Source organism: Salvia splendens, chromosome 4 (assembly GCF_004379255.2).
Source record: "Salvia splendens isolate huo1 chromosome 4, SspV2, whole genome shotgun sequence".
In the NCBI taxonomy this organism is placed as follows: Eukaryota; Viridiplantae; Streptophyta; class Magnoliopsida; order Lamiales; family Lamiaceae; genus Salvia; species Salvia splendens.
This window is the reverse complement of record NC_056035.1, coordinates 19,897,199-20,041,377: the sequence shown is the minus strand read 5'-3', so window position 1 is coordinate 20,041,377 and position 144,179 is coordinate 19,897,199. Positions and strand designations below refer to the sequence as shown.

Below are 144,179 nucleotides of genomic sequence, written 5' to 3'. Positions count from 1 at the left end.
AATTTTAATTCCGTAAATTGTTTAATTTGGTGAATTTGTGAATTTTTATTATTGTGGGAAGTCCGTCGGGATGTCCTTCGGGATGTCCGCCACTGTGCAGTGGGAAGTCCTTATGACGTGGCAGTGCAGTGGGAAGTCCTTATAACGTGGCAGAAGGTGTTTTTGGGATGTCCGCGGGGATGTCCGTCAAGACATCCGCACCACTGCGGATGCCCTAAATAGACGTGTCCACAGTAAGATTTTTCTTAAATGTATTCATTTGTATGTTTATATCTCATTTTAATCTAAACCGATTTGTACTATAAAAAGGTTCTACATAGTAACCAGTTTTGAATAGGTGCAAACGTAGCTTACTATCTAAAATTATTAAAACATAGTACTACGTTACATGAAACCGTTTATTGCTCTGACCATCGACAATGATGTTTTAGGAAATTAAAATTTGATTTAATAAGTGAAACTGAAAAGGAGATAAAGATATTGAACACAAGACTAGCCATCCTATTTGATGAGCATACAGGATTGCATGTGTCGTGTTAAACAAGGATGTATCCCACTGATCAGGATAGAAACCCTGGCTATGCCTGAACCTGGTATCAAAGAAACTCCTCAACCCACTTCTACTAATTAGTATAGTGGAGGTAAGGGTCAAATCCCACAGAGATGGATGCGCTTTGGTAATTGTGGTGATAATCTGGAGGGGTTTGGTTAGCTACCACGCTTGGGTTGAGATTCTACCTAGACAGGAATTAAAGGTGGTACTCTACTGACTGGGGGTGTGAAGTGATCGACATGTGGCTGTGAACGTGAGAGTGGGGAAACACGATGTTTCAGGGACATGTGGAAAGTACTCGGTTACTATAAAAGGCTAAACGGAATATCAGAGAAAAAGTGATGGTTTGGTGTCTGCACTGTCAGGTCTGTAGGGTATCAGCATAAAAAGTAAAGGACAAAAGCAAAAAGTAACTAAAAAGCAAAAGTGGTCCCAAACTTGGATGTGGATGTTGTCTTGTTCAACAAGAATGCAGAAAATCAAACAAACTCAGATTCCATGGTTAACATTTGCAGATCAACAACTTCACAATTCAGATCCACAATTAACTCACTAAAATTCATAGATTAAACGAGCGAAATCAAGAACTACACATACTGGACTACATGCAAGGTGGCAGAATAACGTAAACTCAGATTTCGCACTTAATCACTTCAGAAACTAAATCTAAACAGTTACTTAACTAACAATCCCAGATCGAGAACTCCAAATGAAATCATGCTTTCAACACTTAGAAATTACCGCAACAACTAGATCTAAGCTACCTAGGCAGAATGAAGCAGATTCAAACCGAAAGAGATGCATAAAAACAACTTCATTGCATAAAACGTTTGGATCACAACAAAATACTTCAAAAGCTAACAAGTACCGAAAATGCAACAGAACCAACGTAAGGAAACAAGTAAAGATTAACTAGGAAAGCGAATAAAGATTGTTTTGCAACTCTGGGCGATGAAACTGCTACGACTACGAAATAAACTGGCTGGAACGGTGGAAGGCGAATCTCCGGTGGACTGATGGAACTTCAGGTGACCATGGCTGTGGCGAGAAATGAGAAGATCTTGGATTATGCTGAAGGAACTGATCTACCGAGAGAGAATACTCTAACTAAGTGTGAATGTCTATTTTTCGATTCTCTCCAAGTGGCTTCCTTTTATAGGGAGGTCTGCCCTTGATTTTTAGGGTAGACTCTCTTCGTGAAATGACTCTTTTGCCCTTGTTTGTGGTTGATCCTTCCCAGCAATCCTTCTTTTCCATCTCGAGCCTTTTTTGGCATGCATCCTGATCAATATTGCACCCTTCTGGTGCTCTTTTCACCTGAGTTATCTGAAACCCTTCCTACTGACTGGAACCCTTTCCTTGCACACTTTAGCAACTGTTTTGCAGATATAATCCAATTATGCACGTATACTGACCAGTAACCAAGGCCTAGAATGCGACTTATCAAACTGCTTACACTTACCACATGTTTGTCCTCAAGCGTGAAGAACCATCAAAAAGAAATAAGTCGAATTCTAGCCTGGTTACACCCCTGACCGACTCTATCCTAAACTAGACTCTAAACTTTGACGCAAAGAAAAAAAATATAAGCGACGGAAAAACACATATAAACAGACACACAAAACACTTAAACACATTGATCGGGCTATATTTTCAACCATCCCTCCCCTTGGGATCAGGTGCAATCCGGCCTTAGACATCCTTGAACTTCTGTCGCCCCCCTTTTCTTTCTTAGTCAGTATATTTGCTCGTCAAGATTACCCACACTCTCGGCCAAACACCAGATTTGCTCATTCCTCACCAGGAATGTTAGGACTGTTTTCTCTCAAGACGCTTAACCATAGATGCTTCGGACTCAGATCTCACGTGCGGCTCCTGAGGGCTTTAAGGCTTGTAATGGGGCTATTGGTTTGTAGTGTTTGGGGTGGATGTTCCTAAGGCTCTAAGGTTCCAAAAACTACTACTTTATTTTGATGTGGGGGAACTGTGTGCATTTGGGCTCTTAGTTGTTGCTTCTTTTCGGCTGGACGTTTCCTGATATTGGACTCCAACTGGTCAGCAGCTACTTTGTGGCTTCGCCACCCTTATTCCTTCTTCCTTCTTTTGTGGTCAAGTGTTTTCGACCATTTTCTTCAACATTTCTTCATGTGGCTTCGCCACCCTTATTCTTTTTTTTTTTTGGGCCTGAGATTTTTCCCGGTCGATTTTCACCTTTTCTCACGATTTCTTTCTCCAGTTGGTTTTCCTTGTATGTCCTCCTAGCCAGTCGCCTTCTTACCTTATGCCTCGCACACACACAGTCCCAGTGGCTAGTGGGTTATATCTGGGTAGAGATTTGTCTAGAAAGAGGAGTTCTAAGGGATTTTTTTTGTTTCGGATGGGGGTTTCCTACTACCTTCAGGACTTGCTACACGCGGTCACCTTACCCTAGGCATCATGTGGCAGCCACTCTTTTCTTTTCTAAATTGGTGGAAAGTGGTTCCACTTAGACTTATAACTCACCATTTAAGAGGGCTTTTGTATCTGGCTCTAAGGATGGGTTTTTCTCTCATACTTGCATCATCTATACTGACTAGGAGATACTAAGGGGGGTGGTTTCCATTGTCCAGCATGCCTTATCTCCCTCAATTCCCCTCACCGTCAGTTCGAGGCAATTGAGTTTTAAGCCCAATCAACACGTATATACAAACCTAGACCGAGACAACACTGATACATACAAAAAAAACACAGGCCACACATATATACATGTCATACTGGCCATTGTATCCCCCCTCCCACTTCAGAAGTGTCTGCCCTCGGATACGGCTGTGAAGTGGAAAATTGGAATTGCTAGTATGGGCGACATACAGACACAAAAACAAACAAGGACAAAACAAACTTAGGCTAAAAACTTCTCACACTTAGACTATGCAATAGGCTAAGTGGGAGAGTTGAAAACCTAAACAGAATTAAACAAACACAAACACATATATACCCAAACTCCTCACACTTAGACTATGCAATAGCCTAAGTGTGAGTTAACATGCATACGAAAAGAAAACGAACACATACACAAGCACAGAAGTTGCAAACCATGTACTTCTCACGCTTAGACTATTGAATAGGCTAAGTGCTGTGAATGGGGTTTGCAACACACATACTATACAAAATTACTCTACCTAAAACTACCGAACAACAAATAAAATAAATAAAAACTAAAACTGAAAAAGAAAACTAACTGGTGAGTGGGGTGGTCACATATTCCTTCTACTCCTCCGCGGGGCAGGGCTGGGTGCAGGTGGTTCTTCGGGTTCCTCTTCCTCGTTATCGGATTGATTCTCCTCAGACTCTGCCGGTTCATTGACACCTTCCTCTTCTAGTTCTTCTGTTTCCTTCTTGGTTACCTGTGGTTCATCATTCCGACCTCCATGGCCGCTTGTTCCAGCTCCCTTAACTGTCTTCCGTTTCGCTAACTCTTTCAGAATACTCTCCATCACATTCGTCAAACGGGTCAACTCCGCTCTGGCTTGCCTGTTCTCATCTGCTAGCTCTGCCACCGCCCTCTCCAGGTTCGCTTGCCTCTGAGCTTGAACCTGCGTGCCATGGCCAGCTGCAACTCGTCCAGCCGGAATAGCCTCTTCACCCATGGCGTAAAAATGCGGGGCTCCTTCTCTGATGTAGACAGTGTTTGTGCGGACGAAGAAGGGCGTATCAAACAGGCCATGAGGGTTCACCATATATAAGGGAGATAAACCTTCGGCCTCCAAGATATTTATGTTGTTTCTCACGAAGACTCCCAAGATGTGGCAGAGGGAAAGATTTCTTGCGGGATGGGTGGCAATGAAGTGGCATTGATAAGTGGTCCAGAAACCCAGATGCAATCTCCTCTCGCTCTTAGCGCACCAAAGGAGGTAAAGTTCTGTCATTGACGTCCGGACGGCTGAATTTGACTGCCCTAGCAGGTTGAAGTCCAGGTAGAGTTGGACCAGGCACAAGATAGGGTTGTTGAAATGAATGGAGCGAGATATAGTAGATGAAAACTGCCCAGCAGCTGGGTGAGTGAGTTCCTCCCATGCCTCCTGGGGTTCAAAGTAAATGTGCCTGCGGGGAATCCCCCTTTCCCTACCTCTCCATTTCGGCCCTATGGCCTCCTCTAAACTACACATCCCCAATCTGACCGTCCACTCAATCAAGCTCATGCACACCTCTCTCCCGAATACCCTAAAGGTTATGGACTCTTCATCCAAGTCCGTGGTGACCCTGAATCTAAAGGTCGTGAAAAACTCATTTGCCAACCTTATAGGTATACTCGGATCCTTGTCCTCAATTAGCTCATCAGTGAGCTCCACCTTCCAACGCCGGTACTTCAATCTCTCCACCGGAGGATGTATCAGCTCCTGACGGTTGTGTGGAAGCTGCTGTTCACCATACTCTTCATCCTCTAGGGAGACATCGCTGTCGGATCCCTACTCTTCACTAGCAGTATATTAGTTGTCGCTCGGCTCCCTTCGGCTCGGTGGGGCTCTCTGATCTGGTTTCGTGATGACGACACCTGTGTTGACTGTGCGTTGCTTCTTGCGGCTTGACTTCTTTGTAACAGGGGCTTTTCCCTTTCTTTTTCTCTCCTCGCGGTACCTGTCCTCATCTCCGTCTTCATCTTCTTCCGGTCTCTTCTCTGTTTGTGTTGAAGGCTTGTCCTGGGCAGTAGGCTGGGTCTCCACGCGGATATGGGTATTGTCATCTCTTGGCTCGTCGTGACCTACTGACTCAGATTCGAGATCCAGACCCTCAGCCATCTTATCAGTCTCCTCTCTCTGGTCACTCGGCGTGGGGGTGACCACTTCGGTTGCCGTCGAAGCATCTTCCAAGTTAGTAGCTGATACGGATTCCTCCCCAGGTTTTGTAGGAGTAGTCATTTCTTCTTCTTCACTCGAAACCTCCACTGCATCCGCTGCTGTGTTTGCTTTCGCCTTGCTGGATGTCCATTTCCCTAGGCATCTTTGCAACACTCTCTTCGGTTTCGACCGTTCTGCCTTAGGATCGCTCTTCAACACCAATTTCCTTTTAATTGCCTTCGGTTTCGACACTGGAGGTGCCACTGGCTCTGGCTCCTCTGTTCGTACTACGGTCTCATCCTTCTCGATGTGTGTATCACTCTCCCCTGCTTCTGGCTGGAGAGTCACTGACTTTGGCTCTTCTTCTCTGGTCTGCCTCTCTTCCACCTCGTCTACTGGCTGGTGGGCTAGACCTTCTGGGTCGTTCCTTGTACCAGCTTCTTCACCCTCTCCTACTGCCTCCGATGCGAGGTCCTGACCCTCAGCCATCTTGGCAGTGCCATCTTCCATCCTGTTCACCTCGTTCAAAAGCGCCTCAAACTCCTCATCAGTCATAAGGACCTGCTTTCTGGCCGTTTCGTTCAGATCTATCTCCCCCTTTCCATTTCTTGCGGAATGGGTTCCGCTACCGGTGTTCTCTCCGATTCATCTTTTTCCTCCCGGCTCCTCTACTCCTCGCTTGCTTTCCCTTCGCCTTCCCCTAGGTCAGAGTCATAATAGGTAGAAAGAGGGTCAACATCCATTGGTTCGATTTGTTGGTGAGCCGGTGAGGGTTTTGAGGATTCTGATGGTGCGGTCGTCGAGGGAGATTTCTTTTCTGGTGGAATTGTTGAGGAAGTCAGAATGGAAGTCGGCAGGTGCACTGTGGGTTGAACATTTGTTTCTGGGGTAGGTACTATCGGGGTTTCTCTGGTTGTGCTCGATTCACTTCCGACTTGGCTAAAACCCTCCAACGCAGCCGCCCAATCTTTATTCGGGTCCTGTTGTCTGAGGAACGCCGCTAGTGCGTTCAAGGAAACCATCGCCGGAGCCTGAGGAATCGGCTCTTGTGGTTGTGGGTTCGGCGGCCACTACTCCGTTGGCGGTTGTAATTCTGGAGTTTCATCCCGGCGGGTTGAATGGGGTTTCTCAGCGGTTTGTTTTCTTGCCATTTTCTTTTTCCCCATGGTTTGAATCGGTGATTTTGGTGGTATTGTGGGTGTTGAATTCGAGAGAATAGGTGGGTATTTTGGATGAGAGAATGCAGGTAAGGGTTTGTGAGGCAAAAGGGGATGGGCGGTTGGCTTTTTAGAGTGAATGGAGCAGTTGGGGGTTTTTTTAACCGGCAATAGGCGGTTTCCAGGTCACGCCGCTTAGTGTGGGAGGCGGTTGGGAGCGCTGCCTCCTGATTGGACGTCGTCTGTCCTTTCTGCAAAAGCTGCACCAAACACAAATTCAAATTTCACCCTTTCTTTTTCAACTCTCCCTCTTAACAATTTCCCCCATATTTTCTCAGTATGGAAACAAAGTAAAAAAAAAGACACTTAAATACAATTGGGAGTTTCACCGATTTGGTATTCTTGTGGTCAGTACGTACTCCAAATTAATATTTAAGATCCGGAAAATATTTTTAGATTTTAATTTTTAATTACACGCAGAAATTTAACTTTTAACTATCACGTATTTACAATATTTATATTTTACTCTAGGTAATTTGGAATTCTACTTGGCCAGCATATGCAAACTTCGCTTAAAGAAAACTAGCCCAGTGGAACTCTAAATTCCTATCCTACTGGTTAGTACGCAACCTTAGTATATGGTTGTAGTGGAATCTCTTCCACTACACCCACATCACTATTATCCCTAAACACCTTCAACCTATGTCCATTTACGATAAAGGGTTCAGTGTTAGGAATACTCCCTGAAATCTCCACTGCTCCATTAGAGCGGAGTGCGGTTATGACATAGGGTCCTGTCCACTTCGACTTGAGCTTCCCAGGAATTAGCTTCAATCTTGACTGGAAGAGTAGTACTTTCTGGCCAACATGGAGGTCTTTGGTCCTTAGATTTTTGTCGTGCCATAATTTAGTTCTCTCTTTATACCACACAGCGGAATCAAACGACTACAATCTAAGTTCCTCTAACTCCTGTAGCTGCAGCTTCCTTTCCTCCTCACAGGCTTTAGCATCCATATTAACTTGTTGTACTGCCCAGTATGCTTGATGTTCGATCCCCACTGGTAAGTGGCACATCTTCCCAAAAAGGATTCGGTATGGGGACATTCTTATGGGAGTTTTGTAGGCTGTCCGATATGCCCACAGAGCATCCTCTAATCTCACACTCCAGTCCTTCCTACAAGGGTTGACAGTTTTCTCCAGAATATTCTTAATCTCTCGGTTAGAGATCTCCGCTTGACCATTCGCTTGTGGGTGGTAGGGGCTAGATAATCTGTGGTGAACACCGTACTTCTTTATCAAGGCTTCGATAGTGCGGTTACAGAAGTGGGTTCCCTGGTCGGATATGATGGCCCTTGGTACTCCGAACCGACTGAAAATATTACTCTTGAGAAACTTGGCCACCTCTTTCGTCTCACAAGTGCTCGTGGCCTTGGCTTCTACCCACTTAGAGACATAGTCAACTGTGACTAAAATGTACAGGTTTACATAGGACGAGGGAAAAGGACTCATGAAGTCCATCCCCCATATGTCGAACAACTCACAAACAATAACCGGTACTTGTGGCATTTCATCTCGTGCAGAGATCCCACCGGTCAGTTGGCAACGTTCAAAACTTCTACAGAATTCATAGGCATCTTTGTTGAGGGTTGGCCAATAAAATCCGCTATCCAGAATCTTTCTTGCCGTTTTCTTGGGACCGAAGTGTCCTCCACATGCCAAGGAATGGCAGTGTGTAAGTATGTCCCTTTTCTCCCAGTCAGGAACGAATCTTCTTATCACTTGATTTGCTACTACCTTCCACAGGTATGGGTCATCCCAAAAGTAGTATTTCGCCTCACTCTTGATCTTCATTCTTTAAGCCTTGGTGACGTTGGGCACTTCTGGAAGCTCTCCCGAAACTAGGTAGTTGGCTAGGTCCGCATACCATGGCTCCTGTCCTACTTTTTCTTTCCCTTTTGCTGTTGTATCCTGGCCAGTGAGTTTCATTACCTCTTCCCAATCAAATTTTCTGACGGCAAAAATCACTTCACACAAATGTTCCTCCAGGAACCGGTCGTTCACCTCATCGCTGCTCCCATCTTGCACTATTCTACTCAAATGATCTGCTACCTTATTCTCGACTCATTTTTTGTCTTCCACTTCCCAATCAAATTCTTGTAACATGAATACCCATCGGATCAATCGGGGTTTTGATTCTTTCTTGGCAATCAGGTACTTAATGGCCGCATGGTCAGTATAAACGATGACCTTGGATCCTAACAAGTACTGCCGAAACTTCTCGAATGAATACACCACGGCCAGCATCTCCTTCTTAGTGGTGTCATAATTCCTTTGAGCTTGATTCAATGTTTTAGATGCATAGAAGATCACATATCTTTTTCCTTCGATCTTCTGACCCAGAACAGCTCCCACTGCATAGTCGCTGGCATCACACATCACTTCGAAAGGATGATCCCAGTCAGGAGCCCGGATGATTGGCGCGGATATCAGCTTTTCTTTGAGAAGGTTAAAAGCGGCTTTGCACTGTTCATCAAAGATGAACTCCACCTCGTTTTGAAGGAGTCTGGTAAGGGGTTGGGCGATTTTGGCGAAGTCCTTAATAAATCGTTGATAAAATCGTGCATGCCCCAGAAAACCGTATTTCCTTCTGGTCAGTAGGGAATGGCAGCTTGGATATGACGTCCACTTTGGCTTGATCCACCTGGATACCTCTCTCTGACACCACGTGCCCTAGGACGATCCCTTCTGTGACCATGAAATGGCACTTCTCGAAATTTAAGACTAGGCTCTTGGTTTGACACATCTCCAGAACTACGTCCAAGTGATGAAGGCACGAGTCGAAAAAGTCTTCGTAGACGGTAAAATCATCCATGAATATCTCTATGCACACCTCGATCAGATCCGAAAATATGCTCATCAAACATCGTTGAAATGTACCCGGAGCGTTGCACAGACCGAATGGCATGCGTCTGTACGCGTAGGTTCCAAATGGGCAGGTGAATGTGGTTTTGTCCTGGTCTTCAGGGTCCACGTAGATTTGAAAATAGCCGCTGTACCCATCTAAAAAACAGAAGTACTTCTTCCCAGTCAGTCGCTCTAACATCTGATCGATGAACGGCAAGGGAAAGTGATCCTTCCTGGTTGCGGCATTCAGAGTGCGGTAGTCAATGCACATCCGCCAACCAGTGACTAGCCATATTGGTATCAGCTCATTTCTCTCATTTTGAACCACTTGGATCCCTGACTTCTTGGGGACCATGTGAATGGGGCTGACCCACTCGCTGTCGGGCACCGAATAGATAATTCTCAATGATAGAAATTTTAAAATTTCCTTCAATATCTCCCCCCGCATGTTAAGGTTCACCTTCTTTTGCGAGTCTCGATGTGCTTTTGCTCCTTCCTCCAGTCTGATGTGGTGCATACAGACATCGGGGCTTATTCCCACCAAATCTGTAAGGCTCCATCCAATCGCTCTTTTGTTCTTACTCAGCACAGTCAGTAGCCTTGCCTCTTGCTCTTCCGTAAGGCTGCTGCTGATAATCACAAGATATGAGTCTTCTTCCCCGAGGAAGGCATACTTCAGGTTTGCTGGCAGTTTCTTTAAATCAACTTGTGGGGGAAGTGTGTCTGCGGGTAGAAGGCTCCTTGCAACATTCCCCTCTTTTTCCAATTCATCATCTGAGAGTCCCTCCGTACTAGCTGGTAGCTGAGCCCCCGCGACTCCAACAAATTCTGATTTCTAACAAAAGTCCTTAATCGCTCCTTCGATCTCTTCATCAGTCAACCCTTGGCTACTGATCAGGTCGCACCATGCAGCTGCTTCTACATCAGCCTGTCCGTATACATCCAATGCTTGGACTAGGGGGTCAATTACATCAACATAGCATAGATTTTCAGAATCGATAGGCTTCTTCATGGCCTCATTGATGTAAAAGGTGAATTTCTCTCCATGAAAATCAATGCAAATTGTCCCCTCAGCCATGTCCACGATTGTCTTAGCTATTCTAAAAAATGGTCTCCCTAACAATATACCGCTAGACTCCCTAGCTTCAAACCCACTCATCTTGATCACATAAAAGTCAGCAGGATAAGTAAAATTATGCACTCTCACCAACACATTTTCCAACACACCCTCAGGATTTATGCATGACCTATCAGCCAGTTGGATTAACACCCTAGTGTTTGACAACTTTACTCCCTTCAACTACTTATAGACTGATAATGGCATAACATTTATAGATACTCCCAAATCACACATCCCATGCTCGATTTTTACATCTCCTATAGTTATAGGTAAAGTGAACATACCTGGGTCGGCTCTCTTGGGTGGTAGCTTCTCCTGCACAATAGCTGATGTTATCCCTTCCACCATGATCTTTCCATCCTCCTGGGATTTCCCGGCTATGAACTCCTTGATAAATTTTCCAAGCGGGGGTAGCTTCACGGCTTGGAGGAACGGTATGGTGACATCCAGCTTCCCGAAAATGGACATGTAGTCCACTGGGTTCTCTTTCTTTCTCCTAGTCACGAAATGGTAAGGGAATGGTTTTTTTTCTCTTTGCCTCGTCAACCGGTTCCTTAACAGCCTTTCCGAAGTCTCTCTTGGGCACATTCTGGGCTGGAGTCTCCTTCGTAGGTTCCGTTTCTTTAGGAGGGTGTTCCCTGGGCAGTACGCCTTTGGTTTCATCTTTTTGCAATGGTGCCTCATCCAAGAAAAACAGATTCTGCATCTGAGGCAGAGGTCTGTTGAGCTCTTCTTTCGAGACGACGTCTCTCAGTAACTTAGTCCCACTAGGCTCTCTACTGGGTTTCTTCGGTTGGGGTCCATCATAGGCAGTACCGGACCGTAATGTGATCTTGTTCACGTTTGCCTTTTCAGGTACATGGACTGTAGACAGGAGTTTCCCTGAATTCCCTTTCAATTCACCCATCGAATTTGCCAGCTGGGCTTATTGCCTATTCATCATATCTATGTTCGCTTTATGCTCCTTTTGGGCATTCTGCATCCTCTGCACTACTTCATTATTGGACTGCAACTCACCCTTGATACTCTGCTGCGAAGTGAGCAGTTCTCCCATCATGTCCTCCATAAATCTCCTTGACCTGTTAGGATATTGGGACTGATTCGGTCCTTGGTGCTGGCTGTACTGGGGGTTTTGGTTGTGCTGGTAATTCTGGAAGTTTTGCTGGTTTTGGTTCTGTGGGTATTGGTTATATTGGGCAAGAGGGTTGTACTGGTCTTGGTGATATTGATTCTGGTTTTGGCTCGGGAACTGGTTCTAATTCGACTGGTGTTGGGGACCTTGATTATGCTGATTCTGGTAATTTCGAAGTTCCTCTGGTGGGGTGGTACATAAACAGGGTTTGAGTTTTGGTTGTGGGGTTGTTGGTTCCTTCCTGACCAGTTGGATTGGTGGTCGGGGTTTGCTGGGCCACGGTTGGGATTTTGGTTCGGGTGGGGGTTGTATTGGTTCTGACCTTGACCTTCGTTTTGGTTCTGGTTCCCATCTCCCCATCGAAAATTTGGATGGTCCCTCCAAGGTGCGTCCCGCTGTCTCCCCGGGATCCAATTCCCACTAGAGTTATAGTACCCTGCAGTATTGACTTGCTCCATATTGACGAAGTCATTCGGCTGATCGTAGGTTGGCCCTTGATTTCCCTACTCTGCACCCTTGCAGCTCCCAGTTGGGGAAGGCGGTGGCGTGTTCTTCTCGATCGCGCTTAGGAACGTCTTTTCTGCTCTTCCATCTTCAAGTCCATCTTCTGCTCTATCTTCTATCTTCTGCTCCTAGTCAGTAGACGAAGCACTCGCAATCCTTTCTCTGCTATAACCATCCTTTGAGTTGCCGTACTCCTTCTTTGCGCTCAGAAGCTTCCATTAGATCTTTTTCGCTTCACTGACCCTCAGTTGTGTGAAGCTTCCTCCAGACGACGAGTTTGCCAGATCCTTTGTTGCCTTATTCATCCCCTCATAAAAGGTGTGATGTATCTCTATATCTGACATACGATGGTTTGGACACGCATCCAAAAGGCTCATATACTTCGCCCAATAATCACTCAGGGGTTCGTCGTATCCTTGCTTCACACTGGTTATCTCTCTCTTCAGCGCACTTGTCTTTGATGACGGAAAAAATTCGCCTAAGAAGGCTAACTTGAAATCGGCCCAACTCTCAATGGAGTCGGGTGGCAAGCGCATGAACCATGTGTTGGCCTCCCCCTTTAGGACGAACGGCAAGGCCTTCAATCTGTAGTCATCCTCGGTTGCCCCCGTTGGCCTTCTCTGTGCCTTACAAATCTTACAGAACTCATGAAGGAACTCGTAGGGCCCTTCATAGCTCTTTCCACAGTAAGTGGGTAGAATTGCGATAACCTAGGGCTTCACATCGCAGGCTGTCTGTCCCGGAGTGACAATTATGGCTTGCGGCGGTTCTCCGTCGGCATGCGCGTTCAGCGATCCGATCTCTGGATCATCGTCTACTTGGGCAGCCATCCTTCTTGGGTTACCTTCCAATTGTAGTACCACTTCTAGTATTCCTCCTTCTATGGTGTCTTGCTCTTCGTCACTACTCGTGCCTAGGTCAGACAGGGCTGTCGACAGGCCAGAACGAGTGGTCACAAGTATAGTCCCTCGTTGGAGTATCTTCGGTCTCCAATGGTCAGTAGCCGAGCTGCTTCTCATAAACTGAAATAAAAAAGAAAGAGAAAAATTATACACAATATATACGGCAAAATATCACACACAATAACAGTTAATAACGCCATCCATCCCCGGCAACGGTGCAATTTTGATGAGCAAACAGGATTGCAGGTGTCGTGTTAAGCAAGGATGTATCCCACTTATCAGGATAGAAACTCCGGCTATGCCTGAACCTGGTATCAAAGAAATTCCTCAACCCACTTCTACTGATGCGCTTTGGTAATTGTGGTGATAATCTGGAGGGGTTTGATTAGCTACCACGCTTGGGTTGATATTCTACCTAGACAGGAATTAAAGGTGGTACTCTACTGACTGGGGGGTGTGAAAGTGATCGACATGTGGCTATGTACGTGAGAGTGGGGAAACACGATGTTTCAGGGACATGTGGAAAGTACTCGGTTATTATAAAAGGCTAAACGGAATATCAGAGAAAAAGTGGTGGTTTGGTGTCTGCACTGTCAGGTCTGTAGGGTACCAGCATAAAAAGCAAAGGACAAAAGCAAAAAGTAACTAAAAAGCAAAAGTGGTCCCAAACTTGTATGTGGATGTTGTCTTGTTCAACAAGAATGCAGAAAATCAAACAAACTCAGATTCCATGGTTAACATTTGCAGATCAACAACTTCACAATTCATATCCACAATTAACTCACTAAAATTCAAAGATTAAACGAGCAAAATCAAGAACTACACATACTGGACGACATGCAAGGTGGCAGAATAACGTTAACTCAGATTTCGCACTTAATCACTTCAGAAACTAAATCTAAACATCTACTTAACTAACAATGCCAGATCGAGAAACTCCAAATGAAATCATGCTTTCAACACTTAGAAATTACCGCAACAACTAGATCTAAGCTACCTAGGCAGAATGAAGCAGATTCAAACCGAAAGAGATGCATAAAAACAACTTCATTGCATAAAACGTTTGGATCACAACAAAATACTTGAAAAGCTAACAAGTACCGAAAATGCAACAGAACCAACGTAAGGAAACAAGTAAAGATTAACTAGGAAAGCGAATAAAGATTGTTTTGCCACTCCGGGCGATGAAACTGCTACGACTACGAAATAAACTGGCTGGAACGATGGAAGGTGAATCTCCGGTGGACTGATGGAACTTCAGGTGACCATGGCTGTGGCGAGAAATGAGAAGATCTTGGATTATGCTGAAGGAACTGATCTACCGAGAGAGAATACTCTAACTAAGTGTGAATGTCAATTTTTCGATTCTCTCCAAGTGGCTTCCTTTTATAGGGAGGCCTGCCCTTGATTTTTAGGGTAGACTCTCATCTTGAAATGACTCTTTTGCCCTTGTTTGTGGTTGATCCTTCCCAGCAATCCTTCTTCTCCATCTCGAGCCTTTTTTGGCATGCATCCTGATCAGTATTGCACCCTTCTGGCGCTCTTTTCACTTTAGCAACTGTTTTGCAGATATAATCCAATTATGCACGTATACTGGCCAGTAACCAAGGCCTAAAATGCGACTTATCACTATTGCAAAATTTTTAAAATTTCACAATAAGTAGTAGTATATGTAAACATGCACAAACCGAACCAGGTCGGTGGTTAATCGGCGGTTTGGAATCTGAACTGGCATCGGCAGTTCAAGCGGGCCGGTTCAGGTTCGGGAATATGACGAACCGTAACCGGCGGTTCAACGGTCCCAACGGGAAGATTCCAGCTATGGCGTAGGGTTGCAGGCGAGGTGTGCAGAAAAACCGGCGGTTTCTAATGAAAACTGCCGGTTTCCGACGGTTTCTGATGAAAACTGTCGGTTTCTGACGGTTCCGGTGCTTTTTCAGGTGGCAGAGCGTAGGTGGCAGTGTATAAGCCTGAAAACCGGTCAGAAATCGCCGATTTTCAGCCAGAAATCTCCGGTTTCCGTTAGAAACCGTGGATTAAACCTCCGGTTTTGCTCTGAACCGCCGGTTCAAGCGGTAAACCAGCCGAATTTGAAATTTGAAAATTTTTTTCTTTCAATTTTACTCCTATAAATACCCCACTTCCCCCTCACTTTTACTCACCCCATTCTTGTGTTAATAAGGATTTCTTCTCAATTTTCATTTCTCTATTCTCTCCTCATTCTCTCTAATTGCTCAAGTTGTTTACTAGTTACTATTTACTACTATATTTGATGTTGTGTTCATAATTTACCATTTATTCAATACTCCATATTCCATTCATACTACTTTCATTTATCACTATGTCTTCTTCTCGTGGTGGACCGGAACGTGGTGGTCGGGGCCAAAGGAATTGCACTACCTCTACCCAAACCCAACTAAACTTCCAACCCGGTGGCTCAGGTTCGTCAGGTACGCCTCTATTTAAATATGATCAAAAAACATTTCTTGACGTTATGACTAGATGGGCTGCAATGAAGCATTTTCCTTTTAATGTTTATGATGATAAAAAATTTGAGGTTACTATGCAAAGTGGTTTAAACGTAGCTATCAAAAGAGTAGGTCGAATGACCGTTCAACGATCTACCTTAGACAATGTTTAGAGAAAAAAGTTGAATTATCACGTTATTTACTTAACTTGGGCCATAAAGTGAACATTTTCCCAGATGTATGGACTGATTGTTTTAATCGGCATTAATACATGGGCATTACGGTTCACTTTGTGGACAATAGTTGGACTTTGAACAAGTGTTTAATTGGTTTTAGAGAATTTGAGACACCACACACTGCACCCGAAATTGCTTCTTTAATTATTCAAGTTTTGAATGAGTTTCAATTATGCAATAAGATATTTTCTGTTGGTTTTGATAATGCAACTGCTAACACTGCAATTATTAGTGATTTGATTGCGGCTTGTGCTCCGGTTATTGGAGGTAAGTATTTTCATCAAAGATGCATATGTCATATTTTAAATTTATGTGTACAAGATGCGCTTGAATTATGGCAAAAGCATGTTAGTCCTATTAAAACTGCAGTTAGATTAATCCATCAAAAGCCAGCTATTGGCAAAGCTTGGAAGAAATATTGCCATAAAAAGAATGTAAGATATACGAATTTTACTATGGATGTGTCTCATAGATGAAATTCGACATATGATTGTTTGAATTCTACTTTGACGCATAAAGATTCTTTATGTGATTTTTTTAGAACCTATCTCGTTCATGATTTATATCTTTCGCATAGTTGTTGGGAACATAGCGTGGCTTTATTTAAATTGTTCAAATATTTCAAAAATGCAACTGTTGAATTATCGGGTTGATAAGGCCTATTTCATGCATCGGTTTAGGGGTAAAAAGTATGCTACTTGATCGGTTTATCGCGCAAAAGCAAGTGTTAATTGTGCAAGAATGCCGCTTGACCAAGGCAACAAGGCCAAACTGATCAAGCAAGTACAACATGCGAAAAAGGCCAAAAATCGGGGGAGTTGATCAAGGGGAGCAATCAAGCAGTTAAGAAGGGGACCACTGGCTTCCAGAAGAAGGACGCGTGAGGATAATGAGCTGGATGATGCGCATCATTCTGTTATCAAGGACGACGTTCTAGAAGGGGACACGTGCTGATACATGAGACGCAAGGATGGAGCTGAGTCATCAATCTGTTACTGAAAAGCGTCGTCATTCTAGAAGTAAGCACGTAGCAATCGATGAGTCGCTCGCTCTGAGCGTAAGCGAATATCCTCTGCCAAGATCGTTATCCAGCTGGAGGTCGTTGTCGAGCCTATAAATAGAGGATGTGCCACCACAATAAAGGAGGCCGCTTTTAGTTTAGCTTTTACCATGTTCTTCCGTTTTCAGTTTTATCTTAGTTTAGTCTAGCTCAGTTCCAGAGATAGCTTAGATAGAGAAGTGTTTAGTTAGAAAGGGCGACCGAAGGAAGCGCTACAGTATTCTTGATATCTGTCGGCGTTATCTCAAGTTTCCCGCCGAGGACCTCTCGGTTTTACTTGCTTTCGTATTCTCTGAAGTGTTTGCTTAGTTTAATTTCATAGTTAAAGAAACGATCGTTTTGTATTCCGTATGCTTGCAACATTGTTCTGAGTTCTGGATATAAAATTGGAGTTGTTTCGTTTCCGTTCGTTTGCTCACTGTTCTAGTTTAATTTCGCTTCAGAATTCGATTCAGTTTTTAATCATGTTGAATAGCAAGGAGTTTCATGTTTTCCGTAGCATGCTTAGTTAGTTGAGTTCTTATTTTCACCCTGTCGTTTACTTGATCCAGTAGTAATCAGTGACTTGATCCAGTAGATAGTTTACTCTGTGCCTAGTGCAAACCCAGTAGTTAAAACTCTCAAAATTAAAGCGTAGCAGCAGCCGAACCCTATTCACTACGCACACACTCGATACACTTGCTTCTCTGTGGGATCGACCCCGAACTTGCCGCTTTACTGTTAAAGTAGTGCAAAATTGGGAGTTATATAAATTACATTGGTTGGCTAGCGAGAGCGTGAACGAATTGATCAAGTGGCAACGACACTTGCTAACTGGTCGATCCGGTTCAGTTATCTTCCATATAACTTGATCCACCCACTCGAATCGCTCGCTCAAGTCCTTCCACGGGTGTTTATTATTGCATTGTTGTTCTTGTTTTAGAGCATTGCATTTATATATCACTTGGTTTTAAAATTGCAATGAAAAATGCTTACTCTTCACCTGAATTGATGTGTGTTTTATATTATATGATTGAGAAATGACTTAAGTATTTCAGTGATATTCCAACGGTGTTTTTTATTGCAAAGGTCTTGGATCCAAAATGGAAATTAGCCGGTACCTCCAAGATTTTAGATTTTTATTATAACAATTTCAGTTCTATTGATCCTGATCCACTTAAAGCATTGCAATCGGATACCAGTGACGAATTCGGATTAGACCTCTCAGAAATATTTCAAATAAACCTCCCGAGCCGGTCAATTATCCAACAAACCTTCGAGTATAACTTGTGTGCTCTCTACACCGAATATGAAACCAAGTATAACAGTACCCACCAAGTCAGAAGACCTCCCCCTCCTCAACAACATAACTTTGGCTTCGCATTTCAAGCCGATTATGATGACCCCGACGCGCAATCCGAATTAGCCGACCTATACAGCTACAGCACCGGTGGAAGGTCCTCAGGTATGGTAAGTGAGTTAGATTTATATTTCGATTCACTCTTTTCCTTTGGTGATGAAGGTCCTACTCCTCCCGCCCAAATCGACGTCCTCGATTGGAGGGGAAAACACGTGAAAGATTTTCCCATACTTAGATCAATGGCCAAGGAGACTTTTTCTGTTCCGGCTTCCACTGTCGCCGTCGAGTCCGCTTTTAGTGTTGGCTCTCGTGTGTTGGATGAATCAAGAAGTAAGCTCTCCGCAAAAAATATGGAAGCCGTGATGTTGCTTGATGGTTCGGCCAAAGCTGACGTCAGTGAACAAGAAAATTATTGGGATGATCGTCAGGAGGGATCACAAGAAGAATTCACCGGGGATGAATCGTAGGCCAACCGTCAACCGCCGGCCAAGCCAAATAGGTAAGTAACGTAAGAGAACTATGTGGGCTTTGATTCCCTAATGCAAATGAGCATTGGGGATACGTAGGCACCTCAACTTAAATTTTAAATTTAACTTGAGCTCAAGTCTTTTTTCCTTTATTTCTTTTTTTTCCCATTTGCTTCTACTTTAAAAATATGCAAATACAATTAAATAATTGTATTTGTATATACTCTAGTCGATGAAATAGATTTCTTTATAAGGCTAAATCCGGGAAACTTTTGACAATTCTATTATAATTGTTGATTGTAAGACTAAACTCAACATTTAAAGTTGAATTGCTAAATGTGTCCTCAATTTAGTTATGTAGAAAGATCTTCTTCGCCGACTAAGAGTAGATATACTTATAAAATTATTGTTCAGAACTTCTAAGTCTTTTTTTGTAATTTGTAATTAGCTTCGTTGTTGACTTGTAGTCTCGCTGTATTTAAATTTTTGTTTAAGACTTCAAGACCTCAAGGTTTTTGTGATTTGTAATTGTTGTAACTTGTAATCTCAATAAAATTGCAACTTTCATCGTGTTTTTTTGAATTTTATTTACGTACATTTCATAGATAAACAAATAAAAAATGCAAAAAAAAATAAAAATTTGACGAACCGCCGAACCGGCCCGGAACCGGCGGTTCAGGCCAAAAACCGGTGGTTTTGAACCGCAACATAAACCGGCGGTTTTTTGAACCGCAACTGGAACCGCCGGGACCCTTGGCGGGCCGGTTCCGGTTCAAGGGGATGATGAACCGTGAACCGCCGGTTCATGAACAGGAACTGGCGATTTCGACCCGTGTGCATGCCTAAGTATATGCAATGACAGTTTTTACTGTCTTTTAGGAGTGAAAAAGGTAGAATGATGTCTAACTAGAGTACCCAATTTCAATAGTTCATAAAATCAAAATGTGAATATGAGGAAGTAATAATTGCTACTCCCCCGTCCCGCTTTAGGAGTCCCGGTTGAGTCGGGCACATGTTTTAAGAAAGTGTTTGGGTGTGTAATAAATAAATATTGTAGTGGATGTTGGGACCCACTTTTAATTGAGTGTGTAATAAATAAATGTTGTAGTAGATGTTGAGACCCACTTTTAACACTTTTTTACTTACTTTGTAGGCATTTTTTATTAGTTTATTTCAACCGGGACTCCTAAAGTGGGACGCCCGAAATTGATCAATCGGGACTCCTAAAGCGGGACGGGGGTATAAAGTATTGGTTCATGGTGAATGACAAATGTCTAGGAGAAAGAACTGGAGAAAACAAGAGAAAATGCTCAGAAAATTGGAAACTAACTGTTGGAAACCGTTCTCTACATTCCTTACTCACGTACGTGGTCTAAAAATTTAATACTCATGAAATATTGTACTACGTAAAACTAATATCCTTGGAGTATTAGTTATCTATACATATATAAATTGAGTTTTGGACATTTTGAAATATTTATAAATTGTGGGCATCAATTTGAATATTTATAAGAGTGCATAATCAATGGATCATTATAAGAAAAAAAAAACATAATCAATGGATCATTATAAGAAAAAAAAAACATAATCAATGGATCATTATAAGAAAAAAAAACGTCTTTAGTGATTCAACATTTAAATTCCACAATTAATATTACCCTACCTACATTATAATAAAAACGTGTCATTATAGCTTTGACCACAAATCAATTTTTAAATTTAATTTTCAGTTTTCTAACTTATTTATCATATTTAGAGAGGACGTTTATAAGTTTTGAATTTGGAAGGTAAAAAGCATTTTTCACTATATATGGAGGAAGTGAAAAGTTATATAGAGGTATCTATTTTTTACTATAAATATGTTGTTTGCTAGATTTTAATACTCATATTCCTATCTTTTTCATAATATTCTTTGTTGAACGTTTTGCATAAATTTGAATTGATTTTAGGTATTTTTCTTACTATTAGTCGATATTGCTTTGACATGAAATCAGTTTTCTATACGATGATTTTTTTTTTCATTTGTGTATTAGAAATGTTTGTTTTGCAACCCCAATTCACCGATTTTTCAATTTTTTGTGATTGGTGAATTGTTTTTTTCCTTTTGTTTAATCAATACTGTATGATTTTTGCTATTCTACATTCACAATGTCGCCTTTAATTTCCCATGGCTTTATGCACCCTTTATTATTTTTTACTCTCTTCTTTTAATCTTTACTCTCTTCTATTTCAGAAACAAAAATCACACCTCCAAGAAATGGTATACTAAAGAGTTGAAGAAGCAAAAAAAAAAACCAACCTGCTGCGCAAGGAAGAAAAATAAGCGTGGATATAGGAAAACAAAAATATACTAGCATAAAACATTTAGTTTATTTTTAGTTTATACTCCCTCCGTCCTAGATAATTTGTCCCAGTTTTCCATTTCGGTCCGTCCAACATAATTTGTCACATTTCACTTTTACCATTTTTTGTAGTGGACCTCATATTCCACTAACTCATTCCTACTCACATTTTATTATAAAACTAATATATAAAAGTATGACACACATTCCACTGACTTTTTCAACTCACTTTTCATTACATTTCTTAATACCCGTGCCCGGTCAAAGTGTCCCAAATTATCTGGGACGGAGGGAGAATTTCTTTATTTAAGTGTAGTGAGCTAAGGTTATATATTTTTAGCTTTAACAATATGCTTTGATATAAAATATTGTTATATTCTTATTGATTTTTTAGAACATTAATTTTTGATTTATTTTTTACTATTTTAACTTTTATCACTAATTTACGTTTGGCATGTTATTTTCAACTTTAATTTCATTGATTTTGTATTTTTAGCTTGAAGTTCGCTTGGAATTTTTATTAATGACTATTCTTTTTATACTAATAAGGAGCTTACGAAATAAAGTAATTTTAAAATAAATAACTAATTTTTCTGTTCAGTGTTTAGTTGTGTTCATTTGTTTCATTGCTATCATTTTTAGATATTTTATGATATTTTTGGAACTCTCATGACCCATTTAATTTGTTTGTAATACAGGAATATTATATCATTGAATATTTCAATATGTGTAAAAGAAAACTTAGGAGCTTCTACAATAAAATTTAGGAGCTCAACAATTACATTTTTTATATCTTGGTGCTGTGTTTTACTATTGAACTAAATATGTTCAGAGTATATGTTAACTTTGTTAACATAATTTAATTATAATTATTAAAATAAAATATATATTTTTTATATATGATAATTTTATTTACAATAGCGATCTAGCAATGTTCTAATTAACATTCATGTTCATATTACTTTATTTCAAAACTTATTTAATTTTTTTTATTGAACAATTTAAAAATAAAGCGAATAAACTAAAATGGACCGTGCATTGCAGGGGTGTGAAACTAGTTTATTTATAATGCACCTCTTGATATGGGACATTTAATCATTGATTGAGACAACATTTTTCATGTTTATCTATCATAACCTGACATAAATTTTAATCCCCCGCAAAATACTCCCTCCATCCGTGATTAAATGTACCTATTTGATCGACACGGATTTTAAGAAATTGTTTGACTTTATATAGTAAAGTGGGAAAAGTTAGTGGAATGTGGGACCTATTTTTATATCTTGGTCTTATAATATATAATAAAATGTGAGTGGAATGGGTTAGTGGAATGTAGAGTCCACTTATCAATTAGTAGTTAAAATGAAATAAGACATTTATTGGCGGACGAACGAAAAAGGTAAAACGAGACATTTAACGACGGACGGAGGGAGTACTTTTCTAACAAAAATATCACAAAACATATTCCATTTCATGCAAGTATATCAACAGTACAGATACTGATGGAGTACGTACTAAACAAGCCCAACAGCAGTAAAGCCCATCAGCCTAAAGCCCAAGAAAGAGTATCAGTTCGGCACGACCAAAGAGTTCGGCACCAGCCTACAGCTCGGTAAAAGCCAACCAATCAAACTCTGCTCTCAGGTCGGCATCAAGCTCTACTCTCAGATCGGCAAAAGCTGCTCGGCAATAATTCAGCAGTTCGGTCTCAGTATTCGACCGAACTAGGAGATAGTGGACTCATGCAGGATTTCCACCTCCACTACACCCACGATCTATTTAGTGGTGTCAAGCAGTCTTTAACTCATGCAGGATAGTGGACCCATGCAAGATCGCCACGATCTCCACGACATCCACTGCCTAGTAAATAGTGCTGCATGCCACGATCTTGGTTCAATGTATAAATAGAACATAGATCAGATAGATAAGGTTAAGTTCTGTTAAGCTCTCTAGAGATAAAAGATCAAATAGCAAGTCTGTATTGTAAGCTGTAGAAAACAGATCAAGCAATACAACTCTGCCCTCTTTTCTTCCCGTGGACGTAGATTTACCTCAGTAAATCGAACCACGTAAATTCATTGTGTCGTGATCTGCATTTTCCAGCATTTACTAACATCAAAAATTCGCGGATTCATCACTGGCGCCGTCTGTGGGAAACAGAGAACCAAATTTGTGATAAAGCGAATTTTTGACCCTTTTTCCACCCCAAAAAAAATGCATACCAGATCACATACTACCCGTAATACCGTTCGTGATAACCGTGAGGAAGCTAGTCCAGCTCGCAGGTCTGAAAAACGGCCTCGGGAGACATCTACCTCCGGTTCTCACGAAGAAGGAACAAGCCACTCCAGGAGAGATCGCACCGAGTCTTCCCAGCAGCCCGATTTAAATGAAGCTGTCAAGCTGTTCTTGGCCGAGAAGCAGGAGGAGTTCTTAACCTTCCTGCAGAAGAGCCAACAGCCGGAGAAGACAACGGCGGATTCTCCCTCCTCATCCAGACATGAAAGTCACTACCGCAGTAGTGACGTGTCTTCCAGGAGAAAGAATCCTCAACCCCGACATGTTCCTGTTCCTCCTCGGTACCGGAACCACAGGAGAACTCCATCTCCTCCGTACCGAAGAAATATCGGGTTCGCCATGTACGGAGCATTAAAGACTCCGTTCTCGGACGATATCACCCGAACTCCTTTGCCGCGGAACTACCGGACACCGTCAATGACTTATGACGGGTTGGTGGATCCTCATGACTTCCTGGGACGCTATCAGTATAACATGGCGAACCAGGGTCTCAATGAGGTCCATATGTGCAAGCTGTTCCCCGAGCTGCTTATCGGGAACGCGAGAAGGTGGTTCGATAGCCTCCCCCAAGGCAGCATTAGATCTTACCGAGATCTAATGGATGCTTTCCACAGGAGGTTCTTTCAGAAAGCGGAAGCCCGGATCACTTCGGCTCAGCTGCTTTCTATACGTCAAGGTCGCGACGAAAAGATCAGCGACTTTTTGACGAGATTCCACAAGGAATGCCTACAAGTAGATGATCTCAATGATCTACTTGTCATTTCGGCATTCCAAAATGGAATCCTGCCCGGAGCTCTCTACAGAAAGCTCGTGGAATGCAGTCCGCAAACAGCTCAAGAGATGTGGGACATTGCGGACCAGTTCTCCCGTGCCGATGAGGCAGACCGTCGAAAACGGTCTTTAGACAGCTCATCTAGAGGAGACGAAAAGAAGCCCGATCATAGCGATCAGAGGCTTCCTCGCCGAACTCCTTTTGAAAGAATTCAAAGGGCACCGGTACAAGGCAGATTGGGACCACGTCTCAATCCTGAGAAGCCGCCCGCTCAGTTCGTACCATTGAACAAGTCAAGAGCGGAAATTTTCGAACTGCATTCCGATATGTTCGAAAAGCCAAGGCGGATGACGAAATCGGCCGCGCGCCGACCTCAGGATCAATATTGCTCCTTCCATCAAGACTACGGTCACGATACCGAGGAGTGCCGACATTTGGCTGCAGGTATTGATGCCCTTGTGAAAGCAGGGACGTTAAAAAAATACCAAAGCAAGCAGCCGAAAAAGAACAAAAAGCAGGGAGGTGCGAACTGCGCCCCTCAGGATCCGAAAAGGCAACAGGATCCCGAAGACGATAACGAGCCGCAATATGATGGAGTAATCCTAACTATTGACGCTCTCCCTGCCGGAAAGACTAAATCGTCTCTGAAGTCATAGAGCAGAAAAAGGCTTTTGACGAGCTCAAAAGTTATTTAGCCGAGCTTCCAATTCTCTCTGCTCCAACAGATGCCCAAGTGATTTTCTTATACTTAGCGGCATCCGATCAAACCATTAGCGCGGTACTTGTACGAGAAGAAGGCCTAAAGCAGTTTCCCATCTACTTTACAAGCCGAGCATTAAGAGGTCCAGAAACAAGATATCAACCTCTGGAAAAAATTGCTCTGACGTTAGTAAATGCAGCAAGGAGACTGCGGCCATACTTCTATGCTCACAAGGAGTTCTTAACCTTATTCGTAGATGGAGCTTCAAACAAGATGGGAAGTGGAGCTGGTATTTTACTTGTCGCTCCCGACGGACACGAGGTAACTTACTCACTTCGGTTCCTATTCCCCACTACTAATAATGAAGCCGAGTACGAAGCCCTCCTGGCCGGACTCCAGTTAGCGCAAAGTCTGCTCGTCAAATCTCTCAAAGTCCATTGTGATTCACAAGTCATAGTAAATCACATGTTGGGTACAAGTGAAGCTCGTGACGAGAGAATGAAGAAGTATTTGGACAGCGCAAAGCATCAGCCGAAGTTTCTCCTATTTTCGGATAATCCGCATTCCCAGAGCGGAAAATAGCCGAGCAGATACCTTAAGTAAGTCGGCCTCAGATCCGAGCTCAAAGGCGGAAGAATTAATGCATCGAAGCATTGATGAAGCCGAGGTACATTCAGTATCCAGCTCGCCGAACTGGATGACGCCGATCTTGCAGTATCTGGATCAAGGACAATTGCCCGAGGATAAGAGAGAGGCTCGGAAGATCACGTGCCGAGCACTTCGGTACGAACTTCATGAAGGAGTCCTCTTTAGAAAGTCTTACCTCCAGCCGTTATTGCGGTGCGTAGGACCAGAAGAGACGGACTACATCCTCAGAGAAGTTCATGAAGGATCGTGCGGTAGCCACATCGGAGCCAGAGCTTTAGCTATAAAAGTTCTGAGATGGGGATATTATTGGCCAACCATGGTACAAGAGGCAGTGCAGCTCGTCAAGAAGTGTACGAAGTGCCAAATCCATGCAAATGTCCCAAGGATGCCGCAGACCGATCTATACACTATGCAAAGCCCTTGGCCTTTCATGCAATGGGGCATAGACATAGTGGGACCACTTCCTCAAGCTCCTCGGCAAATGAAATTCCTTATCGTTGCCGTGGACTACTTTACGAAGTGGGTGGAAGCTGAACCATTAGCTGCGATAACGAGCTCAAAGGCATTGGACTTCGTCTGGAAGAACATAGTGTGCCGATTTGGCATACCCCACATCCTCATCTCGGATAACGGGACTCAGTTCACCGACAAGACGTTCAAGAATTGGTGCCAAGAGCTGAATATTCAACAGCGGTTCACTTCGGTCTCTCATCCACAAGCAAACGGACAAACGGAGGTAACAAATCGTATCCTGGTGAAAGGGTTAAAAGCTCGGTTAGAACAAGCCAAAGGACAATGGGTAGAAAATCTCCCTCAAGTCCTATGGTCCTACCGAACTACACCCACAACCTCCAGCGGTGAAACTCCGTACAGTCTTGTTTACGGCACTGAAGCCGTGATTCCGGTGGAGATCGGCATACCCAGTCCCCGAACTCTAAACTTCTCAGCAGAAATGAATGACGACGGACTGAGAGCCGAGCTAGATCTTGCCGAAGAAAGAAGAGAATTGGCATGCATAAAAGCAGCCAAGTACAAGGAGCAAGTAGCCCGGTATTACAACCAAAGGGTGAAGAAGCTGCAATTTCAAGTGGGAGATCTCGTCTTGAGAAACAACGAAGTAAGCCGAGCAGAAAAGCTGGGCAAGCTCGAACCCACATGGGAAGGTCCGTATCGGGTGTCAGAAGTCCTCGGCAAAGGGTCTTACAAATTGGCTCACATGTCAGGAGAACAGGTACCCCGAACATGGCACATTTCCAACCTCAAGAAGTTCCATTTGTAAGAGACAGTCCGGTCAGTCAGTCTTGAGTCCTGTTCGGTCAATGTGCTTTCTTTGGTTTGCTTGGTCTTTGTTTGTCTCTGTGCGTTTTTGTCTCTAAGTGCTTTTTATTTGTCTAGGTGTGTTTTGTCTGTCTATGTGCGTGTCGTCTCTTACAAATGTTACTGAGGTATCTTGTTCTTCGAAGGCTGATCCCCTTCTTAGAACATATACAAGCCAACGATTGTGAGTCAAAGCTTCTAAAGAGGATACAAGACCACAATTCAGCTTAAACAAGCAGTTCGTCTAAAACGAGCTGCAATAAGCCAACGATTGTGAGTCAAAGCTTCTAAAGAGGATACAAGACCACAATTCAGCTTAAACAAGCACTTCGTCTGAAACGAACTGCAATAAGCCAACGATTGTGAAGTCCAAGCTTCTAAAGAGGATACAAGACCACAATTCAGCTTAAGAATCAAGCACTTCGTCTGAAACGAACTGCAACAAAAGTCCGATTCACGCGATAAAACTTGCCTGAATTAGGACAAGGGAAAGTCCGATCCACGCGATAAAACTCGCCGAATTAGGACAAGGGAAAGTCCGATCCCCAAATTAGGACAACGGAAAGTCCGATCCGAGCGATAAAACTCGCCAAATTAGGACACAAACCAAGTCCGGTCAAAGAAGAGTTCACTTCATAAGACCGAGGACAAACATCAACTTACCCCGTACCTTTATCCAGAATGCCGAAGTGATTCACTTCGCTTTTCGGGGGGGGTAGTGATGGAGTACGTACTAAACAAGCCCAACAGCAGTAAAGCCCATCAGCCTAAAGCCCAAGAAAGAGTATCAGTTCGGCACGACCAAAGAGTTCGGCACCAGCCTACAGCTCGGTAAAAGCCAACCAATCAAACTCTGCTCTCAGGTCGGCATCAAGCTCTACTCTCAGATCGGCAAAAGCTGCTCGGCAATAATTCAGCAGTTCGGTCTCAGTATTCGACCGAACTAGGAGATAGTGGACTCATGCAGGATTTCCACCTCCACTACACCCACGATCTATTTAGTGGTGTCAAGCAGTCTTTAACTCATGCAGGATAGTGGACCCATGCAAGATCGCCACGATCTCCACGACATCCACTGCCTAGTAAATAGTGCTGCATGCCACGATCTTGGTTCAATGTATAAATAGAACATAGATCAGATAGATAAGGTTAAGTTCTGTTAAGCTCTCTAGAGATAAAAGATCAAATAGCAAGTCTGTATTGTAAGCTGTAGAAAACAGATCAAGCAATACAACTCTGCCCTCTTTTCTTCCCGTGGACGTAGATTTACCTCAGTAAATCGAACCACGTAAATTCATTGTGTCGTGATCTGCATTTTCCAGCATTTACTAACATCAAAAATTCGCGGATTCATCAGATACAAAAGTGCAGAAATACGTTTATGAAATTCTTTGAAATTCGTACTCCATATTTACATTACAAAACATGACAATGATATCAAAGTACTTTTCTAACAAAATTATCACAAAACGTATTCCATTTCATGTACATATATAAACACTACAGATACACAAAATTGCATAAATACGTGTATAAAATTCTTTGAAAATTCATACTACCATATTTACATTACAAAACATGACAATGATATAAATTCATGAGCCAAATAGGATTAATTAATTCTCATAAGGGGTGTTCAGTTTGCAAGATTGCATCCAGGGATTAAATTTGTAGTGTGTTTAGTTCATGAGATTGAATCTCACAACTCAATCCTAGATGGATAATCATGGGATAATTAGTCATAACTAACCCCCTATGACTAAAATAATCTCACAACTCAATACTAGATTATATCTTGGTACTCCCTTCGTCCCACTAAGTTGAGTCATATTACTTTTTGGGATGTCCCAACTAAGTTGAGTCATTTCCTTTTTTAACAAAAAAATAAAACATTCAGTCACTATTACTTTATTCCACTATCTAATTTACTCCCTCTTTATCTTTCCTACTTATTCCTCTCTCCTACTTTTCAACACAATTTCTTAATCTATGTGCCCAAAAGTGATGTCTCAACTTAGTTGTGACAGAGAGAGTACTATTTTATCTAGGAAACCGAACACCATATCATACTATATAGTCTTACTCATTCTCATATAGATTGCTTATGTAACACTTAAATTGGACATGTTTTTATGCCAATGCAACCTTACAGATAACTTCCATTTTTAATATAGAGTGAACTACATAAATGGTACATGATCATTCATTTTTGCATATAAATAGTACATGATCTTTATTTTATATCGTCTTTGGTACCCTGCGACAAAAATAACCATAGGTACCAAATATGTGATTTTTTTGTTATGAAGGATATTTTTTTAAAATTTCAATTATACCAAACATTCGATTTCTTTTTTTCTTCTTTAGTTCTTCTTCTTTCTTCATTTTCTTCTTACTTTTTAGTATTTTATCTTCCTTTCTTCTTTCATTTTTCTCCTTAGTTTATGTTTCCACTTTTCTCTTTTCTCTTCTTTTTCTTCTTTCTTTTTAGTATTTTATACATATATCTAATTGCATTCACAATATAAATCAAGAACAAGACACCTAATTAAATTAACTATTTAAACTAATTAAATCAATTAATATTTTTAATTAAATTATTTTATACTCATTTTATGGTTGAAACCTAACTAAAAATATTTAATTGTTTATATCATTCACAATTTAAAATTTTATTAAGACTATAATAATTAGTTGTTAATTTAATATAAAATAATAATAATACCAATAATAGTTATTATTATATAATATTATATGATTCATAATTTAAATAATTATACTATAATTATTTATTAATTAATACTAGGTTTTAGTATTGTAATAATAATATTATTATAATAATATTTAAATATAATTATGACTATAATTTTAATTAAGTATATTTGAATGATATTAAAAAATAAATAAATTAGAAATTTATAACATCACAATAATAATATTAGTATTGATTAATAATAATAATAATAATAATAATAATAATAATAATAATAATAATAATAATAATAATAATAATAATAATAATAATAATAATAATAATAACAATATAAATAGCGAAGAGAATGAGAGAAAATATTATAATATCACTTTTGGTACTAATTTTGTATATGCCTAAAATAACCTTAATGATACAAGTGGGAAAATGTATTTGTTTAGAGGACATTTTGGGGTGAAATTGCATCAGGTACCAAAAATGTGATTTATAGATACTTAAAATGATATAAAATAATTAAGATTGAATATTATTTATGTACGAAAGTGAAGTAAGTGTATAGATAATAACTCCAACAGAAGTTTCATTTAAAGAATGCAGAGTGCTGAATTTTTCTTCTTATAGTTGGAAGCTTTGGTACTTCACCAGCTCATTCAGATGAACAGTTAGAGAGAGAAGCTAAATCAGTTTTTTTTCTGGTGTACAACATGCACCTCTGCTAATCTTGCTTCCTCGTTTTCTTTCATTTAATATGGTCTGAACTCTGAAGTGAACTGTACAAAATAAATTATTGTGAATTTTTTTTACATATATACTTGGTTGTACACGCATTAATGTGTGCTTGTGCGTGTGATGGGAGGCAACGAATTCATGATTTGATTGAAATGACACCACATTTGGCACCGTTGATAAGCACATAAATTTAAATCAAGGAAAAGGTTGGATTTCATCAACCTTTTCCAGATATTATGTTTCTCCTGAAATTTGATTCTAATGGAATTGGAATTTGATTTTTCAGTCCGTTTTGAAAGTTGTAGCCTTCATTTGCACCAACACACAAACTTCTACTCATACAATAGAATGAAATAAAAATTTTAATAGGGAGTACTACTACATATTAGAGATTTAACTAGGTCTTATGGAATCTTGACTCATAATTTCACAAGTACACGAGAATCTCAATCCTCCTAACAAATTGATTAATTTAGGAACCAGTTAGTCTTGGCAATATAAACTTACAATGTAGACTTTCTAGTAATTATACTAGTGTGAAGTTTATGGTCGTTTTCAGGAAGCTCAATCACATTTGGTCTCAGGCACAATATGTGAAACCCTAGCTACATGCCACTTGCTGAGTGGTTCGTTTTCAGGAAGCCCAATCATATTTGGTCTAATTCACTCATTCTCACACACTCTCTCTTTAGAGCGACATTCACTCATTTTGATCAAATTTTTTGGTATTTTTTTGTTATTTGCCCTTATTAATAACATCTATGATGGTTGCATTACCGCTTTTGCGACATTATCGGCTCTTTCGACGCTAGTTGGTTTTAACGACAACCACGTACAATATATATCCTTGATTTTTTTTTTATCAATCTCTAATTGTTTCTCTTTCATTATTCCTCCCTCTCGCATCCTCCTAATGTCCCCACTACTTCCAACAACACTAACAAAAAAATGTCCCAACATTAATATCTTGGCTCTGCCACCGAGTGTTGCGAAAGCCCTTGTTGTCCAATATTTCGACGCATTGCCGATGCTCTTGTTACAGAAAGTTGACCTTAAAAATTAGGAAAGCATTGCAAATGGCCAATTCTAAGAAATTAAATGGACCCATCTCATTGCTTTGCTTCCAATTGAGTTCAAATAATAAATGTAAGGTTGATCGACAAATAACAGCGACATAAATGCAAAAATTCAGTCAGTTGTGAAATGTAAAAGAAATTGCAGCATCAAAATTGTACGGCAACTATTGAAAAAGTGTGGTGGTACTTTTTTATTACTGCAATATCTAAAATTTCACATGTAATTAATCGTTCCATTTTGTGCAGAGTGGGTTGCCCACTGATATACTCATCTCCAAATCAGATGATAACTAATAATCCATTTTTATGAATATTATTTTCAGTGGTGCACACAACGGATTTATTACATACCAGACCAGACCAAACTAGACAGTTTAGGAATTGACAGTCAAATAAAAACCTGAATTTTGGAGCTGTCTCAAATACTTCGATTAAAACCTAAAACTCAGTACTATTACATAATCTCTTATCATTATTGCAGTTAATACTCCTTCCATCCCACCATTCTTTCCTTTTTAGTCCGTTCCATAAGAATATGCATTTTCTAATTTTGTAAATTTTTTTCTCTCTAATGAGGTGAGATTTATTTCCTACTAATAATACTTTAATTATTTTTTCTTTCTACCTCTCTCTTACTTTATCAATTTTGCATTAAAACTCGTGCCGAACCCGAAGTACATATTTTTTGGGGACGGAGGGAGTATATATCATTATTTTTTGGAAGTGTGGTTCCAATTTGATTTGACTAGCTACTGATATTATCTGAAACGGTCTTGCCATTCCTAGAACTCACTCTTCTCGTATTCCTGATTTACCAGTCTTGGTTTAGTATTTGTTTAATTTGATTTAGTAACTTTTGCTTGCAGTAGTTATAATCTACCCTCTTCTATTGCTACATCTTTAGAGCATCCACTACGCGGCGCGCCGGCGTCCCGCGACCCATCCTGCAGAGACGGGTCCGTCGCGCGCCGCGTTGCAGCATCCGTCCCGTCCCGCTTCCCGTGTTAACGAGACACGCGACGGGCCGTCTCGCCACGTGCCTATGCGATGTGGCGCGATCCGACGTCGTGCGTGACGCCTACTCGCCGGTCCGCTAGTGGGCGTCGGCACGTGCTGAGGCAATAAATATTTTTTAAAAAAATAAAATTAAAAAAATTTTCTAACGGTAATAATATCGTTTTTTTTAATTAATTTTTTTACTCTATAAATACTCCTACACTCATCCTCATTTCACACACAACTACACATCTATTCTTCTATCATCTCAATTTCCTCTCAAATTTCCTCTCATCACAAGATGTCCGGCGAAGGCAACTACGGCGGCTCCGGCTCGGGTGGGATCTCAACGCCTTCGGCGATTGGGAGACCATGATCAACACACTGGGCGGTTCCATTGCATCGACGCCGGGGACCCAAGGTTCGGCGACGCCGGGGGGGTACCAACCACCCAACTTTGACGTTGATGCATATGCCCGTCCCTCCGCCCCGCGGTATTTGCAGGGATTATCCCAGATCCGGGAGTAGGCCGAGGCGGTGGAGGTGGGCGAGGCGGTGGAGGTGGACGAGGCGGTGTACAACCCCAGTCGGGCGAGGACGAGGAGGAGGAGGAGGAAGAAGAGGAAGAGGAAGAGGATCTAGGCCGGCATCCGTACAGCAACCACGAAACGCTGGCGGTGTACAACGCCTGGATCACCGTCTCGTACGATCCCATCGTCGGGAATCAACAACCCCGGAAGTGTTTCTGGAAAAAGGTCTGCGAGGTCTACCACCAGATAAAGCCGAAAGGCTCCCGCAAGCGCAAATATAAAATGCTCTACTCTCACTTTGACCGAGTCGACCGACAGGTCAAAAAAATCTGCGGCCTCTACTCGGCCGAAACGGCGCCACGGCAACCGACATTTTGACGTCCGCTTTGCGCTCCTACTACCAGGACACCCGTCAACAATTCTGATTTGTTGATGTTTGGCAGGCCGTGAAGGACGAGGAACGGTGGGCCGGCGGTTTCCGCTCCAGCTCGGGCTCAAACTCGAAGCGCATGAAGCATACGGCGAGTGGCCAATACTCGTCTGGTGGTGACACAGCTGAGGGCATCAGCCCACATGAGGCTGAATCGCATGAGTTTGCGGGTACGGTCGGCGATGCTGGAGGATCCAACCGTGGGCGCCGTCGGCCGCAAGGGACGAAGGCGGCGAAAGCGGCTAGAGCGAGGAAGGACCGAGGCGAATCAAGCAAGGCGGCCTCGGGATCGGGCTCGCGGGGAGGCTCGGTCACACTTATGATGGCGTACATGACCGCCACAATGGCGGACACTTCCCGCTTCTCGCACGCCAAATTCGCGGCGTGGTGGAACGGAATTGTGCATATGGCAGCACAACTTGGCCTTCCGACTCCCCCTCAACCTCGACCGCTTCCGGAGGATGATTAGCCGGCGGAGTGGTTTTTTTATTTTCTTTAAATTTGTATTTTAAATTATGTTGTGTGTTTTTTTATGTTGTGTGTTTTTTAATAAAGTGTGTTTGTTTTAATTGAATTGGGTTGGAAAAAAAATAAAAAAATTAAATTAAATGAATAGTAATTTAAGGGACGGAATAAGGGACGGTTAATGGACGGAGGGTTGCAGGTTCCGTCTCTTAATTAAGGGATGAAGGAATAAAGTATAGTGGAACCCTTAAATAGTAGTTTAAGGGACGGTGGGGAACGGTGGAGGGACAGCGTAGTGATGGCCTTAGAAAAACGAATCTACACGAATTCACGAAATGACTAGGGAATTGATTTGACCATGACATGATATCTACATGCTGATTTCGTGTGACCAAAGCTATGTTGTATATACAGAATCTACACCATAACAAACTGTTAGAAATAGAAAAGTTAAAATATAATTAGTAGCTTTTAATTAGTTAATTTAGCATTTTTTCTGTCCATATATAAAACATTTTATTGTAAATTGCACTCAACAATTGAATTTTCAAATGTAGTCAAGAAATATTTTTCCCCTTTTACTCCCATCTTTCTCTTATGCAACGGTTTTCTCAATATTCACATTTCAATGGCAGTTCCTTTTTTTTCTTTTAATTCATCTTCTCCAATGTTTCTTCATCAATTTGTTTCTCCATTTTCAACACAAACTTCAAATCTTGTTGCTAACTTTCTTAAGTTGCTAACTCTGCTAATTCGTTACATTTCATTTTCTGCATTCGTTTTGAAAAAATGATAATAAATAGTTAAAGTGGAGATGAGGTAAAGTAAGAGAGAGAATAATGTAAAAAAGACTCTCATCTACTTTATTTTTTCTCTTACTTTGCGCTTTCTCCACTTTAGCTATTTATTATCACTTTTTCTAAAATGAGTACAGAAAATGAAATGTTACAATTTTTCAAGGACGGAGGGAGTATATGTATTCAAAATCAATGCACATAGTAAATACATGGGAAGAGAGGGGCTAAAGAGAAATAAATAAGAAAAGTACTACCGTGCAAAAGTGTTGATTGAGAGCCCATACTGCAATATGGATGGTAGGAACTAATATGGGCTCTTTTTGTACAAACTTATATAGAAAGTATAAGCCGATAGAGACAAAATTAGTATTGATACTATGATAATTGATAATCACTAGTTTTAGCTATCAAGGTATGGAATGGGCACCACGACATTTGGTCACGAATATAAACTTTTAGCCCCAAAGTTACCTCCTCACGAGTTGGAGAAGAAAAAATACGAACCCATATTTCTGGCTACTTTACACTCACGCCCTTCTATTGTATGTGGATCTCCAATAATTGTACAAATTTAATTCTCAATCTTCAATCTAGATGCTATCTTTTTTTGACACATCAAGTCTAATTCAATATAAAAATATCTAACCAGATAATAACATGGGCCAAGTAGGCCGGCCTGGTAAAGACTGCAGTATTGGGCTAAATGAAAGAAACATCGCAATGGGCTTATATTAGTACCGCAATTTGGGCCCAGCGCATTGCATATTTTCATCTCATTTGTAATAGATGGGATTATAAAATTAATTTAAAAAAAACAAACAAAATACAGAAAAACTGAATCCCTATTACTACATCGTAAACGAATTCCAGAAATTCCTATGTTAACCATAATAAGATTAAATCGAGTTACGTAACTTTAAAGTTATAAGATGATTTTAAGAAGAAAGTAATTAATTTTAACTATAGTATAAGAACTGACATTAATACACTTTAAATTTATTTATTAAATTATTTAAAATTAGAATCTCATCCACATAACCTTATTTCAACCAAATTTCCTAATCTAATAACTGAAAATTAGTCTTGATTCATACTAATTACTAATTAGTAACCAATTAATCATAACCATTTTTATCTCTTTTGTAATAGGTGGGAATATAAAATTATTTGTAAAGAAAACCACCACAGAAAAACTGAACGAATTCAAGAAATCCCTTGGTTAACAATAATAAGATAAATTAGGCAAAATAGTTCGAACACAAAAAGATGTTCCTCGAAACTTATTAAAACAGGAGTCTAGCGAAGATGAAACTGAGCACACAAATACATAAATGCAACAAACTAGGTATGTTATGCTCTCTCCTTTCAACCGAGAAAATCAAAGGGAAGCCCCATTAACTGAATCTAGTACTTGTAGTCCTTGACGTGGAGGCTCTCAGAAGCACCCTCGCTCAACGCGCTGTCGCCCTGGTACGTTCCGAGTGTGGCTTCCGAGTTGGCCTTGCATCTCGTAAGCAACGCAGCCTGAGCCTTTCCAACATTCTCCACCTTGCCGGCCCACGCCTTGAGGGTGCTCTGCTGTAGAGCACGTCCAAACGAGAAGGACAGGGTCCATGGCTTCTTTGCCTTGAGCTTGTTCATGGCGTTGAGGTTGCGGGTGGCCTCTTCCTCGCTCTGTCCACCAGACAAGAAGACAACAGCGGGGACGGCAGGGGGCATTGTTCGTTGCAAGGCACGGACAGTGTACTCAGCAACCACCTCGGGGGTGACCTTGGGAGCATCGGAGCCGGGGGTGACCATGTTGGGCTTCAACAATGTTCCCTCCAACAGGACGTGGTGGTCGTTAAGGGCCTTGTAGCAAGCAGCAAGGACGCGCTCTGTCACCTCAGCACACTTGTTGATGTCGTGGGGGCCATCGACGAGGATCTCGGGCTCAACAATTGGTACCAAGCCGTTTTCCTGGCAGATGATGGCATAGCGGGCCAGGCCGTTGGCGTTGTCATTGATAGCAAGCTGTGATGGCTCATTGGCACCAATCTTCAGCACGGCTCTCCATTTAGCAAAACGAGCACCAGCAGCATAGTATTGCTGGCAACGCTGGGCTAGGCCATCGAGACCTTGGGTGGTGGTCTCGCCGTTGGTTCCAGCAAGCTCCACTGTACCCTTGTCAACCTTGATACCAGGAAGAACACCACCCTCCTTCAACACATCAACAAAGGGCTTGCCTAGGAGTACACAAAACATAATTTATTTAATATCATCCGATATGATTGACATGATTGATGATTCATAGTTTTAGAAAAAAATATGCATATACCTGCAGCGGTCTTCTGGTATAGAGTCTCCTCGAAAAGGATCACACCACTCAGGTATTGAAGGGCACCAGGGGCGCAGAAAAGAAGTTCACGTAGAGCCCTCCTGTTCTCCTCAACATTCTCAACATTGATGCTCGATAAACGCTTGCCAATTGTTCCAGTTGATTCATCGGCAGCAAGAATACCCTTCCCAGGAGTACCAATGTATGCAGCATTAGCAATAAGCTCATCTGCAAATCAAACATTGTTAATGTGGGAGATGAATATGTAAAGTAACAAAATATCTCCAAAAGAAAAATCCAAATCAGGCCATAACATGTCGCCGAGATAACTCACGACAGATTAAGGTATTCCAATTCCATCTACAACAGCATCTAGACTAGTCAGAATCATGTCTCGAATAAGTATCCATCTCAAGAATTGATTAACATAAAACCAACACCATAAGAATAAGTTCGCTTAACATAAAAGCAACACTAATAATCATGTAACAGTATGTCTGCAAAAAAGTTGATAAACATACAAAAATCATCGAAGTCTGTTACAAAGTTCAACAAAAACTTCGGATCGAAGAACAGAAACAAGTATATAGGAACAATAAACAACAAACAACAGATCAAAAGCAACTATATCTAAAGCTTTGGATCGCTAGTAAAAAGCACATCTTAGTAACTAAAAAGCATGAATCAACTATGAACACGGATCGTGAAAATATTTTAGCAATTAGAGTAAAAAATAATCGATACTCAGTTGAATCCACTTCGCACCATACACGCTACAAGCAACACATGATTATCTACAACTGAACACAATATCGGACTATACAGAGCACTATACCATCAGATTTAGAGCACAAATTTCAAAGAAATAGCGCACAATTTCAGATCTGGTAGATAAATCGAGAAAACAAATAAATTTAGCATAATTATCTTAGATCCCTTGATAAAAAAACAAATTGGTACTAAAACTGTGTTAAGAAAAGGTCAAACGAAGCAGCATAGGTTGAAAATGTTACCAGCATACTTTCCGCGGTAGGCAGTCATGGTTGCAGAGTTGAGAGAAGAATAAAAGAAGAGGCAGAGACTGTAATGAGACTTGGGTGTGGAGATGGTGGGTGGGGGTAGGGGCTTTTATAACAAGGAAAGGGGGTTGAGTCATCGATATATTCGCCCCCTCCTCCAAGCAAACTCCTTACATTTATGATTTATTTCCTCCTTTACAATATTGCCCATCTTATATTTTGGGCCTTAGTTTTTTCATTCCTAAAAATAAATTATAGTAATATAAAAATTAAATCTATAATGTTTTTTCAAATACTGGCAAGAATTATGATTATAGCAAATATATTTTTTCTCAAAAATACTAATTCAAATATTATATAGAGTATTAAATGTAATTCATTACGTATTCAAGATTTCATTGTACATACTAACCAAAACCAGTGTAGTCTTGTACTATGATTATATATAATTTGTAGAGGACATAATAAGTTAATATTGAATTATTATATGTAATTTTGTAGTGGATCTATTAAATTAATATTGATACTGACGGATTAAATGTAATACTACTATCTACAACAAAAATAATGCACAAGTAGGAGGATGATATCACAACCAAGTTCTATCAAATCTACATCACTCAAATATTATATTTCTGTTCACAGAAACAAGATATTGCGTTCTTTTTTTTTATGCTGTGGAGTTATTCGTATGCTCTATCTTAAACAATAGGCACAAATGATATAATAAATGCTACTTTCCAAATGAAGTTGGACATCGACGTGTTCGTGAGCTTTATTCTCAAAATTAATTGAAAATTGCCACTTTCTTGATTTAATTAATGACTAGCACAACCTGTGAATTGATGGTCTTGGCTAATACAGCCGGCCCAATTTGGTTTTGAGGGTTATTACCGCAATTAAAGCGGGAAATAGTACGGCTTCTCGAATGCGCCAGCTGTTTGGTGAGAAGGTCAAAAACAACAAATGGGAAGGGCAGGCCCACCTTACGAGGCGGTTTTACTTTAGCTTGAGCCACCTAAGAGCATCCGCAACGCGTCTCGCGGGCGTCTCGGTCTCGTCTCAGAGAGACGAGACGGTCGCGAGCATCTCGTCCCGGAGGGACGGCTTGCGCGACAACTCGCCACGCGCCAGCGCCACATGGCGCGCGCTGGCGTTAGGCGTCGTCACGCTGACGCAATAAATCATTTTTTTTAAAATAAATCGATTTTAATAAAAAAAATTTAAAAAAAGGTAATATTACCGTTGAACGGTAAAAAAAATTACTTTTTTTATTTTTTTTTCTTTTTTTACTCTATAAATACTCCTCTTTCATCCTCATTATACACACAAACACATATCTATTATTCTCAAATCATCTTCATTTCCTCTCCAGTTTTCATCTCACCTCTCCAATTTTTATCACAAAATGTCCGGCGACGGAAACTCTGGCGGCTCCGGCGGCTTTGACATAAACGCATTTGGCGACTGAGGGCATGTACAATGTCTTGGGTGGTTCCGGTTCATCGACGTCGGGCACCCAAGGTTCGTCGACGCGGCGTACCAACCACCCCATTTTGATGTGGATGCATACGCTCGTCTCTTCGCCCCGAGGTATTCGCATGGATTATCCCAAATTAGGGAGGATTATCCGGATGAACCCAATCCGGAAGGAGGACGAGGCAGTGGAAGATCCAGGGGTCGCGCATTCGACGCCGTGGAGGAAGAGGAGGAGGCGGCCGAGGAGGAGGATGATATAGGCCGTCATCCATACAGCCGGGCGGACACGATGACTCTGTTCAACGCTTGGGTTAGCGTCTCGTACGATCCCATCGTCGGGAATCAACAAACCCGCAGGTGTTTTTGAGAAAAGGTCACCGCCGCCTACAACGAGAACAAGCCTGCTCGGTCCCGCCGCCGCACCCTGAAGATGCTCCGCAGTCATTTTGACCGCGTCGACAGAGATGTCAAAAAATTTTGCAGCATCTACAAGAATGAAGCAGCTCAATACCAAAGCGGAGCCAGTGTAGCCGACATTATGAGAGCGGCTTTGCGAGTCTTCTTTGACGACAACGGCAAAGAATTCAAACATGTCGATGTTTGGGAGACCGTCACAGATGTTGAAAGGTGGGCCGGCGGTGTCCAGTCCAGCCAGGGCTCGAGCTCGAAGCGCACGAAGCACGCGGCGGGTGGCCAATACTCGTCTAGTGAGGGCGGGTCAGGGAGCGCCTCACAAGAGGTTGAGGGCACGGCCACCGATACAGGGGGCTCCTCCCGTGGGCGTCGTCGGCCGCAAGGGACCAAGGCGGCGAAGGCGGCTAGAGGGAGGAGGGGTCGAGGCGAATCAAGCTAGGCGGGCTCGGGCTCGGTCTCAGGCTCGAACACCCTATTGTCCATGTACTTGATCGCCACGATGGTGGACACTTCCCGCATGACGCCTCTACAATATCAAGCCCATCTTGCCGGAATTGAGTATATGGCAAGACAAGTTGGTATTCCGCCTCCAGGTAGCTTGAGTGCACCGCCACCGCCTTCAGGGGATGATTCGCCAGCGGAGTAGTTTTTATAATTTCTATAAAATTGTATTTTAAATTATAAGTTTTTTTATTTATTTTGCCACGAATTTAATTATATATATATTTTTTAGGATTTGAAGTTGTAATTTTATTTTATTTAATGAAGTGTGTTTTTATTAATTGAATTTGTTGGAAATAAAAATAAAAAATGAAATTGAATGAATAGTTAAGGGATGAGACAGTTAAGAGACAGATAAGAGATAGCGTTGCGGATGGCCTAACTACCTAAGAATATCCACTATAAGCCGGACACTTCCAATAGCCCCGCCACTTTTTTTGTCCACAACCCAGTTTATTTGTCCGCCCCCACAAAAAAAAGTGTCCGCAACCATAGTGGACACTTTTTTTAGCCACTTTTCACTTTAATATTTTCTTTATATTTTAATTCAATTATAATAAAAATTATCAGACTACACATAATTAGAAAAAACGGCTATAATTAAATAAATTAAAATTGATTACTAAATTTTCGTTGTATTAAAGTAATGGAAAAATTATACAACCAAAATTTAATCAACACAAAATCACACCACTTCTTCATGCTGCGCCCCCTCCCCTACGTGCCCATACCTCTTCAATCAAATCAGCCTGGAGTGTGGTATGTGCTGTGCTCCTGCGCATATCACTGAAACGTTGGAGCAAATATTCATTACTACATGGTACACCCATCTGTATCGGCACGGAGGCAACACTGTGACTTGAACTTGCACCATCTTCTGGTGCCCAGGGCTCCGCAGCAAAGCCTTCATCTTCTATTATCATATTGTGCAGTATAATACATGTTAACATAATATTCGCGACATCATCTTCGTGCCGAACTCGTGACGGGCACCGAATGATGGCCCATCGCGCTTGGAGCACACCAAAAGCTCGCTCAACATCCTTCCAAGCAGCCTCTTGTTTTCGCGCAAAATATTGTTTTTTCGGTCCAACCGGTTGGCGAACTATCTTGACGAATACGGGCCAACGAGGGTATATCCCATCTGCCAAATAGTATCCCCTGCGATACTGCGTTCCATTGGCTACGAAGCTGACTTCTGCACCCTCCCCTCGGCACTCCTCATTGAAGAGAGGCGATGACTGCAGAACGTTGATGTCGTTGTTCGAACCAGCAACACCGAAATACGCATGCTAGATTCGCAAGCGGTAGTCAGCAACGGCTTCCAGAATCATCGATGGACCTTTGCTTTTGAAACCAGTAGTGAACTGGCCTTTCCATGCCACCGGGCATTTTCTCCACTCCCAATGCATGCAATCAATGCTCCCTTACATCCCTGGGAAACTGTGCACCGAACCGTGCATATCTAGCAGTCTCTGGCACTCATCAGAGGTTGGCTTTCGTAGGAACTCCGGACCAAAGATTTCCCGGATCCCCTTACAAAACTGTCTGAGCACCGTTAGGCTAGTCGTCTTACCCATCTGTAGATACTCGTCGAACATATCAGTCGGTACGGCATAGGCAAGCTGCTTGTCCATTTCTGAAAAGTAGACAGCCCGATCCGGCCAATGCAATCATTCCGGAGGGTAAAGCACCGGTACCGCTCAGCCAAATTCGTCGCTATATGGGTGAAGAGCCGTTGCGACATTTTGAAACGCCGACGGAAAATCTCGGGTGGATAACAGGGGTTATCCACAAAGTAGTATGCCATTAGCCACTGGTGCGCTCCGCTATGGTCTCGTTGGATGGTTCGACGACGAGTAATCTCACGAGGGATCGCGGCCTCCGCCAATTCCGCCGCGCGCGCCGCATCCTCCTTGTCGGCTTGGTTCTCCACCTCTTAAATCAGATAATTCCATGCGTCATTCCACAAATCATCCATTTTTAATACCAATGGAATTCACAAATTTTAGTGAGAGAAAGTATGAGTGAAGAGTTGGATGGTGTGAAAATAATGAGGGGAATGAGGTGTATTTATAGGTAAATTAAATTGAATTTTAAAAAAAAAGAAAAAAAATACAATTTGTCCGCCCCTAACCGGCGCGCCGCTGCCTGCTGCACTATAGGCCGGCGCGCCAGCCGGCGCTTCGCAACGCGGTAGGCACGTCCTCGGCGACTAGGAGTTGATCGCCCATCCGCCCCAAAATTTCTGTCCGCTACGGGGCGGACGCCCTAACCAATCTGCTTATTCCAAATGCCAGTTATGATGCTTGGTATATTCCATTTTAACTTACATATTTCATTTATTTTTTGGGTAACAAAATTTCAGTAAAAAAACAAGGGTAAATATGAAAAAAATTGACAAAATAGTGGAGAGAAAGCGTTTGATCTACTCCCTCCGTTCAACGGTAGTTGAGTCATTTAATTTTATGCACTCAATTTTGAAAAAATAAAAATAAATAGTTAAAGTGGAGAAAAAAATAAAGTAAGAGAGAATAATGTAGAGAAAAGCCTTATCTACATTATTTTCTCTCTTACTTTACTATTTCTCTACTTTAACTATTTGTTATCATTTTTCTAAAACGAGTGCACAAAAAAATGACTCAACTACCACGGAACGGAGGGAGTACCTGGCATGTTCATTTGAATATTATGAAGTGTACTCTCTCATGGCTTCGATCTAGTTCTATAATTAATTATTCTTCTCATGTCAATTAAGTTTTATTGTATTTATTTTCAAATATCCCAATTAAATTGAGTTATTATTATTAAAAAATCATAAAAAATAGAATATTTAATTATTTTTATTTTTCACTCTCCTACATTCTTCTCTTTTATCCATCATACTTTAGTAATTCTTTTATTTATTTCAATTTATTTAAGACATTCTTTTATCTTTATGATTAAAAAAAATAATATTGACACTTAATATCACGAAACTTTTCAAAAGTTTGTTTTTCTCAACGAACTTTGAACTTGGCATATGATATCACGAATTTAAATAATTATTGAATTTTTCTTGCCGGCAACAAAATCCAACTACTTTAAAATGTGATGGATAATCATATCTGACTTCTATGGATATTGTAATCGCATATCTATCATTTTTTACTAGTAATCATATCTTATACAATATGATGTAATACCAAATAAAATGCAGCCAAATTTTGTTATTGGTGAAAAAAATTTAATAACTATTTAAGTTTATAATATTATATGTCAAACTAACTTTATTAAAAAAATAAAATTTAAAAAGTTTTGTAATATTAAGCATTATCCCTTAAAAGAGACGGTTTGGACTTGAAACAGAGCGAATTAATATTTTAGAAAAAGGATTTCATTAAACTTACAAAATTATCCCCATTCATACTCACAAATACAGTTGGCTATCTTCCTATCTCCATCATTACGTGGATTCCCAACTTTAATCCAGAAGTATTTAGTCATGTTTTTAGAGTAATATACTCCCTCCGTCTAGGGGTGCTTAACCAGTTCTCTGATTCTTGGTTAACTGAAATCAGAACCGGAACAGACCGATTAATTGAGAAATCGGAATCGCAAAATTCAGTTTCGGTTCCAATTCTAATACCGATTCCAAATTTATTGATAAAACCGGTTCCGGTTTTGACCAGAACCGACCGATTCCTAACCGAGAATCGGATAAAATTTAATTTTTATATTTTAGTGTCATATTAATAAAACTTAATATACTAATACTATTATTCAAGTTTCTTAAAACTATTTTATAGTTTAGGTATTGACTTATCAAATAATTTTAGGTGTTGGACTTTTTTAGGTATTTAGTTGTTTAAATTTTTAGTCATTGGATGATGAATATTTGTATATTCAAGAATTGTTATATTTTTAGATGTCGAAATATTAATTTTTTTCTATATTGAATTATTTAAATTTTTATTCAAGTAAAAATTTGAATTAAAATTAGATGACAAACTGGTTCTTCGGTTCTAAAGCGGAACCTGTCGATTCTTAACCAACCAGTTGGTTCCGATTTCGGTTCCTGAATTTAGAAAATTTTGTAACCGGCCAACCGGTCTGGTTCTAACCGGAACCGGTCGAATAAGCACTCCTGGCTTCGTCCCATAAAAATAATGGCGGATGACATGAAACTGAAATTAATACAAAATTTATAAAGTAAGAGATAGAAGGAGAATGGTAGTTAAAGTAGTATAAGTGGATAGGGAGACCGACATTATTATTATTAGTGTTTTGATGATGGTATTAGTTGTAAATAACTTGATGCATAAGGGTAATATATTAAGATAATTTTTCGTAAATGAAATACTCATATTTTTATGGGACGGACGAAAATGAAAAATGCATATATTTTTATGGGATGGAGGAAGTAGTAGGAGAGAGATGGAAAAATGTAAAAGAGAAAGAAAGAAAGTAGATAAGTGTGATATTCAAATGAGACTATTTTTTTTTTGGATAACTTGAAATGACAAAATGAGACTGTTTTAAGGGCATCCACAATGGGGCGCCCTATGGCGCGCCACGTTAGCAGTTTTATCCTCCTACCCTCCCACCTACAATGGGGCGCGCCCTATATGTTTTAATATTATTTTGTTAATTAATTTAAATATTTTCAAATATATAATGCAAACTAATTTAAAAACACAACGTGTAACCAAAAACCGGCGAATATTGCATTAATAAATACACAAAAGTTACACGATTCAAGTTGGCTAATCTACGCAATTCCCAACTTCCGGCGCAACTCATCGATCAACCCTCAGAGAATTTCGGCTTCGGCGGGGTCCGTAGACTTCTTGATGGCCTTGTGCGTCTGCAACAACGTCTTCGCCATCGAGGCTGCTGCCAACGACTCATACGCGGCAGACGTCGCGATCGGGGTCGGGATCGGGACCAGGATCAGCGATGGCGTGGCGGCGGTCGAGGATGATGTCGCCACCGCCTTCCCCTTGGCCTTCGCAGCCTTGACGCCTATGGGACGCAGGGAGGACATCGGTGTGCCGGTACTATCGTCCTCCATGTACGTCCGGTTGAGGTCTACCGGACGAGTTCCGCTTTCGCTGCTCGTGTAACCACCAGCTTCGGTGGTCTTCGTCCTCTTTGTCGCCCCGGTGTGCAGAATCCCACCTTGGAACTTCTGCTTGTCCCTCAAGAGCGCCCAGATGGCCTCGTGCTTGAAGTCGCCGTACAGGGACTGGTACGGCAACAGTGCTTTAGCGCGCACGTCGCTCAAGCTCTCGCCGCTCCCCTTCTCCCTCGCGCACTTCTCGTACTCCGACGAGAACAGGTTGATTTGTCTCTTCACCTGGTCCCAGTGCTTGCGGAGCTGCTCCCGTTGGCGCTTGTACGCGCTCGGCGGCTTCGCCGCATTGTAGCGCTCGGCGATGAGCTCCCAGTACGCCTGCTGCCTCTAGTTGTTCGCGAATATTGGGTCCTCCGATATATCCACCCAACACCTCGCCAATACGAGGGTTTCATCCACCTGGTAGTTTGTACGGCCGGGGGCGTACTCTTCACATACTCCCGGAGATGGCAACTTCTGCGCGCGTTGCCGGTTCCGCTTCTTTTTCGCGGGGGCGGAAGAGGATGGGGTGGCGTCGGCGGCGCGTCGGGAAGGGGCGACGGGTCGGTTTAGTGACGGCTCCATGTCAGACAAACCGTACGATTCCGTGCTGAATTCGGGATCATACTGTGCGTTGGCGTCGAACTGCCTATATTCGTCGGGTTCTGTACCAGGCCAACGCGCCTCCCCAAACATCGGACTGTTGGGACTTGCATCCATTTCGTCGAAATAATAAAAATGTGAGTTTCGAGAATGAAATCGTGAAAATGAAACATTACAAATGAAGGTAGGGTAGGAGTATTTATACAAAATAAAAAACACGTGGCATCGTCCGCGACCATCGTCCGCCGATCCCGCAATAGGGCGCCGATGGCGCGGACGATAGCTCATCGTCCGCCGGGCCCACAATGGCGCGGACGATATGCCATCGTCCGCGCTTCAACCACGGACAATGCATCGGGCATGGGCGTAGGGCACGGACGATGGCGGGCACCCACAATGGGGCGGACGCTGGCACACATCGGGCGTGCCATAGGGCGTCACATTGTGGATGCCCTAATAATTATAAAAATTCAAAAGTTAAATATTTTTTCCGCGCAACAAATAAGGAGGAAAAGAATTTGAAAAAGAATTTGAAACCAACTGTGGGCGGTGATGAAAATGGGGCGATAAATCTAGCAGCGCAGCCCTCTCTGTTTGCAAAACAACTTAATTCTAGTAATCAACCGCACCATGTAATTCTAATAACCTATTTTGATGGTTTTATCAGTTTCAAGAAAAAAAATTCTAGCCATTTTCACATTAAAAACATTTTAACTTCGACATATAAATATTAAATACTCTTTAATTTATTATAGAATCTTAAAAATGATAATATATTTTAAAATTCATCTATCATCTCTCTACATTATTTTGTCTTTATGACAAACTCTTAAGTTCGTTTCTATATGTTCTCGCTTTGTCATTTTCATGAATGGAGTAGATAGGCGACTTGCATCATCTGATATTGATCCTCGTGTTACCCTAATATTGAACTAGGGTAGAGTTGTTAACTGAGTCAGACTGGCTCAGTTCAACACAGCCCAAACCAGTTATATATCGGCCTATGACAACCCATAAGTGAAACAAAGTAGACTTGAGTTGGGATTATTGGTTGAAGTGAGCTCCAATTGAGTCATTTTTCGAACACATACTCAACCCAGGCACAAATAAGGTCCACAACTATAGATCGTATATTACATTCCCCCGTCTAGAACCATTTTCATTTTGATTTGTCACTGAAAATTAGAAAGTTTATACTTTAGGAAAAAAATTCTCTCTAATGAGGTGCGACTTATTCTTTACGAACAACACTTTAATCACTTTTTTTCTCTCTCCCTCGTTCTTACTTTATCAATTATGCATTAAAATCCATATTGTTTTAAAAGTTCTTATTTTTAAAATATATGGAGTAATTATTTATCCTTTAATATTAACATAATTTAAATTTTTGTTTCCTAAATTTGTATATTAGTTTAGATTTTTTTTAAATGTACCTTCTTACATTTGAACTTTCTAAAATAACTGAAACAAGCTAAATTTGAGTATATATATTTATTTAATAATTAATGATATAATATTATATATAATTCTAAAATTATCCAATGAATGTATATATATGAACTAAAATAGAAAATATTCATAAATAGGCTGATCCTCTAAATATAACTATTTTATGCTAATATATTTAACAAAAAAAATACATGAAAAATAATTTTCTATATAACCGAATTAGTCCGCTCAATCCACTAAGCAAATAAGTCTAGCCAAGACTGGGTCTAAATTTATAGAAATAAACACAACTTAGCCCGCTTTGGTGGTGGGCTTGGCCGATCCAGCCTATTTGTAACTCTTATTTTGGAGGACATTTTATTTTTTGGACTTGTCTTATTTGCAAAACTTCAAGGGTGTGTCTGGTTCATCATATACCATTTCTTAAGAAAATGTGTTGATGCTTAAATAGAGTAGTGTTTCTTGGTTTACACTAACTGGATTAGTTGTTTGGATTCTTATTTAGCATTTCTTGCTTTTTAATATCTGTTGTTCGGTTGTAGGTAATAAACATTTTATTATTGGATTTGTCCTTTTTACCCATACAAGTTAAAAATTTCAATAAAATAAATTTTAACCTATGATTTTATTTTTAAAATTTCATATTATGAATTTTCAATAAATTTAACCTACTAATTGAATTAATAAAGTTCAATAGATAGTTTAATTTTGTCAATAATTATGTTTCTATAGTTTCCGTAGAATGGATAATGATGTGAATCCTTGTTGCTAAACAATTATGCTTTTATATTGAGTGTTCTTGTTGCTACACTATGGATTGAAGACTCAGTCTACAAAAAATTGAGGCAAAATAATAAGGACGGAGTTGTGGTGATCTTGAGGTCACTGGTTCAAGCCCCGTCGTTCGCTCGGAGATTTTCGGTCTTATTTCGTAAATCAGGTCAAACAGAATTAGTCGGATTCCGCTAAAGGCGGGCTCACACATGTGGTTAAACCCAAAAAAAATGTTATTCACTCTGCATTTTATTTCATTTGTGACTCGGAGACTCACAGTCATAATCTTCATACATATACAGAAATACTCCAAGTAATAACAGTACCGAGGAAGAAATGAGATACAAGGTCGCAGTACCAACTGTATAAAATAAATTGAGAAAAACTGACACACCTCAACCCTTCTGACGTATACTCTTTTACTAAATAAATCCCTTATCATAAAAGCACTCAATACACGTGTCTAATTCATAGAACACTCATATTATATAAGTTCCAAACCAACACTTATCCTATACATATTTCAAAATATCATGTGAAGTAGTGGGACCCTCTCACCACTCTATATACTATACATTTATCTACATGCAAAATGATGAGGAGGAGAAGGTTGCCAATATGCGTCAGCCGCCGAACCTAATAACACGTGGAGTTCCTATGACCCATGTCAGTCAAAACTTTACTACTATCTTATTCCTGAAAAATTTAGTGGTTTATATGAGCCACAACTCAGTATATATAAATTTTCATATTTAATCTCACATGATACAAACATCAAGCATATTCTTTTATCAATACATATAATCAGATACAATATATAACATAATTTAAAAACAAACCATTTCATATTCATATGCATATGCTACTCTATTCAGTTTATTATTCTGTAACAGTCAAGCCTGGTATCTGCCCGGGATTCCTCTATGACCCGAAGGTCCCTCTGTAATTGGACTCATAGGTCCCTCTGTATTTGACCCGAAGGTCCCTCTGTATTTGGACTCATAGGTCCCTCTAAATTTTCAGATCCAGTACAAGGCTGTCACAGATCCTCTCTAATCCAGTGATTCACATAATCGGTATCATAAACATATCTTTTGCACCAATAACATATCCATATCATATTCCATCAAATTATCCAATATATCTAAACAAACATGTCCATTTCAGCAATCAAATATTCATATCAATTTCACACCATATAATCCAATAATTCACTCCAATTCAACATATAACAATCAACCACATAATACATGTAAAACTAAAAGTGTGATTTATACACACCTGGTTGTGAAGATAATCATCTACGACCCTCTGACCATTTCTTTCTCTTTTTTTTTGTTCTCTCCCTCCCCCTTGATAAAAGAACTAACTTTATAAAAACAACTTTTCCTCGATTTTTTTAAAGCATAATAGTTCGAATAAGGCCACGTATATGTTATATCATCAACACCTATCCAATTTGTTTAACTATTATTATAAGTTGCATGACTTGTATAAATGTGTTGCATGCAATCTTATAGTTTGACATGTAGAAGTATATTATCTAATATTAAATTGATATGACATTATCCATTTCCTATAGGATAGTGTGTATTAGTGTGTGAGATACAATTATGAGATTAACTACATATGTGTATATATTTCATGCATAGTACTCTACTTATATATATGTATTCCATGCATGCACAATCACTTAATCTACTAACCTATACGTATAATACATATAATTAAGCTAACTTAACTATATTAATTTCCCCATTATAAATCAAACATCATCTTTTATTTCCATTTCTATAATACAAATAACAATATACATATGCAAAGATAATCAACTATGCTAATATGTAAAATAATGCATGTTTCGGGTTAGGGATGTCAGATGTATCTTACCTGGAAATATCTCAATTGGGAAGAAAAGACACCATAAAAAGATTAGACTAATGTAAAGTGATAGTATGAATTTACAATTACAAGACATCTCCTTTTCTTCCCCACAACAGGGAAAACCACCTATACTAGTTTTGGTAACCGTCGCCAAAAACAAATCAATCAAAACACAATAAATCCAATGAAGAGAATCAAACCAAACCAAACCAAACACATAAAATTAGAATTTCTTTTCCTTTCAAGAAGTCAATCTGGATTCTTGGATGCGAAAACGAGAAACGAGAAGGAAAGGTGAAAACCGGCGTCCTCCAACCAAAGCCTGCTGTCAGGAAGGCTTGAACACCCAATCATGCACATCCCACATCAAATCGACCATCAACCCATCCAAAAACAAGCTCTGATTCCCCCTGAAATTCCACTGCACCCTCTTCACCTCGATCACGCCCTTCCCGTCCACATCAACGCCCAGCAACCCTCCCCTGAACCTTATCACGATGTCGTGCCACGCCCCGGCCTCGCTGAACCTCCCCCTCGCCGCGTAAACGCCCCCGCCCGTGAGCCTCTCCCCCCCGCGATATCAACGAGAATTTTTTTTGTGCGCTTAATTTCGTCGCCTCTTCAAACTCGTGCTCCATATCCCCGAGCGTCAGCGCGAGCTCGGAGTTGACTAAAACTGCTATGTAGTATCCGGTCACGGGTTCGGGCCCTGGCCCGAACCTCGCGCGGCGGAGGTCCCACAGGACGTCGGCTTTCAAGCTGCCGGCCTGGAGAATCTCCGACCCACTCTGGCGGCGCGGAATCTTGAAGCTTCGGCTCAATTTTTCCGCGGAGAATGGGGGGTCGGAGATGGTGATGGAGAAGGCGGGACTCGGAGTGCACCAACGGATTCTGATCAGAAACTGCTTCTCGTTCGAGAGTTTGACTTTGTAGATTGAGGCGACGGCGGTTTGGATTGAGGGAGCGGAGAGAGGCGATGACGTGGTGTTGTTGGTGTGGTGTGATGCGCCGGAGCAGTATGAGTTGGAGACCTTGACCGCGTGCTCGCTGTAACATATGGCGATGTTTTTCATTTTTCGTTCTTGATTTTAGAAATTGAGAGGAAAATATGGATTGAGCATCGGGTGTGCTTTGCCTTTGAGGGAAGGAAGCTGTGGATTTGTGCCTTTCTTCTGCGGGACTCTTTTTTTGTAACTGATTTTGAGTGAGGAAGAAATCCCAGTTATTTTGGAGGTCACCGCGAATTTATCGAGAATCCGTCGATTTAATGTTTGTATTTAATTTATAATCATGTGCTGATCCAAAACTGAAGTAGTTTTATAACATGACAGTTGACAGTTCATGTGTTTGTGGTGTCTAAATAAAGTATGCGAATGAACATTACAGCCTAATTATTGGACTATACCAACAATGTTTATAACGTACATAAAATAATATCCATCGATATATCAAGAGGATTATATGTCACTCACTAGTTTTTTAAAGTAAATGTCACATTATAAAGTTCACATCCTGATATGTTAATGTTGTTTTTGTACTATTTATTTTAATGCCTTATAAATAATTTTTAAACCGATTAATTGTCAAATTTACAAATTATATCCAAGATGAGAAAAGATAAATGTACATGTACATTATATCTTTAAATTTTTAAATTTAAGTGAATTTAATTAGAAACTAGTGTTGTTATTTATTGTATTATATGTAGCAATAAGAAAGAAGTGATATAAAAATTTTATGTCGAATCGTAACATGATTTCGAGCTTGATTCGAATTAATTATACAATATTTAGTAAGAAATAATTTTTTAGCCTAAATATACAAATATTTAAGTTAAAATTTCAATTTTTTTTGAAGTGTTGCAAAATGATTAGTATGAAATTTATTTTAAATCAAATAATGTTTATAAAACGATTTTCAATTTAAAATTTGAAAAAAAGTTCGATTATGTACATACAATTATGTACGTTCCAGAAAAACTCCACAAGATTGAGCAAAAGAAAAGACATAGTAATTTGTAATATGAGAAATTCGTTACAATTTTTAATATATAAATAAAATATAATACTCCCTAGTCCTTTCTTATCTTGAAATAAAGGTCTCATACTGGATTGATGCAGAATTTAAAAAAATTATTTAGCTTTGTAAAAAAAATGGACTGAAAAAGTTATCAAAATATGAATCTTATTTTTTATTAATTTATAATAAAATTAATCAAAATGATAATATTGGATTTTCTTATAAAAAAATAAGAAAGTAAAATGTGGAGTACTCGGTTATGGATGAAAAAAAGGAAATATAAGACATTAAATCAAGGACGAAGAGAAGTATACTAGACATAAAAAGAAATTTAATAATAGTGCATTTACTGAAGATTATAGAGAGAAGCTCGTGAACAAGGGATTAATTTAATAAATTAAGAGTGATATTCAAGAAGAGAGAGCTAACTAATTGAATAATGATTGGTCTAGTTGTCATGAAATTTTATAGGGGGAAATGGGTGTTTTTCTTATAATGTTTTCTGAGTCATGGTTCAACTGTAGATTGGAAATCTTTAGTGAGAGAATGAGTTGAGGTTAACTGCAGAGGTTGTCTGGGCATGCGTGGTAAGGGATAATTGGGACCGCCTTACTAGTGTAGGTGTGCAGTATTTCCAGTTAATAGCCTAAAATACACCCTTCGCTTTGCAAAAGTAATACAGTAGTAGTATTTCTTTTTAGTCATAAAATTTTATACAGTGTTATTTTATAAATTAAATGAAGAATAAAATAGAAGAAAAATATTATTATTATTATTATTATTTTTATCAGAAAATATATCATTTTTAATAAAACAATTTTTTAAAAAAGTATTTTTAATAGGACAAAGAGAATACAACTCTGTCAGCGAATAGGAGTACCGTTTTTGGTCCGTCCGATTATAGGAGTCATGGTTCATAATTACCATAAATGGTAAAAATATCTCACATTTCACAAACTCATTCCACTGATATATCATTTAAAAATAATACTCCATATACAAGTGAGACACATATTCTTCCACCCACTTTTTCTAAACCCTAACTCTCCTTTCACCCACTTTTTCTAACATTTCTTAAAACTTGTGCCTGAATGAAATAAGACGCATATTCGTGGATGGAGGGAGTATTACCTGATTACTTAAGCTTCATCAACTCATCATCCTTAATCTTATTTTTTGTGATTTCCAAACTAGGAGTAATACTCCCTCCTTCTGCCATCATATGTCACTATTTTTCTTTTTGGTCCATCCGTTAATACTTGTCACCTTTACTTTTTACTCCATTTTGGTAATGGACCCACATTCCACTAACTCATTCACACTCAAATTTTATTATGAAACTATTACATAAAAGCAAGACTCACATTCCACCAGCCTTTTCAACTCATATTCCATTAAATTTTTTAAAACTCGTGTCGAATCAAAGTGTGACATTTAATAGAAGACACAGAGAGAAGACACAGAGAGTATGGTTTATTGAAAACTCACATTCTTATCCCATATTAATATATTGATAATCCTGTCTCATTTAATTATGTATTTTCAAAATAACCTTCTTCACTTAATAGACTTTTTAAAGAGGTGAACGACTTATTTTTACATAATGTTAGAACAGACTCAATTCGATGTGATCTTTTTATTTGTGCATATGAAAGTCTATGTACATACCAGCCCACAAATGCGAGAGCGTGTTGAAAACCTCATTTATGTCGCACATCAGCTTGCTAATGATCATGTCTCAACTATAAATAATTGGATAAGCCTTAAGCTTAACTAACTAGCAAACGATATCAGGAAATAAACACGGGAGATAAATGTTAATTGTTGGGTAAATAGCCATTTAAATTATCAAGTTTGGTCAAAATCTGGTTTATCTCACAAAGTTTAAAATCCATTAATTAAATCACGAAGTTTCAATTTTTCTAGTTTATCCCATGTGTCGAATTATAGGTGGAATATTTGTTGACGTGGATTGAGATTTCAAGATGAATTGAGATTTAAATCACGAAAAAGATGTATGTATACTCCAAAGTGTAATCACAAGAAGCTCGATCTTAAAGTTGGATTGAGATTTCAAGGTGGATTTCAATGTAGAAATACAAAGATTCCACCTAAAATTCGACCCATGAAATAAATTAGAAAAATTGAAACTTCGTGATTTAATTAGTAAATTTTAAACTTTAAGGAATAACCAAATTTTAACCAAAATTGATGATTTAAATGGCTATTTACCCTTATTAGTTTATATCTTTCCATAATCATATTATCACTATCAAAGACAAGGAAATATGGATTATTTAGCCGCTAAACTATTAGACTATACATTTGATGTGGAGCTTAGCCCAATGCATAAAGCCTAAATAAAACCCAAGACTTACAAACTTTAATGCATAGTACATAACTTCTTATTTGAACATCCTAATAAAAGCTGGGTATTTTATATGGCAGTCATATTTCAATATTGGATCCAACCAGAAAGTTCCTAGCTAGCTAATTCAATTAAACAATGGTTTGATAATACATTAGGCGCTTATGAACCACACACACTAATGTGGACACAATGTCGATTACAAGAAAAAGGTGTCTTAAATATGTAAGCAAATCGCGGTCGGCATATACTAAACCTTATCCAATCTCGTCATACAAAAAGCCTTTGATCTGTGTACACACATGTGCTTATGTTATGTATGTGTATGAAAAATGAGTATTTGCCACTTTTTTCTACTGTCTCACGTGGCTAATAAATTTGCACTATTAGACACATGCACTAGTCGAGTTGCAGTTGGGAACATTAAAGGACTTGCAATGTTAGAAGAGACTTCACCTCATCTCTTTATATTTTAATTTATAATTTATCAATAAAGTTTTAAAAAATTGGGTTGAATAATAGTTGGAATGTGGACCGCACCTATATATACTAGTTCTATAATAAAATGTGGTGTCTACTTATCATTTATGGTAAAAATGAAATAAGACTTTTATTGTGGGACGGACGAAAATGAAAAAATAGAACTCTTATTACGAGACAGGAGAAATACTGTACGTATGATGTCATATTTGATGGAGGCCACTGTCAAACCATATCAAAAGGGAATATCCCACAAAGAGAGAAGATTGCACAAAATCAGTGATAGACTAGGATTGATTACATTGTATTAATTCCTAGAATAGATTGATTACAATTTATTGTAATTACCATAGATAGGGAAATAACTTCCCTATAAACTGATGGGCTGTAAATCGTTGATTGATCAAGCAATACAGACAATCTTCCACTCTTAATTCCATTTGTCAATATGCAAATCATCTCCTCTCTCGATTACCATCTCTAAGATGGTATCAGAGCAGTGTCGATCCTGTGGATCGGTCACTAGCGTGACACCTTCCGCAGAAAATCTCACAAATACAAAAATCGTGAGTACAATCCAAATACCCCATATTCTCGATTCTGAATCACTCATTGAATGCATATCAAAGTTGATTGCTCAATACAAAGAAACAACCTACCAGCGGTGCAACGAACAACATGTTGCCGCTGCTGGGAGAGGATCAACATCCTCCATCAATGTTGCAACCGCGACAGAATCAGTCCCTCCAGCCACCGAAAGAAGATCTGCAGCACAAGCAGCGGCCGCCGCCTTGAGGAGAGAGCCAGCGGCTGCCTACACCGGAAAGGAACTTACCACCGTCGTCACGCGTCGCCAACCTCCATCATGGTCCGAAGTGGTATCCAATTCCGGCGACAGAGACAAAGCAGCAAGGTTCACGACTGGAGAGGACTCGGCGGAGAGAACGGTTGGGATTTCACAGAAGGGGGAGGCAGTTGGGTTTCATGGAAGAAACGAGATCCTTTCCAATAAATCCTCCAAGTTTCAACCCTCACAAATCGGCCCCAAACCTTCCCGAAAATCCCAATCCGAACCCCAAGCCGAAAATACCTCCCGAAATCCACCCCCAATCTCTAAAAAATCCGCCTTTGACCCCCGAGCTGAAAATACTTCTCAGATTCTACCCAAAAAACCCCATAAAACACGAAACCACCCCAGAAAACCTGAAAATTTCACTCTGGACCCCCACAAAACCCGAAACATCCAATCTGACCCCCACACAGCAAAAACATTACAGATTGCACCCCAAATTTGTGAAAACCTTGGAAACCTACCATCTATACCTTGTAAAAATTCCTTTGATGCCTTAGCTTGTTCCTCTATGTCCCAAACAGGCCCTAAAGATACCCTATTGGATTTTTTATTGTGGCGCAACTGACACGATGTCGTTTGATGCATCTGATTTTCAAACTATCTCAAAATCCACCAAGTCTTATGTCCAGACGGCCAGTGGGGACCTAGCCCGGGTCCAAGGGGCAGGCACAATTAATATTTCGCCCACTTTATGCCTATCTAATTGCCTTTTTGTGCCATCATTATCACATAAGCTCCTCTCTATTAGTCATGTGACTAAAGAACTGAATTGCAAGTTACTGATGCAACCTCAATTTTGCATGCTACAGGATATCAAGACGGGGACGATAGTTGGGCGTGGCACTGAGTGCAACGGACTGTACTATGTGGATGAGATAGCCCAACAGAGTGTTGCAATGCTGACTCACGGACCAACGGACAGGCAGGCTTGGCTTTGGCATCGTCGGTTAGGACATCCATCCATAGGGTATTTACGCATGCTTTTTCCTAAGTTAGTGACCTCTATGAATTCCTTCCATTGTGAAACTTGTTTGCTAGCAAAAAGTCACAGACATACTTTTAAGTTGAATAATACAAGAATGAAAACTCCTTTTGCTTTAATACATTCTGATGTTTGGGGCCCCGCTCCTATTACTGGGGACAAGGTTTTCGATATTTCGTGCTCTTTATTGATGACTATTCTCGCATGACTTGGATTTATTTCTTGAAACATAAGTCCGAAGTGTTTGACAAATTCACTGAATTTTTTACCCTGATCCAAACCCAATACCACCAAACGATTCAAATCCTTAGGTCAGATAACAGGGGGGAGTTTGTCAACGCAAAAATGCAAAACTTTTTCAGGGAAAAGGGATTAGTTCACCAAACATCATGTGCATATACTCCCGAACAGAATGGGATTGCAGAAAGAAAAAATCGATATATCCTAGAAATCACCCGAGCCCTTCTACTTGACTCCAAAGTACCCAAGTCCTTTTGGCCCGAAGCTGTAGCTACATCAGTGTACCTTATGAACCGCTTACCCACTGGGATCCTAAACTTCAAAACTCCCCTCGACATTTTTTCCCAACACTTTGAACTTCCATCATCCTTGTCTTTAGAACCCAGGGTGTTCGGGTGTACTGTCTTCGTTCATATCCCTAAACACGAACGTACCAAATTTTCCCCATGTGCCATAAAATGTGTGTTTCTTGGCTATGGAAAAAATCAGAAAGGGTATAGGTGCTATGACCCAACCACTCGCCAGATACACACCACCTTGAATTGTGATTTTGTGGAAGGAGAATTCTTTTACAGCCAATCTAGTAGTCAGGGGGAGACACCAACTTCAGATGAACATCCGAATAGTGACTTACTTAATTGGCTGCCTACACCCATACCCAACACTGTTCCAAGGGAAAACCACTATGGGGGAGAGTCATCGCCAGATCCTGTCATAGAGGTTGGTCCAACAGACGAGGTTAACAGCACCGCCGGGCCGTCAAACCCAGTAGTACAGAACGAAGTGCAAAGTGACATTGACCAGAGGCTTTGAATCCTGAGGTACATAATTCCAATATTGATGATAGCATTTCTCCTGAAAGTACTAATGTGGATAGGAACAATGAGGCCGAATGTGGAACGAGTAGAGGTGATGGAGATACGGAACAGTCATATGAGCTACCTCCAAGAAGTACAAGAGGAGTCCCACCTCGGATGTACTCACCAGATTGGAAAGGAAGAAGGGGCAGATATTCTATGGTGAATACCGCACAAGGACAATTATCAGAAATGGCCCGAGCATTTGAAGCCGCCCTGTACGAAGAAGAGGAAATTCCTCAATCATTTGAGGAGGCATCGAGACACAAGCACTGGAGAGAAGCTATGAAGAAAGAAATAGATGCACTCATCAAAAATGAAACGTAGGAGAAGTGCACATTACCTAATGGGAAGAAGCCTGTTGGATGTAGATGGATTTTCACCATCAAAAGAAGAGCAGATGGTTCAATCGAGAGATACAAGGCGAGGCTTGTGGCGAAAGGATACACACAAGTGTATGGAATAGACTATGAAGAAACCTTCTCCCCAGTTGCCAAGCTTAACACGGTTCGAGCTTTACTGTCTGTAGCAGCATGCAAAGATTGCCCCCTACATCAGTTCGACGTCACCAATGCCTTTCTTCATGGAGAATTAGAAGAAAATAAAGAAGTATATATGGAAGTGCCACCGGGTTGTGCAGCAGATTTCGGAACAGGACAAGTGTGTCGTTTAAGAAAAACATTGTATGGACTAAAGCAGTCCCCAAGAGTCAGGTTTGGAAGATTTTACCAGGCTATGGCCAAACAAGGGTTCAAACAGAGTCAGTCGGACCACACACTCTTCACAAAAAAAAGAGGAGACAAGATTACCTGCCTAATTATCTACGTAGACGATATGATCATCACAGGGGATGATAGTGAGGAAATTCAAAGCCTGCGAGAGAATCTATTCAAGGAGTTTGAAATGAAAGATCTTGGAGCATTGAAATACTTTCTTGGAATTGAAGTGTTGAGATCGAGGCAAGGAATATTTCTAAGGCAAAAGAAGTACGTCCTTGATCTATTGGCAGAGACTGGCCTATTGGAGTGCAAACCGGCAGAAACTCCCATGATCTCAAACCATGGCTTGAAAATAGAAGAAGGAGCCGTACCTGCAGATCGCGAACGGTATCAGCGATTGGTAGGGAAACTTATCTATTTATCCCACACTCGGCCAGATATTACTTATGCAGTTGGCATAGTTAGTCAGTTTATGCACCGACCACAAGCTGACCACATGGATGCCGCCTTGAGGATTATTCGATATCTGAAAGGGACGGTAGGATATGGAGTGTTCTTAGCTAAGAAAGAAAAGAAATCGACGGATACACCGATGCAGATTGGGCAAGTAACCCCGTCGATAGAAAGTCTACGGGAGGCTACTTCACCTTCGTTGGAGGCAACCTTGTCACTTGGAGAAGCAATAAACAAAAGGTGGTGGCCTTGTCTAGTGCAGAAGCTGAGTTCAGAGGAATCAAAAGTGGACTTATAGAAATAATGTGGTTAAGGAGGTTGTTAACGGAAATTGGCTACCCACCTACGAGGAAAAGTCAATTATTTTGCGACAACAAAGCAGCAATCAGCATCTCAGAAAATCCGGTGCAACATGACAGAACTAAACATGTGGAAGTTGACCGTCACTTCATTAAAGAAAATCTCGAGGCAGGTACCATTGAGTTCCCATTTGTACGATCAGAAGAACAGTTGACAGACATCTTGACCAAGGCAGTTCATCCGAAAGCTTTCAAGGAGATTTTAGGCAAGTTGAGTATCGGAGATACCGTTTCTCAACTTGAGGGGGGTGTCAAACCATATCAAAAGGGAATATCCCACAAAGAGAGAAGATTGCACAAAATCAGTGATAGACTAGGATTGATTACATTGTATTAATTCCTAGAATAGATTGATTACAATTTATTGTAATTACCATAGATAGGGAAATAACTTCCCTATAAACTGATGGGCTGTAAATCGTTGATTGATCAAGCAATACAGACAATCTTCCACTCTTAATTCCTTTTGCCAATATGCAAATCATCTCCTCTCTCGATTACCATCTCTAAGAGCCACAATATTGGAATTCATACCAAGAAAAAATCTGGTTTAGATTATGACGGCAGAGTCAGTGTCTGCGGCTTCGTGTTTATGCTTGTTTTCATGATTTTTCAGTGCAAAAGCTATCACATCTCAGGAATTGAGTTCTTATCTTTTCTTGTTTTTTAAGTTTGGTTGAGTCCTAAATTATAACTACTCCAGTGAATATATAATGTGTGTACGCAACCTGCATGGAGATTATGAAAACAAAATCAAACTTACTGACATTCCTTTTAATTAACATTCCTTCCTATTTGGATCTCATTTTATTTATATGGAATTTGTATTCCATTTAAATAAAATAAGCACCAACAAGTTTGAATATTATTTTAAATTTTGAATAAGAAATAAGTGCAAGTGTGCAACCTAGTGATCACACTACAAAAATTTTATCTTTTAGATACACAAAAATTGAGACGCAATTGCGTTTGAAAATTTGTAAAAATAACTAGTAGTATAATTTAGGATGCACAGAAAAGTGTTCCTAAAATACGGACAAATTATCTTAATCTTTTATTTTTTTCAAGACACTTCTATTTGTGTCTCCTGATTTTATTTGGGACACTGACAATAAGGACACTCTATGAAGTGTCCTTTATAGTATTAAAAAGTGTCATTATTCGATTTTTTTGTTGTAGTGTCAGTATAGTATGATATAATAATTAAAAATAAATTTCTTGAATTTATTTGTCTCCGTCTTAATTGAAGTTCGTCCAAATTGGAATTGATTGAATCGGTACAGAATTAAAGTTGATTAATCTATTAATGCGGTTAACATTATACATTGATTTTCATTATGTATCCAATCGCAGTTCATTAAAGTAAAGCGATTGTTTAATTTCAATTTATTTTTAAATAGATTGTATAGAAGGCAAAAAGGAGAGATTTGGGAGGATTGGAATAATGTGAGATGGTATTTTTGTGTATTTTAAAGGGCATTAATGATCCACCACCTTCCACCAGCAATGTTTGGTTTGGTGATGCAGACGGATGTGGAGTCTTTTGCAAAATAGGCATCTCACCTTCAACCACTAGAAACACCAATATATTTTTTACATATTAGGGCTTAAATTATCAAAACAATCACAAATAGGAGGCTCAGAGTCAGGCTAATAGTAATTATAATACGAGTGTCACAATTTTTTTCTAGTTTAAGAATTTTCACCAATCTCTATTTTTATAGATTCTTGCCCCAATTTTTTTCACTTGATAGAGTGATTACCTTATAAGTTCTTTAAATATGATTGAAAGGTTATAAATTTAAACTTCATCATTAATATTTTTCTTTTCCTTAATAAAATCCACAATTTAGTCATGAAAGAAAACGATTTTTTTATGTGATTTTTTATAAATTGTTATTCTTCACCTTGAATCATGAATTCATTCATCAAACTGACGAATGCACTAAGCAACAAATTTTATTTTACCTGTATGAATTTTTAGGTTATGTATATTAGTAATAGGGTATAAAATAAATTTTATTGGGCATAATACAACTTAGGTACAAAATAAGCAATTTACACTAAAATAAGACTGTAATACCAAAAATACAGAGAAAATAAATAAAATTATAATACATGTCGAGTCGAGGAAGATATCTTTCCACGATATGAAATGGCGCTCCAATTGTGCTCTCGGTTTAGGCGCATTGCCACCAAAGATGAAACGGTTTCGTCTCGTTTTGTAGCAACACTGCTGATAGAACGAGCTCCAATGAACTGAAGTGCGGACTGGAGAGAGGATCTTGCTAGAATCAATATTGTCATTCGTGCAAATTTACATATTGCAGGACTTATAAGCTTGGATGATTAGCTCATTCATGTCACCACTCATCATGTCTGTATAACAGTCGGTAGTTACAAATGTGTGTTGACCAGAGATGCAATAGGGAGATGGTGATCATGTCATTGGCCGTTTGAGATGAACCTAAATAGTTGTTCACGTCGTTGATTGTTCAGAGACACGCATGGACGACCATATGTTCATGCATGATCCCAATACATTAATTGGGTCATGTCTATACCATGGTTAAAAAAAAACCCGAATAACTATCGTCAAGATTCAAGACTCAAGTCCATTACATACATTGTAAGGGTACCCGATACAACATCAGACAGGCACCGGTGGCATGTGCATATGGGTTTCACAGCCCGTCACTTGTACATATAGTTATTACACGTACGTGTTGATTAAACCTTATAAATATGTGATTAGTGATAGCTCATTTATAATTGTAGGATTATTAATAGTCTCTTAACTTTATATTCAAGGGATAAACTTTAATTTACTACTCTGGAAATTAATTGTTGAATCTTTTAACGTCACATTGCTTTTATCGACAATTACTAAACATATTAATTGTATATATTTATATATTATTGTTCATTTCACACATCATTTCAATGTCGCAATAACTTTCGTTTATGCTGACATTAACATCAAATTCCAGGCCGCCAATCTGCTGAGCTGTCGAGAAGATGGTACAGACAGAGTATACCTAAAATTCATTGATTTGTCTGTGAATCTGATATACAATCAAGCTTAAATTAATCAAAATATGGCATCAATATATATTTTCGCAAGCATTCAAAGATGTAGAGATATTTAAGCACTCTGGCCCGCAGTTTTGCCTCTAAATAGAAGTTACAGGCTGCTACTAACTATGGCACTATTAATTAATCAAATTATGGCATCATTAATTAATTGTTTGCGACATGTTTGACGTTTCCATGAAAATTTATGTCGGATGCAAATGTGACATCAATTATAATATGCAATGCTTCATTGCTTACAACACACAATTCTTTCTACAGTTTTAAGATACAAGAAACGTCACGAGGACCACTGAATTCGCACCCATATTATATATCAAGAGCACGCTTACACTATCAATTCATTGATACATATATGTTAATGTACAAATTTTATACTCCTATCTTCTACTTTTTGAGAAAAATAAAAATCCAAGTAATGAGAAGAATATGTAGAACTATAACTCTATAAGAATATACCTTACCTTGTAATAACTGACAATCAATCAAGTTTGGTGAAAGCCTTATTCTTTGCTTTTCACATAGCACAAGTGGCTCATTAATAATATCCATGGATTTCTGAAATCTCAACATTTAATATATAAATAAATTTTCATTTTGGTGTTTAATCCTATTTATCTGTCACAATTTTATTATTTAAAATGTGAAATTATGAAATATTCCCTCCCTCCGCCATAGGAGTCTCATTTCTTGGCGGCACGATTTTAAGAAATATTAAAAAAAGTGGATGGAATAAAGTTAGTGAAATATGAGTCTCATTTGTATATATTAGTTTGTAATAAATATTTTATGCACTATAGTGAACTACTTGACTACTTCTATAATAGTATTATGGAGTATATAATATTCATTACAAGGTGGCAGACTATTATATGTATAAAATGTTCATTACAATTGTTTCATAGTTTGTAACTATGTTATAAAAATTATTTTCATTTTAATGCACCCGTATTTCAACATTATCATATAGAATAGCAAGACAATAAAAATCAAGAATCACTCAACAATGAAAACTACGGAGTGAATACATTGTCAATTTGAAATGACAAGAAGTTTGTCGAAAGAGGCTTTTATTGTAGCTTCGGTGATATTCAATTCATAAACATAAAAAGGTAGTAAGAGTTTTTGGAAAGTGTAGACACCCAAACACTGAGAAATAGGAGTAATTCGTTGCTGCCCGTTGGAGTCTATGAGAATAGAATACGAATAATAAGATAGGTGTTGTTCGGATTGGGTTTATGTAACTTGCCTTCTTCAATTAAGCCCAAATTTAAAGGTTTTTTATTTATTTATTTATTTATTTTTATTTTTTTAAAAAGGAGGATCAACGATGGTTCTCCATCTACCCCCGAAGTGACTCGGACTCCCGGCCTAACGGTCGGAGGTGAAGCGTCTTACCACCGAGCTGCGCTTCGTTGTCCCCTTGGGAACAAACGAGTCAACTTGCCGACCCCAGAACTGGTACACGGCTAGTCAACTATCACCCCCAAGGTTGGGTACAAACGAGTCAACTTGCCAACCCCAGAACTAGTACATGGCTAGTCAACTGTCACCCCCAAGGGAAATTAATTGTCCCCTTGGGAACAAACGAGTCAACTTGCTGACCCCAGAACTAGTACACAGCTAGTCAACTGTCATATATGGAGTGATGTCACACACAAAAAATTAAACCCAAATTATATACTCCACTATTTTAAATCTAATATAATTTTAGGGCGGAGACAGGGTCAACACCGGGGTCGACAAAATCTAAAACGTTCGATTATAGTTCTTCCGTTCTTTATTAATTAAGTCATTTTTCTATTTTGGAAAATTTTAAGATAATTAAGTCATTTCTATTTTTGGCAAAAAAGTAACTCTCTCTTTTACTTTATTCTCTCTTATTTTATTCACCATCCATTTAACACAGTATTCTTAAACTCCGTGCCAAAACAAATGCCTCAATTAACAAGGAACGGAGGGAGTAATATAAATTCTTGGCATTCTTCGGACGGTGGTATGGGTCGACCGACCCCGTGTGATCCCACTTCCGTCCGTTATACTCCCTTGCTTGTTGTTCGTAGTCTTATACTCTTTATGTGCTATTAGTTGATACAACTTGGATTTTATAAAAATTAAATGAAGTGAGAAGAAAATGTTAGTGAAATGTGGATCCAATTTTTTTATATTAATTTTATAATAATTAACTACGAGTAGAATGAGTTAGTGTCTGTTAAAACTCTTAAATCTTGTCTCACATCAACTTGGTGACGATCTTAACTCATCTATATAAGTATGGATTACCATCCCTTTATAAGGCATTTTAAAGGGTGAGTGATACATTTCTAATATGGTATCAGAGCATGCCCAAGTCAATATGGATTTTATCTCTTTATTTCTTTTCATGCCTACCCATGTCTTTCGTATAAGGTCTTTAAGGAGTGAGTGACTCATTTCTAATATATGTCCTATTGCCATAAATGATCAAATACAAATGTGACAGATACTGGCGGACAAAAGCAAAAAGGAAAATAGAGAAATAACTGGCTAGTAATAGCATCTAATTGTCCAATCACATTATTGTTTTATTTTGTGAACTAATATATAAAATCTATACTCTATCCTACTCCCTACATTCCTCATTTGTTGTCCACTTTTATTATTTTGTTCATCTCCTATTTATTATCCATTTTTACTTTTTTTTTCATAAATAGTAATAAAACTCCACATTCTATTAACTAATTTCACTCACATTTTATTATACTTTTAACTACTCCCTCCGTCCCGTAAAAGACGTCACACTTTTTTTTTAGTTTGTCCCACAAAAGATGTCATATTTCCTCTTTTGAAAAAAGTTATCTCTTATATTAATATAAATATACTATTTTTTCTCTCCACTTAGCACACAAAATAACACCTCCTAAAATCTCATGTCATTTCCCAAGCGTGTCATCTATTATGGGACGGAGAGAGTATTAATATATAAAAATGAAATCATCTATTATGAAATCATCTATTATGAGACAGAGAGTATTAATATATATAAATGAAACCTATATTTCAATTACTTTTTCAACTCATTCATTACATTTTTTTTAAAAGTCGAGCCTTTATAACATAAATGGACTACAAATAGGGGATGGAGGGAGTATCAATCACCTTGGGCGTCATATATATAATTCATGTCGTAGCGGCCCATATGTTGAGGCCCAAGAGCTAATTTTGACATGGAAAGCCTTAAAGAGGCCCAATGACAATCGGACTCTTAAACCCTAATCGGTCCCACACTCTCTCTTTCTGGGGTTCAAACTGAAACAACAAAATCACACTAAGAATTTGTTGTGTTGGAGCGATGTTGAAGATCAAGACCCCGAAAAGTGGCAGAATCAAGAGAGACCTTGAAAAACGCGCCCCGAAGCTCGTTAGTATTTGTATTCCTTCACATTAAGCTTCACTTTTTTTATGTGATTTTAACCATTGTTCAAAATTGGAATCGTTGCAGGTGGAAACTCGGAAGAAGACGCTAATACTTCACGGGACTAAAACGAGCAGTGTTTTGAATTCAGTGTTAACAGAAATTCATCATCTGAAGAAGGATAATTCTATCAAGTACTCTAGAAGAAATGATAAAATTAGGCCTTTTGAGAGCGGCGGCGAAACTTCTCTCGAGTTTTTCTCGCTCAAGACTGATTGCAGTTTGTTTGTGGTATGTTCTAAGCTAATTTTGTACTCCCTTTTCAATTTCAAATTAGTCTTCTTTTAGTGGTAAATTTCTGTAAATCGTATGATGTGCAAAGTGACAGTGGTGGTGCAAAAATGGTTTTACTCCCTCCATTTCCTCAATGAGGCCGAATTTTTCAGCATTGAAGTGGTTGTTTAATGTGTTAAGTGGAGTAGATAAAAAAGTAAGAGAGAATGGCGTAGAAAGTGAATAAGCTAGAGATAATATAGTAAGAGAGAATAAAGTAAAAGTGAGAAAAAATATTAATTATTTCTTTGTTCATTGAATATTTTAATGAATAGAGAGTGATTTATTTACAAATATAGAAAGTTGACATCTTGAGTGTGTTAAACTAAAAAGGAAAGGAGACATCTTGAGTCGGACAGAAGGAGTACTATATATGGAAATGACTCAACTATGCAGAAACTTCCCAAAATAGAAAAATGACTCAACTATGACGGAATGGTGGGAGTAACTGTTATTTAGCTGCGCGAGTAAATTATGTTTGTAATTTTATTCCTTTATGTATGTTTTATTGATGGTTTTTCACTTTTGTTTTGGATAATAAATCACTGGTTGTTTGGTTTAATTTGATCATGTTGCTTTTCTCTTCTGCAGTTTGCTTCACACACTAAGAAACGACCAAACAATCTTGTAATTGGACGCTTCTATGACCACCACATATATGATCTTGTAGAGGTGGGAATTGAGAATTTCAGAAGCGTAGGATCCTTTTCGTATGATATGAAGTTGGCTCCACAATTGGGGTCAAAGCCCTTCTTTGCTTTCATTGGAGAAGCTTTTGAGAGTGTTGACGAGCTCAAACACCTTAAGGAAGTCTTGCTCGATCTATTCCGCGGAGAAGTATGTCTCTCCGCTAGTCCCTCTTCGTAATTAGTAGTCTTCTGCTGTTTCATTTACCGCATCTATGCTTTACTACTCATCTAGGTGATCACAAACTTGAACCTGGCTGGGCTGGATCGTGTTTATGTGTGCACAGCTTTGTCGCCAAACAGAGTATTTTTCTCCCATTTTGCGCTGCGTCTTAAAAAATCTGGCACCAAGGTTCCGAGGATGGAGCTTGTTGAGGTTGGGCCCTCCATGGACATGGTTGTGCGTAGGCACCATCAGCCTGATGACAGCCTCAGAAAAGAAGCAATGAAAATGGCGCCTGATTCGACAAAGAAAAAGGTAAACCTATCGTTGCTGTCTCTTAATCCGTATGCTTGCTCTATGAAACAATCGTTTCTTACTCTTTATTATCGGTTTCAGGAGAAGAATGTTGTCAAGGATGATATTCTAGGGAAACTCGGAAAGATTTATATTCCGGACCAGAAGGTACGAAAACTAAAAAAATCCCCCAAGTTTCAGCGTTCTCGTATTATATCTTCACCCGATAGCCAGAAATCAGTGTGCTAGATTTGCCCGTTGTGATTGTTTTCTCATCCGTATGTGCGTTGTTGTAGGTTGGGAGTGTGCCGCTTGCTAACAAATCGAAGGGAGTGAAGAGGGAGCGACGGGAGGCTAAGGCGGCAAAGGGCGAAGGGGACAATCCTACAACACCAAAGAAGCAGAAGCAGGATTCTGAATGATTTTGTTATATCCTTTTAACCATGAGGGAGATGAGATTCTGTTGACATTCATTAACCAAATGGGTTGTATGATTTTGTGTTAATGCCTTAGGAATCAATTTTGAGCCACATGACATGATAATCTAAAATCAGGTTGTTAGTTGTTGGTGCTAAATGTATGTTATTGTGACTTGGTAAGGAATTTTATGGATACTATATCGACATACCAAAAAATCTGAGAAATAGTGACCATGAATTTTGTAGAAAAAGAAAATCTAAATAAGATAAAATTGTCAAAAACGTATGCACTAAAAAAATACTTAAAAAATAAGTTTATTATTATCTGTAATGACTTCAAGTGTGGAATGTAGTCTTCTAGAAGCCTCACTTATGCATACTCTAAGATGCATACTAGTTTATAAGAAAAGCAACAATGGCTGCTGTGATTGAGGAAGAAGAAGATTATAATTTAATTCATGCGATTTTTGGCCTAATTAAATGTGCAAGTATTATTTTTAGCTAGTTTTATTACAATTTCTAGTATAGTGCTCTCAATAGGTTATAGATGGAAGTATAGGAGGCACGCAGCTTTACAAAAAAAATGTGTACTTATAATCTCTCATTCCATTCTAAATAGAGCATTTGTATTCTAAGAATTTTATATAGTACTATTATTTAGTGAATTAAGTGGAGTGAAGAAAATAAGAGAGACAAAAAGTAGAGAGAGTATGTTTTTATTTTTAGAAATGTGTTATTTGTGTGAGATATTCCAAAAAGGAAAATGGTTCAGTGATTGACTGATCGGAGTAAATACTAGTATAGTGAACTACTGTTTTTTATTCTCAAATATTGATTATTGATTATTCTATACAGTATATTTTTGGGTGGCTAACTATCTTTCGTAATTTTAGTTTTTCCAACCTTTCTTTTCAATAATTATACAAATATTGTTTATTCAATAATTCTTCATATTTATATTTGATGGAATTAATAATAAGAAGCTGAAAAGAATATGGTACGAATTAAATTTGGTTTAATTTATAGCATACTATGATTTTTTTTTTATTGAAATGATATTGAATTGAGTTTCAGTTGTTGAATTGAAAGTCTATAATACTAACAAACCAACCCTATGACGTTTTCAAACAATGACATACAAAATTCATTTGCCAGGTTTTTAGTAAAATATACTCCCTCCATCCCATAATAGATGACATACTTAAAAAATGGCACGAGATTTTAGGGAACATTGTTTTGTGTGTTAAGTGTGCAGAGAAAATAGTATATTTATTTTAATGTGAGAGAGTTTTTTCCAAAGAAGAAAATGTGACATCTTTTATGGGACAAACTAAAAAGGAAAGTGTGACATTTATTATTGGAGAGGTACAATTGTTTCATTCTTTTGGTTATGTTTATGTAGACATATTTTTATGTACAAAATATTTATACATTTTCATAGTGATTGAGATTTTTTTTTCTTGTAATACTAACTTCGTCCATACAAAATACTTCCTTCGTCCCACAAGAATATGCACTCTTTCCTTTTTAGTCTATCCCACAAGAACATGCACTTTCTAATTTTGAGAACTTTTTTCACTCTAATAAGGTGAGGCTCATTCTCCACTAACAATACTTAATTATTTTTTCTCTCTACCTCTCTCTTACTTTCCCAATTTTGCATTAAAACCCGTGCCGCCGAACCCAAAGTGCATATTCTTTGGGACGGAGGGAGCAGTAGTTTTTGTATTAAATAACACTTGTTTTAATGTATAATCGGTAAATAAGAAAGGTAGAGAGTGAAAAATCAAGGAATATTATTAGTAGAAGTAAGATTCACCTTATATGAGAAAAAAAAACCTGCTATAAATTGATAGAAATTAGTAATTCTGATAAACTCAAAAACAACAGTTTGACGAATCTGCCAAGGGGATTGATATGTTGTCTATGGCCTAAATGGGTATGTGATTAGGCATCGATTACAACCTTCTCTAAAGTATTACATACATGAGTAATTATGAAGTCCCAGTGTTATGAATAATAGAAGCATCCTACTCCATATAAAGCGTTTCATTAAACGAAGCATACACAAAAACATGTGTGGAGTTACCTTAGGCTACAATTAGTCCAACAACATGCGACATAGCTGGAACCGGAAAAGATCACCTTTGTCATTTCCTACTCCATCTCCTACTACGTATACACAAACATGATAAGTGATAACCACCGTACTTAGCTTAATTTAACAACAAAATATAGTAGAACCCCACTCAAGCCCACCCAACTGCTCCTCAAGTTTTCATGAATATTCTACTTCAGAAATCTCTTCACATAGCCGAGTCGAGCATTCGCAGGCATCCCCATAAAAACCTCGAGGCGCTGCGACTTGTCGCTAAGTATATCGCACAGCTCGTACCTCTCGTCAAGGGTGAGGCCGTCAACAGTCCCGAGCTTGTCAAACACTGCTTGCCTCGCCTTGCCCAAATCAAACTCATACCCAATCCTCGCAGCTATGGCTTCAAGCCTGGAGTTAGTTTCGGCATGGAGATTGCCAAGAAATTCCATCAGCGCATCATCACTCGAGCCATTCTTCCGCTTGAGGGGGCGAGTTTTGGTAGCATAGGTCTGTTGCTCATCGTTGCCTGACCCGTGGTCAGGAGAGTTGGCCTGCTCCTCTACTGGACTATTAGCTTCAGTTGGCACATCATCCAAAGGCGGGCGGTAATCGTTCTCGTTGCATTGACTTCGGACAGGTTCTTGAGGGCGGGTTTCCTCAGCCGCTGTGTCGAGCTCCTCAGCCCCACCACCACACGCTCGGTCCTCCCCAAAAATGCACTTCCAGGTCTCCCAGAAGGGCCAAGACTTGTGGCGCATAAATTTGGCATTTTTATCAGCCTGCATTGCAATGTTAGAACAATGGGAAATTAGGCACAAGTAATGCATTAGAGCATTAGATAATCGGAAAATACCGCCACAATCTGCTCCCACTGTTCGTCATCACAGTCAATTTTGTAATCATTGAGTCCCACTCCCGTGCGTCCCAAGATTCGGCGCAGACTATTGTAACTTTTCTTCCATGCTTGAATTTTAGAAGTGATATGAGGAGTGCCCTTCAGGTCCGACTTGGGGAACTCCGCGCGGATAGCATCTTCGATAATCCGGAGATAGCCCGCACGGAAGCCATTGTCCGACTTCCAACCTTGTGCCACGAGATCAGCCAAGATTATGGCCAGAATCTCTTCCTCCTGCAAGGTCCACATCCTACGTGACCGATCGCCTTTGCGAAACTTCCGTGACCCCGGCTCATTAACAGCTGTTGGGAAAGGATAAAATTCCAAAGGAAACTTTAGAAATGAAGAATACAACATACTCACTTTTCATTTTGGAGATTGATTTTTTAGTATAATTAGATTAGAATTTTTAGTGTAATGAGACATAAATAAAGGGGCTATTAACTTAATCTAACCTATTAATTGAATACATTAATTCTAACTTAAACTAAAAATAATATAAGTAGTTTGAGACGTGCGGAACTGGAATAGTGCAAATAACATGAGACGGAGGGAGTACAAGCAGAAGATGAAGGAAGCATAACTAATACCTGCAGTGACGGAACCAATTACAGTAGCACGGCACGGGCGTTTTGCAGTAGACATATCCTAACAATAATTGTGCACAACAAAACCCAAATTGCAATAAAAAACCAGTAGTGAAAGCAAATTCAATCGATTCTAGGGCAAAAGAAAAATACAAACCCCAAATTAAGCCATACCGATCAGAAGTGGAAGCCCGTCGTCGAATTCATGAACACGATGAACGACCTCCTCGTTTGCAGCTTTGCCCTCTTTTTAGAGCAGAGGGTATTCAAGTTATTTGAAGATCGCGCCTAAAATCCAATCCAATCCAATCCAATCCAAATCCGGAGGCGTTTATTGAAACCTAAACAACATATTTGGGGAAGACTTATATGGGCTCTATAGTTTCAAAACAGCCCAAGTTACTGAACAGGCCCGATATAGGTGTATTATTTTCATGCGAGACTTAACGATTAAGATCTGAAGAAAATATCGCGACAAATGCACAAATGGCAAAGTTTGATTGGTTAAAATGAAGATATGGCAATCAGTGAAGTGGCATCCACCGCCTTACTAGTTATGCCACCAATACCTATAAATATAACCACCATCTTCACTTCACTTCTAATAAAAAAAGATCATATTCCAAAAAGAAAAGAAAAAAAAACAAAAAAATCAATGGGCGTTCACAACATTCAAAACCCGCGTATCCGCCTTCCTCCCCGGCCGCCGCCTGCGTTTCCGAAGCCGATGGAAGCGCTGCACGAGACGCCGATTCCTCCGTTTCTGTCGAAGACGTATGATCTAACGGATGATCCATCGCTGGATGGCATCATATCGTGGGGAGACAGAGGCAGGAGCTTTGTGGTGTGGGACCCCGTGGAGTTTGCGAGGCTTATTTTGCCCAGAAATTTCAAGCACGCCAATTTCTCCAGCTTCGTTCGTCAGCTTAATACTTATGTGGGTACTATTTTACTCAGATTTTTCTCTTTTCTTTTTTCTGTTTTTGAGAATGTTTTGCTGTTTTTTTTGTGAGGATTCATGATTGTATGTTCGTATTAGCAAAATTGTAGTATTAAATGGCTAGGTTGCTCTGTAATTTGTAAAATTTTTGTATCGGGTTGTAAAATACTATGTTCTTCTCCGAGTTCGGAATTGTAAAATTTTCTGGAGATCACCGTGAATGCTGATTGCTAAATCGTTGCATACTCCTCACAAGAAACAGTAACAGGTAGGATTTCTAATCTGTTAAACTCGATATTTTGTGTATGTGTTGAGCATGCTTGCTTGCTTGCTTGTAAATGAGTTGTGCATGATGAAATGAGTTTGTTTTTGAGCTTTGTAGTGAGATATAAATAATACTAATGTGCAGGGATTTCGCAAAATAGACACATATAAATGGGAGTTTAGGAACGGAGGATTTGTACAAGGGCAGAGGCATCTACTGAAGAAGATACAAAGACGGAAATCGCATCACCAGCTTGAGGGGCGGCCATCTACTGCATGGCATGATGAGATTAGAGAGTTGAGGAGGGAGAGAAGGCTAATGGTGGAGGAGGTGATGGGATTGCAGGACGAGCAGCGCCTTACGGTTCAGCATATGCAAGTGGTGAAGGAGAAGCTCGAGGCAGCAGAGACGAGACACAAGCGGATGATCTCATTCCTGGCGAGATTGATCAACTCGGGCATTCCTTCATCATCTAGAACAATGAGAGAGGTTGTGAAACATCGGACCGATCTCTGCAGTTCTGATGTGACACCCGGCTCTGATCAACCATCCCTGCACCAGATCGGGGAAGATGAATTCAACTATGCCCCCAAGAAGGATGACTCAGTTGGTGCCATGAACCCCCCAGCAGACGAGCATTTTGCCTCTTCTCCGCAGAATGTAGTGGTGGAGGATGGTGTTCCTGGATTCTTGATAGCAGGAGACGCGTGGAGCATGGGCCTGGAAGCTGGTGATCCGTGGGGTTATGTTAGCAATTACTACGACACACCGGATTTAGAGAGTCGGCTTTTAGATGTTTCGGAAATAGGATCAATGCAGCTTGAAGGAAGTTCAGACATCAAGGAATGGTTGGATGACGAATCTCCTATTAACAATTAGCCTGCTGATGTACAATATAGGTGACACAATAGACCCTAAACCAATACATGTTTACTTATACCTTTTGGTGTCTTAACTTTATATATAAACACATACATTTGCCAATTGGCATTAACAATTACACAGCCAAAAAAGAAAATGCACTTGACTTGAAAATAAGATGCGGATTATCACATTTTCATTTTGAATGATGTTTTCCAAGTGTAAAAATTCAGCTCTCCGCATGCCAATTAATATTTACATTGGGTCCTGCAAAAGAAACCAAACTTATAAAGAAAACTTGAATGATTAACTATTTTTGGTTGAGATGAAACCCTCAAATGCTAGGCAAGTAAGAGGAGGTTGCAGACAGACAAACCTTACATCATATGAGATTCTCCCAATCTGAAATCAAACCAAGTTTCCTCGATTCGTACAATTTCACATCAGCGACGGCATTTCAGCAGATGCTGGCTGAGTTAGTGCTGAGTTCTTAATAAATGGCCTCAATGATTCCATGATACTGGAAAATGAGGGTCTTTTCCAGGATTCCCTGCATATTTAGAGATCAAAGTGAGTAAAGATTACTATGTTCAATTCTAGGATTCAACACTAAAAAGTGGTTTGTCAAGAAACTCTCTTGTACTAAAATTGAAGCCAATAAAATGTGCATTCAAGTAAACGCAGTGGAAATGCCTTTGAAACATATCTGACCAAATTCATCTGACTTATTTAGATATAAACAGTCGGAACATTGGAATAATCTAAGATGTGCATGTAACACCGAATCCATGTGCCATTATATAAACCAGAAACATTCCCAAATCACAACTAATATACTTCAACTGGATAAAAACTCACTTGGCCCAGCAAGCCTCGATAATGGCTGCTACTTCAGGATTCACATCTCGGGGAATTTCAAGCCTTTTTCCTTTAAAACCAACAGCTGCCACAACCTACAGTGATTAAAATACAAAAACATCGCCCATGCTCAGATAAGCTTTTACAGTAAACCAATAAACCATATAAAATGACAGTTGCCTTGGGTGTTAGAATTTAGAACAGTACACAAGCAATCCCCAAGAGGAAATATTCACCTGGAGAACAATTTAGGCATCAGTATCGGAAATTTGCGTGATGTCCAATTTAGGAATAAGAAGTCTGGGGCGAACAACCAAACAGAAAGTAAAACTATTTTTAAAGATTGGTTATACAATGCGTATCATATGATGCTCTATCCCTGAATGCAAAGCAAACTGACCAACCTGTGCAGGCTTCAGGTTACCCCAAGGTTGCTGCAATGTTGCCAGCTCCCATAAAATAACACCAAAACTGTATACATCTGATTTTTCATTCGATGGTTCATCACGGAGCACTTCAGGAGCCATCCACTCAGGCTATATGTGCAATGAATGTAGTTTTATAAAATGAGAGCAAAATGCAAACGAAGGTATCCGAATATTATATATGAACAACTAAACTTACAGTTCCAGCAGCAGACTTGGATGAAAGAAATGTGTTTGCTTTTAAACGGGAAAGACCAAAATCACAGACCTGATTGAGACAATCCACTATCAAGGAACTAAAAAGAGAGAATATAAAAAATAAAGGTCATCTAATGCAGTCAGTTAAATATGAATAAGGTCAGAATTCAGATAAAATAATTATCAATATAAAATGACAAGTTATGATCACAGAAATGCAACAGCTCTTGAGAGGAACAAAAATAGTTTCACATTCTGTTTCATTCATGCAAAGAGGCTTGGTTTTGTTAATGATGAATTGTCAGAATACAGCTATTCATTTGTCATTGTTACAGAGAAATATACTCAGACAGCTGAATATTAGGATCTGCTACGGAAATGATCTCTGTACACCATGATATACTGTTTCCTACATTATGCAGTGGAAATCAATTACGTATTATTTTCCCAAAAAAAGAAATTCCAGCTTACTTGTCAGGGTATTGTACAACCAAAATTAGAATAGCTTCATAAAATGAATGTCTACCTCATAGACAAGGTGCATATACATGCTGAGGATCTCCTCTTACCTTCACAGTATACTTTTTATCAACTAAAAGATTAGGAGATTTTAGGTCTCGATGAACAACTGGAGGATTGCGTTTGTGAAGATAGTTCATCCCTTTCGCCTGTACAGGAGGGTAATTGCAGAAATCAGAACGGTAAGAATAATTCATGATTGACCCCGAAAATAGCTTGGCATGGGACTTGGGTTAATACCACATCACAAGCCATGCTCAGGCGGCGTTTCTCATCTAGTACCTCTCTTGCACCAGGTTTATGCAAAAGTCTGTAAAGACTACCTCTGAAAGAAAAAGGTTAAATACAGAGTTAAAATTTGCAGGGTAACTACAATAGTAGTATGTTAAGGCCAGGGGCATGTGAAATTGACAAAAAATACCTTGACAAATATTCTGTAACTATAGACAAGTTAGGTGGTTCTGTTACTGCACCCATAAAAAGCACAATATTTGGATGCCTCAGTCGTTTCATAATTGCCACCTAACAGAAGCAACAAGACATCTAAAATAATAATGCAGTATAAGCCAAAGGATGATCTCATAGGACAAACTTACCTCTCGTATAAACTCTTTGAATCGCTCTGCATGAAAGTCTTGTTCCATGATAATTTTTACAGCAACATCCTGGAAAGACACCCACTCTTGTAAAATCAAGGCAAAAGTACAATATTATGTAATACAAAATATTCATATTTCAATAATGTGGTAATAGAGGCATCTGAAATATCCTGATATCAAAAAGTCTAACATCCAGTCTTCAGCATCCAGTCTCTAGATGCTTTTATTCCTTAAGGCAGCCTTCTTAGGCCAGATCAAGACACCTCAGTCTCAAAGAAGTTTCTAGAGTCCTTAGTCATGCATTTCAGTTAACTTGTCTTAAGAGTAAATATTTCTCCTCATGTTAATGAAAAGTTACGAAGTCCTTCAATTTATGGTCTTGGCTACTTCCCATCTACAGTTTGTTATGAAACCATTTGCAAAACCTAGGCTTCCCAGAAAATAGCCTGATCGGAAAGATAATGGATGTCTAATTGAGGTGGAAAATGGCTCATTCAAGGTCAAGCTGACCAGAGACCTGTAACATATCAGAAAAAATAAAAAGATAGGTCACTTACACATCGATTCCACTCAGCACGATGAACTGTTCCGAATGAACCTGTAAGAGATCAGATATACATATTGTCATGCACATAATTTAGAAGATCTAAGTACTAGTTTCTCAAAAACACGACTGTTAAAAAATAGGGTATCCTAACCAATATTTTAGGAATAACAAAAAACTATACCTGCCCCAATTATCTCATTTACAACAAGATCACTCCATGGAATGTTTAGATCATCCACATAAAAGGTATATTCCCCTGATTTACATGGGAATAATCGACCTCCTTCACCAAACCTTGCATTTTTACTTGTTTCTATTCTTGGATTCATGAAGGGAACAACTTGAGCATTTCCATGCCCTGATTGGGGAAGAAGCTTCCTAGGGATCGATTCTGAGAACGTATTTGAGGAGCTCATAACTTCCTGAAAGTCGGATGGTCTGGAAAGCAATTGGTCTTGACCGTGAACCTTGATCCAAGAATTTGTGGCATATTGTGGTGTGATAGAAATATCCTCGTGAGAGGTTGAGCTGGGCGGGCAGCTGCTCCTATCCATGTAGTCCCCCTCTGATTGTTTATGAAGCATTGAGTTGTCAGTACCTCCCTTATTAACAGTTCCAGCTATCACAAAACAAAACAACTTTTTTGCTTAGAAGTTTCAAGTCAACGAAACGAAAAAAGCAAGATTATTTATGCTACAGATAAACAATGATCAATTAGTGAAAATGAGTGTCTCCACAAAGTAGAGGTTTCAAACCAAAGAAAGGTACCGAAAGAAGAGCAAGGTTGCATGAATTAGTTCAACATCATGTTTGAAGAAAAGATGAGTGTTGAGAAAAACCTGAGGAATCAGGAAATAGCATAAAGTGAATGAATCTAGGAGGTCATATTTTTTTCCTAATTAATCCAAAAACCACAACTGGATCCATTCTGGATATGACCATATAGTACTTACCATTTTAAAGAATCACATAAGAAAGTAACTTGGTTCTGCAACAATATTTGGGTATGACAAGGATCTGAAATATGGTCCTGCTCTCGTATGACTCTACCCACCCATTCACAACCAAATAGTCAAAAGGCTACCAGATATGCAACCAAGAGAAGTATCAATTCAAAGATATTGGAGTACCTGCTAAAAACTCACAGAATTCAGAATTAAGAAACTGAATCTCCGAGAAGAACTTTTTGGCCAGCAGCCTAAAATCAGTTGGAGGTTCCACCTGCCTAAATTGTGGAAAGCGTAAAGGTGATGAAATTGAGATAGTAGAAGGACCGTTCAGTAAGGAATCAGGCTCATATAAGCACCCTTGTTTCTCAACTAAATCGACAAGATACTCCCTGTGCATCAGACCATAAATTGGTGGTTAGAACAGAGTCACACACATGTATCAAATGTTAAGAAGAATAGTAATGGCCATATTTTCTATTGTTCCTGTAAATTAAGAACAATGTAATGCCAAGAGGATTATGAACAGCTCCTACCAAACTCAAACAACTAACAGCTTATAAAATCATGCTATGTTAACTATTATCTTCCTCCACTCTAGTATACAAAATAAAAGGATAAAACCCTGCATATTAGGATACTATATCATTGATAATCCAACAAACTTTACGTACTACTACGACTTTGTTCATAATCATCGATTGACCGTGTTTTCAATTGATTCAGATGCAATGAAAAATAATAAATATCTTAATCCAGATTTTACACATGTTGAATAATGGAATTAGTTATAACTTATAATCATTCTACATCGAACAATGTGAGAGTGATGGCAACCTCATAACAGATAGTACCTGTCAAGCCCAAAGCGAACAAGGCACGACGAAGCATTTTCTCTAGTACAATATTTACACCCCCTTGCAATTCGACATGGTAACCCAATACCATCAGCTAAAACCTGATGCCACGACAACAAACTTTTTTGAAAGCGCACCTTTAAGCAAAATACAACAGTCCCACGACAGAGTTCATTCAGAAGACTGCTTATAGCTTAAGTTGAAAGTGCACCACACAGAAACAGATTAAATTCAAAGGTATGGTGTCTGTTTCTAAGATGTTTCTCTTCTCATTTTCTTTATTTTACTAGGAAAGACAAGTTGTTTCTAACATGAAAAACCTTGAATAGCTACAGCTGTTTCATGATTGAGGATTCCTTACAACTATAAGCAATATAAAGAATGTTTTCAGCTTTCATTGTTCCTCTATTTTTGTATGCGACATTTATTACCCTGTGCCTTGAACAAATCAGTATACTCCTAAGAGTTATGGCCACTGGAATCATTTAGGCATGCAGCACATCATTTGATTGGGACAAGCTTGGGTGAGGATTACTAAAAATTTTAATATTCCTGATAAATAGGGCAACTGGATTAGATTCAACTGAAGTTTAATGTTTTTTTTCAGGGCTTAAGAGTGAGGATTACAAAAAGGTGTATGAATGATTTTAATGCCTCACCAATGGCTGGCTATCAAAAGTGGGTGTGGGTTTGCTAGGATTTTCTATCCCCCTACCATTCAAAGAACAGCAGCTAGGGCAGCCCTACTGTTGCCCAGAGAGAGATCAAACTGTATATTGTAGCAAGCCAGAACTGTTCGGATTTGTTGTATGCAATCTCTATAATGGATTACAACTTCATTACAGTGTGTGTGAGTGCAATCTACCAAATAATATCAAATAAAATGGTATAAACACATACTTTGAATAGCAGTGTGCGATGTCGGCAAAGTCCTATAGACAGACTGTTGGGATTCAATACGCACAAGACTTTCACACACTCAGGTGAATCACACACACACTCACAGTTGTATGATAACTCACAATGCAGAAGAACACACACTCACACTTAGAGTATCGAAGATGGTAATCTTGGAGAGAAAACTTGAAAACTCTTTATTGATTTTTTCACTACTAACTACGTACATGGTTTTGAGCTATTTAAAGCTCTACAATCAAGTAGCAACTGCTACTAACTAACTACAAGAAGAATCAAGAAAGCAAGAAGAATAACTGCTACATCTCGGCTAACTAACTGCTGCACCAACGGCTAGTTTCTTTAGGCCGAACTTCCTTCTCGGTTCAAGACCGAACTTGTTGCTTCTTCTTTCTCGGCTCAAGACGAACTCTATTCTTGACTCAAGACCGAACTTTCTTTTTCGGCTCACAACCGAGCACTCTCTTCGGCTCACAACCGAGCTCCCTTCTCGGTTCACAAACCGAACTCCTTTGCTTCTCGGCTCAAGACCAACTGTCTTCTCGGCTCAAAGCCGAACTCAAAGCCGAGCTCAAAGCCGAGCTTCCTTCTTCTTCTGCTAGTTCCAAGCTAGTTCCAGCTCGGTAAGCCGAGCTTACCGAACTCCTTTCTGGCCGAGCTTCTTCCAACTGAAATGAGCACTCCATTATTACAATTCTCCACCTGAGGGCTCATCTCAGTTCTTGCACAAACATTGATCAACTTCTTGCAATGATCAAACTTGTCTCTACTTAGAGATTTAGTTAGCATATCTGCCGGATTGTGCAAGGTGTTAATCTTAACCACCTTCACCCTTCCCCTTTCAATCTCATCTCTAATAAAGTGCAACTTTATGTCTATATGCTTGCTCCTTTCATGGAAACCCGGATGTTTAGCCAAGCATATAGCTGAGCTGCTGTCACAATGAATCACCATTGTTTCTTGGTCAAAACCAAAATCAGAAATTACTCCCTGGATCCAAAAGCTCTCCTGTACAGCTGCAGTGAGAGCTATATACTCTGATTCTGTAGTTGAGAGAGCAACTACACTCTGCAGACCTGATTTCCAACTGATCACAGTTCCAAACATGGTGAACAAATAACCTGTTTGAGACTTTCTGGTGTCCAGATTTGCAGCATAGTCTGCATCACAATACCCCTGCACAACCTCCTCAGATCCACCTTCCCAGCCATTGAACACAATCCCCCAGTCCTTAGTTGACTTCATGTACCTCAATATCCATTTAAGAGCATTCCAATGCTCCTTCCCCGGGTCTGCCATGTATCTGCTAGTCACTGAGATAGCATGAGCAAGATCTGGTCTTGTACAAATCATAGTGTACATGATACTCCCAACAACACTAGCATAAGGGATAGCCTCCATCTCATCAGCCTCTTGCTTAGTTTTAGGAGCTTGTTCCTTTGATAATCTGAAACTCTGGGACAAGGGTGTTGAGGCAGGTTTAGCATTCTCCATTCTGAATCTCTGCATAACTTTGTCAATATAATCAGTTTGCAGCATCCACAGCTTCTTGCAGCCTCTATCTCTCTGAATATGTATGCCTAGGATCTTCCTTGACTCTCCTAGATCCTTCATTTCAAAGCTCGACTTCAGATCTTGTTTAACTTTCTGAATTTCTGTCATAGAAGGGCCTGCAAGTAGCATATCATCCACATAGAGTAATAGGTAGGCAATGGGAGTCCTGCCTGCCTTCTTGATGTAAATACAATCATCATATTCTGACTTGGAGAAGCCAATCTTCTTCATCTGTGCATCAAACTTCTTATTCCACTGTCTAGGACTTTGCTTAAGTCCATAAAGACTTTTCTGTAGCAGGCACACCTTGCCTTCTTCTCCAGTCTTCACATAGCCCTCTGGCTGTTCCATAAAGATAGTCTCCTCTAGATCCCCATTGAGGAAGGCTGTCTTCACATCAAGCTGTTGTAGCTCCCAGTCTAGCTGGTTCACAACTGCCAACAAGATCCTAATAGAAGTGTGCTTAACAACTGGAGCAAATACTTCATTGAAATCAATTCCTTCTTGCTGTGTGAAGCCCCTAGCCACCAGCCTTGCCTTGAATCTGATTCTATCTTTATCAGTGGTCTCAATCTTTTTCTTAAACAACCACTTACAACTGATCAGCCTCCTTTCTTTTCCATCTGTAGTCAGTCTGGATTTATCCACCAAAATCCATGTTTTGTTCTTGAGTAAAGATTCCATTTCCTCATTCATGGCTTCAATCCACCTTTCTCTGTCTTTACTCTTCATGGCTTCTTTATATGTGAGAGGATCTGCAATATCAATGCCCTCAGCAGCACAAAGTGCATAGTAGACCACATCAGAAAACCTTTCAGGTGGTCTTGTATTTCTTCTGCCTCTATCTCTTGCTATCTGGTACTCTCTGGCAGAATCTGCTGTAGGCTCATCAATTTTTCTACCTCGAGCTAGAGCACCATCATCCTCTGGTTCAGACTCACTTTCTGAGTCAGAGGCTCCACCTGCTCCTTGGCAAAGTCCCACTGGCTCCACCTTGAGGAAATCACTCTCAACTTCATTGGAGTCCAGCTTCCTTTTTAAGTATGGCATCTGATCCTCCAAGAACACAACATCCCTACTCACCACCACCTTCTGCCTACCAGGCTCAATGCACCAGAGCCTATACCCCTTAACACCCCTCTGATACCCCAGCAATATGCATTTTAGAGCCCTAGCCTCAAGCTTACTTTGCCTAGCATGAGCATAGGCTGCACACCCAAACACCTTGTATTTTGAGTAGTCACTATGGGCTCCATACCACATGTAATCAGGAGTCTCAGACTTAAGGGCAGTAGATGGACACTTATTTATGAGATAGGCTGCTGTATACACAGCCTCTCCCCAAAATCTGTTGCTCAGACCAGAACTGAGTAACAAGCACCTTACTCTCTCTAGGATAGTCCTATTCATCCTCTCCACAACACCATTTTGCTGGGGGTTACCAGGAACAGTGCGGTGCCTCTTCATACCCTTCTCTTTGCAAAACAGATCAAACTCAGTAGACAAGAATTCCAAGCCATTGTCAGTTCTTAGGCATTTAACACTCCTTCCCTTCTCTAGCTCCACCTCTTTACACCATATCTTGAATTTTGTGAATGTCTCTGATTTTTCTTTCAGTATATACACCCACAGTTTCCTAGTGTAGTCATCAATAATAGCAAGGTAGTATTTCCCACCACCAATTGAGCTTACAGGTGAAGGGCCCCAGAGATCACTATGTATGTAGTCTAATGGGGCTGTAGAAGAGTGAATACCTGTAGGATAGGGTGCCTTCTTTGCTTTTCCAAGTATACACTGCTCACAGGGGTCCATCTTGTTGAAATCTCCAGAGATCAGGCCCTTCTTGATGAGTTCTTTCAAGCTTCCTTCTGCTGGATGGCCCAATCTCTTGTGCCATAGCATTATGGAATCATCTGACACTGCATTGCTTTCTCCATCAACAGCCTTAGCCTTCAGATAATAGAGAATGTGCTCTCTGTCAGCCTCCATCATCACTGCATTCCCAGATTTCACAAGCATCTTTCCCTGACTCATCAATATGGTGAACCCTTTCTCCTCCAGCATTCCCAATGAGATGAGATTTCTTTTCACTTCCGGAATATACCTCACCCCAGTTAGGATCTTTATAGAGCCATCTTGCAAACTTAGCTTCACTTTCCCTATCCCTTTGATCTGACACACATGGTTATTTCCAAGAACTACAGTCCCTGATGCTTCCTGAAGATCATGAAACCAAGATTTGTTGGGGCACATATGGAAGCTGCACCCTGAGTCCATTATCCACCTGTGACTGATCCCATTATCACTTACATTCATGAGTTGAGCAGGGGGATCAGTACTCTCTACACAATCAGAAGTGTTGTGGCCCTCAGAGGCTAGTTTTCTCTTCCAGGCATGGCAGTCCTTCTTCAAGTGCCCTGGTTTCTTGCACCAAAAACATGCTCTGGTTTCCTTCTGAGCATCAGAACTTGAGGGTTTAGAGCCCTCAAACTTTTTCTTGAAGTTCTGCTTTTTGAACTTCTTCACATTCAAGGCCTCTGCAGTTTGAACATTGGAGCTTGCAGAGCTTCTGCTGGTAGTCTTCTGGAGTTCCTTAGCCATCAAGGCCGAGTAGACTTCTGCATAGGTGATAGCCTTATCTCTGCCATAGATAATTGCATCACTCAACTGGTCATACGAGCTAGGCAAGGCATTCAATGTAAGAATGGCCTTGTCTTCATCTGAAATTTTAACATCCACAGAGCCCAGATCATCAATGATCTTATTGAACTCCTCCAACTGCTCTATGATAGATTTTTCACCAGAAAAACTATAGGCATAGAGCCTCTTCTTGAGATACAGCCGGTTAGCCAAAGATTTTGCCAGGTAAACTTCATCTAACCTGTTCAAGATCTCCACCGCAGTCTTGGCTTCTTGAACTTCCCTCAAGACCTTATCTCCAAGGCACAGAATCACTGCAGAATGTGCCTTGAGCTGCATCTCCTCCATCTTTGCCTGAGCTTTATCATCAAGCATTGGAGCCTTTCCTTTCTCTTCTGTATTTGCAAGAACTGCGGCCAAGCCTTGTTGAATCAAGACCGCCTTCATCTTCATCTTCCACAGGCTATAATCATTCTTGCCTGTGAACTTTTCTGCATCAAGCCTTGCTGCCATCTCTGAAACCGTTTGATCCTCTGCAAATCAGCTTCAATATCCCCTTCCCACAGACGGCGCCACTTGTTGGGATTCAATACGCACAAGACTTTCACACACTCAGGTGAATCACACACACACTCACAGTTGTATGATAACTCACAATGCAGAAGAACACACACTCACACTTAGAGTATCGAAGATGGTAATCTTGGAGAGAAAACTTGAAAACTCTTTATTGATTTTTTCACTACTAACTACGTACATGGTTTTGAGCTATTTAAAGCTCTACAATCAAGTAGCAACTGCTACTAACTAACTACAAGAAGAATCAAGAAAGCAAGAAGAATAACTGCTACATCTCGGCTAACTAACTGCTGCACCAACGGCTAGTTTCTTTAGGCCGAACTTCCTTCTCGGTTCAAGACCGAACTTGTTGCTTCTTCTTTCTCGGCTCAAGACGAACTCTATTCTTGACTCAAGACCGAACTTTCTTTTTCGGCTCACAACCGAGCACTCTCTTCGGCTCACAACCGAGCTCCCTTCTCGGTTCACAAACCGAACTCCTTTGCTTCTCGGCTCAAGACCAACTGTCTTCTCGGCTCAAAGCCGAACTCAAAGCCGAGCTCAAAGCCGAGCTTCCTTCTTCTTCTGCTAGTTCCAAGCTAGTTCCAGCTCGGTAAGCCGAGCTTACCGAACTCCTTTCTGGCCGAGCTTCTTCCAACTGAAATGAGCACTCCATTATTACACAGACTGCCAACAGAGAGAACTACTGAACCCATGCAATCTTTTAACTCATCAATGCACTCTTTCCAAGGGGTGACCAAGTTATCTTCCCCGTTAGAGGCTGCATCCCTACAGAAGGCAAGAGAATAACATTATATTAGGCAAGATGTCACTCATATGCAGAAATATGAGCTTATAAGCTCACCCCATATGATTACAAACTAGCTTTGCTAGCTGTTCAACAACTTCCTTTGTGGTGATGCAACTAGATGACAAGCTATTAGTTCGATTTTGCAGTTCTTTCAAGCTAGGATCACCTCGTCGGTCTACTGAAATCACTTCAACTGAAGAAACACAGGCAGGATCAACAGTCCTTAATGATTCAAGGGAAGGAATGCGGCCACTTTCCTGATGATCAGAGCACACAGTCCAAACATATGGATTCATCCCATGAATCATATAAAATCCATCAGGTATTCGATCGAAGTATGACAAGCAACCATTTATCTGATACAAACCAATAAATACATTAAAAATGGAGAACTTTCAAATGACAAATTTACAAAAGATAGGGAAACTATACATTAATTAATAGTGCATCTTATGATAATGCCAGGATATGATGTGTCTATGGGATATCCTCAACGACCATTTTTGTTGATATCTCATCAATCAATTCCAACACAAATCCAGTTTACTTGCTCTTTTGTATCATAATAACACAATTGATTCCCTACGGAGTCTCATTGAGCTTATATATTTCGGTTTTTCATACTTGGCTAGTGAAGAGAGCGGGAACCCTCCAAATAAGGAGCAGAGTTGACTAGCTAAAGAGGACTATTCCACATCCTGACAGGCCCTCAATATATTAATTTCAATAATAGCTAAAAACAATCTCAACCTCAAGAAAAGGTGGCAACAAGTCATTACTAGCATTCCCTCTCAAACAAGTACTATCTGTAATGTTACTATGTTTTCAGCTGAAGAGAAAGTGTGAAGCAAACATAGTGACCATTTTAAGATATTATCTAGATTACATAATATTTGTGTTCTATTTAGAGATACAGGTCAGGACCAACTCTCTGAGTATGTCTGAATGAATATTCAAACAAACAAAAAACAAATTTATCTGGATATTGCTAGCAATTTGATCGATCAACAATCTATTTCATACACATCAATTTGGCATCTGTATCAATTACAATCCGGAGTTATGTCATTGAAATTAACAATAACATCTTATTCTCAGAGGACATAGTTCAGGGTGCCATAAATTAGCATCGAGTAATAGGAATTAAAAAAAATTGACGAGTAGTTTTGTACCCAATATCGATGAGAAATCTGGAGAGGTGAGGAAGAAGGGGTTTTTTCTTTTTTTTGTTCTAAACCACAAATAACATTCCTCGAGTGTACTAAACTTTTTTTTTATTCCGGCTTTGGGAGAGACGCATGACCCTCATGTGTCTCCTTTTAATGAAACGCATGACGGAGATGCGTCTTTTATAGAGACGCATGAGGGACATGCGTCTATCAATTTTTTTGATTTTTTTTAACGACGCATGGGCATCATGCGTCTTAGGGAGAGACGTATGAGCATCACGCTTCTCTAATTTGATTCCAGGGAAAGTAAACGCCGTTTGAATTATGGGAAGAGTGTTGCATATGGGAGAGCAGGTTGTATGCCAGTCTATGACAACTATGACTATACTGTTGAGAAAACCGGGTAATTTTCTCTCAAATAGTGAAATGAACCGATTCAGTAATTTCAGAGTTAACCCAATGGGGTCTACTCGATAAAATTACTTCTCCAAATAAATTCTTTGGAAAGACTGGCGAGGACACTGTCCCTCTGAAATACCAGATTCCTAACAGAATTTATCAGTTGGTGTATTTATCACAATATAAAAACACCCAAAAGAACCGTACAAAACACTACTACCAAACCCGCAAATAATATTGAATACAATATCCCAACAGAAAATAAAGCCAGAAATAAATGTGGAACAAAATAAATAATAAAGAAAGAACACACCCGAAACTTTGATAACGGAGTTCGGCCAAATTGCCTACGTCTCCGAGCACCCTCTGCAGAGCCCGTTATATTTAGACGGAGAAGAGAATACAAATTTGAGATACTTTACAAATGAGGGAGGAGTGCTCCTTTTATAGGCAGCCACTCCCCCCCAATGTTTCAATACCCACCGATGTGGGATATACAATTTGTTAAAATTTGACAAACTTCAACAAATCTCCACCTTGGCAAAATTTCAAATTCCACCGAACACAAATCTTCTCCACCCAAACAGACGACTCGCGGTGCTTTCATATTGGCGCAGTCAAGCGCCAACTCCAAATCGCAGAATATTAACCAAGTCCAAACAATGTTCAAACTTGGCTCTCGTCACCACCTTAGTCAACATATCTGCAGGATTCTCCAAAGTCGGAACCTTTCGGATGACAATTTCCTCTTCTTCGAGAATTTCCCGCACAAAATGATAGCGAAGATCAATGTGCTTCGTCCTTGCATGAAAGACCTGATTCTTTGCTAAATGAATAGCACTCTGGCTGTCAGAATATACTTCAAGTTGTTTCTGACCAACACCCAATTCTTTCAGCAACCCATGAAGCCAAATCGCCTCCTTCACAGCTTCAGTAATGGCCATGTACTCTGCCTCTGTCGTAGACAAAGCTACCGTTGACTGCAAGGTAGACTTCCAACTAACTGGCGCACTCGCTAAAGTGAACAAATAGCCAGTAGTAGATCTTCTCTTATCCAAATCACCAGCATAGTCGGAATCACAATATCCAACTGCAAAATGACCAACTGATTTATCTTGCTCAAACAACAAACCAATAGCTATAGTATCTTTAATATACCGCAGAATCCATTTCACAGCTTGCAATGACCCTTTCCTGGATCATGCATGTATTTGCTCACAGTATCAACGGCCTGTGAAATGTCTGGTCTTGTACACACCATTGCATACATCAAGCTTCCAACTGCGTTAGCATAGGGAACCTTCGCCATATATTCTCGCTCATCTTCCGTATTTGGAGATAACTGAGAACTAAGTTTCAAATGAGGAGCAAGTGGGGTACTTACAGGTTTGGAATCATCATTTATACCAAAACGCTGTAGTACTTTGGTCAAATACTGCTTCTGTGTCAGCCAAAGCTTGCCTCCTTCTCTATCTCTTGTTATCTCCATGCCGAGAATCTTCTTGGCTTTCCCCAAATCCTTCATCTCGAACTCTTTACTCAACTGAGCCTTCAATCTGTCAATTTCAACTTGGCTCTTTGATGCTATCAGCATATCATCAACGTATAAGAGTAGGTAGATGTAGGAACCATCTTGAAGTCTGCGCAAATATACACAGTGGTCGTATTTGCTTCTTGTGTACATTTGATCCATCATAAACTTGTCAAACCGTTTGTACCACTGTCTTGAAGACTGCTTCAATCCGTACAACGATTTGTTCAACTTGCAAACCCAATTTTCTTTACCAGCAACCTTGAATCCCTCCGGTTGGGTCATATAGATTTCCTCCTTCAGATCACCGTGTAAAAACGCGGTCTTCACATCAAGTTGAGCTAGCTCCAAATTCAACTGCGCTACTAAAGCCAACAAAATTCTAATTGAGGAATGTTTAACAACAGGAGAAAATACCTCATTGTAATCAATTCCCTCCTTCTGGGCGTAGCCTTTAGCTACCAATCTTGCTTTGTAGCGAACATCATCTTTGTCAGGAAATCCCTCTTTCTTTGCAAAAACCCATTTACATCCAATTGCCTTCCTGCCTTTCGGCAATGGCATCAGCTTCCACGTCTTGTTCTTCTGAAGAGATTGCATCTCTTCTTCCGAAGCACCTTTCCAACCATCGCTTTCTGAACTTTCAATAGCTTTCGAAAAGATACATGGAACATCATCAACAACTGGAAGCGCATATGCTACCATATCCGCAAATCGAGCAGGTTTCTTATTTTCCCGCCTCGTTCGCCTTACTGCAATTGGCTCTGATTGCTGCGAAGGTTCTTGGGGTGGAACCTCTTCATCATCTGACTCTTCTTCTTCCGTAGGAGAGTCATTTGTGGTGTTCGTAGTTGGGATCACAACTGTTTCTTCGAACTCCACCTGCTTCGGTGTATACTCCACCTGCTGCGAAGTATCACTACTATTTGGATTTACCTTATTCAACATGGAAGATTCATCAAAGGTAACATCCCTACTTACAATCGTCTTCTTAGACTCCAAACACCATAACCGATATCCTTTAACACCAGCACTGAAACCCATAAACAAAGCCTTCTTTGCACGTGGATCCAACTTTGATTCAGTCACATGATAATATGCAATAAAACCAAAAATACGCAAAGAATCATAATCAGTTGCAGGTTTACCGGACCATACTTCTAAAGGAGTTTTGCCATCAATGGCAGAACATGACAAACGATTGACAATGTGTTGAGCGTATGTGATGGCCTCAGCCCAAAATTTCCTGTCTAACCCAGCATTAGACAGCATACAACAAACTTTCTCCACTAGTGTTCGATTCATACGCTCTGACACTCCATTCTGCTGTGGTGTATTTCTCACTGTGAAGTGCCGAACTATGCCACACTCCTGGCATACATCTTGGAAAGGATCACTCTTGTATTCTCCACCGTTGTCAGATCGGAGAACCTTGATCTTCCTCCCCATCTGATTTTCAACTTGAGCTTTCCATTTCAGAAAAATCCCAAGGACTTCATTTTTGCTCTTCATAGTGTACACCCAAACTCTCCTGGAAAAATCATCAACAAAAGTGACAAAATAGTGTCTACCTCCAAGTGACGGAGTCTTGGCAGGTCCCCACACATCCGAGTGCACGTAATCCAGAATTCCTTTCGTATTATGGATTGCAGTGCCAAATTTCACTCTTCGCTGTTTTCCCAGAACACAATGCTCGCAAAACTCTAATTTGCAAGACTTTGAACCTTTCAATAATCCTTGCTTGGCGAGAATTTGCAATGATCTCTCACCAGCATGTCCCAATCGCAAATGCCAAAGCTTCGTTGCCTCTGCATCCTTCTTGTTACTCGAAGTTGCAGTTGCTAATGTCCCAACAACTGTACTACCTCGGTAGTAATACAAATTGTTCTTCCTCACACCTTTCAGCATCACCAATGCTCCTGAAGTTGCTTTAAGAATTCCATCTCGCATCATCACAACTAGGCCTTTAGATTCTAAGGCCACCAATGAGATGAGATTCTTCTTCAACTGGGGCACGTACCGCACATCCTTCAAAATTCTGGTGGATCCATCCTGATTCCGTAGCTTGATTGAGCCTATCCCGGCTGTCTTACATGGACTGTCGTTTCCCATGTAAACAAGTCCGCCATTGAGTTCTTCGAAATCAAAGAACCACTCCCTGATGGGACACATATGATAGGTGCAACCTGAATCCAATATCCACTCGTCTGGATGCGATGTTGAAGGTGAAACCGTCAAAGAACAATCTGACTCCGCATCATTTTTGCATTCAGCAACATTTGCATCTTGCGAAGCCTTTTCTTTCTTCTTCAACTTTGGACAGTCTTTCTTCCAATGTCCTTTCTCATAACAGAAAGCACACTCATCTTTGGCAACTCACTTTTTCGATTTGGACCTTCCTCTTCTCTCCTTTGATCGGTCTTGTTGACGACCTCTTGCCACTAATGCTTCATCTGTAACTGCTTTGCCTTTCATTTTATCTGCCTTTCGCAATTCATGACTATACAAAGCAGAACATACAGTATCTAAAGACACATTCTCTTTACCGTGGAGTAATATGGTCTCCAGATGTTCAAATTCATCAGGTAGAGACGACAACAACATCAATGCCAGATCCTCATCCTCAAATTTCACATCTAAATTTAGCAGGTCTGCTACTAATTGGTTAAACAAAGTAATGTGTTCATTCATAGTGGTACCTGGTCGGTATTCAAATCGGAACAACCTTTTCTTCATAAGGAGCTTATTCTGACCACTCTTCTTCAGAAATTTGTCCTCCAGTGTCTTCCACAATCTATGTGCAGAAGTCTCACTCTTGACAGCATACTTCTGCTCCCTGGACAGACACGACCGAATTGTTCCACAAGCTAACCGATTTATGGTACTCCAATCTTTATCATCTATATCTTCTGGTTTCTTTTCTTCAATGGCAATGTCAAGACCTTGCTGGAAAAGAGAGTCTAGAACCTCCCCCTGCCACATACCAAAATGGCCAGTACCGTCAAATATCTCCACCGTCAATTTCATGTGTGATAGTGGAAACCTCGACCACGATGACGAAGAACTAGCCTTTGTTTCTTGATCATTCCCCGCCATTACAGACTCAAAATAAAGTATTCAATATTACAAACAAACAGAACCAAGGACGAACCTTTGGCTTTGATACCACTTGTTGAGAAAACCGGGTAATTTTCTCTCAAATAGTGAAATGAACCGATTCAGTAATTTCAGAGTTAACCCAATGGGGTCTACTCGATAAAATTACTTCTCCAAATAAATTCTTTGGAAAGACTGGCGAGGACACTGTCCCTCTTAAATACCAGATTCCTAACAGAATTTATCAGTTGGTGTATTTATCACAATATAAAAACACCCAAAAGAACCGTACAAAACACTACTACCAAACCCGCAAATAATATTGAATACAATATCCCAACAGAAAATAAAGCCAGAAATAAATGCGGAACAAAATAAATAATAAAGAAAGAACACACCCGAAACTTTGATAACGGAGTTCGGCCAAATTGCCTACGTCTCCGAGCACCCTCTGCAGAGCCCGTTATATTTAGACGGAGAAGAGAATACAAATTTGGGATACTTTACAAATGAGGGAGGAGTGCTCCTTTTATAGGCAGCCACTCCCCCCAATGTTTCAATACCCACCGATGTGGGATATACAATTTGTTAAAATTTGACAAACTTCAACATATACTAGCTTTTCTTTCATGTATTACTTTATTCAATAAACTCCAACTATACTTTGTTCAAGAAAGGAGATGGTGGGGCCTTTTCTTTTCTTTCATGTAGTTTTTCTTTGTTCAATACTACTACTATACTTATATAGTACAATAGTACTATTAACAAATATTTTACCAACATTTTTCAAATGATCTCGTATTGAAGAATATGCACGTAAAATTTTCAACATTCTTTTTATCTGAACACTCAAAAACACAATTAAATTTGTTGGAGAAGATCTCGGAGTATCACGAGGAATCGGCTCTCAATCACGGAAGATCACGGAAGAATATATCCTGCCAATCATAGAAGATACCAATTAATGTAAATTTATTTGTTTTCCTTGTATAGCTCTCGTTAGGCCTATATAGTAATACCTTATGTATGACAATGATAGAATAAATGAATAATAATCTCTTCTTCTCTACCGATCCCAACCTAGTTTAACATGGCATCCGAGCAGGTTAGATGTCGGCTCAGAGAAATCTCATCATAGCCGAAGATATACCAATCCCGACCCTTTCCAACCAAAATCCAGAATAACCAAATCCTACAGAAAATGTCAGAAACAGCCGAAACCAAAATTGATCCAGAACAACCAACCAGACTGAAAAATACTAAGAATGTCGTTGTGGCGTTCAAACTCGACGGAAAAAATTACCCGCTGTGGTCGAGACTTATGAAAGTCAAGATAGGCGGCCGAGGTGCGTATTCGCACATCCGAAAAGAACCCCCAGAGCCAGGGAGCAAGGGGAACGATGATTGGGAGGAGGACGATTTGGTGGTATTCTCGTGGATCGTCGACAACATCGAAGATGAAATCATCGCCGATTTCGCGCACCATCAAACATCCAAGGCGCTGTGGGATAGTCTCGCAGTGACATTCGAAAACAAGGCAGACAAATACTTAATATTCGATCTGGAGGAGAAAATTTTAACGATTAAACAAGGAAGCATGGACTTAGAGACATATTACCGAAGGATCCATGGGTTATGGATCAATGTTGACCGGTGCCAGAAGAAGCCGATCACATGTTGTGATAAGGGGGTCGACCAATACCGAGTCCACTTGAACGAGAAGCGACTGTTCAAGTTCCTAGCCGGGCTGAACCCGGAGTACGATTCGATCAAGAGGGACATCATCAAGGAGGAGCCCTACCCATCAGTGGAGTCGGCTTACGGGTGGGTGAAGACGGAGGCGGCTCGACGACAGATCATGCCACCGGCATCGTCTTCCCTGAACCTCGAAACCGTCGGTGTGAATACCGATACATCATCTGGAGATGGAATCGGGAGTGGATTGGCGGCCCAAAGCCAACGTCCAGCATATCGGAATGGAGGACCACCGCGCCCCAACGTAGCTACCGGCCGACCGGGAAACCGACCGGACAAATCAGGGTTGTGGTGCACACACTGTCAGAAGCCCAAACACACGTATGAGACGTGTTTTAAACGGCTAGGTTATCCCGAATGGTGGGAGGAGAGGCAGAAGATGAGGGCGGCGAAAATCGCGGTCGGAATCACCGACGAACAACCCAGAAATCAGAACGGAGGGCGTGGGGGAACAACCCAGAATGGACCGACGGTGAACACGGAGGCTCCAACCGGCGGCGGCAGCATCAGGGGGGCCGGGAATTTTGCTGGAAGAGAGGGGACGGCGCCGACGGACAAAGGAGGTATTGGGCTTGGTTATACACCAAGCCCTAGCAACTCTCTCTATCTACATAAACCCCCCCTCAAGTTTCAAAAATTGGAAATTGAACCCCATTATTTGCCAAGTAGACCCCCAGACTGTGATAATTTATGTTTAGGCCCATATCATGCTGAAAGTTCTGATTTTAGCCCATATGTTTGTGAATATGTAACAAAAAACCCATTTGCTCCCTTAGATAAAATACCCACTGTATTCCATGTAAACAGGGGAACCAATATGACGAAGGGATGGATTTTTTACTGTGGGGCCACTGATACTATGACCCCAAACCGAAGTGATTTTATTAGCATGAGTAAAATTGCTAAAACCTATATTAAAACCGCCAGTGGGGAATTAATTACAGTTGAAGGGTCGGGTACTATAGAAATTTCTCCCACACTCCGTCTCCAAAACTGCTTATATGTTCCGACCTTATCACAACGTTTGATGTCAATTAGTCATGTGACAAAGGAATTGAACTGTACTCTTCTGATGCACCCTACTTTCTGCATTCTACAGGATATTCGAACGAAGAGGATACTTGGGTGTGGCACTGAGCACTGTGGACTTTACTACGTGGACGAGATAGCTCAACATGGTAGTGCAATGCTGGCTCACGGATCCACGAGACAAGAAATTTGGCTGTGGCACCGACGACTAGGACATCCTTCCCCTGGTTATTTTAAACTACTTTTTCCAAACCATTCTATTCCTGCTGATTTCTTTTGTGAGACTTGTGTTTTGGCAAAAAGCCACCGACAATCTTTTAAACCTTCAAACACTCGTATGCAATTTATGTTTTCGTTGGTTCACTCTGATGTGTGGGGTCCGGCACCTTTTGCCGGGGGAATGGTTTCCGTTACTTTATTATATTTGTTGATGATTGCACACGTATGACTTGGATCTATTTTATGAAGCATAAATCTGAGGTTATTGATAAATTCGTTTTGTTTTGTAAAATGGTTCAAACCCAATTTCATACCTCAATCAAAATCCTTCGATCTGATAACGGGAGGGAGTTTATCAATAGCCCCATGACCCAGTTTTTCCAAACCCAAGGAATGGTTCATCAAACCTCTTGTGCCTATACACCATAACAAAATGGGGTAGCCGAACGGAAAAATAGGACGATCCTAGAAATCGCCCGAGCCCTAATGATTGAATCAAAAGTTCCGGAACATTTTTGGCCCGAAGCCATAGCCACTTCCGTCTATCTCATGAACCGGTTGCCCACAAAAATACTAAACAAAAAAACCCCTCTCGATATACTATCATCCCAGTCCAAAATCCCTCAACACTTGAACCTTCAACCAAAAGTCTTTGGGTGCACTGTCTACACTCATGTAGCTAAACATGAGAGGACCAAATTATCCCCCTGTGCTACCAAATGTGTGTTTGTGGGGTACGGGGTAAACCAAAAGGGCTACCGCTGCTTTGATCCTCATACCCGGAAAATCACCACCACCATGAACTGTAACTTCTTAGAAACCGAGTACTTCTATCATACCCACCTTAGTAGTCAGGGGGAGAGTAGTAGTAGTACCAGTAATTCAGTGGACTATCTAAGTTGGGTTGTGCCACTTCCAAGTTCTTCGATTGGGGATCCACCTGAACCAGTGACAGTCACTACTGCCGAGCATGTCTTGTCCTCGGACAGTGAGTCATCTCAACCATCCCTCGATCCTTCTTCCCCGATATCCGAGGTAATTACTGATCCGAATCTCCATACAATTTCCACTGATCAAACAAGTGCAGAACCATTGGAAGAAGACAACACAATCGACAGCGACACAAGGAGGTACGTCCTTCCTTCCCGGAGCACTCGAGGAATTCCCCCAAAGAGATATTCACCTGAGAAAATTGGAAAAAATAGTCGGTACGGAGTGGCGAATTTTGTGCAAGGGAACCTAGCAAAAATGGCAAAGGCATTTGAAGCTGCCTTGTACGAAGAAGAGGAGATCCCGCAAACTGCCGAGGAAGCAATAAAGCATAAGCACTGGAGGGATGCTATGCTTACCGAAATGAAGGCACTGATGAGAAACAATACATGGATCAAAGACAAGTTGCCAGAAGGAGGAAGAACTGTTGGGTGTAGATGGGTGTTCACTATCAAAAGGAGACCAGACGGTACTATAGAGAGGTATAAAGCCAGACTTGTGGCAAAAGGGTACACCCAGACGTATGGGGTCGATTATGCTGAGACCTTTTCACCTGTGGCGAAAATTAATACTGTGAGAGTACTATTCTCAGTTGCTGCCAACAAGGATTGGCCCCTTCATCAGTTCGATGTGACGAATGCATTTCTGCATGGAGAGCTGCCAAAGCCTGTGTTTATGGATCCTCCCCCGGGATTCACGGATGAGTTTCGAAGTGGAGAGGTGTGTAAGCTGCAGAAGACACTTTATGGGCTAAAACAGTCTCCAAGGGCGTGGTTTGGGAGGTTCACAGAGGTGATGAAAAAGTATGGATACCGGCAAAGTAACTCCGACCACACACTGTTCATGAAGAAGAGGGGAGACAAAATCACATGTTTAATCATATATGTGGATGACATGATACTTACCGGGGATGACACAGAAGAGATGGCCGAACTAAGGAAGAATCTGTTCAGTGAATTCGAGATGAAAGATTTGGGACCGTTGAAGTATTTCCTGGGAATAGAAGTTCTGAGATCGAGAAAGGGAATTTTCATCAACCAGAAGAAATATGTGCTGGATCTATTAGCCGAAATAGGGATGTTGGATTGTAAACCAGCCGACACTCCAATGATCCAAAATCATGGACTTCAGATGATGGAAGGAGCAAGGCTGACTGACAGAGGAAAATACCAACGATTGGTCGGAAGGTTGATCTACCTGTCACATACAAGACCAGACATAGCTTATGCTGTAGGAGTGGTGAGTCAGTTTATGCACGCACCCCAAGAAGAACACTGGGAGGCAGTTCTACGGATTGTTCGTTATTTAAAGGGAACTGTCGAACACGGGTTACTATTTGAGAAACACGGGCACCTACAGATACATGGATTTACTGATGCTGATTGGGCTGGAAATCCTAATGATAGGAAATCCACCGCGGGATACTTCACGTTTGTGGGAGGAAACCTCGTAACATGGAGAAGTAAGAAACAAAAGGTAGTGGCACTATCTAGTGCAGAGGCCGAGTTTCGTGGTATTAAGAGTGGATTGACTGAATTATTGTGGCTTCGGAAACTCATGAGGGAGTTGGAGATGTTTTCATCTCAAACTTGCAAGCTGTTCTGCGACAACAAGGCTGCGATAAGTATCTCTGAAAATCCAGTTCAACACGATCGTACTAAGCATGTGGAAGTGGATAGGCACTTTATAAAGGACAATATTGAAGCAAAGATAGTTGAAATGCCTTATGTCAAATCCGAAGACCAGTTGGCGGACATATTGACTAAGGCAGTGAACTCGAAATCATTTCGAGAAGTGTTATGCAAGTTAAATATCGGGAATCCCGTTACTTAACTTGAGGGGGAGTGTTGGAGAAGATCTCGGAGTATCACGAGGAATCGGCTCTCAATCACGGAAGATCACGGAAGAATATATCCTGCCAATCATAGAAGATACCAATTAATGTAAATTTATTTGTTTTCCTTGTATAGCTCTCGTTAGGCCTATATAGTAATACCTTATGTATGACAATGATAGAATAAATGAATAATAATCTCTTCTTCCCTACCGATCCCAACCTAGTTTAACAAAATTCAATCATATCTACAGATTAAAATACTTATAAATTATGAGCATGATATTGAATATATATGTAAGTTTTTTATGTTTAATATTTATATTTTACATCTTTCTTGTTTAATGGAGTATTATTTTCTATGGAAATAGTATTAGTAAATGGTGAAATTAATATATTTTTTGGACCAAGATAGTATATTTTATGTTATTTATGTTTTTTATTAAACACACACAAATATATTATGATTTTCAATCAAATCAATAAACTAAATTATGAGCTTATTTCGAAAATGTCGGCAAATTTTGAAAAGATTCACAAATACTGAGCTCGTATAAAGATTAAATTAATAGTACTAGTATAGTAGGAGTTTATTGAATAAAGTAATACAGAATAAAAAGAAAAGGCCCACCATGTCTTCTCTATGTTATTGGTGGTCGAAACCAACAAGTACGAAAGCAAATAAGGAGAGGAGGGTGACTGACTATTTGGGTGGGTCCCCCCACACGCAATCTACTGACATACAACCTGCTCGCCCATCAATAACACTCTTCCCATAATTCAAACGGCGTTTACTTTCCCTGGAATCAAATGAGAGACACTTGATAGAGGCACATCCCTCATGCGTCTCCGTCATACGTTTCATTAAAAGGAGACGCATGAGAGTAATGCGTCTCTCCCAAAGCTGGAATAAAAAATTAATTGTGGTTTAGACAAAAAAAGAAAAAACCCGAGGAAGAAGCAATGGAGACGGCTTCGTCAGGCACAGGATGCAACAAATTAGGATCATCAGCACATGTAGCCTCCGACGAGAGACGCAGAGCCAAAGCGAACTGCAACTGGTAGCTCTCCTCCGTCTGCTGAGCCCAGGTTTTCGAAGAGCCAGAAGCCCTGAATTCGCCAGCTCCATCACCCAAATTACTAGTCATACCGACGTCGGGGTTGGAGAGCGATGGCGCATAATAATCCCCCGATAACGAGCTCTCGCCGAAGCTGCTCCCGCTCGACTGCTTCTGCGGCGGCGCTGAAATCATTCTCTGATCAATCGCGTCCCAACCAAAGGCTGCCGTGGATAGTGGCTGTGGATAGAACGGATCGTCGGGATTTTGGCTTAATAGAGAGTAATTAGATCGCCGTGCTGGCATTTCCATCGAATTGCACTTCATCAAATCCGATACACGGCCATTGCCATATGCACAGTCAGTTAGTAATATTCTAGCTATATATTCCTTGCGCAGACATCATAATATTCTACATTCTTCATTGTAATTCAATAATGTGTTCAGAATAAGAAAGAGATTTGGATAAATAGATTCATACTTTGCAGGTTGCCGTTCCATTATCGAATTATTGTAGAATTTGTTGGTCGGCACTATTCCAGAAAAGGAAAGATATTCACAGTTAAATGATTTGGAAGTGGTTTGGAAGGAGAACAACAAACCATGGGCGTTTTTCTGGTTTTAGTTTCAGGGTTTTAAATTTGCTACATAAAATATTTATTTTATTCAAATAATTATAATTCCGGATACGTACTATTAGAGCATCCACTATAGGGGAGGCGCCGCCCCCGAACCGCCGTCGCCGCGCCTACCTATAGCGTGGGAAGCGGACACATTTTTTGGGGCGGAAGGCCTATTGGCGAGAAGGCGCCGAGGACGCGCCAGGCGTGCTTCGCCGCGCCGATAGGCGCCCCGGCCTATAGTGCGCCGATCATCGGCGCAGGCAGAGGCCAGGCACTTTTTTTAATTATTTTTGTAAATTTTATTATAAATACCACTCCTCCACACACATCTTCACACACACTTTACACTCCATCCATTCATCCACTCTCAAAGTTTTCACTCTCTAAAAATGCGCGGTGGAAACGACGAATCACCCAACTCTGACGAATCGGGATATAAAGACTATCCTCCTTCCCAGCCGTGGGGATCGAGTCAAACTCCCCCTATTCAGAGGAATTTGGATCGCTCGACATTTGGAGATTACAGACCCAGCATGGACGCTCTTAACCAACCGCGACCGGAGACCCCTTTCCAATCCAGCCAATCTCATTTCACTGATGCAGATAGATTCGCACTAGAGCAGATGATGGGTTGTTTGAGTCCGGGATTACCAGATACTCCTCCAGCCCGTGTGGATACGCCCGTTCCGAGGTGGAAGCAGCGGCGGCAGGGGAGGAGGCGGTAGCGGCCGTGGCGAGGGCAACGAGGCAACGGGGCCGGCGGTAAACGGTCCACGCACTACACCAAAGCGGAGTCCATTACTGTGGCGAGGGCATAGGATGTCGTCACATCGGACCCCATAGTGGGCACCGATCAGACCGAGCCGAGCTTTTGGAAGCGCGTCCTGTTGGCATACAACGAGTTCAAGCCGAGAGGTGCCAAACCGTGTGACCCGGAACAGCTCCGCAAAAAGTGGTATAGGATTCTGAGAGCCACCAAGGGGTTTGCGGGCATATACGAGAACAACCTGCTCACTGCTGAGAGTGGCCGAAGCGAAGCCGACGTGAAGGCGCTGTCTATATCCCAATTCAACACGGAAGGCTGGCCGATGTTCAACTCCTGGGAGGAGTATCTCGTTCTTGAGAACTGCCCGAAATTCAAGGCCATCTGTGGGGACGAGAGGGGGACAAGTCCTAGGGCGAAGCGAACTAGACACAACATAGCCGGGGACTACAGCAGCGGCAGCGGCTCGCAATCAATCGGCCTCCGGGCAAACATGCCTCTATCCGAGGCGCTAGAGTGGTTGCAAGTTCCTCCCGCCTCTCGTCGGCCGCGTCTGGATCGCGCATCTCGCAGCCCGCCCCTATACCGCACTCCGTGGGCACTAGTCCCCAAGAGGTCTTACAGAGGAACCTTGATGTGCAGTTGATGAAACAACTGCAAGAAAACTGCTGTTTCTACGAGACCGCGACCGACCTGATCACCAAGGATATATACTACACGCTCATGTGTCGGATCAAGGATCAGTTGGGGTTGTCTGGGGCTGGGGCAGCGCGGGGGAGGGGGGGGAAGAGGAGGCGGAATCCGACTCCGCCACCGAGTAGACGGTGGCGGAGTTTTTATTTGTATTTTTTTAAATGTTCGTTGTATAATTTTACCGTTTCCGTAATACAACGAATATTTGGTCCCAATACTTTTTTTTTAATTATTTACATTCCGATAATTTTAATTAGAATTAAATTGAAATATACAAAAAATAAAATAAAATGAAAAGTAGCTAAAAAAGTGTTCACTATTGTTGCGGTCACTTTTTTTTATGGGCGCGGACAAATAAGAAGTGGTTATGAACGAAAAAAATGGCGGGGTTATTAGAAGTGTTTACCTTATAGTGGATGCTGTTAATCCGAATTGGCTTCGATTATTCTAATGCATAGCAGCCCAAATTCCCAATGCATTGCACACTGAAATTCCTAAATTATTCTATTATTATAACTTAATAATAAATTATTTAGTAGAAACAAAACAACTAACAAGTCCATCCGAATTGGTTTCGGCGTTTCGCTATATCGGGCCAAACCAAAATTATAAAAATACTTCATGTTTGACACTCCAGTAAGTTTGGTTTCAGTTTTTTGGCCCAATAAAATATTGAATTGGTCCTACCCAATAAGATTCAAAATTATCCAATAAAAAAGAGTAAATTGTTGATAATATTTAGGTTATTTAAATATTTTAAAAATAAAATAAATCAACTTAATTAAAATAATTATACTTAAATAAATACTCCATTCTTTAGTCATTAGAGCATCCACAATGTATGCCCTAGTGGTTGCCACATCAACATGCCCATTCTTTCTGCAATGGTTGCGCCCTAGTGTGAGCCCTATCAAGAAATAAAGATAGTAGATGGTGTGACCCATTTTTATATATTTCCTCCGTTCCATCATTTTTGATATAGTAAAACTGGTCTATAAAAAAAATGATTCATTGATCATACTACCTCGGTCTCTTAAAAATGAAAACTATTTCTATTTTAGACCGTCTCTTTAAAATATAAATTTTTTATTTTAGGAAGTGGACTCCACATTTCACTAACTCTATTTCCATTACTTTTTCTCTTTCTTTTTCTTATTTTACTCATTTTTCTCTCTATCTTTTACTTAATTAATTCTTCTTTCTTATTTTATGAATTGTGGGTTAAATTCTTATCATTTCCAAAGTTTTTTATTTTTCAAACTCTGTATGATTAGTTGTAGACTTGTGGCTCAAAAAGTGTACCAAATGATGCACTATTTATTAGTACTAAAAATACCTGCAAGTTTACAGTGTAGATCTAGTATAGCTAAAGGCCAGTACCGTGATATCAAACACATGGAATAAGATTGCAACTGCCTATCATATACTAAGCGTCATATACTATTTAAAGACACAGATGTTTTTTTTGTTTGATTTTATTAAACTAGACTGAAAAATAAATAAATAAATAAAAAGAAAACATATAAACAATGATACAAAGCAGGCATAGGAATATAGAATATTATGATCCAAAACACAATCGACTTTCTTGAATTACGGTCTCTAAAGTTATTAAGTCGGTCACTTAACTGGATTAAACCCTCTCCCGAGGTGAGAAATCCGTAGATTAGGTGTTGAAATCAAAGTCCCCTTTAAATCTCTAACATCTAACTCCTAAAAGATCGTTAAGACCAATGACCTCACGTGAAACCTCAACTCTCCCGAGTTCTATTGAATTAAAGTGTGAATTATCCATTTTTCAAGTCAACTATTTCATCTCCCGAATACTCTAATCAACGCTAACATGTATTCAAGAGGTAGCTAATCAATTGAATATAGAAAGCGCAAGGATAAATCAAATAACTACAAGAGCTAAAAAGGAAAATCAATCGAATATCTTCACCAAAAATTCCACAATTGATGTTTAATTCATAGACAAGTAAAAACTACAAATAAAGTACGAGACATGAAAGAAATTGATAAAACCCAAGGTTGAATCTTCAATCTCTTCTCTTGCCTAGATCTGCAGAACTCCGCTCCAATGGAAGGTTGATGAATTTAAGGGTGGAATATGGAATGGAAGAAGTGTAGAGAGAGAAGGATTGAAGGCTCTAAGATAAAGATTATGAATTAGGTTCAGAGGTATTTATAGGCTGGAAAAAAGGTTTATTTTTGATAAATTTCGTGCCCTACAAGAAATAGGAGAGATTTGGCTTCACAATATAATAATTTCTTTTCTTCCGTGAATTTATGCATAAATTCCCGTCAGCTTTGACTGCACTGCGCAACGTTCGTAGAATTGTCATAACTTTCTCCACAGAACTCCGATTGAGACATGCAAGATATTCACGCGAAGCCCTTTCGAAGACGAAGAGAATGGCATGTAGTAAGCAATGACTGGACTTCAAAATCGCTAGCAGAATGAGCTCGAACAGAGGCTGCTGCACTTTGGCCTTTTTTTTTCACCTTTTTCTATCTTTTATCAACAAACACGTCAAAAATACCAAATGTATAACATATGCAATTTAAGAACATAATTTGCATGATTGACCTTTAAAACAAGTCAAATCTAATGCAAAATCCGTGTTTGTCACCAAATACCCTTGAGCATCAAGATAGAGCGCGTGAATCTCAAACAGACAAACCAAAAAAGGGAGGGAAATCCAAAATCGGCAAGGCGGCAAAATTTCATCGCAGTCGCTTTTAATCTGCTGCAGTCTGCTTCCTATGCATCGCTGGAGATCTCAGGCTGGATCCCGTGCTTTCTTACGGTACGCATAAATATAATCTCTCTCCATCCATTACCTATGCATTTACAAACACTGTTGTTGTGATATGGTCGCAGTTGTTTGATTCTACGTCTAATGCGATCTCAATCTCGAATGATAATTTGAATCAGAAACAGAGAGATCAAACAACTACACAAACGTCATTTGAATGAAGATAACGTCATCCGTCTATAATTCTAAAGTTCGTACCCTTGGTTTTACTAATTTGTAGGTTTTTTGTTGGGATTAGTTTGCGTATGCGAATTGCGAAGTAAAAGCAGATCAATACAATTTTCCCGCTGCAGTTAAAATGTGTTTTCGCATCCTTATGTTGAGCTGCTTTAGTGTATTTGCAATATAGCCTGCAATAACAAATCGAAATTCTACACAGCAATCAGCATAATGCTTCGATTATTCGAAACAAGGTTTATTAAAATGCTTAAATTATTCGATACAAGGTTTATTAAAGATCTCTATGCTATCTATGCCTTCAGCCAGATTTATTCGAAGTTTAGCTTAACTAGCTGAATTACGTTTCCAAGGACTTGCCTGGTGTTGCTATTGGCATTACTGGATTAGCCAAGAAGATCATGATAGCAATAAAGCACCTCTTATTTTTCCAATCCTTAATGAAAATGCTAAAAGAGTTGTTCGGCAATGAACATCTATTACAATAAGTAATGCAATACTATACTTGTGCATGTGCATGTGCATAACGTTTTACTTGTGAACATTTAAAGACTGCTTTTATTTTGCTAGCCTCATTCCATGCGAAAATAATGAGGATTTGTATAATTTATCCTATGGATAGGGTCTAAGAGAAGAAGTAATGCTATACACTGCTTCTCCATGGAATATGGGATCTATTGTACTGTTACTTGTCGAGGCACTAGCTGTCTTATGATGCCCTAATGTCGGGGTAAGTCTCTTTTTATTCTCTAGATGATCATTATAGCAGAACTGTCGTTAAGTTACTGCGAATCTATGATATAATACAAGTCTAACTAATTCGATGGTTCCAATCAAGATTATGTTCTTGCGTGGCAAAGTGTCTTCAATTCCACTCTTAGCCTTAGGTCAAAAAATAAGACTGAGTAGCTCATGGACAGTTTCTAATACTTTGTTTTCTATACATATGTGTATTTGTGCTTTATACTGGTTATATGATGGAAATCAATTTTATTTTTTCACCTAAAATGGAAGTGCTAAATGTGATCTTAATGTTTACGGGAAGGCAGCGCCTTTAGAAATGGCCTAGTGATTCTCTCGGCCCAATTGGATGGATCCCATCTCATAAATATCATTCTGTCTCTAGCATCCCTTACCTTAACCATTAGAATGATATTACAGTGCATCCTATCAAAGTTCTACAATTACTGTTCAAATTGCTGCTAATTTTATTTCTGAAGCAACAAATTAAAAGAAATAGCAATCCTAGATTCCTACAAGATGCCAAGATTCTCTAGGTGGTAATGAAATGTTATTATTTGCAACTGGTACAACCTTGACATTCGTTTATAGTATGATACAAGCAAATGCACCATATCATTTGCTTTTAGAGCAGCTAACTTTCAACCATGGCTTACACTAACTGCATTCTATGTCTAGCTTTCATCTGCCTTTCCTTTCCCTTTGGCTTAGCTTGCTGGCAGCGAAGTGCAATCTGGCAATCAGGGGACGAGGGGCTCTTGTTTTCCTGTCAAAGCCCCTGACACAGACAAACCCTGAAATAAGAAACATCAGCAAATTATGTCGCTCAGGTGGTAAAATTATCACTCTTATGCTCCAAGTTTTCTCACGTTTTGTTCTTAATGTATAATGTGTAACATTCAGGGGGTAAAATGATTACTCCTATGCTCCAAGTTTTCTCATCTTTTATTCTTATTGTATAAGGCGCTAGAGCATGGAGCTAAAATGAGAACATCAGTCAATTTCCAAATGTACCTCTCCAGAAGCAGTACTGAATTCCTTCTGTGGACAGCCCTAATAAGCAGAAAAATGATGTATTGTCAACTTTTCTAAAACCGAATTGCCATGTCTCAATACTAAGCTGTATCTTCAGCTGTTACCTTTAAAAATAGTTGGTATTGATGTTCCAAAGTAGACTGTTCGCCTTGGCAAGTTCCATAACCACTTTCTTGGTATGTCCATTGGGGATAGGCTGCTTTCATGATCAGAAAATACCTGCACATGTCAAATCATACAAATGAAACCAGTGCAATATCATCAATAGTGCACAAACTATTAATACGAAAGAAATTTGTCTTACTGACCTCATTTACTTGAAAATATGTTCCATTTAGTGGAAAGCTTCCTCGCATGGCTGTTCTGCATGGTATCTGTGATGTTGCTAAATGTTAAATTTATAAATTAGCTTAGGGAATTAAATTTACTGGTTAAGGTATCGGCACCATAACCATAGAAGTCTAATTAAAAGAAAGTAAATAGGATTAGGGAAGACGTGTTGTTCCTTAAACAACCTAATATATTGCTACTATGATAGTATCAATACCAGAAGAGTTCCCCTAACAGTTTGAGAATTTGCTTCTCGTATACAATTGCATGATGCACAGGTTTCATCTGTGCAGAGTTTCTCGGGTTCTTGGGAGCTGCATCTTCTCCCCGGTTGTTCAATAGAATCCTTTGTTTCACCTGGTATGGACCATTTATAAGAGCTGGTTATTCTAAAAATAACTGAGTTAGATGGTGATTTCATTTTCTCTTTTTTTAGATCCTTTAATATAGTGTTCACTATGTTAAGCAAAGAGTAGTTCTCTTCATCCTTTCAGTTATATTTAGGGGACGTTTTTTTCATACCTGGGGTCCATATAGCAAGTAGGTAGGGGCAAGGATCATCAGGTTCCCGTTTATCCATCTGCAAATTTTTAACTTTATTTGAGTCTAAAAAGCACCTTACACCATCACGTGTGTTTGTTACGAGACAGAAAATCACTAACCCCTTCTAGTAGTGGATGCAAATCAGGAAGCTCGTAGCTGTAAAAAGAGAATATTTCATAAGATGCTCCAGATTATCAAACATGTCATTTTCTTTAGACTACCTAAAACTCATTCTTAGTCTGAATTATTGGAGTCATGCGAGCTAGCTTATTTCTATTAGGTACACCAGCATGCTAAAAAATGCAATTTAACACCTGTAATAGTTGTGTGATTTCCAAAGCTTAAGATAAAAGGATTGTCTACTTACACTTGATGCTCTGTTCGGAGCCGGCTAACATTTTTAAGCTTTGGCACTGGTATTGAAGCAGCTTCTGAAGTTAAAGCTACTAAGGCCTTTGACATCTCTCCTTCCTGCAGTTCTGTATTTTGCTGCATGATTGTCTGCAAGTTGTGAGTGAACTCTTCCATGTTCAGTTGGATGATGGGGATCTCATCAGGATCTTCACTAAAAGGATTCTCAATATCACATTCTGGATCTGGCATATCATCTGGTTCTGGTGTGTTGGGAACTTCAATAATAGGCTCTGGTGTTTGTGGCTCTTCAATGATGGGCAGAGAGTTGCTTACTCTAGATCTAGGATCCATTTCTTCACTTTGAGGAGATGTCAACTGCAAGTTGGTGACTCTAAATTTATGATCCATTTCTTCAGTTTGAGGAGATGACAACAGCAAGGTATCCATACTTCTGACTGGGTTTTGATCAGCTTTCTTATTTTCAGCTGTACACACGATGCTTTTGTCCTGTGGTGCTGGGAGAGCAAGTCTTGCACTACATGCACATTTAAAAGATTCGATTAATAGTGTGGTTCGCTCATGTCACTGACTCAAGGGAACTAATTCATTACTGATCTATGTATTTCTGGTGTGGCTTCACAAATGCATTTCTCGTCATTTTCTTAATAGCGAGAGGTATTGAGGTAACAGAAATACTTCCAGAATTTTGAAAACGAGTTCAGTACTGCATAATACAAACCTTGCATATGCACTTGCAAAGTGCCTGCATTCTCCCCTCATTGGACATGCATTGCAATTTGGCCTGCTCTTTGTGCAAAATACCTGACAAGATAATACGATTTTGTATTATTCTATGAAAAAATTACAGAGTGTCTTGGAATATACAAGAGATTCTCAGATAACCATGTGATACCTTTCCAAAAGTGATCATTTGATAATGTAGCTCATATCTGTAATGAGAGAGAGATGACAAGTCAATGAAGGTTACTTGTACTGTTATTTCAACAATAAGCATCCATCTGAAAAAGGAAATATTAATTACAGTGTTTTTTGATCAAGCTTGCAGAGCCTGGGCCACAGATATTTCTGAATTGTCTCCAATATAGGGTACCTAAACAAATAATCAGGTCAAGTCAGTTATCTGTCTGGTTCTACATTGTAATGGGAAAATATGTTAACTGTGAAAAATACTCACAGTTCTAGTAGATGTAGCTGAAGTGACTCAGGTAATGGTCGAAGAGGAACCCACCCTAATCGTACTGCTATACGGCCAACATTGGTGTCGACCTTTTCAATTGTTGCAGATACAGTTAATAATTTTTTTTTCTTTGAGCAAGGCATTGTAAATGAGGTTAGACTTACTGGGAAGGCAAGGTGATGAAGAGTCAAAAGCCGTACACACTCCACACTCTTCAAACCCAAACCTCTTACGCTCAATAGGTACTCTCTAAAAATTGAAGGCAAAAATTAGGTGCTTATGCTATTTTGGATCTATGGACATAGCTAATAAGAAAACAAACTTTTATTTTTCTTCTTTTTGTTTTGAGAAAATGTTAATGCAAACTTACTTTGCTTTATCTGGTGGAACATCCCTAAGCCATTCCAGATCAATACTTCCATGGTCTCTAACAAGGCGGTTGAGGAAGTCCTGCACAGTCAATTTCAATAGATGATCAGCTATAAATGGGAGCTTTCTAGCTACCTTTGCGATAAAACGGAACCGTAACGAGTTTAAATTAAATGTGACAGCTCTATATTATCTGCCACAGCTATCTTTGGATACCTTGATTCTTTCTGCCAGTACATTGTTCATTCCCCTTTCTTTAATAGTATGGGCGATCTCATTAACATCTGCACATCGGATGGCATCCCAGTCCACTGAGTCCAAGGTGAAGTCCGTTCTTTCATTTTTTCTTCCACTAAAGAGTGCATGTTTTCTTAATTGATCCCAATCAACTTTGATCTCCTTTTCTTTACTGATTCTTTCACCTATTGAATTGGGTCCATTAATCGTTTGCTCAGGATGGCTATTGAGGCCATTCTTATTTGAGTTTACTTCCTTATGCTCTGAGTGTTCTAAACTGTCAATGTTGGTACTACTAGCTGTAGCATCCATCAGATTTTGATTGGTGTTTTTTTCTGAATCCTCCGGCAGCTTCTTCTGTGCTAGTGCCTGGCCTCTTTGTTCGTCAACTTTCATTTGATGTATCTCAATTTGCTGGTTGCTGCTTGAGTGAGCAATTGAACTGGGAAGATTTGGAACCCCAAATTCAATAGTTGTTGACTTCCGAGATGTTGTTCCTGAAAATGATTCTGAAGAGAGTTCACTTATTTCACCTGTACAAAGTTCTTTCTCGCTGGAACTATCTGAGACCTTGCTGTTTTTCTGATACAAGTCAAAGCCTGTTGATTGTGCTCCCAAAGCTGGCACATGATAAAAAGACGTCTGATTACAGGCTGCAATAGTTTTAGCAGGTACAGTAGAGTTGCCTAAATAATCTTCATTCAGCAAGCTGCAAGGCAAGCTTTCTGATGGTATATAGCATCTTCCATTGGGATTTCTTTTCTCACTGCCTTCTCCATGAATCCCCTGTAGTACATTGTCCGCAATCTCTAGAAGCTTTATGAAAGATGTTGGGTTAGTCAACCAATTTGGTTTAACCCCAGCTGCCGGCTCTTCTTCTGAGGTGCTAAATAAGCACGAATCACTTTTTCCTGTGGTTTGTACTGCTATTGGGGTAACTGCAGAGTTCTGAGAAGAAATCTCCGGCGTTTGAGAGAAAAGGGTGTGTTCTGTGTCTCTACCATCCTTGTTCAAACAGACAGATCTGTTTGCTATAATTTTTTCACAGGAAATAACTGGAGCAAGAGAAGTAGTTGCTGCTTGACCTCTGAAGTTGCCTTGTACAGAACTGTCATTCCCTGACGCATTTAGAGAGGGTATCACACTGTTCGCTTCTCTAATACTACTTTCTTCAAAATCTTGAAGTGTTTTAGTATCATCACTGCAGACTGTCTTATTTAAGATCTCTTTGGTCAACACGGAGTACCCTTCATTTTCAAGCGCACAGACCTCGGGCTCATTGGTTGCGCCATCTGATCTGTCATTACGTAGTTCTTCTGGGTGGATCTTTGGCCTAGCGGGGAATCTAGCAGCAAGTGACATAAAGGCGGAGCTGCAAGGGTCAACGCGCAATGTGATTTTACATCTACAGGTCAGAACCTAGGCATAAGTACATAGGTGGTTGATGATAAACTAACCTGGAAACATGATCTGAAACATTCTGAGTGAGGAAAACACCAACTACTGAGTCTACAACTGATCCCTTCCATGGAGAAAAGCGCCTATCTCCTGTGGAAGATATCACAAAATGTTTAGGTTTAAAGATTTCAATGATACGGAAGTAGATGTTAGGGGAAAAAGTTCCAAATGCAGCGAATGACTGAACCTTTATTATGACAACTAAAACTTTTTAGTTTATTAAATTGATAAGTTAATTTGTTCATTCTCCACTTAAATGGAAAACCAAACCGAGATTGGCAGTTAGTATCTTGTAATGTGCATGTTGAATGTATTGAACAGTCTCCTAATACTTACCTCTAGATTATGTCTGTATTTCCAGGGAGAACTCATGTTTCTATTTTGTTAGAGATTTCATAACTACAAAGTTAAAAAGATAAATCTGAGAGATGGTGTAGAGAATAAAAGATTTTGCCATTATTTACTTAAGCTTTCAGCATCTAGTTGAAATACTGAGGGATGGGGCAAAAGAGATTCCATTTCTTCCAGTTCTCTTGAGTGCTCAACTTATTGACTATTGTCACATCTTAGCTCTAAGAATAGTAAAGCATATAAAATGAATAGGGTTAGTATATAACTTTGTGGTTACCTTGTACAAGATGCATGCGTGCAATGAATGAATCTGCTCTTCCAATGAATACTCTTCGTTCTTCTTCCCACCATTTTGTATTTTCCTCATTGGTCCCATCGATCCCTTCACTGTTTATATTTTCTAACAAAAGTTTCCACACTCTTGTTGTCTCATCATCAAGGTCAACTTTAGCCCGTGGTTTTCTTCTTCTCACTTGATCAAATGAAGCATCAAAAGGGACAACAGCTCCAAAATTTTGATATGGAACAAGAGCATAATGCTCTTTATAATATTTTCTGAAAAATGCATTATACTTTTCTTCTGTTATGCTGCTTTCGACATTTAGGTCTACTTGGCTAAGTTTATCAGTGATTGAATCAACTAGAGACATGTTTTTCCATGTTAGAGCCGGTGGTGGTCCTGCATCATAAGTTGAAAGTCAGCAAGTATATAAATACTGTAAGGTTGTTTTATTGATATTAATATGACGAGCTTTATCAGTACCCATTGAAAAGCCAGCAAAGTTTTGGTGATTATACAAATTTTGCACTGTTGAATTGATAAGGATGCTTTTCTTTGACCGCTTCTTGGTTGCCATTGTTGATTGGTTGTCGGCCACAAGAGCTTCAATGCATGTAAATGGTTCGTTGAGACTTTCAATATTTTGTGGAGTTCTAGAAACTGTTGCTGCTTTGCTTGAAAAATTTAGCCACTGTTTACAGTTTTCCATTGGTGAAGCTACATTCCTCTGACAAGTAGGGGCTTTTGATCTTCTTCTCTTAATTCTTTGCGTGGGTTCCAAAGCTAACAGATCTTCATACACTTGCCTCCCATCAGTTGCATATTTAGTTGTTTGCAGATTAATAACCTGACTTTGGGCACTATAAGGTCCCTGATTAGATGATGGCATAAACGTTTTGTTGCAAGGATCTCTGAGAGTTTGTCTTTCAAGTTTCCCACCATTCTCTGAGTACTCTGTAATCTGCATACTGGATGTCACTGTACTGTATACCTTCTCTGTCCTCTTTTTCTTATAAATATCTGGAACATGTAATCCAGGTGTGCCAGCATCAGCATTCTGTGTTAAAGTAGAAAGGTACGCCTGCAGAGAATTATATGGTATTCCTGATTCGTTTCTGTTTCCAAGTGCTGCTTCCACAGGTATATCCATGTTATGTCTTTTTAAACATGTGCTGCTGTTGATGGAGTCACTACGGCTTTTTGGTGTCAATTGGCCATCAGGATTCATGCCCACTTGAACAGTGTTAGCCTCTTTAACATGTGTAACGTCTGAGAATACTATTTGGCATTTCCCTATGGAAGAAACACTTTGATCTGTTGGCATGTGGTTTTCCTTTTGTGTGATTAGCAAGGGGCAATGGGGATGATGCTGTTCTGTTTCTGGCTGATCTTTTGGACTGAAGTTACTAGCTTGCAATTCCCTTTCGCAATTTGAAGAGGAATCTGGGGAGTTTCCATCTCTTACTGGGTCGACTGAGTTGAAATTCAGAGATCTTCGGCAGGATCTTCGAGTATGCTGCTCCCCCTGTATTTCTGTTGTTTTAGTGGTTTCCTTATCAGTGTCATCTCCAGAGTTGCTGATTCCTTTTCTTCTTCTGTGCTTTCTCTTTCTTAAAGCTGTTTCATTAGAACTAGGAGTTTTATTATCTGGCTCAGCTCCATTGGTTCCCAATCCCCCTCCTAAGGGGCTGTTAACACCATTTTTCCGAACATACTTCCTCTTGACTCTCGTGGTGTCCTGAGGAACACTAGTTTTCTGTGCACTTGATTTCGGAGTTCTTTTCTTTTTACCCTCAATTATGACCTTTGGCCTGTGCTTTTTCCTCCTAGTCTTCTGCTGAGGGGTTTGGAGTAAATCAGCTTCATCCATGCCTCCCTTGTCAAGCTTGTGATAATCCTGCAACTCTGTTGACGTGACCTCTCTAAATTGATCGTTCACCAGAGGGGACTTTTCTTTCTCATGCAGCCGCATCACTCCATCACTAATGATGGAGTTCTTTTCTCTCGTACGTGCTTCATCTATTGTTGAATGTTTCATTGCAGGCTCCTGCTGGCCACCTCTGTTTGTCTTCTCTGGTGTTTTAGGTTCACACTGACACAGAGTTCTCCTTCTCAAAGCTGCATCGGTAATCATTCTGGGTGGTGAATTAAGATTGAGCAAGTCCCCAGAGGGGAGTGAACTCCTATCTGTTAGACACAAGAGCAGATTCATATTCAACACAGATAAAACATACATGCATAAGTAGTTTGCATATAAATTTTTAGATTCTTGCTATATTTTATAAACAATTGAATGGTAGTATATGATTGCTTTAACTTCAGTTTCATTTGCTCCTAACTAATACTCCCTCCATCCCCGATTGTAGGAATTGTTGTTTAGTGTGTTAAATATACAGAGAGAGAGTATAGTCGAGTGCATTAATTAGAGTTTACTTTAAAAAAAAAGAGGAAATGTGACATCTTTTGTTTGACAAACTAAAAAGGAAAATGTGACATCTACTTTGGGACAATAGAGTATAGTTTTAGAGAGCATCTTCAGATGCGTGCCTTCACCTACTTCTCTTTTTGCTGTGACACATAGGTTTTCTATACCAAGTAAAGCTTCCTCCAGTTTGACTGTCACACAGTTTACATGATGCATTAATCCAAACATTATTGCTGTCTAATGTCAAGTGAATACTGAACCTAGTAAATCCTTGCACTACTTTTTTGCTTGTAGGAGTAAAGTGACATTTTCTTCTCATATTTTAAACACAGGGCTTCTACAACTTTTCAAATGGGAAGTTTCAAGTTCTATTTAATGAGTTGGGAACTGAGTTATGGCAGCTCTTGAGCAAGCCCAAATCAAGGTTCTTCACTAGTAGATAGCAGAACAGATACAAGTCAATGTCATTGTTAAAGAAAACATGTAGACATGCATTTTTCTATGTTAATCAAATAGTGAACTTACCAGTGACAGTGTCTGGTACTTTCCCTTGAGCATCAGAATTTGCTCCAAGCATGGTGTGTTGATCTTGCAGGGAGGTACTTCCAGTACTCATAGTAAACTGTCTTCCTTCAACTTTTCGATGGAAATAAGGATTTGAAACCCCACTCCTATCAAGTGGGTCTTCTATCACAGTATGGTCAAATTGAGGGTGAAAACAGCAAGATGAAGCACTGCTGCTCGTGGCAAAATTACTTTGCGTGAGGGCATTACCCGTTTCTCCCGTCGTTCCAATTACATTCAAGAGACTCATAAATGAGACATTTGACCACTGGTCTGGGTCATTCCTTGAACCTTTTCCAAACATGTGGGAATAGGCAGCCTCTCTGGCCACCCAACTCTCGAAACCAATCAGATTCTCCTCGTAAACACGGGAATTGGTGGTCATGGCAACGGCAACTCTACTTGCATTATTTACACTCACTGAAGCATAACATGCGGGTTCCCTTTGGCATTGTGTTTGTTGCACAAATTCATCCGACCCAGATAGACTTGCTCGAGCCGCCTGGTTAGCTGAAGCTAATCTTTCACTTCTAGTCTGATTTTCTCCCCTGTTCGTCGAAGTGGCTTTAGCTGAGGTTTCCTGGATCCATGAAGAACCGATCCCGATCTCGCCCTGTTCCGAAGCTGTATCTTTTCGTCTAACTGACATCCCACACCAGGACTCTGCTAAATTTCTATCTTTGCTCCTGCAGCTGCAAATTTAGGATTTTATTTTTCTGTTTAAAAAATCACCTCAATTAATTCCTCGACCGACAGCAAGACTTTGGTAGTTCCTCAACTACATTTCTTGTCATTCTCATGCGGTGTAAAATTACCACAAATTCAGTAAAAAGAATCAGGAACATCCAAAAATACATGAAACTCAATACTAAATTGAAGTAACAGATCTCAGAAAATAGAATTCTTGAATATGCAACTTGTTTCTTTGGCTATTGTATGTACAATAATTCACACCAAAATTAAATTATTTTAAAGATGAATGATTGCAGTAGGAATAAATTCTAGGAAGGGGATAATCTGCTGTTAATTCGTAGCAATTATTTTTCTTTGAATTGGAAAGTCATCGCATAGGACTCACCTAAAATTCGATTTCTGGTGAAGTTCTTGTAAAACCGATTGTCGAGCCACCGAACTGCAAAGGAGAAATCAAGAGGACGGCAACTTCGTAGAGAGAGAGAGAGAGAGACGAGGGCTTTTCATTCAGGTGTTAGAAAGAGAGAACTTCAGAAACCGATAAATCTTTTTTTTCTCTCGGTAATCTCTTTGTTAGTGAACTTGCCTCAATCTAACAGCAGACGCTCAAGCATACAAGTCGAGCCATGCATGCATAGCGCGATAAGATAGATAACTCATCTATATTAAAATTATATAAGTAATATTTTATTTATTATCCTTTCTAAGTATCCTAGCTGAAAAAGTGTTCTGACGTGTGGAACTTGAAAGCCCCACAAAGAAAATCTAATTGGTAATAGGCCCGCACTCATATTTAACGCTAAAATTAATATATAAAAATAAAACTATCATTCAACTATATTTTTTTTAGAGTGATGCTATATGACCATAATATGACCGGTCATAAAGAGTTAATTTAGTTCATTTACATGTATAAAAAAACTAGAATTATCGATATAAACTTATATGTGTGTGAATGGACTTGTGAGTTGATATTTATCTTTGAATTCCATTATGTAAAACACATTAATATCACGAATGACTATATACGTTGAGTAACAATTAAGAAATGACAGTAGTAATAAGTTGAGCAAAAACTATGAAAGAGCAACACTAACATGTTGAGCAACATATAATGAATATGATATAAAAGTAAAATCAAGTAGTATTAAACCAAAAATTAGAAAAAAATCAATTTTTTTTATTATTTAATTAATTTATGGCTGGCCATAATGTGGACGCATAGCATTATTATTTTTTTTACCGGACTTCTTAACATATCTTATCATTCGCTCAAAACAAATATACTCCTAATAAAAACGAACTGAGTATAATACATACTAATCATATTATAGTAATCCAGAAAAATATTAAAATTTTAAATTAAATATCTATGAAATAAAAACAATTTTTTTATTAAATATTATATAAATGGGTCATGTTAAAAATGTATATAGTATCTAATACACAACTAAGACCAATCTTACACCGTTAAATCTTAAAATAAGTGGATGAGATTAAAGCTCACAAATTTGAATAAATAGTAGATAAAATATCAATAAAAGGGTAAAGTAGTCAATCTATTAAAACATAATAATTTTCACAGATTTTTTTATATCAACATAGATATTACAAATATCAACACAGTGACATAAGAATCTCAACACAAGTACCGGAAAATATCAACACAGTTTTATTGATATTGTACATGCATTATATTGAGATTGTTTGATGCATTTGTTGATATAAAATTTGTTAATCAACATATACGAAAATTGAAATAAAAATTATAAAATTTCATCATCCAATCATCGTCGGAACATATGCAATTGAGATAACGTTAGAGTCAGAATCCTTATGAAATTACCTTTAATTTGATATATTTTTTACGAAGAAATAATTTCAATCAGGAGAGTTATGTAAATTCAAAATTTTAAGATGATTTTGAGGAGAGAACAAGTGGTTAATTTTAACTACCATATATAAGAATTGACACTAATACCCTTTAAGTTTATTTAAGAATTTTTTCAATTTAAAATATAATCCACGTGTCATTATTTCAACCACTATATCTTCTAATTTAATGGCTAAGATTTGGTCTTAATTTGGGATTGCTAATTAGTTAGCAATCGATCATTACCCTTATATAAATATTTCAAATCAAGGTCAAATCATATCACAAATTTTCCATATCATTTTTTATTGATAAGAATAATACGGAGTAATTAATAACAAATTTAATTTGTAATTTAATTAAATTAAATTTAAAATTTAGAAATATTATACACATGTTCTAAGATGATGAATTTCTAAGAATTTTTTAATAATCCTGACAAAAGATGTATATATACCTTTTTTTTATTAGAGAGAAGCTTATTTATAATTTACAATTACAATATACTCACATGTTCTCATAGACGGGGTTTAATTAGAAGTTGCTTGTTTCTTGAAAATAAAAAAAATTATATACTCCTCCCGTCCCATAAAAATAAGGACACTTTTCTTTTTATCGTCCCATAAAAATGTTCCATTTCCATTTATTGAAACTTCATCTAAACTTATTACTCATATACATAAATTTATTTACAACTTATACCATTAGGGTCCACCATTAAACACTATTAATAATGTGTGTCTCACTATCCACTATCACTATTTTAACTATCCTTCTCCTCATGTCTCTTATTTACCAATTATGCATTAATTATCGTGTCGTCCCAAATGTCCTTATTTTTTTGGGATGGATGGAGTATTAATTTTTTTAAAAAATTTACTCATATTTTTTATTATAATAACCTTAAATTAATAATTATAAACAACTTAAATTAATAGTTATAATCAATAATCAACTTTAGTTTATATTACTCCCTACGTCCCACATTATTTGAATCAATTTTTTATTGCATCCCTTTTAGGAAAAAATGATACTAATAAATACTCCCCCTTTCCTTAAAAATTAAACTATCTTTATTATTTTGGGCCATCTTCCAAAATTAGACCAAATCTAAAAATGAAAAGTTTTTAACTTATTACACACTACTAATAATGTGGATCATCTAATCCACTAACACTACTTCCACTACTTCTCTCTCTCTCTCTCTCTCTCTCTCTCTCTCATCTTACTTCTCCTATTGCACATTTAAACTCATGTCATATAGTACAAGTTTGTATATTTTTTTAAGGACGGAGGATATTCAAATTGGAGAGATGGTAAAATAAGAGAGAGAATACGTGCGAGAAGAACCTTCTCTACATTATTCTCTCTCCACATTAACTATTTTATCATCACTATTTCTCAAAATAAATGGCAAAAGAAGTGACTCAAGTAACGTGAGACATATGGAGTATAACTAATGCACTATTTTTTAGCACTACAATTACTTGCAAGTATACAAGGTAGATGCAGTTAGCTAAGGGTAAGAACAAGGATATCGAGCACATAGAATGCTATCACATATTGGCTATCCAAAACTAGACTTCTTCTACTATTTGGAGAGACAGTGTTGGTTTGGTTTGAATGCCGAAAAACAGTAAATTAAACAATTAAAAGAAAGCAATTAAGCAATTACGAATAAAATACTGAGATAAAAACATATGAGACAAAGAAATTCCAGGGATATGCTTTCGCAGTTATGGTTTATACAAGTTTCAATTACAATAACCTAGCACAATTCAAAGCTATAATAGAACGAGTCACATAGATATTGTCCATGCGGTACAAATTAGGTTTCACACTTATAAGGTTGTCAATCTTAGATTAGGACTCAAAAAAGCACATAACACTCCTATTGTTCTCACTCTCAATTTGAAGTACCGTTGTAAGGGGGATTAACTGTAGTGTTAACTAAATTCTTCTAGCATGCAAATCCTCTCTCGACTATATTGCAAGCTAATAGACCATCACAAGAATGTGTCACGAAAATATAAAGCATTATCATCTACTTAGAAATAAAGCAAACAATAAATAAAACTGAAAATAAATAAAGAGGAACTGTATAAACCAAAGTCGGTACTAACATGAAGTAGCTAGAAAGAGCATGTACAATTGATGTTTCTCAATCCAATAGGTACAGAGGATTCACTAGATCACATTATATAGAAGATCTTGAATCTGTCAGCAATGGTCGTTGGATACGCTTTTTCCGCTTTAAAACCTCAACCCACTATACTATTGGCTAGTATAGGGAAGTAAAGGATCGATCCCACGAGGACGGATGTGCTACGAAACTGCATTCAAGATGTTTTGGGAGGGTTTGGTTGCTGCCACGCAATAAGTGGGTCGAGTATTTTAAACTACTGGACTTGGGAAATTAAAGCTAGATTACTCTATCTACTGGGTCCAGGAAACGAGCACGTACGACACATGCATGACTCAGAATCCGAAAATTAACTTAAGGAGCAAAATCAAACAAACTGAGACTAAACTGACTTTCCTAAAATGGCCAAACAAACTAGCACAAAAAGTGGAGACCAAATTTCCCTTAAGTGACCAGGTTCTGGAAAAGCTGCAGAAAAACACAAAAGACAAGTAGAAAGCACAAACATGAGCAGATCCGATCCTAACTACTAACAAACTTCGTCTTCTTCATGAATCAAACGGAATAACAGAGTAAAACAGAGCATAAATCACCATGAAACAAAACAAGATCCCGATCTGAATTTAAACAAGAAATTTAAGATTAAACTCGACAGATCTAAACTACTGGGCCTAGCAGATACGAGAACAACAGTAAATCCCAACGTCTCCATATCCGGATCCAACAAATCCAACAACAATCCAACAGATCCCAACTCCAAACATCCAACAAACAACAAATTTTAAATAGAAAAGAAGCAAACAAACATCAACTTCACGAGATCCAACAAAAACAACATAAACTTCCATAATATATAATACAAAGCTCGATTCCTGCAGGTCCAAGTCAGAACAGAAATTACTAAGCTAAAAACCAACAAGTATTTAAGAAAATGAAAGCTAATCCAAGAAAAAATGTAAAATATTGTTTCTTCGCCCACGTAGGACGGTGTTACACAGCAGCAAACGAACGAAAACCATCATGGTAGCCAGAAATCACCCCATATCCAAGTGCGCAGCAACTGAAATGTGTTTCTGAAGTGTGGAGCTAAGTGAGTGAGCTAGGAGCCTCCCTAAAAATGATCTAAAAGCGTATCTCTCTCATTCTTCAATGTTGAGCTCTTTATATAGGTAAGGCTCTGATCCCTAGGACATCTTCAAGGTGAATTGACGCTTATGCACTTGAATACGATCTTTTTAAAGTCTGCTCTTTGCTCCATTCTGCTCCTGTAGCCAACTTCCTGATTCTCCTAGGTCCGAGCGACGACTTCTGATATTTCACTTCAAAATTCATCTCTTTTGCATCTGCCAGGTCAATTAGCACAAACTCCTGGGTCCGGCAGATTTCTTGCGCACCTGAACTTTGAAACATACATTAATGTTCCGAAAACACATAATTTAACCCAAAACCAATGCATGAAACGAGTCTTATCATATCACATCCCTAGAATTCTACAGATCTAGCTACTCAAGGACAAAATAATCATAATCCATAGTTTGTAGGAAAAACATAGAACATAAAAACTAAGATAATAAAACCCAAAGTTTGAATCTTGTAGTCTTGATCTTCTCTTGATTCCAAGCTTCAAACTCCTTGAATGGTACAAACGATGATGAATAGTGCAAGGAACTCTAAAATATTATTAGTGTAATATACAACAAAAGGTTCATTTTTAAAGCTTGGGGGTATTTATAGCCTCTAAGTCGTGCGTGATGACATGGTAAATCTTTTATCCCAATTAGGAAAATCTTAAAGAGAAATTAGGTAAATTGTTGCGCCGCGTTTTCCCAGCGGTCGCTGCGGAGCCTTCCAGAACTCTCTAGGCTCCAGTAAGCAGCGGGCGAACAAAAATAAAAAATGGAACTCCTATTCGTGGACAGATGGAGTAATCTGATACGGGAATATCTCTACGAATATCCCAAAATCTCTCTTATTTAGTTTAGTATTGATTTAACATATATTTCCCATATATTATTAGGATCTTTATTTTCTTGTTCTCTAAGTCAGGTAGTCTTATAAATCGGAAGCATTGTATTCTTTCCATTCAATCAAGAAATAACATATCTTCCCAACTTTATCGTCTTCTTTAATTTTCTGCAAACATTAGTCTTGGAGCTGATCCCGGGGAAAGCCCGGGACATCCACTTTTATCCCTCCGTCGTCGACCTCTCGTCGTCGCCGAAATCGTGTTGAGGGAGTGCACCCTTAACACCGTATACAACCACTGCCCGATGCGGAGTTTCCCTACTGGCTAGCGCAGCTACACAGCTTCCACAGCGCCGTCCAGCCATGGCAGCAGACGTACCAATTCGGTGTGCCCTTGTGGGAGGAACCGACGCTGCACAGCCAGCCCCACGCCCGAACACCCAACCCTGGCAGCAACCACCCGATCCGCCGGATTGGCAACACAACCCACAACCGCAGCAGTTAGCTTCACAAGAGCAGGATTGTCAGTCGTTCAGAGGTCGTACGGAACCCATGTGTTCCCTGCCGGCGGTAACGGACTCGGTGCTGTCGTCGGTCGTCGAATCACCGCCCCTGGACCTAGAGATGCCCACCGGTTCCGGTTCTGGCGGTTAACCGGTGAACCGGAACCGTGGCGATTTCCTCGAACCGAAACCGTCGCAATTCGGGTCGCGGTCCGGTTCAGGTTCAAGATTTTTCGAACCGGAACCGTCACCGAACCGCCGGTTCGGGACGGTTCAGAACCGCCGGTTAACCGGATGAACCGCAGGTTCGGGAGCAGAAACCAAGGCATCGGGGAGGGCAGCTTTTCGAGCGTGAAAACCAGCCGGTTCCGGTGGTTTTTAGACTGGAAACCGGCGGTTAACCGCCGGTTAACCGTGAAATCCGGCAGTTAACCGGCGGTTCCGGCGGTTTTCCGCCAAAAACCGCCGTTTTTTCCGAAAATTCAATTTTTTTTTTCAGATTTCAAATTCGAATTCTTCCATTTCCCCCCATTTTTATCTATAAATACCCCAATCTATCCTCATTTACATTCACCCCACTCATGTGTTAATAAGAGTTTCTCTCTTCAATCTCTCAATTCTCTCTCTTTGTCTCCAATTTATCATTTGTGCTATGGTGCTTCCATTTAATTACTCAAGTGCTACTCTTATTACGCATTGTTATACACTTATACTAGTTCCCGTAGTTCTATAAGTTGTCTTTCTTTCTCAATTGCTTAAACAAAAAAATATATATTGTTCCATATTTCTACATTTCTATTATATAATGTTGTATACTTGTATATGTATTGTAAATTGTAATGTATCGTTGTCCGTTACAACTCAAATTCAATAAAATTGATATCATTTTCATCTTATTCGTCTTATTTCAATTTAAATTATCCATTGTCTTGTTCCAATTTATTGTATAAGTCCAAATTTCAAATTTATATTACATTATTGTATGTTGTATACTTGTATATGTATTGTAAATTGTAATGTATCGTTGTCCGTTACAACTCAAATTCAATAAAATTGATATCATTGTCATCTTATTCGTCTTATTTCAATTTAAATTATCCATTGTCTTGTTCCAATTTATTGTATAAGTCCAAATTCAAATTTATATTACATTATTGTATGTTGTATACTTGTATATGTATTGTAAATTGTAATGTATCGTTGTCCGTTACAACTCAAATTCAATAAAATTGATATCATTTTCATCTTATTCGTCTTATTTCAATTTAAATTATCCATTGTCTTGTTCCAATTTATTGTATAAGTCCAAATTTCAAATTTATATTACATTATTGTATGTTGTATACTTGTATATGTATTGTAAATTGTAATGTATCGTTGTCCGTTACAACTCAAATTCAATAAAATTGATATCATTTTCATCTTATTCGTCTTATTTCAATTTAAATTATCCATTGTCTTGTTCCAATTTATTGTATAAGTACAAATTTCAAATTTATATTACATTATTGTATGTTGTATACTTGTATATGTATTGTAAATTGTAATGTATCGTTGTCCGTTACAACTCAAATTCAATAAAATTGATATCATTTTCATCTTATTCATCTTATTTAATTTAAATTATCCATTGTCTTGTTCCAATTTATTGTATAAGTCCAAATTTCAAATTTATATTACATTATTGTATGTTGTTGTAACGACCCGCTAAGCCGAAGTTATTAGAAACAATATTATTAGCTTGATTATATATATAAGTGACCTTTATGCGGTTAAATCCGAGCTACGATAAATCGTCGTCGTTTGTTTGACGTCAAGTAAATGAATAGAACACGTAGATATATTACATATGCATAAATATAATAAATTTAAATAAATAAATAAGATTCCAAAATTTTAAAATTTTAATCTAATACATTCAGAAAAATTTAATACATCCTACGATTTGAGAAAATCGGGTACTTCAACGAGGTCGGCCACCAACTTGAGCCGATTATACCTACACCAAATAAACAAGTAAATAAATAAATGATAAACATATATATACATATATATGTAATATTAATAATTAAAAGGAGAGGCAAGTCCCAAGGCTTAATGTGTCACTTCCGACATATCATTTAATGCTGCAACCAAAAGGGCTTAATTATTTTCCTACACCTCACTTAAAGCTGCAACATCACTACCAAAGTTCAAAAGGACAATAATTCCTTGTCAAAAAAATAAATAAAATATTAATAATAATAAAAAAATTGAGATAACATCTCTAGATTTGTCAGGTTGATGCCACTTTTTGTATATTCAAATATACAACCCATTTCTCTACACATAACCCACACAAAAGATAAAGAGTACGGAGGAGATTGCACAACTTCTTCATTACAATCTAACATCTTTGCACAAAAAAAAAGGTGAATCTCAAACCATCCTCTTTCCTTAATTTTACATACAGGTATATGCATTTTTTTTAAATCTGCCCTCCCTAGAAATTTCAATCATACTGTACCTTCACTACTTATTCATCCACATAGCAACCATACACTCTTAGTTCACCAAAATCACCAAAATTTGTAGATAAAAAAAAAGAAAAAAAAACAATTAGGATCCTACTGCCTTTACAACTAGAAAAGGGACGAATACTTATCTTTATGAACTTGCCGGATTCCGGTAGTAAGCTTGACACTCCGACGCCAACCAACGACGACCCTTGCTCCGACAGCCACTGTTTCCGTATCTTTAAAAATCTGGAAAATTGAATGCAAATAACAAAGTTATCAAAAATAATAGTAATAAAATCTTTAAAAATATATATATATATTTTGAAAAGAGAGAGGCTGACCGAGAGAGTGAAAGACGGAGCATACCGAATGCGGACCTCCGGGAGGAGGGCGACGAAGCCGCAGCCCGTGCATGCGCGGCGGCGGCGGCGAACCTGGACCGACGGAGGAGGAGGATGGCGGCGCGACGGTGAAGAGGGGAGAGAAGAGAGAGAGATGAGGAGGAAGGGAGCACCGATCTACCGTTTTCCGGAGACGACCGGACTGCCGGAGGAGGGCGGCGAAGCCGCTGCCTCTGCATGACGGCGGTGGAGGAGGATCCGCGGTGGTGGCGGATCCGCAGTGACAACGGCGGCGGTGCGGTGAAGAGAAGAGAGAAGAGGGAGAGAAGAGAGGAGAGGGAGATAGAAGATGGAGAAAGAAGGGGCGCCGCCGGAACGGCGGCGCTGGTAGGGCGGTGGCGGGTGGCGGCGTCGAGTAGGAGAGGAGGGAGAAGCTGCTGTTTTTCATTGTGTTTGTAAATGAGGGAAGAAGACAAATGGTAGGGTATTTAGTATGTGGGTTTCTTTTGTGGGCTCATGAATAAATTAAATGGGCCATATAATTTATTAGGGCCCAACTACTTCAATTTAATTTGAGGCTTCAATGCATCTCAATGCATAGGGTATTTTGAGGCCCATTTCGAATTTAGTTATTTTTGGGCCTAAGAATAACATGGTTAAATAAATTAGTTGTGACTCAAGTTGCTAATCTTTTTATTTTTAAGAATAATTAATAAAGTATAGAACACCAATTTAGTTGGAACCGGACTAGCAAACGAAGTAGTAATAAATAGTGTAAGTTTTAGAAAATTCTTCATGAATAATAATAATAATAATAATAATAATATAATAGGGTTAAACCTTGAAATTTTCTTTCTCATTTAATTATATTAGTTTAAAACTAAATTAGTATTTCCTAATGTGATATTTTCAAAAGGGTACGTTCGCAAGTAACGTTGGAACGAAAAGTTCAAGTTAAAGGAGCTAAACGAACAAGGTGAGCTTTCCTATACTAAAATACAAATCGCAATTCATGAGAACACGAACACATGTTCGTGATCTTTAGAGATGTTGTCTTGCCATAAATGTTTTGTGTATGATGCCTATCTGATTGGCTAAGGCCAAGTGAATTATGAATAATGACATATGTGAATCGATTCGATTGTGAGTCCTGGTAGGATGGTGTCCCTACTTGGAACCTCTGACCGTGAACGGCAGAGAAGGTGACCGTGCGAGAACACCATCTCGACGGCACAATGTGATCAGATACGGCTAAGTACAGGAAAGAGGGCCCAATGTGAATATTTTTAGTAAGCTCGGGTCTTTTCAATAAAACCCTGAGTATTACTGTGAGGATGGCTTGACAATATTTTCAAATGTATATGTGTAATTTTCGGCAATGTGTTCACTGAGTACTTTTGTACTCAGCTCTGCATATATTTCTAAATGTGCAGGTTGAGTCGTGGAAAGGGGGAGGGACAAGTGCTGTGGAGAGCAAGCTAGTAGCTAACTATGAATAAAACTCTCGGAGGTTCATGTCTCCACACATGGACCGCGTTCTTTTGTTTCCGCTATGCCAGTTAAAAGGAAATGCCTATTTTACTTTTGACTCTGATAAACAGGAGTTGTATGAACAGTCACTCGATTCTGTATAATCGAGTGTATTTTGTTATAAGTATTTTCCCTGCTTGACTTCATTTTTGTGTGTCTCGCTCTGCTTTGGCTTAAATTTCCCCTGAACTCTATCCCCGCTTCTTATAATCCATCCTTAGTCACGGTTTCCCGGGTTATGCTATCCTTAGCTAACTGCGGTCGTGACAGAGTGGTATCAGAGCATTCTTTCTCGCTCTGAACCCGAGAGTCTTCTTTGAAAATCGTGGGTTTAGCATTGTTCCGCTAGACTTTTCGTCTAACAAAAGAGACTCCCAGCACCTACCCCCAACACGTTCAACCAAAGCAACGGTAAGTGATTCTAATTTGAATGCAAATGTGTATTTTATGTTTACTGAAGTGTGTATTGAATTTTTATACACAGACTTGATAGAACATCAATCGTAATTTTGCCAACACTTTCCTAAGCTAGGCAACAATACTAAAAACGTTATAACAAGTAGTTCCGAACGATAGTGAACATGTATGATGTGACGTAGAAGTGATTTTTAGGAACTGCTCCTAGTATCGAAGTGTAACATAGTTAAATACGACTAGTAAGAATGACCGAGCATTTGCATCACATCACGTTTACTTCTTTATGTGTTATTTTATACGCGTATTTATGTATGAGGATACGAGGATCTGATCGACATGCCTTCTTATAGATGGTTTATCCTACAGTCGAGGACATTCTCCTTGAGTACCTCACATTTGTGATGCTCGAAGGAGAGGATTTTGGGATATTTCTAGCACAGTTTAGGTGGCTCTGGGAAAGAGCGCACCCAGTAGGAGTGACTCACTATGACGGTATCCAGCGACTTATCAAGCTTCTACCCTCGGATTGGGTAGGCTTTGCCATCGACCGATCCCGTGATTATATATTTTCTGTAGCCCCTTTCTTCGACTCTTATGGTGATTTTCCCGAGTTCATCGGGGAAATTCACTCGTGTTTTATCCTACATGGCCAGGCACCGAGGGGACCATACATGCGACCAGGCGATTTAGTCCCGGTAGGAGACCCAGGAGTCCCGCAGCCAGAGGACTTTCAGCCCGAGCTGATCGTCCTGCAGCTAGCAGACCTTCAGCCCGAGCTGGTTATTCCGCACTCAGCAGATCCATAACCCGACCTGATCCTCCCATCTCGGCCCTCTACGCCGAGGCGTCGAGCTCGTGGAGAGTTTGAGGCGGGACCATCTCGTCACCCTGTGGGAGAGGAGGAGGACCACTACTCAGCCAGCCCCGACCCCGCACCGGGCCTAGAGGAAGTAGGGTTGGCTAACACCGAGGCGAGAGAGTTACGAGCTGCAGCAGCCGAGAAGCGTAGGAGGGGCAAGGCCCCCGCCACTCCTTCAGATGAGGACGAGTTAGTTGAGCAGAAGATCATAGTAGGCACCAGTCGCCTACAGCCACTGCCTATTCCTTCTGAGACAACTTCCGACGCACTGCCAGGAGCGACGATTCCTACCATTCCTAGTCGTCACGAGTTTATATCACCAGAGCGTGGACCCGTCGCACGGGTTGTACGCCATTGGGGAGCTGTGACCCGTGGACCACATCCTCCGGGTAGCACTATTGAGTCAGCTATTCTCCTAGATGAGAGTTCGGACGAAGAGGAGCCTGAGGAAGATGAGGGGGACCCGGGGACCGGTGCGAGTACCACAGAGACATCAGCCTGATCGTTGACTAGATAGGGATGTGAGCTTTGTATATATGTGTGTATCCCAGAAACGGATCCGTTATGAGACCGTTCTGGATTATGTTTTGACTAGCTATAGTATTTTGACATCACGGAAACATTCGTGCGAGTGTTCCGTGGCTTGACATATTTTGACTAAGATCTGTTTAGTAATAGATCTGATATTTTGCTACATCTGGTTGTACGAAAGTCCTCGGTGGAGGCAATTTTTCCCTGTACATAAACTTTTATATGAATATATACATGTTTTACTTTCTGTCTCTAGCAGAATATGATAATACTTGTTTAAATAAATTAAAATTCTCTATTTTCCTAATTGTTAAATTTATTTCCAATAATAGTAACTTATACTTATAAGAAAATGTTTTATCAATAGAAAATGGAGCCAAGGATAGCTGGACGACCCCGAGGAAGAGGACGTGGTAGAGGGCCGCACCGCGAGCCCGAGGGACAACGTGTAAGCCCTCCGCCACCATCCCCACCTCGATCACCTTCGCCTCCACCTGCTCCGACAGTGGATAGAACTGTCGTTAATACCTTTCTGAAAAAGAAACCACCAACATTTGACGGAAAAGGCGACCCCGCTGAAGCAGAATCGTGGATACGTGCGCTAGAGCGCCTGTTTGACTTACTGCAGTGCACAGATGATGAGCGCTTGATTTGTGCCTCACTCCAACTAACAGGGTCAGCAGATTATTGGTGGGAGGCCCGCAAAAAGACAATGACCCTGCATCAGCTAGAGGGCCTAACTTGGGAACAATTCAAGACAGGAATCTATGACAAGTACATCCCCAAGAGCTATAAGAAGCAAAAAGAAACAGAGTTCTACAACTTGAAACAGGGACGAATGTCAGTGATGGAATATGATCGCGCCTTCTTTGACCTGTCCAGGTATGGAGCTGATCAAGTGGACACGGATGAAAAGATGTCCGAGAAATTTTGTGCTGGCTTGAGGCACGAAATAAGAGTAGCATTGGCTAGCCGTGGCGGACTACCATATTCCGAAGCTCTAAAACTGGCCCTAGATATCGAAGCTGCATTGCCAAAAGAAAGACTGATACCCAACCCTACAAATATGTCATTTCAGACCTCGTCCCAAGCCCCAAGGGACAAAAGGAAGTGGGAAGGGAACCAGAACCAGTGGGGACAAAAGAAGCCATGGCATGGACCACCCCGCCCACAAAACCTTACAAGGCAGCCTACCTTTAAACCGACAGGAATTACTCAACCAAGGCCTAATCTTTGTCCCAAATGTAACAAGCCCCACAGCGGAATCTGCATGGCCAGAGAGATAACTTGTTATACTTGTGGAAAGTATGGCCACATCGCCAGGAACTGTCGAAATGGACCTCAGGGAAGAAGTGTACCAACCAATCAGCCAGTACAACGGCAACAACTGCGAGCTCTACAGTCAGGCACTCAGGACCACCAGGCCTCGCATCCACAACGCCCGAGCCTCTCAACACAAGCCAGGGCTTATGCATTGGGACGAAACCAGCAGAGCAATAACCATGGGAACCTAGCAGGTATGGGCACCCTATTAAACGTACCTATTGTCCTATTGTTTGATACTGGTGCTTCGCACTCCTTTATATCAACTTCGTGTGTAAGCACTTTGGAACTCACACCAGAACCAGCCGAACCTAGAGTAACGGTGTCCTCACCAGTAGGGGGAGCTATAGAAATCACACAAAAATGCTCGAACCTAGAAATCATACTCGGGGAACGTAAGGTTATTGTTAATAACTTGGGGGTCATAAAAATGGAGGATGTCGATATTATACTAGGGATGGAATGGTTGGCCAAGAACCACGCCACAATCAAGTGCAGTGAAAGACAGATTTCCTTCCAAACTCCAGGAGAAGGGCAAACTGAATTCCATGGAACCATTATGAATAAGCGCAAATCCATAATTTCGGTCCTACAAGCAGCCGCGCTTGTAAGAAAAGGGTGTTCCGCCTACCTCGTCTACTTAAGTGAAGAACAGAAGGAAGAAAAGAAGATTGAAGCTGTGAAAATCGTACGTGAATTTCCAGACGTGTTTCCTGATTCGCTGCCCGGGTTACCCCCAGACAGACAACTGGAATTCACCATTGATTTAGAACCAGGAGCCGCGCCAATCTCAAAAGCACCGTACCGAATGGCCCCAAAGGAACTGGGAGAGCTCAAATTACAACTGCAAGAACTTTTAGACCTGGGTTTTATCCGACCCAGTGTGTCGCCATGGGGAGCTCCTGTATTTTTCGTCAAGAAGAAGGATGGGACATTGAGGATGTGCATAGACTACCGAGAATTGAACAAGGTGACACTTAAGAATAAATACCCATTGCCAAGGATAGATGATTTGTTTGACCAGCTTAAGGGGGCCAGTGTATTTTCTAAGATCGACTTAAGATCCGGGTACCACCAACTGAAGGTCCGGTCTGAAGATGTACCCAAGACAGCTTTTCGCACCAGATACGGTCACTACAAGTTTGTAGTAATGCCTTTTGGATTAACCAATGCCCCTGCGGTGTTCATGGATTTAATGAATCGCATATTTCACCCATATCTCGACAATTTCGTCCTAGTCTTCATAGACGACGTCCTCATCTACTCGAAGAATAGACTGGAACACGCTGAGCATCTAAGAACTATCCTCGAAACATTGAGAACCGAGAAACTCTAAGCTAAATTCAGCAAGTGCGAATTCTGGCTCAATGAGATTAATTTTCTTGGACACATAGTAACGGCAGAGGGAATTCGGGTAGATCCAGCTAAGGTAGAGGCCGTACAAAACTGGAAGTCACCAACCAGCCCGAACGAAATTCGGAGTTTTCTAGGACTAGCTGGCTACTACAGAAGATTCATCGAAGGGTTCTCAAAGATCGCCAGGCCAATGACGCAACAACTCAAAAAGGGCATCAAGTTTGTGTGGACCCCTGAATGCGAAGCTAGCTTCCAACTGCTAAAAGAGAAACTAACTACCGCCCCCGTGTTAGCCGTGCCAGAACCAGGAACAGATTACGTGGTCTACACAGATGCTTCGAAAAATGGACTAGGGTGCGTCCTAATGCAGAACGGGAAGGTGATAGCTTACCCGTCGAGACAACTCCGACCCCATGAATTGAACTACCCCACCCACGATCTGGAATTAGCAGCTGTAGTGCATGCATTGAAAATTTGGAGGCACCACCTCTATGGGGTTAAATGTGAGATTTTCACGGATCACAAGAGTCTAAAGTACTTCTTCGAACAAAAGGACCTGAACATGCGGCAGAGGAGGTGGCTCGAACTGGTGAAGGATTACGATTGCAGCATAGACTATCACCCCGACAAGGCAAATGTGGTAGCTGATGCACTGAGTCGAAAGTCTCAACAACTGGCTGGTCTGGTTACCCGGGAGGAAGGACTGATACATGACTTCGCCAAGATGAGGATAGAAATAGTACAAGCGCCGGAAACGATGGAAGTTAAAATCGCAACCTTGATGCTGCAGCCCGACCTGAGAAAACGAATAATTAATGCCCAAAGACACGACGAAGCTCTGGAGAAAATACGAATGAAAGTGCGAACCGGTGAGCAAAGCAATTATAGAGAAGAGGCGGACAATGCCCTCACTTTTGAAGGAAGATTGTGTATACCAGCCGACCCAGACCTAAGGAACGAAATATTGATCGAGGCACACGATACCCCATATACCGCTCACCCTGGAAGCACAAAAATGTACCAGGATCTAAAACGAAAATTTTGGTGGGACGGCATGAAAAGAAGCATCGCAACGTTTGTCGAGAGATGTCTAACTTGCCAACGAGTCAAGGCATTACACCAACGACCTTACGGGAAGTTACAACCCTTGGAAATTCCCGAGTGGAAATGGGAACACATTTCCATGGATTTCGTGACAGGCCTGCCCAGGTCCAAGCGTGGTAATACTGCTATTTGGGTAATCGTTGATCGACTCACGAAAAGTGCTCATTTTATCCCAATCCCTATCACGTATGGATTCGAGAAACTAGCACAGTTATACGTACGGGAAATCATGCGCCTGCATGGAGTGCCTGTATCCATCACGTCAGACCGAGACTCGAAGTTTACGTCCAGATTCTGGCAAAGCATGCAAAGGGAATTGGGCAGGAGATTAAATTTCAGCACCGCATTCCACCCCCAGACCGACGGACAATCCGAAAGGACAATTCAAACCCTAGAAGATATGTTGAGAGCCGTCGTACTTGACAAAGGAGAAAACTGGGAATCCATCTTGCACCTGGTAGAGTTTGCCTATAATAATAGCTATCAAGCCACCATCGACATGGCACCTTACGAGGCGCTATATGGAAGAAAATGTCGGTCTCCACTCTATTGGGACGAAGTGGGGAAGAGGAAAATTTTAGGCCCAGAATCCGTGGCGGAGATGATCGAAATCGTGAGACAGATCCGGAGTCGAATCAAGGAAGCGCAAGACTGGCAAAAATCCTACGCCGATGAGCGTCGAACAGAATTGCAATTTAACATCGGAGAGAAAGTCTTTTTGAAAGTATCCCCTTCCAAAGGAATAACCAGATTTGGACTCAAGGGTAAGCTAAAACCACGATACATTGGACCCTATGAAATTCTGGAGGAAGTGGGCCCAGTAGCTTATCGCTTGGCTTTACCACCCAACTTTGGGAACGTACACAACGTATTCCACGTTTCCCAACTCCGAAGGTATGTATTCGACCCAAAACATGTGATCCGTCATGAAGAAATCGCTCTAGAGCCTGATCTGAGTTACGAAGAAAAGCCGGTAGAAATACTAGATCGAAAGGTGCAGCAGCTCCAGAATAAGTCGATTACTACAGTGAAGGTTTTGTGGAAAAACCACGGACAGGAAGAAGCCACATGGGAGCTAGAAGAGAAAATGAAGGAGAAGTACCCCGAACTTTTTGTTTAAGTACTTCCTAAATTTCGGGACGAAATTTCTTTTAAGAGGAATAGTATGTAACGACCCGCTAAGCCGAAGTTATTAGAAACAATATTATTAGCTTGATTATATATATAAGTGACCTTTATGCGGTTAAATCCGAGCTACGATAAATCGTCGTCGTTTGTTTGACGTCAAGTAAATGAATAGAACACGTAGATATATTACATATGCATAAATATAATAAATTTAAATAAATAAATAAGATTCCAAAATTTTAAAATTTTAATCTAATACATTCAGAAAATTTTAATACATCCTACGATTTGAGAAAATCGGGTACTTCAACGAGGTCGGCCACCAACTTGAGCCGATTATACCTACATCAAATAAACAAGTAAATAAATAAATGATAAACATATATATACATATATATGTAATATTAATAATTAAAAGGAGAGGCAAGTCCCAAGGCTTAATGTGTCACTTCCGACATATCATTTAATGCTGCAACCAAAAGGGCTTAATTATTTTTCTACACCTCACTTAAAGCTGCAACATCACTACCAAAGTTCAAAAGGACAATCATTCCTTGTCAAAAAAATAAATAAAATATTAATAATAAAAAAAAATTGAGATAACATCTCTAGATTTGTCAGGTTGCTGCCACTTTTTGTATATTCAAATATACAACCCATTTCTCTACACATAACCCACACAAAAGATAAAGAGTACGGAGGAGATTGCACAACTTCTTCATTACAATCTAACATCTTTGCACAAAAAAAAAGGTGAATCTCAAACCATCCTTTTTCCTTTACTTTTACATACAGGTATATGCATTTTTTTTAAATCTGCCCTCCCTAGAAATTTCAATCATACTGTACCTTCACTACTTATTCATCCACATAGCAACCATACACTCTTAGTTCACCAAAATCACCAAAATTTGTAGATAAAAAAAAAGAAAAAGGACGAATACTTATCTTTACTTATCTTTATAAACTTGCCGGATTCCGGCAGTAAGCTTGACACTCCGACGCCAACCAACGACGACCCTTGCTCCGACAGCCACTGTTTCCGTATCTTTAAAAATCTGGAAAATTGAATGCAAATAACAAAGTTATCAAAAATAATAGTAATAAAATCTTTAAAAATATATATATATTTTGAAAAGAGAGAGGCTGACCGAGAGAGTGAAAGACGGAGCATACCGACGGCGGACCTCCGGGAGGAGGGCGACGAAGCCGCAGCCCGTGCATGCGCGGCGGCGGCGGCGAACCTGTACCGACGGAGGAGGAGGATGGCGGCGCGACGGTGAAGAGGGGAGAGAAGAGAGAGAGATGAGGAGGAAGGGAGCACCGATCTACCGTTTTCCGGAGACGACCGGACTGCCGGAGGAGGGCGGCGAAGCCGCTGCCTCTGCATGACGGCGGTGGAGGAGGATCCGCGGCGGTGGCGGATCCGCAGTGACAACGGCGGCGGTGCGGTGAAGAGAAGAGAGAAGAGGGAGAGAAGAGAGGAGAGGGAGAGAAGAGAGGAGAGGGAGAGAGAAGATGGAGAAAGAAGGGGCGCCGCCGGAACGGCGGCGCTGGTAGGGCGGTGGCGGGTGGCGGCGTCGAGTAGGAGAGGAGGGAGAAGCTGCTGTTTTTCATTGTGTTTGTAAATGAGGGAAGAAGACAAATGGTAGGGTATTTAGTATGTGGGTTTCTTTTGTGGGCTCATGAATAAATTAAATGGGCCATATAATTTATTAGGGCCCAACTACTTCAATTTAATTTGAGGCTTCAATGCATCTCAATGCATAGGGTATTTTGAGGCCCATTTCGAATTTAGTTATTTTTGGGCCTAAGAATAACATGGTTAAATAAATTAGTTGTGACTCAAGTTGCTAATCTTTTTATTTTTAAGAATAATTAATAAAGTATAGAACACCAATTTAGTTGGAACCGGACTAGCAAACGAAGTAGTAATAAATAGTGTAAGTTTTAGAAAATTCTTCATGAATAATGACATATGTGAATCGATTCGATTGTGAGTCCTGGTAGGATGGTGTCCCTACTTGGAACCTCTCACCGTGAACGGCAGAGAAGGTGACCGTGCGAGAACACCATCTCGACGGCACAATGTGATCAGATACGGCTAAGTACAGGAAAGAGGGCCCAATGTGAATAGTTTTAGTAAGCTCGGGTCTTTTCAATAAAACCCTGAGTATTACTGTGAGGATGGCTTGACAATATTTTCAAATGTATATGTGTAATTTTCGGCAATGTGTTCACTGAGTACTTTTGTACTCAGCTCTGCATATATTTCTAAATGTGCAGGTTGAGTCGTGGAAAGGGGGAGGGACAAGTGCTGTGGAGAGCAAGCTAGTAGCTAACTATGAATAAAACTCTCGGAGGTTCATGTCTCCACACATGGACCGCGTTCTTTTGTTTCCGCTATGCCAGTTAAAAGGAAATGCCTATTTTACTTTTGACTCTGATAAACAGGAGTTGTATGAACAGTCACTCGATTCTGTATAATCGAGTGTATTTTGTTATAAGTATTTTCCCTGCTTGACTTCATTTTTGTGTGTCTCGCTCTGCTTTGGCTTAAATTTCCCCTGAACTCTATCCCCGCTTCTTATAATCCATCCTTAGTCACGGTTTCCCGGGTTATGCTATCCTTAACTAACTGCGGTCGTGACAGTTGTATACTTGTATATGTATTGTAAATTGTAGTGTATCGTTGTCCGTTACAACTCAAATTCAATAAAATTGATATCATTTTCATCTTATTCGTTTTATTTCAACTTAAATTATCCATTGTCTTGTTCCAATTTATTGTATAAGTCCAAATTTCAAATTTATATTACATTATTGTATGTTGTATACTTGTATATGTATTGTAAATTGCAATGTATCATTGTCCGTTACAACTCTAATTCAATAAAATTGATATCATCTTCATCTTATTCATCTTATTTCAATTTAAATTATCCACTGTCTTGTTCCAATTTATTGTATAAGTCCAAATTTCAAATTTATATTACATTATTGTATGTTGTATACTTGTATATGTATTGTAAATTGTAATGTATCGTTGTCCGTTACAACTCAAATTCAATAAAATTGATATCATTTTCACCTTATTCGTCTTATTTCAATTTAAATTATCCATTGTCTTGTTCCAATTTATTGTATAAGTCCAAATTTCTAATTTTTAAAAAAATCGAACCGCGAAACCGCCGGTTTTTGAACCGGAATCGTGTAAACCACCGGAAAACCGGCGGTTCCGAACCGGAACCGGAACCGGCGGTTTTCGAACCAGAACCGGAACCGTGAAATAGCCTCACGGTCCGGTTCCGGTTCCGACTTCGACCAAACCGGAACCGGCGGTTCCGAACCGGAACTGCCGGTTTTGGAACCGTGGGCAACACTACCTGGACCCAATTAAAGTCATGTTCGAACATATGATGGCAGGTATGGTGAGATTGGAGTCGCGTATGGATGAGATTGACGGACAGCAGCACGCATACCACGAATAGCCATCCTACTGGCCGGTTATAGCTGCTGCCCTGCAGTCGCCCTTCACCTACACCGATCCATATAGTCAGCCGCCGTCCTACACTGATCCCTATAGTCAGTCGCAGTACTACACCGATCCCCACACGCAGCTGAGTCCAACACCGCCCTTAACCGACGGGCCGCCAACACCCCTGCAACACTCACCGTCCTGCTGGTGTCCACCGACAGCCACGCCACTGCCTACTGCTGCTATCCCGATCTCAACCCCTACCAATGGGTTTGCTGAAATCCAACATTTGCCGCGTCCGCCGCAGCATGCCCAATTTCAGATTTTCGCTGAACCTATCTCTATTTCCAGTGACGTAGAGATGCCGATCATGGAAGAGGTTCGGACAGAATATTTTCCTCCGATTGAGGTGATAGACGAGGAGGATAGCTCCATTGAGGATGGATTTGATTATTCCACCGAGAAGATTCTTGATCCTTCTGCTAGTTTTTGTGGAGTTGAAAAGGCTGCGAAGGAGACGAAACCCAGTGATTTGGGTAATTCCATGAGGTACACCGCGTCAATGGAATTATTGAGTGATTCATCACATGTTAAGAATGTTGCAAATATGAATCATCGATTAACATCACTCGATGCCGATGCCCCGTTGATTCCTCCGCAAAATGACACTTTATACTTGAACATTCATGGATGCATTCACAAGATTTTAGAACTGAATTATCATGTCCATAAGGGTCTTCCCTTTGTGATTTTCGATAGAGATGATGCAGGGAGACGCTCAACTATTCGGTGTATGTTTGACCCAAGAGGAGATAGATCTCGTCAAGCTTATGTTATCAGCGACTCTCTTCTGTGCTTCTTCATGTTTCCACCTTGAGGACAAGGTGGATTTTAACAGAGGGGGAGTTGATACGGGAATATCTCTACGAATATCCCCAAATCTCTCTTATTTAGTTTAGTATTGATTTAGCATATATTTCCCATATATTATTAGGATCTTTATTTTCTTGTTCTCTAAGTCAGGGTAGTCTTATAAATAGGAAGCATTGTATTCTTCCCATTCAATCAAGAAATAACATATTTTCCCAATTTTATCGTCTTCTTTAATTTTCTGCAAACACTAGTCTTGGAGCTGATCCCGGGGAAAGCCCGAGATGTCCACTTTTATCCCTCCGTCGTCGACCTCTCGTCGTCGCCGGAATCGTGTTGAGGGAGTGCACCTTAACATAATCCATTATTTTAACACATTAAAATAGAATAGTTACGACTAAAACATATTAGATAATGGTAAATTAGGCGCCGTTATTCACAGCCACGAGTGGAATATCCTCTTTAGAATAAGATTCAATGAAAAAAAGCATAAGGTAGATATATGGATATGATAGAAGGTTCAATTCAAAAGATGAAATAATAGTTTAGAGATTGATACCAGATCCATCCTCCCAGTTCATATTTACTGTAAATGGTAATAGGGCCACATTCTACTAACTCATTCCACTCACATTTCATATAAAACTAATATATACAAGTGAGACTTATATTCCACTAACTTTATTTCATCCATTTTCTTAACATTTCTTAAAATTCGTGCCACTAAAAAATGGGACTCCTAATGACAGACGTAGAGAGTATTTATCTGCAGCTAAACCTGAGGCAAAGGCTAAGAAAGAAAAAACGTCGATGCAGTTAAAGGTAAATGTAAGAAGTCTGATGCTGGTAAGCAAAAAGTGAAGATTGTGGAGTCTATCAAAGATGCTAATCCAGAAGACGATGATACCAAAGATGATATGATGTATGAGGATGATTGAAAGATTAATGGGCTAGATTAGATTAATAGGAAATAATTCTATTGGGCTTGGTCCAATGTTACAAGTATTCTATTATATATATGCTCTATTGTAGAGAACAGAAGACACAAAAAATTTTCTAAGACAGAAAAGCGGCGCTACGTTCACAAGAGATTTCATAGCTCTCTCTATAGAACGATTGTACCGAGGAATTGTTCCTGCATCGGATCAGAATACACGTGGACCTCGATAGTAATGGATTCAACTTGCAGGATACAATCGTAGAAGAAATCAACACAACAAGTAAGATTTAGTTCCGTTGTGTATTACATGCACAACTTACAATATAATTATGTATCTAAATCTGTTATTCTTGTCTGCAATTTCCTCTGTGCTCATTAGATGAATACAAGAATTCCTAACAGTGGTATCAGAGCCCGAGGTTTGATTCATAATTGATTTTGTTTCCTAATTAATTTGTGGATGATTTTGGAAATCAAAATTATGAAATTGGATTTCAAAATTCTTTCACCGATTTCCTCTTGTGCACGCTGATGAAACTCCTCACGGCGATCAAATTCTGGAATTCATCGGCGCCGCATTCCGATTCGATTTCTCGGCTGGAAATCTTCAACAGAGGGAGCGACAGCTCATGAATTATTCTCTTGGATTTTCTCTCCGATGGATTGGATTCATCTGATGATGAATCGGTGGTGTCGAGATCCGAATACGAGAGCCTGGTTTTCCGGGGATAGGCTGGGAATTTTGTCATGTTCAGAGAAAATTGGGATATCGAGAGTGAATGAGATGAATTGTGGTTTATAACAAGCAGAACCATGGAGGCGTACTCTTTTCTTCTTTCCAAACCAATTCCCAACAAGCAACTGCTACACACCGTCGCGATTCTCCTGCGACTGCGATCAGTAAAAATTGACCAATTTCTGCAAAACAAGCACCTGAGTTTTGAGGAGCACGATGTGGTCGGAGGTTTCGCGGAACAACTGGTCAGGCTTCGCATCTCCAATTCCGGAGGGGATGAGGCTCCTCAGCGCCGCTAACTTGCCGGAAACTGACGAATCGCTGTTGGCGGAATTGCGTGGGCAGGGCTGGCGCTTTCTGAGCCTTCTGCTAGAGTTTGACAGCCTCCTCTTCACCCTTCCAACGGTGGTTGTGGCCGGGATCCTCGGCTTTGAGTCCATGGCGGCGGCGGTGAGTGGCGATGGGCGACAAAGTTGGTGGAGTGAATACGGCATGAAGGCAACGTCATGGAGGGGGCGTCTGTTCTTTTGCCAGAACCCTAGCGGGTTTTGAAGATCCGGATCGGATCCGAATAGTGGTTTTAGTCACTGAAAATCACATTATTATTTTAGAATTAATAATATTAATCAAGCCAATAAATTATTTACTATCATTATTTTGAATAATAATAGTAAATGTGTTTTAATATTGTTTTAGAATTAATATTAAATATTTGTTTATATTAGTTTGGAATTGATATAGATTAGATGACAAATTTATTAATTGGATTAATGGATTAATGAACTAGAATTTGTTAATATTATTATTTTGGAATAATAAATAATATATGTGCTTGATGATGATTTGGAGTTATTACTTGATTTACAAATTTATTAATTTAGAATTAATATAGACTGGATTAATTTCGTTAATTAGATTCACAAATTGGGACATAGTTATCATCTGGAAATGATAATATATACTCCATAGCACAATATTAATTTGGAATTAATATTAAATATGTATAATTATATTAATTTAGAATTAATATAATTAAGTCCACATTTAATTAGAGAATAAAATTTAATTTTATTCATTGAGTATTATTTGATATCCTATGTGATAAGCATGCTATTTGGTTTATGCTTATTTATTTAACTATAGTAGTTAGAGATCGTTTTATTGTCTGGGTAGGCGGCGCACAGTATTTGCAGTCCGTGTTATACTATGTCTGGGTAGGCGGCGCCCAGTAATTGTTTAAGATTTTAATATTAGATATTAAATTGACAATTAGTATCACAAAATTATTCCCCACAAAATATAAGTCTTGTTTTGAAACAAACGCGTCGTCCATCACAATTGTTTGATGCTCCTAGCCTTTTTGACCACGAGTTTTGCGCCCTCGCGTTTACTCTAAATCCTCAAGGTTAAGGCTCATTCATAGATGCATAGTTGGCATCGTGTGGTGGGGTTGACTTGCTTAAATTATTTTGAGTAGCCCTCGCAACCAAATAATTTATGGACGCATATTAATTAGATTAATAAACCAAAAATTGTAAAATTGTTGTTACAATTGGCTTGGAGGCCTACCTGGTGATATTATTGTAGTCATCAGCCCTCGTAGAGGCTACAACTATATAGACTTGGATCTTGGACCACTAAAATTTATATTTGATATAAATTCGTATTTTATGTTTGGGGGCATAATATATGTTAAAATTAGTGGGAGCTAATCAATACGATAAACCATTGTTTGATTAGTGATGCGAATATGATCTTTGTATGCTTTTCGAATTTGCTTTTCGTTTTATTTTCTGTTCAGATAATATGTCAAACTTATCTTATAAGTGTATGATGGAAACAAACAAATTGACTAGGTCAAATTTCACGGAGTAGCCGAGAGACTGCCCAAAACTCAAGGCACAAGGTGCAATGAGTGGGAGCTCAACTATGTTTGTCATTGAGATAAATATGTCTATGAATAACTCACAATCCTGGGTATTGGATACCGTTTGTGGTTCACACATTTGCAATAATGTGCAAGGTTTAATTGACAACAGGAAAGTGAGGCCTGGGGAAGTAGACCTACTTGTTGGAAATGGAGCAAATGTTGCTGCCGAACGCGTGAGAACTTATAGATTAGATCTTCCCTTAGACATAGACTAGATTTACATAATTGTTATTTTGTTCCAGTTATTTCAAAGAATATTATTTCCATTCCGATGTTGGACATCGAAGGTTTTTCCTCTCAATTGTGCAAACAACAGATGCTCGTTTTCTAATAATGGATTGTTTTATGGAAATGCCTCTTTAGAGAATGGATTATATATGCTTGAATGCAAACGGAATATTCTCAATGTGCAAAATAAAAGACTTAAGCTATGTAATACGGATAATGCTACTTATCTTTGGCATTGTAGACTTGGTCATATCAATGAGAAAAGGATAGCGAGATTGAGAAAGTTACACTATCTAAATTCATTTGATTTTGAATCATATGGTGCTTGTGAATTCTATCTCAAAGAAAAGATGACTAATAAGCCACTTTCTGGGAAAGGGGTGGGTGCTAATGATGTGCTAGAGTTGATCCACACAGATGTGTGCGGACCGTTTCCAACTCAAGCAAAAGGTGGTTATTCGTACTTCATTACTTTCACTGATGATTTAACAAGGTATGAATATTTGTATCTTATGAAACACAAATCTGAGGCCTTTGAGAAATTTAAAGAGTTTAAGTGTGAAGTTGAGAAACAACTTGGAAAAAGTATCAAAACTCTTCGATCAGATCGAGGAGGGGAATACTTGAGCTGATAATTTCTTGATTACTTGAAATCGCATGGAATTCAGTCGGACCGGACACCTCCTGGTACACTACAAATGAATGGAGTATCTGAAAGGAGAAACCGGACATTATTAGATATGGTTCGATCCATGATGAGTTTAGCCAGTCTTCCTTTATTTCTCTGGGGTCATGCTTTATTGACTGCTATTTACATTCTGAATAGAGTTCCATCTAAATCAGTTGAGAAAACACCATAAGAGTTATGGTATGGCAAAAAGCCTTGTCTTAACTATATGCGGACCTGGGGTTGTCCAGCTTTTGTTAAGAAACAAATGACTGATAAGTTGGAATCTGAAAGTGAGAAGTGTTACCTTGTGGAATATCCTAAACAAACTGGAGAATACAATTTCTACTGTCCTGAAAATCACAAGGTGATAACATCAAGGAATGTGATGTTCCTTGAAGACAGTTATGTCTGCAAGGAACAAGGTCAAAATACAGTAGATCTTGAAGAAATTCAAGAACCACAAGTTAACAATGAGGATGAGGTATTATCCACTGGATTGGACAGTAACTCAGTAGGAGTTTTTGATGATCTATTGGGAGGGGAAATTACTCTTAGAGAGGACCTTAGAGAGACTCTCGAAGGACCACCTCAAGAAGATCATAGTGATATTCCTGAACCTTCTCACATACAGAATGAACAGCCTGAACCAGAGCAAAACCAACTCAATAGGCCTAGAAGGATTCGTCGTGCACCTAAGAGATTGAATCTAATGGTTGAGAACCAAGATGATGAAGTTGATTTAGATGATGATGAGCCTAAGACCTATACCGAGGCGGTGTCAGACACCGATCGAGAGAAGTGGCTTGATGCATTGATATCTGAAATGGACTCGATGTACTTCAACTTAGTCTGGGAACTAGTTGACTTGCCAGATGGGGTTTACCCCATAGGTTGCAAATGGATCTTCAAAAAGAAGAGAGATGCAGATGGCAAAGTACAAACCTACAAAGCTAGGTTACTGGCAAAGGGTTATAGTCAGCGCGAAGGCATTGACTATGATGAAACCTTTTCGCCAGTTGCTAAGATCAAGTCCATTAGGATATTACTTGCAGTTGCTGCATACTACAATTTTGACATTTGGCAAATGGAGGTCAAAACCACATTTCTCAATGGAGAATTAGAAGGTGATGTCTATATGACACAGCTTGAAGGTTTTGTATCGAAATAAAGGCCGAATGCAGTGTGCAAGCTAAAGAAGTCCATCTATGACTTAGGCAAGCTTCGAGGAGTTGGAATATTTGTTTTGACAGAACAATCAAATCGTTTGGTTTTGTCAGAAGCAAAGAGGACCCATGTGTTTATAGTAAACGCGAGAATGGGAATGTTTTCTTCCTCATCATATATGTTGATGACATCTTGATTATGGGAAGCGATCGTTCCATGATGCAATACGTGAAAGAGTGATTGTCTAGTTCCTTTATGATGAAGGATCTAGGTGATGCTTCCTATATCCTTGGAATTAAGATCTATCGAAATAGACTAAATAGGATGTTAGGATTATCACAATCCACTTACATAGACAAGTTGCTAAAACGCTTCTCAATGGAGAATTCTAAGAAAGGTTTTCTTCCTATGGGACATGACATTGTATTGTCAAAGAATGATTGTCCTTCTAATGACAAAGAAAGAGACAACATGAAAAGGATCCCGTATGCTTCGGCTATAGAATCTATTATGTATGCCATGATCTCTACTAGGCCAGATGTGACTTATGCGCTTAGCATGACAGGCAGATTTCAGCAAAATCCCGGTGAGGAACATTGGAAAACTGTTAAGACTATTCTTAAGTACCTTAGAAGGACTAAAGAATATTTCTTAGTCTATGGTGGACAACCAGAGTTATCAGTTACTGGGTACACTGATGCTAGTTTCCAAACAGACCATGACGACTATAAGTCTCAGTCTGGATATGTTTTTGTCCTCAATGGTGGATCAGTGAGTTGGAATAGTTCCAAACAAGGTACAACTGCCGATTCCACCACCGAAGCCGAGTAAATTGCTGCATCTGAAGCTGCCAAAGAAGGTGTTGCTTTGTTAGAGTTTGTTAAAGAACTGTGTGTCATTCCGAGTGCCAATGGTGCAATACCTTTGTATTGTGACAACACCGGTGCTGTTACGCAGGCAAAAGAACCCAGAGCTACGAACAGGAACAAACATGTTCCCAGAAGATATCATCTGATTAGAGAAATAATTGAAAGAGGCGACATAAAATTAGAAAGAGTACCCACTGATGATAATTTGGCTAATCCTTTCACCAAATCGTTATGTATAGCAAAACACAACAAACACTTTGAGAGCTTAGGTGTTAAGCATGTTGGTAGATGGCTTTGAATCAGTGGGAGTTACAGTTTTATATGTCTTAGAAACATTTTGTGTTGAGACAATATTACTTGATCACATTATATGAAAATTTTATTTCCTATGAGTTTTGTGCACTTATTGGAATAATTATTTTAAATGTTTGATTTTATTCTAAATATTTGTTCCCTTGAATTATGACTGTCTTTAATGGTGTGAGACATTAATGATATAGTATAATTCTAAAATAACCCTAACCAATGATCATCAAGAATGGGATATTGATGATATGTTATAGGTTAGCATGGGGTTTGCATCACATTCTTCGAGAATGTAGTTGTTCTCACAACTATGAGATATTAGAAACTCGTGATGGACACATGGTATACTTTGGAGAGTATTGGTATACCCTACTATTAAACTGTTTTGTTAAGTGTCTACAGTTTATTAGTACATGAAGTATGTAATAGTCCTTGGATCTGAGGTCATTACACATTTTGTTTGTTGAGTGGTGTGCTTTGATCTTGTCCAATGCTTTGCCTCCCAAAGGAGGATTGAGACACAAACTTGTGTTGGGTATATCATAAGATAAATGGAAATGGTAGTTGAGCCAAGATTGAGATTCATTCATCGATTAGAATTTCGAGAGAACACTCAAATTCTCCATATTACTTGACCATTAAGTCATTGGCCAATGCAAAGATACATTCAATTAAAGTAATTGAATATGATCGAACGAGCCATTTAATAAAGATGAGATAAAGTGATTGAGCTATTTGGAGGACACATTACAAATCTTAGGCTCAATCGGGTGGTTCGTGAATGAAAGGATATTACTATAAACTTTGTGTAAATGCTTGTTTACCGAATTCACGTAAACTTCCTTCATATATCGAGGTATGCTGCCAACGTAGTCTAGGAGTTTTGTGCAGACTTCGATTAGATTGTCGTCGATAATGAGGGCCTAAAGGGTCACACTATATGTGTATTTTGATCCGCTCAGGGTACAATGTTAGAGCTGTGTATTATATCTAATGCTAGTCCAAGTGTGAGATTGAAAGATTAATGTGCTAGATTAGATTAATAGGAAATAATTCTATTGGGCTTAGTCCAATGTAGTTTTAATGTAGTTTGTAATTTTGTTGAATTGCCTAAAATGTTTTCTGGATGAAATAATAGAAATGGGTATAGTTTTTATATATTTATTTATGTGGATGAAAAATGTTGAGTTATTGGATCAAATTATCTCATTTTTAGATTAAAATCATTTTATTTCTTTTAATTGTTGTTGCACGATGTTTAGTTCAAATCTAAGGGATATTGGGGACGACATGGATTCATTTCATTGAGAGTTAGTTTCAATGAAAAACTTGCAAGCAAAGCCTTCCACCACCTTTTTTTAAAAATTAACTCCTATATAAGGGAGGAAATTACAAATAAACTCCTATACTGTAGGAGGAAATTACAACTGATGTCAAGAGGGCTCGAACTCGGCACCTCATACAATAATGTCTAAGCTCCTTGCCGCTAGGACAAAGGCTCTAGACAAGCCTTCCGCCACCTTATTCTTCATGTTTTGCAACTAATTTCTTTTATTTTTCTTTTACTTCCTTCAAAACCCAATTTGTGGCATATGAGATCCTTTATTAAACATTTTTATATCTCGCTCTTCTTATATAATTTCATTACTCTCGTCCCTGAAAATTTGTCACTTATTTTTATTTCTGAAAGTTCCCAATAACTGCGTCTGCGTGGGAAAGAGAGGAGGGGAAGAAGAGAAATGAGAAATTTTAGGGTTTAATATATTTAATGGAGTGGGCTTTATTTCAATTTTATGTATTTAAGTATTTGTTCAATTTTAATGGGCTGGCATTTTAATTTTTAATTCTAAATTTCTATGTTTGTAATTTTTAATGGGATATTGGTCTCTAAAATCAT

At 39.6% G+C, this 144,179-nt stretch overlaps 9 protein-coding genes across 9 annotated transcripts; 3 read left to right on the top strand and 6 right to left on the bottom strand.

Moving 5' to 3' along the window:
* Positions 1-5,019: 5,019 nt before the first annotated feature.
* LOC121800803 (translation initiation factor IF-2-like) lies at positions 5,020-5,922 on the bottom strand. The gene has a single exon (XM_042200307.1). The coding sequence runs from the start codon at positions 5,920-5,922 to the stop codon at positions 5,020-5,022; it is 903 nt and encodes a 300-aa protein (XP_042056241.1).
* Positions 5,923-35,671: 29,749 nt separating this feature from the next.
* LOC121799054 (fructose-bisphosphate aldolase 1, cytoplasmic) lies at positions 35,672-37,958 on the bottom strand. The gene is made up of 3 exons (XM_042198373.1): positions 37,800-37,958; positions 36,787-37,014; positions 35,672-36,694 (listed from the first exon to the last, which is right to left on the bottom strand). Exons 1-3 carry the CDS (start codon positions 37,825-37,827, stop codon positions 35,874-35,876), a joined length of 1,077 nt encoding a protein of 358 aa, XP_042054307.1. The 5' UTR covers positions 37,828-37,958; the 3' UTR covers positions 35,672-35,873.
* A 12,204-nt stretch (positions 37,959-50,162) lies between these two features.
* On the bottom strand, positions 50,163-51,162 carry LOC121800802. The gene is made up of 2 exons (XM_042200306.1): positions 50,554-51,162; positions 50,163-50,492 (listed from the first exon to the last, which is right to left on the bottom strand). The coding sequence occupies exons 1-2, from the start codon at positions 51,075-51,077 to the stop codon at positions 50,333-50,335; spliced, it is 684 nt and encodes a 227-aa protein (XP_042056240.1). The 5' UTR covers positions 51,078-51,162; the 3' UTR covers positions 50,163-50,332.
* A 14,525-nt stretch (positions 51,163-65,687) lies between these two features.
* LOC121799051 (ribosome production factor 2 homolog) lies at positions 65,688-67,873 on the top strand. The gene is made up of 6 exons (XM_042198371.1): positions 65,688-65,827; positions 65,909-66,112; positions 66,746-66,991; positions 67,076-67,318; positions 67,400-67,465; positions 67,594-67,873. The coding sequence occupies exons 1-6, from the start codon at positions 65,759-65,761 to the stop codon at positions 67,717-67,719; spliced, it is 954 nt and encodes a 317-aa protein (XP_042054305.1). The 5' UTR covers positions 65,688-65,758; the 3' UTR covers positions 67,720-67,873.
* A 1,853-nt stretch (positions 67,874-69,726) lies between these two features.
* On the bottom strand, positions 69,727-71,695 carry LOC121799050. The gene is made up of 4 exons (XM_042198370.1): positions 71,468-71,695; positions 71,297-71,354; positions 70,665-71,008; positions 69,727-70,590 (listed from the first exon to the last, which is right to left on the bottom strand). The coding sequence occupies exons 2-4, from the start codon at positions 71,349-71,351 to the stop codon at positions 70,006-70,008; spliced, it is 984 nt and encodes a 327-aa protein (XP_042054304.1). The 5' UTR covers positions 71,352-71,354; positions 71,468-71,695; the 3' UTR covers positions 69,727-70,005.
* A 219-nt stretch (positions 71,696-71,914) lies between these two features.
* LOC121799049 (heat stress transcription factor A-3-like) lies at positions 71,915-73,495 on the top strand. The gene is made up of 2 exons (XM_042198369.1): positions 71,915-72,230; positions 72,643-73,495. Exons 1-2 carry the CDS (start codon positions 71,949-71,951, stop codon positions 73,375-73,377), a joined length of 1,017 nt encoding a protein of 338 aa, XP_042054303.1. The 5' UTR covers positions 71,915-71,948; the 3' UTR covers positions 73,378-73,495.
* LOC121799052 (serine/threonine-protein kinase CTR1-like) lies at positions 73,329-98,478 on the bottom strand. The gene is made up of 19 exons (XM_042198372.1): positions 97,759-98,478; positions 92,685-92,692; positions 85,960-85,977; positions 84,842-85,143; positions 84,661-84,765; positions 79,210-79,252; positions 78,307-78,410; positions 77,636-77,844; positions 76,687-77,124; positions 76,516-76,556; positions 75,956-76,024; positions 75,781-75,881; positions 75,600-75,684; positions 75,410-75,508; positions 74,842-74,910; positions 74,622-74,753; positions 74,218-74,312; positions 73,736-73,909; positions 73,329-73,626 (listed from the first exon to the last, which is right to left on the bottom strand). The coding sequence occupies exons 1-18, from the start codon at positions 98,192-98,194 to the stop codon at positions 73,798-73,800; spliced, it is 2,466 nt and encodes an 821-aa protein (XP_042054306.1). The 5' UTR covers positions 98,195-98,478; the 3' UTR covers positions 73,329-73,626; positions 73,736-73,797.
* A 5,648-nt stretch (positions 98,479-104,126) lies between these two features.
* LOC121799048 (protein ROS1C-like) lies at positions 104,127-114,134 on the bottom strand. Its single transcript, XM_042198368.1, is given in 21 exon segments — positions 104,127-104,387; positions 104,389-104,477; positions 104,698-104,736; positions 104,823-104,937; positions 105,027-105,092; positions 105,266-105,405; positions 105,571-105,628; positions 105,711-105,747; positions 105,959-106,480; positions 106,685-106,767; positions 106,859-106,895; positions 106,988-107,056; positions 107,141-107,232; positions 107,308-107,392; positions 107,514-107,593; positions 107,729-109,121; positions 109,207-109,297; positions 109,836-110,237; positions 110,322-112,025; positions 112,789-113,519; positions 113,906-114,134. Coding segments are annotated over 20 exon segments (5,820 nt in total). The 5' UTR covers positions 113,477-113,519; positions 113,906-114,134; the 3' UTR covers positions 104,127-104,357.
* Positions 114,135-126,550: 12,416 nt separating this feature from the next.
* LOC121800801 lies at positions 126,551-128,839 on the top strand. The gene has a single exon (XM_042200305.1). It carries the CDS (start codon positions 126,551-126,553, stop codon positions 128,837-128,839), a length of 2,289 nt encoding a protein of 762 aa, XP_042056239.1.
* The last annotated feature ends 15,340 nt before the right edge of the window (positions 128,840-144,179 follow it).

Bases quoted from the DNA above. Each gene is read 5' to 3' on its own strand.
- LOC121800801 (XM_042200305.1), top strand. From the start codon at position 126,551: ATGGAGCCAAGGATAGCTGGACGACCCCGAGGAAGAGGACGTGGTAGA.
- LOC121799052 (XM_042198372.1), bottom strand. From the start codon at position 98,194: ATGAAGTGCAATTCGATGGAAATGCCAGCACGGCGATCTAATTACTCT. The intron at 78,411-79,209 runs GTATGTGTTTAT...TCGTGGCATCAG, and splicing joins ATCGCACACTGCTATTCAAA to GTTTTAGCTGATGGTATTGG. The intron at 75,882-75,955 runs GTAAGTTTGTCC...TGCTTCTGTTAG, and splicing joins TCAAAGAGTTTATACGAGAG to GTGGCAATTATGAAACGACT.
- LOC121800802 (XM_042200306.1), bottom strand. From the start codon at position 51,077: ATGAAAAACATCGCCATATGTTACAGCGAGCACGCGGTCAAGGTCTCC. The intron at 50,493-50,553 runs GCGTTTACGCGG...CATCGTGATAAG, and splicing joins GGAGAGGCTCACGGGCGGGG to GTTCAGGGGAGGGTTGCTGG.
- LOC121800803 (XM_042200307.1), bottom strand. From the start codon at position 5,922: ATGACTGATGAGGAGTTTGAGGCGCTTTTGAACGAGGTGAACAGGATG.
- LOC121799054 (XM_042198373.1), bottom strand. From the start codon at position 37,827: ATGACTGCCTACCGCGGAAAGTATGCTG. The intron at 37,015-37,799 runs GTAACATTTTCA...TTTGATTTGCAG, and splicing joins CTACCGCGGAAAGTATGCTG to ATGAGCTTATTGCTAATGCT. The intron at 36,695-36,786 runs GTATATGCATAT...GTGTACTCCTAG, and splicing joins ATACCAGAAGACCGCTGCAG to GCAAGCCCTTTGTTGATGTG.
- LOC121799051 (XM_042198371.1), top strand. From the start codon at position 65,759: ATGTTGAAGATCAAGACCCCGAAAAGTGGCAGAATCAAGAGAGACCTT. The intron at 65,828-65,908 runs GTTAGTATTTGT...GAATCGTTGCAG, and splicing joins AAAAACGCGCCCCGAAGCTC to GTGGAAACTCGGAAGAAGAC. The intron at 67,466-67,593 runs GTACGAAAACTA...GCGTTGTTGTAG, and splicing joins TTTATATTCCGGACCAGAAG to GTTGGGAGTGTGCCGCTTGC.
- LOC121799050 (XM_042198370.1), bottom strand. From the start codon at position 71,351: ATGTCTACTGCAAAACGCCCGTGCCGTGCTACTGTAATTGGTTCCGTC. The intron at 71,009-71,296 runs GTATTAGTTATG...CTTTCCCAACAG, and splicing joins AATTGGTTCCGTCACTGCAG to CTGTTAATGAGCCGGGGTCA. The intron at 70,591-70,664 runs GTATTTTCCGAT...ATTGCAATGCAG, and splicing joins AGTGGGAGCAGATTGTGGCG to GCTGATAAAAATGCCAAATT.
- LOC121799049 (XM_042198369.1), top strand. From the start codon at position 71,949: ATGGGCGTTCACAACATTCAAAACCCGCGTATCCGCCTTCCTCCCCGG. The intron at 72,231-72,642 runs GTGGGTACTATT...ACTAATGTGCAG, and splicing joins TTCGTCAGCTTAATACTTAT to GGATTTCGCAAAATAGACAC.